General features: G+C 45.1%; 2 protein-coding genes across 3 annotated transcripts; one reads left to right on the top strand and one right to left on the bottom strand.

The window, feature by feature from the left end:
• Positions 1-46308: 46308 nt before the first annotated feature.
• Positions 46309-91919, bottom strand: PIGW (phosphatidylinositol glycan anchor biosynthesis class W). Its single transcript, XM_073560738.1, has 3 exons — positions 91612-91919; positions 48311-48383; positions 46309-48217 (listed from the first exon to the last, which is right to left on the bottom strand). Exon 3 carries the CDS (start codon positions 48215-48217, stop codon positions 46706-46708), a length of 1512 nt encoding a protein of 503 aa, XP_073416839.1. The 5' UTR covers positions 48311-48383; positions 91612-91919; the 3' UTR covers positions 46309-46705.
• LOC141073494 (unconventional myosin-XIX-like) lies at positions 91837-119980 on the top strand. Of its 2 annotated transcripts, none has more exons than XR_012226973.1 (3): positions 91837-91962; positions 110111-110249; positions 112729-113344. XR_012226973.1 is itself a non-coding variant. In XM_073560739.1 (3 exons), the coding sequence occupies exons 1-3, from the start codon at positions 91933-91935 to the stop codon at positions 119406-119408; spliced, it is 354 nt and encodes a 117-aa protein (XP_073416840.1). In that variant the 5' UTR covers positions 91843-91932; the 3' UTR covers positions 119409-119980. The 2 variants fall into 2 exon arrangements, 1 of the variants encoding a protein (XP_073416840.1); XM_073560739.1 differs by lacking the exon at positions 112729-113344 and adding an exon at positions 119224-119980 and having other exon boundaries at positions 91843-91962.
• The last annotated feature ends 927 nt before the right edge of the window (positions 119981-120907 follow it).

Here is a 120907-nt window from a genome sequence, read left to right as displayed (position 1 = left end):
TTAGACGTCATTAATTTGTCGTCTACAACTTTATCTGATACAGAAGCAAAACTTCTCTCACATGGTCTGAATTTTGTTCCTACTCGTACTGAACTGAATGTTTTTTCCAGTTTAAAGGACATTAACAAATTTGTGAGGGATCTAACTATAAAAAAAACACCTTTTTTATGGAAGATGAGTTACAGGAACCGGTCCAAACTGTTTTGGACAACCAATTCACCGGTAAAGGCTTAATTGAACAAAGTCGAAGCAGTCTTCTATATCTTATGGACTTGGATACATCTGACAGGCTACCATGTGATACTAACACTATCTTCTCTATCAGAACAAAAAATCCAACCTTTTACCCTTTACAAATCAGGACTGACACCATGGAATGCTTTCAAGACCATATAGAAAGAGACATTAGAAACTTACTAATCCAATCTCTCATTGTAAAAATAACTTCTCAAAAGTGGAATAAGCCGCCTTCAAAAATCTCAAAACATGTCTTAATACCATAATTAAAATGTCGCATGAAGGGCGTTCAGTAGTAGTTATGAATTAAACAGATTATGTCTCTGCTATTGATAACATGATTTCCAATGATGAGATTTATTCTTTCCTTAAACACGATCCGACGTCTGCCCTTTCTGATGCATGTAAGTGTATTATACAAGAAGGCCTGTCACAGGGCTTACTCACAAAAGACAATCTGAATACTTCTTTGAAGACAATCCCACAATCCCTATCCTACATGCACGTCCAAAAACGCACAAAAACATTTGTCCTCCAATGTGTCCTGTAGTGTCCAGAATGAGTTCCCTGAGTGAACGCCTCGGTCTGTGGCTGTAAACTGCTCTACAGCCCTTGGCACAACGCATTCCAGGTTATTTGAAAGATTCAAAAGATGTACTTAATATGTTCCATAATGTCAATTGGGACCCAAAGTGGACCTGGCTAACGTGATGTAATCGCATTATATATCTGTATCTCACATAAAAATCACTATACTTGCTGTTGAATTTCGTCTCATGAAATACCAGATTTACAATGTTATATAAAATCTGTTATCCTTCTTACTGTCCCACAATTATTTTTTATCTAACAAAAAGTTTTTTCTTCAAAATAAAGGCGTCTCAATGGGAGCGAAATTCTCCCCTTCAGTCGCCAATTTAGTAATGGCATGTTGGGAAGAACAATTTATTTACAGTACTAATAATCCTTTTTTCAGCTCCACACAAAGGTGCTCAAGATATATAGACGGCCGATTGCAAGATTGGTTTGGAATAATGATGTCTCGCTCAACCCATCTTTCTAAAATTACATAAATGAGAAACCATTTAACTTGAAATGTACAAATTCTTTTCACCAAAATACAATTTGTTTCTTGGATTTGTAAATCAAATAACCCCATTTCTAGTTGTACTTACCGAAAAATGCGGGCAATACTATACTTCATGCACAAAGTTTTCACCCATCTCATACAATCAAATCTATCCCTGTAGGTGAAATCATTAGAGCAAAACACAACTGCAGGGAGACTGCATCATACAATCGGGAAACCCAATTTAACATCGTCTGAACAAAAGGAATAACCCTAAGCGTTCCAGAGTTATTACCTCATAAAAGGACAGTGGTCAGAATTGTAAAAATTGGCCTGGTCATTAACATGCAAACCACCCTTGGGGTTAAGATCAAAGAATTCTTTAATTGCAATTCTGAATGTGGTATAATGATTTAAGTAGAGTTTGTAATCTCAAATACATACCTCCTCCCTCTCCTCTCATTACTGCTGAAGACTTTGCCTCCTTCTTTAAGCAGAAGATTGATACAATCAGAGAAAGCTTTGACCCACAGCCCCCAATGCCCCTCTTAGCTGCTCAGCCCTGTTCCTCAAAAACCAACTTCACCATGACAGAAGATCAGCTCTCTACCCTCCTTTCAAGTTCACACCTCACCACTTGCACGCTTGACCCACTCCCATCCCACTTCATCCCTAACCTCGCCACAGTTTTCATCCCTACTCTAAAACACCTCTTCAACCTCTCACTTACAAATGGTATGTTCCCCTCATCCTTCAAACATGCTTCGATCACACCCATTCTCAAAAAGACCTCCCTTGACCCATCCTCTGTGTCCAGCTATAGCCCGATATCTCTTCTCCCTTATGACTCAAAACTACTGGAACAGCATGTCCATCTTGAACTGTCCTCCCACCTCTCCTCCTGCTCCATCTTTGACCGCTTACAATCAGGCTTCCGACTGCATCACTCAACTGAAACTGCCCTAACTAAAGTCACCAACGACCTACTAACCGCCAAGAGCAAGCGACACTACTATGTCCTCCTGGACCTGTCTTCTGCCTTCGACACTGTGGACCATTCCCTCCTGCTCCAGATTCTCTCATCTCTGGGCATCACAGGCTTGGCCCTCTCCTGGATCTCATCATATCTAACAGACTGAACATTCAGTGTCTCTCCCACACCACCTCCTCACCGTGCCCCCTCTCTGTCGATGTTCCTCAAGGCTCAGTTCTAGGACCCCTACTCTTCTCCATCTACACCTTCGGCCTGGGACAGCTCATAGAATCCCACAGTCTGCAGTATCATCTCTATGCCGATGACACGCAGATCTACCTATCTGGACCTGACCTCACCTTCTTGACCAAAATCCCACAATGTCTGTCCGCTATTTCAGCTTTCTTCTCTGCTCGTTTTCTAAAACTGAACATGGACAAAACAGAATTCATAATCTTTCCCCCATCTCATTCTGCCCCTCCACCAGACCTATCCATCAATGTGAATAGCTTCTCACTTTCCCCAGTCCCGCATGCTCAGTGACTCGGGGTGATCCTTGACTCTACCGTCTCTTTCAAGCCACGTATCCAAACCCTAGCCTCCTCCTGCCATCTCAAACTCAAAAATATTTCCCGGATCCGTGCATTCTTTGACCATGACACCACAAAAACACTAGTGCATGCCCTTATCTCCCGCCTCGACTACTGCAACCTCCTAATTTCTGGCCTCCCCTCCAGCACTCTGGCACCACTCCAATCCAACCTACATTCTGCTGCCCGACTAATCCACCTGTCTCTCCATTATTCCCCAGCCTCTCCCTTATGCCAAGTTCTTCATTGGCTTCCTATTGTCCAGAGGCTCCAGTTCAAAACCCTAACTATGACATACAAAGCCATCCACAACCTGTCTCCTCCATACATCTGTGACATGGTCTCCGGGTACTTACCCACATGCAACCTTTGATCCTCTTAAGATCTCCTTCTATACTCTCCTCTTATCTCTTCTTCACACAACCACATGCAAGACTTTTCCCGTGCTTCCCCCATACTCTGGAATTCTCTACCCCAACACATCAGACTCTCGCCTACCATGGAAACCTTCAAAAAGAACCTGAAGACCCACCTCTTCCGACAAGCCTACAACCTGCAGTGATCCTCAGTCTACTGAACCCCCGCATGACCAGCTCTACCCTTTCCTAGTGTATCCTCACCCATCCCCTGTAGACTGCGAGCTCTTGCGGGGCAGGGTCCTCTCTCCTTCTGTACTTATGTGTGTCTTGTATTGCTCATGTTTATTGTACTTGTCTATATTTGCCCCTTCTCACATGTAAAGCGCCATGGAATAAATGGCGCTATAAATATGTATAATAACAATAAGAATACATAGGTTCCACCACTAAAAAATAGAATACGTGAATATTTATGATATTGTCCAGCCCACTTATAACACATCTAACATTTCAAATCTTCATTACTGATCATAATAGAGAAACAAAACATTTTGATGTCTTTGCTATCGAACATGTAAAAAACATGCACAGTGTGGAGACAGAGAGGTCACTACTAGATTTGAGAGAATATGTTCGGAATCCTTTGCCGAATCTGAATTTGCCATATTCGTGCCATATTGGTACCCTATTCGTGACGAATTTATGTTTGATCTGTTCCAAACATATCCAGTAAATTGTACTCCCATTGACTCCAATGACATTCGGCTGTGTTCGGCGAATATTGCAAAAACAATATTCACCACCGATAGTAATCAGAACCAAATTTTGAAAAATTCACTCAACTTTAGTCACAACTAAAAATTCGCTCAACCTTAGTCACTACTCAACTTTCTGGATCTACTTGCTGAATGCTCATGTTCCAGCAGGTTAATCTCAAAAGTGAAATAATGTTGCACTATTAACATATGATTCATATCTAATTATTATGTCTTTTCCGCTTATCCTGCCAACCTGTGTTTGTCTTGACACATTTTCGGTAGTTTTAACAATTTTTGTGTTAATGGTATTGTTTTTAGAATCCATATTCACACGTTTTCTAACCACCTCGTTATGCTAATTTCATCCTCACCTCACTTTAGAGACTCACACGAGTTTCTCGCATCATTCACACTCCACTCGCAAGTGTGACCCCGGTCTTAAGGCCCCGTCACACATAACGACTCACCAGCAATCCAGACAACGATATCAATGTGTCAGGATCGCTGGTGAGTCGCTACATGATCGCTGGTGAGCTGTCAAACAGACAGCTTCACCAGCGATCAGCACAGCGACACCTAAAACGCGCGGCATCGCTGTGTTCGTTAGTTACCAGTGCGCTGATGCAGGGAGCTGGTAACTAACATACACATTGGGTTTCTAAGGGACGCACATCCCTTGGATACCCGATGTGTACGTTAGTTACCAGCTGATCGCTGGTCTTCCGCCTGTCACACGCAGCGATGCGTGCTGGCCAGCGGGAGACCAGCGACCAAAGAAATGTCCAGGGCTTTCCAAGAGCGATCAGCGATACCGGCAGGGGGGCCAGTCGCTGATCGCTGTCACACACAGCGATCTCGCTGGTGAGATCGCTGTTGTGTCACAAAACTTTGTTTCGTGATGTTGGTCTACTAGGCATTGCTCCCACCTAGCCAGAATCCTACTCCACACTGATGAGGGGCAACACCCCGAAACAGCTGTCTGTGGATAGATACCTGGCCTTAGTATTTCCCTTGTCATATCTGTAAACTCGTAAAGAGCTGGATATTGACTTAAAGGGCCACTTAATATGGTGGTAATGGTGGTTTCCGAAAGGAGCCACTCCTTGGCTGTCTCCTTCCCTGGAGGAAGATCTGGCTAGTCCTGTGTTTGAGACTCTTAAATGAGGCTCCACGGACTTTATTTGCATATTTGTATTTCCCAGGGAGCAATGCACCTAGGATTTCACTGTTTGAGCGCCTTTGCCGGCTGCCGCAGTGTTTACTTTGACTGGTCTCCCTGAGGTCAGTGATTGTTTCGTGATGTTGGTTTACTAGGTATTGCCCCCACCTAGCCAGAATCTTACTCCACACTGATGAGGGGCAACACCCCGAAACAGCTGTCTGTGGATGGATACCTGGCCTTGGTATTTCCCTTGTCATATCTTTAAACTCGTAAAGAGCTGGATATTGACTTAAAGGGCTACTTAATATGGTGGTAATGGTGGTTTCCGAAAGGAGCCACTCCTTGGCTGTGTCCTTCCCTGGAGGAAGATCTGGCTAGTCCCGTGTTTGAGACACTTAAATGAGGCTCCACGGACTTTATTTGCATATTTGTATTTCCCAGGGAGCAATGCACCTAGGATTTCACTGATTGAGTGCCTTTGCCGGCTACCGCAGTGTTTTCTTTGGCTGGTCTCCCTGAGGTCAGTGATTGTTTCGTGATGTCCGTCACACATAACGACTCACCAGTGATCCCGACAACGATATCAACGTGTCAGGATCGCTGGTGAGTCGCTACATGATCGCTGGTGAGCTGTCAATCAGACAGCTTCACCAGCGATCAGCACAGCGACGCCTAAAACGCGCGGCGTCGCTATGTTCGTTAGTTACCTGTGCGCTGAGGCAGGGAGCTGGTAACTAACGTACACATCGGGTATCTAAGGGACATGCGTCCCTTAGATACCCGATGTGTACGTCAGTTACCAGCTCCCTGCATCAGCGTGCTGGTAACTAACGTACACATTGGGTTTCTAAGGGACGCATGTCCCTTGGATACCCGATGTGTACGTTAGTTACCAGCTGATCGCTGGTCTCCCGCCTGTCACACGCAGCGATGCGTGCTGGCCAGCGGGAGACCAGCGACCAAAGAAATGTCCAGGGCTTTCCAAGAGCGATCAGCGATACCGGCATGGGGGCCAGTCGCTGATCGCTGTCACACACAGCGATCTCGCTGGCGAGATCGCTGTTGTGTCACAAAACTTGTGACGGGGCCCTAAGAACATGCAGCATGTTTGAAATGCGTTCAGTTCTCTCCATTTTTTTCGGCACCCATCCTTTGGCAACTCTGGGAAGTATGTAATAGCAGCAATGTTCCATTTTAATGTATACAATAAAGCATTTTGATTTTATTTGTTAAAGCTGGATCTCTTTTCACATACAAGAATTAACTAAGCGGCTACCTTGTGCTCACTGGAGCTCCTGATGCTGGAGACAGATATGGTATCTGCCAGGTACCACTCCAAGGCAGTCGTGGTACTGCAGCTGCTGACTCCAAAGGTCAGGAACACCAACACTGACTGAGCTCTGGGTACTTGGCAATACATGATTATTTCTCATTTCAGACTGCAAAGGTTCTGGATCCTCATACAGAACAGATATTGACACAGAGTCATAGACATGGCTGATGTCACAGTTCTACCCCTCAGTGTGTCTGGGATGCAGTTACTGACAGCTAGTCCATCCAATCCACTACAGGGGTGTGCTGAAGCTGTCAGTACTGTGATTGACAGCATGGCCATCCAGTTTGATTCAGGGACGTGCTGAGCTGTCGGTGTGTTTATTGACAGCTCAGCTAGCCAATTTGTGACTGTGGGGTGTCGACTGTCTCATGTGTTCATTATTCCAGTTAATGGCCATGCTTGTTAACTGAGCTGAGTTTCCCAGAACACTGCCAGACGTACATTCATCTTGTGAGCTTTGTGCTCTCCTGTGCCTTAAAGTTCTATATGCTTGATCTGTTGCCTGACTTTGGACTTTGTTCTGACAATCCGCCTGTTTAACCCCTTCAGCTCTGATCCGTTATCCTCATGGTACTCTGACCTCGGAACGTTACCTGACTATGCTTTTGTCTCATCCTTCTGTTTATGATGTACCCACCTGCCGTCTGACCTTGGACTCCTTGACCACTCTGACTCATGGCTTGGTCGTGAGAATCGACTAGTGTCATAATACGTCTGGCCGCTACGTTTTTCTTTTTCACCAGTAAGGATCCTTCTCACATGCTTTCTGACGAGGTGGCGAATTTGATGCAGTTGACTCAGGATCTGGCGAAAGATTGCCAGAGTCTGGAGTCATCGCAATATCAGTTGCAGGGTCAGATAAAAAACCTGCTGAAGACCTTCCATAGCCCCCCCCACTGTGGGCAGTGGCTGTGACGTCATTACCCTCTGATGTACAATCGGTCACTCCTGAACCTGTCATATCCCTCCATGATAAATTTTCGGGAGATAAAGACCTGTTTAGGGTATTCAGGGAGAGCTGTAAGTTATTTTTACCCTGCACCCCAGGTCGTCAGGGGAGGAGTTCCAGCGGGTGGGAATAATTATGTCCCTACTGCATTTTCTTTGTCCCCACAAGCCCCAGAACAGTTTTCCGTTGATGCCTTTTTTGACAGTTTAGGTCTGATATATGATGAACCCGACAGAATCCAGGTCGCAGAGGCTAAGATCATGAACCTGGCACAGGGGGGGGTCACACAGCTGAGGACTACTGTACTGAGTTCGGGCAGTGGTCCGCTGAAGTTCTATGGAGTAATGCTGCTCTCAGGAGCCAGTTCCAGTGCCAGTTCCAAAGAGGCCTTTCCGAAACACTAAAGGATGCTCTAGTCCTCCATGACGCCCCTTGTTCTCTGATGGAGGCCATAACTCAGGCCATACGAATGGACCGCAGAATCCGTGAGAGTCAAGCTGAACAGCAGGCTGCATGTTATACTTCCCCGAAGCAGGTCCATTTATCCGAGGTTGGAGTTGCCAGTCTTCGTGTTGCGGAGAGAAGATGGAGACAAGATCTCAGACTCTGTCTATACTGTGGTCTCTCTGGACATTTTCTTAAAAATTGCCCAACTCGCCCTCAAGCCACCAAACCATCGAGAGAACATCTCAGTCTGGGTGAAGATCGAGGAGGTCACCAAGACTCTCGGGTACCTTTTTCTTCCTCTGATAAAGTACAGGTAAATATGATGATTTCCTTCGAGAACCAGGTGTTATCAACATTGGCATTTATTGCCTGTGGGTCTGCTGCTAACTTTATTGATTCGGGACTGGTTCTAAAGTTAGGGACAGTTAGTTTAGAAAGACCCATTTAAATAATCGCCCTTGACAATACACCGTTACCTCACAATTTGGTCAAGATCAACGGTGGATTTCACTCTCCATGTGGGAACTCCCCACTCTGAATCCATCTCCTGTTTTGTGTTGGAAAATTTACCTGCTGCATTGGTACTGGGGTTGCAGACTCACAATCCAGTTATTGAATTGATTGGTATGTAAAGGAAATTGTGAAATGGGGCCACAACTGTTCCAACAAATGTCTAAAAAATGTACAAATATGCTCTGCTAGATGGGAGTGTCTTCCGTGGTACCTGAAGGACTTTGGAGATGTGTTCTCAGAAAAAGAGGCGGAGATACTACCTCCTCATCGGCCCTATGATTGTGCTATTGACCTTATTCCTAATGCCAAATTGCCAAAAGCTTGCATTTAAAATTTGTCGGGGCCTGAACGGGCCGCCATGAAAGAATATGTTAACAAAAATTTACGGAAGGGTCATATCAGTCCTTCCTCCTCCCCTGCAGCTGCTGGATTTTTCTTTGTTAAAAAAAAAGATGGAGGTCTCAGTCCTTGCCTTGATTTTGGAGAACTAAACAAGATCACGGTTAAGAATACCTACCCACTTCCACTCATCCCCGACCTATATAATCAGCTTCTGGGGCCAGGGTATTTTCTAAACTTGATCTTAGAGGGGCTTACAATTTGAGAGGCATCCTGAAGGGTGAGGAGTGGAAAACAGCATTTTTAACGTCTGAGAGTCTGTTTGAAAACCTTGTCATGCCTTTCAGATTATCTAATGCACATGCTGTGTTTCGAAATTTCATGAATTATATTTTCTCTGATTGCATTGTAAGATTTGTTGTAATATACCTCGATGATATTCTAATTTTCTCGCAGGGCTTGGACACTCACCAGGAACAAGTCCGCGTGGTGTTAGAGACTGAGGGAGAACTCTCTGTTTGCTAAATTAGAGAAATGTGTTTTTTTTTCTGTTCAAGAGATCTCTTTTTGGGATTTTTTTTGTCAGCAGAAGAGTTTAAGATGGACCTTAGAAAGGTGCAGGCCATAATTGATTGGGTTCAACCTCGTGATCTTAAGGCTTTGCAGTGTTTTCTGGGATTTGCCAACTATTATAGAAAATTTATCAAGGGGTTTTCAGAAGTTGCTAAATCACTTACTGACCTTACATGTAAGAGGGCAAATCTCAAGATTTGGTCGCCGGGTGCCTATCAGGGCTTTTGAAAGATTAAAAGAGTGTTTTATGTCTGCACCCATTCTGATCCAACCTGAACTCCAAGAACCGTTCACTGTGTAGATGGATGCTTAGGAGATCGGAGTAGGGGCGGTCTTATCGCAGGGGCCCAAAACTCTAAATAACCTGCGTCTAAGTGCTTTTCTTTCTAAACAATTTTCACCGGCGGAGATAAATTATGATGTTGGGAATCCGGAGTTACTTGGCCTTTGAGGAATTAAGGCATTTTTTGGAGGAGGCGGTTCATCCAGTTACGGTGATCACGGATCACAAGAATTTAGCTTACATTGAATCCGCTAAAAGGTTATCTCCTAGACAGGCCATATGGTCGATTTAATGTTTCTATTACATGTAGGCCAGGGTCTAAGAATGTGAAAGCTGATGCTTTATGTTGTAGTTTAGATTCCATTTCTCCTCCAGAGCCCCCAGCCTCCATTATTCCTCAGGGTATTGTGGTGTCTATGGTAACCTTGGAGCTGGAAGGGGAGATTCTTAAAGCCCAGTCGTTGGCTCCTTCTACTTCCCCAGGGTCAAAATTATTTGTGCCTGTGTACCTAAGATTGCGGGTGTTACGGGAATTTCATGATTCCGCTTTTACGTGGCTATCCATGCATAAGGATATTAAGGATTTTGTTCTGCTTGTGAAGTCTGGGCATGCGCCAAAGTCAGTCATTGCTGACGGGCTGGGGAATTGGCTCCATTGCCTATTCCAGAAAGACCATGGACTCATCTGTCCATGGATTTCATTACTGATTTGCCTCTGTCTGATGGAAAGACTGCTATTTGGTTGGTAGTTGATCGATTCAGCAAACAAGCACATTTTGTTCCTTTGTCAGGATTACCTAATGCAGAGACACTCTCCAGGTTGTTTATCTCTCATATTGTAAGATTACATGGGATCCCTCTGAATATTATGTCTGATAGGGGAGTACAATTTGTCTCTAAATTTTGGAGAGCTTTTTGCAATAAACTGTCATTTTCATCTACTTAACACCCACAAACCAATGGTCACACTGAGAGGACAAATCAATCTTTGGAACAAATTTTAAGGTGCTTTGTGGCAGTGCGACAGGAGGACTGGTCTTAGATTTTACCTGTTGTTGAGTTTGTTTTCAACAGTCGAGTAAATCAATCTCCCGGAACCTCACCATTCTTCTGTAATTATGGTTTTCATCCCCATTTTGGCAAATTTTCTAGGACTAGTTCAGAATGCTCTGGGGTGGAGGTCACCGTGCAGAGACTTGGAGATGTCTGGAGGGAGGTTCAAAAGAATATTGGGACAGCCCAGATTCACCAAAAATGAAATGCCGATATAAGACAGTCAGTGGGTCCTGCTTTTAAGATTGGGGATAAGGTTTGGTTGTCGTCTAGGAATATTAAACTTAAAGTGCCGTCGGCGAAGTTGGGTCCAAAGTTTATTGGTCCATATGAGATCCTAGCTTCCTCCATCCCTTCGCATCCCTAACAATGTCATGGGTATGTCACAGGAAAACAGGAGATGAGGAAACTGGACTCCTGCACTGCCGCTAGGACTAAAGGGGGGCCCCATCTGTCCTTAACTTGGGGGTACCCTTGAAGGTAGGGAGGCCCAAGTCACTGACTTGTCCCTATCTCCTGTTTAACCCTGAGCTAAACCCCCAACCACCACCCCAGGAGGTGTACAGCAAAGAATATAATAAAATAGAAAACAACAGGAGTTAAAGTAGACAACTGCACACCGCTAGCTTAATAGACAATATAATATATGTGTGGGATAAATGATAATTACTTATCGGTACTTTGATTTTCCAGAGCCATGACAGCACCGCAGACATGAGAGAAGGTTTCCACCCACAGGAAACAGGAAACCTGTAGCAGAGACATAAGAAGGGGGCGGCACCTCTCTCCCCAGTTTGTTACAGAGTATGCAAAGGTAACCGCCTTATTAGTTTACATACATGTTATATAACAGTGTCACTAATATTCACCTTCTTTTCGCTTTCTATACATATATATTATTATTATTTTTTTTATATATTTTCACATATATTTACATATCCAGATACAACTTTAAATTTTTTGGTGCACCACACAACCATCACCAAGGGTGGGAACGATGAGGTGCTGTCATGGCTCGGGAAAATCAAATTACCGGTAAGTAATTATCATTTTTTCCCTTCCCCATGACAGCACCGCAGACATAAGAGGAAAGATAGAATAGACTCCTAGGGTGGGACAACAGCAGACAACACTTTTCTCCCAAAGGCCAGATTTGAGGGCCCTAGGTCTAGTCTATAGTGTCGGAAGAAAGTGGATGGTGAGGACCACACTGCTGCCTTACAAATTTGCTCAACCGAAGCATTTGCCCTTTCAGCCCAGGACGTGGCTATGGCTCTTGTAGAGTGAGCCGTTACACCCAGTGAGGGAGTCTGATCTGAAGAAGAGTAAGCTAGTGCAATACCCATAGGTAGCCATCGTGCAATTGTTGACTTTGAAGCTTTTTTACCCGTTTGTCCCCTGAAAGGAGACAAAAAGGGCTGAAGATTGTCGCTATGATTTTAAGGCTTCCATATATTGAAGCAGGCAACGTCTGACATCTAGGCAATCAAAGGTTTTCTCTCCCTGGGATTTGGGGTTTGGACAAAACGAGGGCAAAATTATCTCCTGCTCCCTGTGAAATTTGGAATTTACCTTCGGTAGGAAGGCTGGATCAGTTTTTATGATCACCCTATCATCCAAAAAGGTGGTATATGGTGGATTTACAGATATTGCCTGCAGCTCGCAGACACGACGAGCTGAGGTTAGGGCCACCAGAGGTACTGTTTTTAGCGTCAGCACCTTTATCGAGATGGAAGCAGTAGGTTCAAATGGAGACGCTGTCAGTGCCCTTACTACTAAATTTAGATCCCAGGGAGCTACCTTAGATGTTAATTTTGTGGGCCTGGATGTAAAGGAGGCCCGAGTGAATCTATAGACGCATGGCATGGGTGATCAGCCAGTTTTTCATCAAACAATGCACCCAGGGCCGATACCTGCACTTTCAAGGTGCTTGTGGACAGTCCTTTTTCCAATCCTTTCTTGAGGAACTCTAGGATCTTTTATTGGTATTTCCTGGGCTGTCAATTGTCGGTCCGTAAACTGCAAGAATTTTTCCCAAATTTTTTGGTATTTGCGTGAAGTTACCTCCTTTCTACTAGCGAGCAGGGTGGTTACTAACGGGACTGAGAACCCTTTTGCTAGAAGGAGTCCCCTCTCAAGTTCCACGCAGTGAGGTGCAGCCTGTGAACCCTGGGGTGTTCTACTGGGCCCTGGTATAGCAGATTCGGGGTATCTGGGAGGATCCATGGGTCCGAGACAGACATGCGTCTGAGCCATGTGAACCATGCCCTTTTCGGCCAGAAGGGTGCAATCAAGATTATTCGAGCTTTCTCTTGTCGGATCTTTTTCAAGACTACTGGAATCAATGGAAACGAGGGGAACGCATAGGCCAGACGATATTTCCACCGGTGTAGTAGCGAATCCACCCCCTCTGGTTGCTCTCTTGTATTTAGGGAGTAGAACCTGTCCACTTTCTGACTTTCCCTGGTGGCAAACAGGTCTACTTCTGGTGTGCCCCAGGCAGCGCAGATTTCCCCAAATATTTTTTTACTTAGGGACCATTCTCCCTGGTGTAGAACATGACGGCTTAAATAATCGGCCAGATAATTGTCTGCCCCCTTTAAATGTGTACCCGATAAGGACAGAAGATTGTTTTCCGCCCATGCGAATAATTCCCTGGCCTCTGCCATAAGGGTTGCCGACCTTGTACCCCCTTAATAATAATAATCTTTATTTTTATATAGCGCTAACATATTCCGCAGCGCTTTACAGTTTGCACATATTTTCATCACTGTCCCTGATGGGGCTCACAATCTAAATTCCCTATCAGTATGTCTTTGGAGTATGGGAGGAAACCGGAGTGCCCGGAGGAAACCCACGCAAACACGGGGAGAACATACAAACTCCTTGCAGATGTTGTCCTTGGTGGGATTCGAACCCAGGACTCCAGCGCTGCAAGGCTGCAGTGCTAACCACTGAGCCACCGTGCTGTTTATGTACGCTATGACCGTGTTGTTGTCGGATAATATGGTGACATGTCTCCCTTGTACTTCTCGCTTTACCAGGGGAAGGGCTTGCCTTACAGCCGCCAGTTCTTTTAGATTTGAAGATGCATCCCTCATTCCGGGTTCCCACTGGCCCTGTAGGGTTCGTTTCTCTATGTGTGCCCCCCCAACCACTCGGACTTGCGTCCGTGGTCAATACCACCGAGTTTTGAGTAGTCCAGGGCACTGATCTGGTTAAATTTTCGGTGCTCAGCCACCATTTTAGCGACTCCTGCACTTGAGGGGAGAGAATGATCTCCCGGTTTAAATTGGAAGGACCCTTCTGCTCGGATAGGATCTGCCACTGTAGATCTCTCGTATGGGCTTGTGCCCACCGGACCGCTGGGATTGTTGCTGTTAACGTGCCCAGGAGCGACATTGCCTCTCTTACTGATATGGCTCGACCGGACTGTATCCGTTGTATTTTTTGTTGGATAGCCCCAATTTTTCTTTCTGGAAGAATGAACTGCTGTATTAATGAGTCCAATTGAATTCCAAGGAATTCTTGTGACTGTACTGGAGTTAATTTGGATTTTCTCAGATTGATCATCCAGCCTAACCTGGTTAATATTTCCAGGACCTTTGTAACTGCATTTTCGCAATTTTGCTTGTCGTTTGCTATGACCAGGAAATTGTCTAGATAGGGTACTAGCAGGATATTCTCCCTTCTTATAAAGGACGCTACTTCCCCGATGATTTTTGTAAATATACGAGGGGCTACTGATACCCCGAAGGGTAGGCACTGGTACTGTAGATGAGTGGGGACTTGAGCAATCTCTACTACCAGTCTTAGATATTGTTGGTGTTCTCCCCATATTGGGACATGGTAATAGGCGTCGGTAAGATATATTACTAACATGTAGCAACCTGGGTCGAGTAGCTTCACTGCTGACCCCAAGGTCTCCATTATGAATTTCTCTGTTCTGATGTATTGGTTCAGGGCTTTGAGATTGAATATTGTTCTTAGTGACCCATCTGGTTTTGGCATGAGGAACAGAGTGCTGTAATACCCTTTCCCTTCTTGATGAGATGGGACTTTTATTAGTACCTCTTTTTGAATGAGGTGCTGGATCTCCTTTTCTAGCGTAGCCTGATTCTTTTTGGCTACAGGGTCACTTTTAGTCTTTGGGGTGGAAGGCTTAGAAAACTTAGTCGTAGGCCCCTGACTAACAGGTCTGTTACCCACTTTGAGGTGGGCAATGCTACCCACTGATGGACAAAGAATCGAAGCCTTCCCCCAACCGCCCTGGCGTCATTGCTTAGTATCGGGTCTCGGGGTAGTTTTACTAAAGAGGAATCCTTTCTCTTTTCCCCTCCAGGTTCTGCCCCGCGTGGTTCTATCATCTGGCCGCCCTCGGCTGCATCTGTTCCCTGCTCCACGAAAGGACGAGCGAGCTTCAGTCCACCGACGCCTAGGGAAGGGGGGTGGAAACCGTTTTTTCTTATCTGACGCCTTTTCTAAAATTTCATCCAATGATTTCCCAAACAAGTATTGACCCTCACAAGGGACGGCACAGAGTTTAACTTTTGACTGGAAGTCTGCCGACCAGTTTTTTAACCAAAGTGCTCAGCGGCCTGAATTTGAAAGGGCGCATGCACGGGCGGCACCATGGACGGAATCTACTGCGGCGTCCGCCAGGAATTCTGCTGCCTTCTGTAGGGAAGGTATTGCCTCCAGCAGTGTCTCCCTTGGGCATTTATTCTTTGGTCACTTAATTCGTCTATCCACTTGACCATAGCACGTGCTGTACAAGTGGCGGCCACCCCCGGTTTAAACTACCAAGCCGATGCTTCCCAAGCAGACTTTAGAAAAGCGTCTGCTTTCTTGTCAAGGGGATCTTTTAAGGTGCCCATGTCCTCAAATGGCAATGCTATTCCTCTGGATGTACTAGCAATGGCGGCATCTAGTCAGGGAGCTTTTTCCCATTTATCGCATACCTCCTCATCAAACGGGTATTTACGTTTGAGCGCCTGCGGTATGGACATTTTTTTGTTGGGTTTCTTCCATTCTCTCTTGATTAAATTTAACAGGCTATCATGGAAAGGAAAAACCCTTTTTTTCCCTCAAGATAGCTAAACATAGCATCTTGAATTGATTTTGGTTCTTTTGGTGTCTCAAGTCCCATTGTGGACCTTACAAGCTTTAGTAACTTCCCAATGTCCTCAGTAAATATGGACAAGGCCCCTATCTCCCCTTGCTCTTCCTCAGACTCTATATCAGTAGTTATCTCTGTGGGAGGGAGAGGAGGAGGTGGGGGCGGGGTTGGGGCAGGTGTTATATCGGAGCTAGGTGTCTGCTCTCTTAATTCATCTTTTACTTGATCCCGGATCATAGCTTTAATGCTTTGGAGCAGGGATGGTGACTCTTCGGCTACTGTCTTTTTAATGCATGAGCGACAGAGTCGATTCTCATACATTTTAGCTAGGGCCTTTTTGCATAATGCACATTCCTTGTTCTTTTGTTTGGATGTGGCCTTTCCCTACAGAAGACAAGATAGGGCAATTGTTAATATATTGTGCTGCCTTACAAAGGCACTCACCCGGACCCTCTCATGGGTACCCCGGTAGCTCTTCCTCCTGCGCGTTCCTCTCGACTTCAGGATCCATTTGCCTTTTGCTGTTGGTCTGGCTCTATAACACTAGAGCCTGTGTGCAGCCTCTCAGGGACCAGTGGCGCCCTGCCTCATGTCCCTTTTTATGGAGGAGCGGTGCGCGCTTCTGGGACTGCTCCCGCCTGGAAGTGCCCAGTACACCGCTCCCCTGGCATGTGACGTCACTTCCGGTGCGACCCCGGAAGTCATCGCCACTCAGTCGGCGCCAGGGTCATGGTGGCCACGCCTCCTCCGACCCTGCCTCCCACTAGAGCGGCCGCCGAGGAGGACACCGCTCACAGCACCCACCGAGCTGGGCTGACTGACAGGCGCGCGCGACCGCGCCCCGCTGCCATCCTCTCCCCGTGGACCTCGGCCTCCTGACCGGACATCATCAGAGGGGGATCCCTCCGGAGGTACAGGCTCTGCCCCAAGCATCCACCTGCAGGAAACAGGAAACCAAACTGGGGAGAGAGGTGCCGCCCCTTCTTATGTCTCTGCTACAGGTTTCCTGTTTCCTGGGGGCGGATACCTTCTCTCATGTCTGCAGTGCTGTCATGGGGAAGGGAAAAAACACAACACTAATAACGAAGTAAACAACACGGTATACTTCACCAAACTCCTAGGTGAAGTCACGAGTAAGTCACGAGTAACAACAGAAACTCCAACAGTGGACCGGTTTGCAATAGGTAATCAAATGCTATAATCGGCACCCAGGAATGTTCTGGGCCATACTAAAAGGAAGAAGGCATTTCCAGCAACCTCAGCCAGAAATCAAAAAGTTAACTCCTGCCAAGCTGGGCATCAGTGAATGAAAAAACGTTGGCGCCCAACCTCAGGCTCAGCAACAGAAAAGTCTTTAGACTGCACAACAGACTCCCCAGTGTGAACAGAGTCTGAAGCCAGCATGACACATATTACATAAATCCCTATTAAAGGGAATCTGTCATTCCGCCCATCGGAACGGACCGCCCCCCTGGGTGAGTATAATCTAACATATTTTTCTTATCTTTCAAGGAACATTGGGGTCTTATCTACAGCATTACAGAATACAGGTGATGGCAGCTTATATACGAAAAAATAGGTGACAGATTCCCTTTAAAGGAGTATGTCCCTTTTGCATTGTCTCCCTCATCCCCGCCTCCTCCAATTTCAGTAGATGGTGGCCTGGAATATAAGGTTCAGAGGATTGTGGATTCTCGGAGGATCCGTAATTCCCTCCAGTACCTCATCCACTGGAGGGGATACGGACCAGAGAACGCCCCCTTTCCCCTGTGAAATTCCTCACAGGCCCCCTTCACATGTCCATATAAAAAACGTACGTGTTACACCGATATTGGTGTCACCAGTTTTTTCAATCAGTGTGTCATCCATGTTCCATCTGTGTTTTTCCAGTATGGATACTGGAAATGAAATTACAAAGCTTCTCACATACCTTCCATGTTAAACACACACGACACACGTACGGCACACAGACGGCATGTTTATATGGACCCATAGACTTGTATTGGCCCTTGTCATCTGTGCTGCTGGGAAAACATGGACATGAATGCAGCACTGTAGGTTAAATAGGGGACACATGACATCTGTGAAAAACATGATACCCGGTTGTGTGAAGGGGCTGTACAGTCAAATAATAGAAAGCATTAGCAGAATTGCCATCTTTTTCTACATCCTACCTTACAAATAGCAGAATAAAAAGCGATAAAAACATGTCACACCAAACTACTCTGCTAAGTCCCCTCTGGCTCTGAGGCTGATGGTTCGGGGTCCCTGATGTTTATTATTCACTTTGCTGCTATAATATAAGGTGCAGTCACAAGACCACTGCAGCCTAGTGCTAGGACTGACAGAAACCCCCTGGAGCCACAAGACCACTGCAGCCAAGTATTGAGACTGGCAGAGACCCCCAGAGCATCAGTGCTGGAGCCGCGGGTGATTTATCATGTCATGCTAATTATTTTTACATTATCAGAAAACCCCTGTAGACACTGTTCACACACACCATTTTTGGTGTGGATTGATCTACAGTGTTGGCAGGATATATTCTGCATTTTTGCAGCCTTTTCACTTACATTTTTGTTTCCGATTCATTTGAATAGTGAACAAAATGCTGAAGAAATGCTGAAAGACAGCAGCAACAGATTTATAAAAAAAAAAAAGTGTTGTGCCTGTGTCTGGCTGCTGCACTGGGACAGTGCGGAATAGTATAGTAGACTGAACTATACCACACAATAGTATATTAAGCCCTGTTCACACAGCACTTCTGCAGTGCATCCGGGGCTCTGCCTGAATCCCCCTAAAATAGGATTCACGTAAATCCCCAACGGGGTCACAGACTGCACTGACAAGCAGAGGTCAAATTTATTTTTTTTCTGAAATTGACTGATTTATTTTCTGTGGGTATTTGCACACGGTCAGGAATTGGCAGCGCTTTGGATGTAGCACATGTCCGATGGTGGCTATTGAACGCAGGTGACTCCACATGTGATCACTGAACCGTGCAGATTCACTGCGTCCAATACATTGTACAGGTGATATTTAGCTCGCGTCTCTGCAAGAGCAATAAACAGGCTGCAGTCTGGAAAGACGCGCTGCATGTCCGTCTCCGCAGGTGAGTTGCGGGCATCTGTGCACGCATAGTGGGCATGGGGATTCTTGAAATCCCAACCACTATGCTGTAATATCTGGACGCTGCACAAGTACGCAGCTTCCAACCCACAGCGAATACTGATCATGTGCACCTACACTCAGAGTCTGTTTCTGTTTTTTCGTCTAAAAGTGTTCACTTTTCTGTGACTGTTGGAACACACGGACACGTTCAGATAAAAAACATCACGTGTGGAATTCATGTGAACTGCATTCCTGTCATTAGAATCTATGGCTCTATAGGGAATTCGGGCAGAACGCACTGGGAGCAGTAAAGAAAGACAGTGTGAACAGGCCCTAATGTAAAACACAGGCATTAGACATAAACTGCTGCTCCCTATTATGGCGACACTAGAGTTACAGAACTATATATGCAGCACACATACAGAGATATACACTATACATGTACACACATTATAAATACTTTATAAATATAGAAACATACACTACATATTGTATGTACAGTATACAGACAGTGTGTACAAGGACAAATATAAGGTATATACACATACATTCAGTTTATATGCAGTACATAGAGTATGTTCACATACATATACACTTTATACATATATTTCACAATATACTGCACACATGCAGTATACATATATAATATACACAGACACATACTATATACTGTATGTACATGCATATATATATATATATATATTATACACACAAATGCACCACAGATATACACAATCATACTATATACTGTAAATATGTACACCCATACTATATACACATATACACACACTGTATAATACTACCCATATACACACACAGATATACATATACAGCTGTGGCCAAAAGTATTGACACCCCTGCAATTGTCAGATAATACTCAGTTTCTTCCTGAAAATGATTGCAAACAGAAATTCTGTGGTATTATTATCTTCATTTAATTTGTTTTAAATGAAAAAACACAAAAAGATTTGTCCTAAAGCCAAATTGGATATAATTCCACACCAAACATAAAAAAGAGGGTGGACAAAAGTATTGGCACTGTTCGAAAAATCGTGTGATGCTTCTCTAATTTGTGTAATTAACAGCACCTGTAACTTACATGTGGTACTTAACAGGTGTTGGCAATAACTAAATCACACTTGCAGCTAGTTGACATGGATTAAAGTTGACTCAACCTCTGTCTTGTGTCCTTGTGTGTACCACATTGAGCATGGAGAAAAGAAAGAAGACCAAAGAACTGTCTGAGGACTTGATAAACCAAATTGTGAGGAAGCATGAGCAATCTCAAGGCTACAAGTCCATCTCCAAAGACCTGAATGTTCCTGTGTCTACCGTGCGCAGTGTCATCAAGAAGTTTAAAGCCCATGGCACTGTGGCTAACCTCACTAGATGTGGACGGAAAAGAAAAATTGACAAGAGATTTCAACGCAAGATTGTGCGGATGTTGGATAAAGAACCTTGACTAACATCCAAACAAGTTCAAGCAGCCCTGCAGTCCGAGGGTACAACAGTATCAACCCGTACTATCCTTCGGCGTCTGAATGAAAAGGGACTGTATGGTAGGAGACCCAGGAAGACCCCACTTCTTACCCCGAGACATAAAAAAGCCAGGCTTGAGTTTGCCAAAACTTACCTGAAAAAGCCTAAAATGTTTTGGAAGAATTTTCTCTGGTCAGATGAGACAAAAGTCGAGCTTTTTGGGCAAAGGCATCAACATAGAGTTTACAGGAGAAAAAAAAGAGGCATTCAAAGAAAAGAGCACGGTCCCTACAGTCAAACATGGTGGAGGTTCCCTGATGTTTTGGGGTTGCTTTGCTGCCTCTGGCACTGGACTGCTTGACCGTGTGCATGGCGTTATGAAGTCTGAAGACTACCAACAAATTTTGCAGCATAATGTTGGTCCCAGTGTGAGAAAGCTGGGTCTCCCTCAGAGGTCATGGGTCTTCCAGCAGGACAATGACCCAAAACACACTTCAAAAAGCACTAGAAAATGGTTTGAGAGAAAGCACTGGAGACTTCTAAGGTGGCCAGCAATGAGTCCAGACCTGAATCCCATAGAACACCGGTGGAGAGATCTAAAAATGGCAGTTTGGAGAAGGCACCCTTCAAATATCAGGGACCTGGAGCAGATTGCCAAAGAAGAATGGTCTAAAATTCCAGCAGAGCATTGTAAGAAACTCATTGATGGTTACCGGAAGCGGTTGGTCGCAGTTATTTTGGCTAAAGGTTGTGCAACCAAGTATTAGGCTGAGGGTGCCAATACTTTTGTCTGGCCTATTTTTGGAGTTTTGTGTGAAATGATCAATGTTTTGCTTTTTGCTTCATTCTCTTTTGTGTTTTTTCATTTAAGACAAATTAAATGAAGATAATAATACCAAAGAATTTGTGTTTGCAATCATTTTCAGGAGTATTATCTGACAGAATTGCAAGGGTGTCAATACTTTTGACCACAACTGTATACCTATACTTACCAGGTCCTGATGTCATTTGTGCAGATATCAGGACAGTAATGAAGGAGCAGCCATGATGAGGAGGGGACACTGTTATGAATGGGTCACCGAGCAGGAAAAAAGCAAAACACGCTAAGTGTCAGAAAACCAGAGAGGATGGTAACTATGCAGACTGCAGAGCCCTGATCTTAACACACAACTAGAAGCAGTCGTGGAGCGTGCCTCGTCACAACCGGGGAGCTAAATAAGCCTAAAGTAAGAAAAGAGGAAAACTAACTCCCCAGAGCAGACCCCAAAGGAAAGACATCCCCGCACATGTATTGACGGTGAAGCAAGATGAAAACAAAGGCAGAAAAATAGGCTGAGCAAACGATGGGGCCAAACTAACTTGAAAGGACAGGAAAGGAAAGATACTGTCTGGAATCTGCCAAAAAACCCTACCAAAAATAATGTCCAACGCTTCTGATAACAAAATTAACCCTGAAGTCACTAGACTTCCCCCACTATATCAGCACTCTGGAATATTCTGAGACAGAGCAAAAAGAGGCCAATCTAATAAAGGACAAAAAGGCAAATACAGATAAATAAGAGTGGAAATTCAGCACAGCCCAGCCGGGCTGACTGACCACACAAAAACTGAGTTGACCAACAAGAGCAAGTGTGAACATTAGCAAAAAACAAACTTAACTTAAGATGACTGGAGCAGAGCTGAAGTCCAAGACCTGAGAAACAGACTGAATCACCAGCAACAGGATAGGGCGTTGGCTGTCTTATATCCAGTCTGATACTCCGGAGATCCAATCACTATCCTCCTCGTCCGGTGGCAGACCATTACCAATTAAACTAACCTCACTACCTCCTGTCACTACCAGAGGGAGAACGGAAGAACTCCCAGCTGGTGGAGCAGAAAATGAGCTCATAACAGGACACACACACAGGGCTGCAGCCATCGCCCTGCCCCAGGTCTGACCTCTGCTGTGCTGTGCCCCTTCCTCTCATCTTCTAACCTGACACTGCAGGGGAGAGAGGGGGGATTGGAGGGGGGTTTGGGAGAGACAATGAAGGACTGCAGAGGATGCACTGTATGTAATGCTGTACACCCTCTGGGCATTTCAAAAAGGGGCTGCAGATACAGGGAGCCCCCATTTGTGGGTGGGGGCCCCTGGCAGCTGCCTTGTCTGCCTGCCCCAAACACTGTACCTGACTAAACCCCATCCTGCATGATAACACAGTTCCAGAAATTGAAGTGCCGTGTATACTCATGTATAAGCCGACCCAAGTATAAGCCAAGGCACCTAATTTTGCCACGAAAACTGGGAAAACTTATTGTCTTGAGTATAAGCCAGGTATACATTGTCCCCTCATCCCTATCCTGGTATACCTGGCTCCTCATTCCCATCCTTGTCTGCATGGATCCTCATTCCCAACCTTGTCTGCACGGCTCCTTATTCCCATCCTTGTCTGCACGGCTCCTTACTCCCATCCTTGTCTGCACAGCTCCTTACTCCCATCCTTATCTGCATGGCTCCTTATTCCCATCCTTGTCTGCACGGCTCCTTATTCCCATCCTTGTCTGCACGGCTCATTCTAAACCTTGTCTGCACAGTTCCTTATTCCCATCCTTGTTTGCACGGCTCCTTATTCCCATACTTGTCTGCATGGCTCCTTATTCCCATCCTTGTCTGAACGGCTCCTTATTCCCATCCTTGCATGCATGGTTCCTCATCCCTATCCTTGTATGTCTGGCCCCCATGAGAAAAGCATTAAAAAAAATCCTACTTACCTTCCCTGCGTACCCTTGCAGCTTCTTGTTCCAGTGCCATCAGCTCCTGCGTCCGGGCGATCACGTGTCCCCACTCATTAAGGGAATATTGAGTACCTTAATGAGCAGCACCTGTGATAGCCCGGCAGCTGCTGGAAGCCAGGCAGATATAACCATGGAGCACGTACAGACGATGATCGTTTTGCGCTTACATTGCGCTTCAACAGGTCATATGTAGGACAAAGCTCATAACATATTTAAAAGCAACCATTGCCCTTGTCCCACTCACCAAACATCAGGTGACAGCATCTCATTAATTATGAAAAAGTGGAAAGCAAAAAAAATTGTAAAAGACAGACTTTAAAAAAAAAACAAATAAAAAAAAAATCACAAAAACACAGCCATGTCGATTTTATCATTGAAACCTGATGGACCTTGAGCACGAGTGAGAATAATCCATCTAGCCTCCTTTCTTAATAATAATTTATTTAGGTCCCCTCCTTGTGCAGGCATTTTATCGGTTTCAATCCCTGCAAACCGTAAAACTTCAGGATTACCTGCATGTTTTTATCTTATATGTTCAATTAATCTCTGGACCCCTTTACCCAAGGAGATGGAGTTAAAGTGCTCACGGAAACGTACAAATAAGGGACGAATAGTCTTTCCAATATAGTGAAAACCGCATGGGCAAATAACAACGTATACAACGTAATTTGTGCGGCATGTTATAAAATCTTGGACTTTATGTGAAATACCTCCCATCTGTAAATATTAATTAGTAAGATGGAAGGAACAGAGAACAATTTCCGCATTTATGATTACCTACAGGCATATTTTTCTGCAACCAATTATTAGATTCAGTTTTTACACGATTGTGAACTAGCATATCTTTAATATTCTTAGCCCTCCTGTATGTAACAAGCGGGCCCCTGGACACTATATCCGCAATTTCTTTTTCTCCCTCTAGCAGATGCCAATTCTTGTTGATCGCAGGTCTAATTTGACTATCCATAGGACCAAACCTAAAATTGAAAAAAAAACTTTTTTCTTTTCTGTTCTGTTGGACCTGGCGTTTCTTTTCATATGAAGCACTAGGACAGTCCTCAACCCTCTTTAATGCCATGTCCAGAACAGATATGGGATAACCCCCGTCTGAAAAACGTTTATAGCGGTCCATTGATTATTCCTTAAACCTGATGGGGTCATTGCTAATCCTTTTCAGCCGTAAAAACTGGCTGTAAGGTAGGGATTTTTTCAAAAACAGCGGATGAGCGCTGTCAAAATGCAGCAGTGAATTGGTGAAAGTTGGTTTGCGATATACTTCTGTTCGTAAAAAGCCATCATCAATTTGTAGCTGTACATCCAAAAATTCAAGAGTCTCGCCCCGAAATTTGGAAGTGAGACTCATATTCATATTATTAGACGTGTTTAAGTGATCCACAAAATGGTGGAACGATTCCTGAGACCCGTCCCATACTATAAATATATCATCCACAAATCTCAGAAGGAGTTTAATTTGCTTAAAAAAACAATTTTTTGTGGAGTAGATAAATTTCTCTTCAAAATTCGCAAGGTATAAGTTTGCGAAGGTACATGAAACGGGGGTACCCATTGCGGTACCCACCCGCTGCACGTACCATACATCCATAAACTTAAAGGCATTGTGCTGCAAAACAAATTTTAATCCCTCACATATAAAATCCACAAAATCCTCTCCATTGTCAGTGCTAGATAACGCTGTTCTCACTGCATCTACCCCTTCTAATTGCGGTATTCTTGTATAGAGACTTTCTACGTCAATGGAGGTCATCAGGGGGTCAAGGATGGATAAAATCCGAAACGTGGGTCGGGGAGCACACTAATAGGACATGGTGACCCTTAAAGGTATACGATTTATTTCCCTGCAATCCTCTTTTCTGGCACGGCACTTTATATGCAATTCACTATGGCTTTTTTTGCACAGCAATGAGTTTATGGTTTTTGTCTGGCACAAGCACACTGCACTTTGAACGCAGTAGTAGCTGTTTATAATTGCTTGTTTACATTGCACATGGCACTTTATATTATAGTTGAATAAATGATTTATTATCTGACACATACATATAATTTTTTATATAAAAAAGTTTTTTTTGAACATTTCACCTTATATATTTGGTCACAATAAGTTATTCATTGCTTATACACAAAATATAGTCCCCTCCTATTATGAATATATTTTTTATATATTTTTTTTAATTTTTTTGAGGATTGTATATATAAATATAAAATATAATTGGGTCTTTAATATTACTTTAAAATTGTCCCATTTGTGCACACTGTTTTAAATTGTTTTTTATTGTATTACCACCTATTGACATTAATAAAATTTTGTACAATATCCTGTTTGGTCTTTCCTGTCTATGGGTCCTTCGGTGGTTTAAGGTTGGTTTTTAAACCAGTAACCATGAAGCCTAATGGCCCTACTTGTTTTTTCTCCTTCTAAAACTAAGGTATTCCCTTTGTTGGTGATTGCAAAGGTTTTGCACAAATGCATCTTCCTAGTAGCCTTAAACATGTCAATTTTAAAATCAGTGAAATCAAAATCCCCGGGTAAACAAAATCCCAAACCCTTAGACAGGACAGAAACAGCAGCAGCGTCCAATGTATGGTCTGTCAAATTGATGATCTGTGAAACAGCAGGAATGTCATTATTTATCTCCAAGACTCTTGCTTTCTCTTGCGGACAAAGCAGGTATTTTTTCCTCCTCCTGCCCCCTCTGAGATGCTGTCACCTGATGTGTGGTGGGTGGGACAAGGGCAGTGGTTGCTTTTAAATATGCTGTCAGCTTTGTCCTACATATGACCTTTTGAAGCGCAATGTAAGCGCATGTGGCAAAAGCAACAAAATCCAGCATGTTGTGTTGGACTCAAAACGTCAAAACGACGCATGCGGACGCATCCGCATACATCCGCACGGCCTGCATACCCAATGTTAAAGATAGGTACGCAGGCCGCATGCAGATGTAGGCGGAGCTGAACGGAGGAGGTGTGGCAGTGGGCGGAGCTTCACGGAGGAACTACGCATCCCTTCGCAGCTCTGACTTCCACAAATCTGAAACCAGCCTTAAACACTACAGCAAGATATTCTTCAAGTTTCTGTGGAACTTCATCCTTACTGTGAAGCAGGTAGGCGACTGTATATCTGCAGTAGTCATCAATAAATGTGAGAAAATATTTCTTCTTGCTAGGAGTTTGAACACTCATTGGACCGCATACATCTGTATGTATCAGATCAAGTGGCTGTGCAGATCTTGTTGTGTTTATTTTAGGAAAGGATTTTCTGGACATTTTCCCTTTAAGACAACTAGTGCACTTCATCATTTGACTACACTGGTTGATTTCAATACCACTTGCAAGTTGAGCTAGCTTCCTTACTGCTTCTGGGTCCCTGTGCCCAAGATGTCTGTGCCATACATGGATACAGTTCTTATGCAGATTTTGACTAACACTGTGCACTCTTTCTTTGCATTTTAGCTAATAAAGTTCATCTTGTATTTTTCCTTCTGAAAGAGTGTGACCCTTCTTTGAGATGATGCAGCTGTTATCGTTAAAAGTAACTACATTCCCCTTTTGCGTGAGATTCTTTACTGACAGAAGATTGCTTTCAAGGCTGGAAACAGAGAACATTCCTCAGCAGTTTGTTCCACCTGATGAAGACGGATCCTCCGTCGAAACGCGCTGTGGTTTAAACCCAACCCATCTCCTAAGACCGTTTTCCATTTTCTCATAATTTTCCAGAAGACCACTTAATAGAAGTGCAGCAACATGAAAATCTTTAATTTCTTCTCCAATACCCCTGAGACGCTCCTCAATCTTTAGGGTGTTTCTTATATAGTCCTGCATATTCTGTCCAAAACTTAGCTTAGACTAATACAGCTTTCTCATGAGATAAAGCTTATTCTTGAGATTTGATCTTTCATGCACTTTCTGTAAGTCATCCCACATCTCCTTTGCAGTTGCACACTTGCATATATGCAAAATCTGATTATCATCTACACTGAGGGAGATAGTGCTTTGTGCTTTCTGATCCTTCTCTAACCAATTATCTGGTAATTGATGAGGCACTTGTTCCTGAGTATATTTCCACATACTTTCTCTTATGAGCAGCATCTTCACTTTGAATTTCCAGGACTGGTAGTTCTGGTTAGTGAGGGTTGGCACTGAGAATGTGACAGGATTGCTGCTAGTGGACATCTTCTCTGTTGCTCTGTGCTGCTTTTGCTTTGGGCTTCTGCTGCTGTGTTACTCTGGGCCCATAACCTGTTGGCAGCGGATTATTCAGGATACTCTCCAAGTGTGTGACAATAGAGCTTCTTTACTCAGGAACAATATATGACAAGCTTAATAGATCAGGAATAAAACATTTGTGTGTGTCTATCTGTGCAGCATCTACAGCAGGCTGCTTCTTTCAAACACAGGCACAGGAAAAACAGAAAATACAGTCGCATAATCTTCCTGTGTGAGTCTCTGGGAGTTTTTTTTGCTCTAGCTTTATAAATAGCATACAAATCTAGCAATTAAACACTCATATACAGAAATGGAGTTGTTGCACCAATCATATTCCAACACAAACCCACGCCTTTGAAGAGACTGGAAGCTAAACTTGAGCCTTAGACCGCTCAGCCATGCTACCATTATGGCAATGTATACGCTAGCTTCCTTTGAGTAAGAGAAGGAATTCTGACTATATTAAAAACTTGTTCAAGTTGGTTAAATATTCACTGCCCACCAGGACAAGGTACTGATTCTAAGAATTATCTTTTCCTAATCAGAAAACCACACACTCGTTCAAATGCAAGAGAAGATTAAAGCATATGCTCATATATCTTTTAGCAAAATCATAAGACTAAATACAATAGGTTGTCAAAAACCTCTTGCACTGGACGCAGTAGGAGTCACTCTCTCACCTCTGGAAAGACTGTAACCTAAATCTAGCATCTTAGACTGCTCAACCATGCTACCATTATAGAAATGGGCATGCTAGCACACATGACTATATTTCAAACTTGTGCATGTCGGAAAAAGGTTCAAGTTGCTACCCTCCAGGACAAAGTAATGATTCTAAGCACAGTTTTTTCCTAATCAGCAAACCACACACTCACAAAAAAGCAGGAGAGGATTAAAGCATATGCTCATTTATCTGTTAGCAAAATCACAATACTAAATTCAATAGGTTCTCAAAAATCTCGTCATGTTGGAATTCACAACCCACTCCTCTAGAGAGACTGGAGGATAAATGTAAGTGTTAAACCGCTAAGCCATCCTACAGTTATAGCATTGAGCACGCGAGTTTCCTTGGAGTAAGTGAAGCACATCTTACTCAGGCCCTGATTGGCATCTCCCAAGGCTCCTCTATATGTGTCCGACGCAGGCCTGCCTGTACCAGCATCACAGAACTCTCATCAATTCCAGCAGGATGCTTTCCTCTTCACTGCCGACGCAGGACAGGACCCACCTCATCTCTTCATCCTCCTCCCATCTCAGGGAGTTGGATGAGTCCCAAGATGAAAACATATATATATGTATACACACACACATATATAACGTATTTACAGCAGTCTATATACATTATACAGGTGATACTGCTACTGATGTGTATATACGTTATACACAGTGTGTAGTATTCAGACTCCTTTACATTTTTCACCCTTTGTATCATTGCATCCATTTGGTAAATTCAAAAAAGTTCATTTTTTTCTCATTAACCCCTTTACCCCCAAGGATGATTTGCACGTTAATGACCGGGCCAATTTTTTAACTTGTGTTTATTTGCGAAAAAAACGGAAATTTGGCAAAAATTTTGAAAATTTCTGCCCTTAAATCACAGTGATATGGCACCCAAAAAACATGCTAAGTAACATTTCCAACATGTTTACTTTACATCAGCACAATTTTGGAACCAAATTTTTTTTTTGTTAGGAAGTTATAAGGGTTAAAAGTTGACCAGTGATTTCTCATTTTTACAACATCATTTTTTTAGGGACCACATCACATTTGAAGTCACTTTGAGGGGTCTATATGATAGAAAATACCCAAAAGTGACACCATTCTAAAAATTGCACCCCTGACCTGACGGTACTCAAAACCACATTCAAGAAGTGTATTAACCCTTCAGGTGCTTCACAGGAATTTTTTGAATGTTTAACAAAAAATGAACACATCTTTTTTTCACAAAAAAATTACTTCAGGTCCAATTTTTTTATTTTACCAAGGGTAACAGGAGAAATTGGACCATAAAAGTTATTTTGCAATTTGGCCGGAGTATGCTGATACCTGATATGTGGGGGGGAACCACTGTTTTGGCACAGGGGAGAGTACAGAAGGGAAGGAGCGCCGTTTGACTTTTTCAACGCAAAATTGGCTGGAATTGAGATTGGACGCCATGTCACATTTGGAGAGCCCCTGATGTGCCTAAACAGTGGAAACCCCCCACAAGTGACCCCATTTTGGAAACTAGACCCCCCCAAGGAACTTATCTAGATATGTGGTGAGAACTTTGAACCCCCAAGAGCTTCACAGAAGTTTATAACGTACAGCCGTACAATTAAGAAATTATATTTTTCCACAAAAATGATCTTTTCACCCCCAATTTTTATTTTCCCAAGGGAAATAGGACCCCAAAAGTTATTGTGCAATTGAGTATGCTGATACCCCATATGTGGGGGTAAACCAGATACCTGATATGTGGGGGGAACCACTGTTTCGGCGCATGGCAGTGCTCAGAAGGGAAAGTGCGCCGTTTGACTTTTTCAATGCAAAATTGGCTGGAATTCAGATCGGATGCCATGTCACGTTTGGAGAGCCCCTGATGTACCTAAACAGTGGAAACCCCCCACAAGTGACCCCATTTTGGAAACTAGACCCCCCAAGGAACTTATCTAGATGTGTGGTGAGAACTTTGAACCCACAAGGGCTTCACAGACGTTTATAAGGTACAGCCGCACAATTAAAAAATCATATTTTTTCCACAAAAATGATCTTTTCACCCTCAATTCTTATTTTTCCAAGGATAACAGGACCGTAAAAGTTAATGTGCAATTTGTCCTGAGTACACTGATACCCCACATATGGGGGTAAACCACTATTTCTGCGCATGGCAGAGCTCGGAAGGGAAGCAGCGCCATTTGACGCTTTTGGCTGGAATTGAGATCGGACACCATGTCGTGTTTGGAAAGCCCCTGATGTACCAAAACAGTGAAAACCCCCCACAAATGACACCATTTTGGAAACTAGACCCCCCAAGGAACTTATCTAGATGTGTGGTGAGCACTTTGAACCCCCCCCCCCCCAGTGCTTAACAGAAGTTTATAATGCCCGGGCATGAAAATAAAAAAAAACGTATTTTTTCCACAAACATGATCATTTAGTCCCCAATTTTTTTTATTTTCCCAAGGGTATCAGGAGAAAATGGAGAACAAAAGTTGTTGTCCAATTTGTTGTGAGTACGCTGATACCTTATATGTGGGAGAAAACTACTGTATGTGCACACGTCGGGGCTCGGAAGGGAAGTAGTGACGTTTTGGAATGCAGACTTTGATGGAATGGTCTGCAGGTGTCATGTGCGTTTGGAGAGCCCCTGATGTACCTAAACTATTGAAACTCCTCACAAGTGACCCCATTTTGGAAACTAGACCCCGCAAGGAACTTATCAAGATGTGTAGTGAGCACTTTGAACCCCCAAGTGCTTCACAGAAGTTTATAACGCCCGGGCGTGAAAATAAAAAAATCATTTTTTTCCACAGAAATGATATTTTTGCCCCCAATTTTTTATTTTCCTACGGGTAACAGGAGAAATTGGACCCCAAAAGTTGTTTTGCAATTTGTCCTGAGTAGGCTGGTACCCTATATGTGGGGATAAAACACTGTTTGGGCGCATGGCAGAGCTTGGAAGGGAAGGAGCACCATTTGACTTTTTCAACGCAGAATTGGCTGGAATTGAGATCAGATGCCATGTTGCATTTGGAGAGCACCTGATGTGCCCAAACAGTGGAAACCCCCCAATTATAACTCCAACCCTAACCCCAACACACCCCTAACCTCAGCCCTAAGCCTAGCCCTAACCCTGGCCCTAATGTGAAAATGGAAATACTTTTTTTTAAATTTTATTATTTTTCCCTAACTAAGGGGGTGATAACGGGGGGGTTTGATTTACTATTTATGGCGGTTTTTATGTTTGGTGGCTGTCACACGCTAAAAGACGCTTTTTATTTTAAAAATAGTTTTTGCATCGCCACATATTGAGAGCTATAATTTTTCCATATTTTGACCCACCGAGTCATGTGAGGTCTTACTTTTTGCGGGACGAGTTGACGTTTTTATTGGCATCATTTTCGGGCACGTGACGTCTTTTGATCGCTTTTTATTCCGATTTTTGGGACGCAGAATGAACAAAAACCAGCGTTTCGTGAATTTCTTTTGGGGGGTGCGTTTACACCGTTCCGTGGGCGGTGAAATTGATAAGACGGTTTTATTCTTCGGGTCAGTGCGGTTACAGCGATACCTCATTTTGGTCTTTTTTTTATGTTTTGGCGCTTTTATGCAATAAAAACAATTTTAATAAAAATAATTATTTTTGCATTGCTTTATTCTGCGAGCTATAACTTTTTTATTTTTTCGCTGATGACGCTGTATGGTGGCTCCTTTTTTGCGGGACAAGATGACGTTTTCAGCCGTACCAAAAAAGCGCCGCAAAAACGCACAGAAAAAAACATGCGGTTTCTGGGAAGGGAGTCCTGTTTTCAAGCAGAAATTTTCTGCTACGTGTGCTCTTAGCCTTACAGTTCTATAGAGCATTGCACCATCAAACCAACAGGTTATTTGACAAAGTTTGAGTCTGTATTTATTCAAATTATAATAAATACTTTTTTTTTTTTTCAAAAATCCCGTGTCATCACTTTCGTACATTAAAGAAGATATACTTCAGGGGTTATACCGTGAAATTAATGAGGTTATAGCATTAGGGGCTAGATGTGTCAAGGGAGAGTCACACCATCTTTCCCAAATCCTATGAAATTTCTGGGGACATCCTCTATGCCTGTATAGTATATTTTCATATGGAATCATGTCGTTCACTAACTTCTTCCACTGCTGAATTGAAGGAGACCCCCCCATCCATCTCAATGCTATTGCCTTCCTGGCCATAAATAGAGCTTCCCGGAGAAATATTCTATCAAAATGAGTCCACATTTCCTCATCTACTACAACCAGAATGCACAACTCCGGGCGACACTCAATCGGTATTCCAATTATCCTCTCCAAAGTATCTATTACATCATTCCAATAACTTCTCATGATTCTACAGTTCCAAATGAGATGCCAGAAATCCGCACCCACTTCCTCACATCTATGACATTCGTTAGTTGACCTTCTGCCAAATTTATATAGCCTACTTGGAGTTAAATAGGATTGGTGAAGTATATACAATTGAATTAACTTGTTATTTGCAGCTGGAGACACCACCGTATGCGCCTCCAGTGCATCACTCCATTGGTCATCTGTAATAGAGGGGATTAAATGCCTCCATTTACCCTCTATAGCTAGCTGAGTGGATACAATCCTGGAATTTAACAGGAAAGTATATAGGGAGGATATCATACCTGTGGGTCCCTGAGTTGATAAGACTCCTATCAGCGGAAATTTAGATATTCGCATTCCAGGAAATGGGAATTGGTACTGTATGGCTATGGCGTGTCTCAGTTGCAGATATCTATAAAAGTTCCTATGGGGAATCCCAAATTTCACATGAAATTGTTCAAATGATAATAAAGTTTGATTTTCAAAAATCTGATTGAACGACACTATTCCATTTTGTGTCCAGAAATTTGGATCTTGAAAATTCAGAAGGTGCGGAAATTCAGGAATATCCCATATTCGAGTCTCTCCCACTTGATCAGTAAATTGTACAGTATGCTTACTCTCTCGCCAAACCTGTATTGCTAAATTATGTGCAAACAGCAAACCCTGAGATAGTCTATATGAACCCTCCAATATTGCCCACGGCGTGTGTCCTTCCAGAAAGTGCTTAAGATGAGATTCTGCATTATTGAGTTTATCAAGAGTTAACCAACACTTTAAGTAATGTAATTAACCAGCTAAGGCTGGTTTCACATTTGCGGTTTTTTTCCGCGGTATTTTAGCGCTAAATAGCGCATGCGTTTTTTTTTCCTATACTTTGCATGGGATGCGCTTATGTGCGCATACACATGCGTTTGTACGCGTTTTTCCGCGCATGCGTTTTTTTGCGGTATGCGCTCGGGCGCACAAAATGCATCCTGTTGCATTTTTTGGGCGTCCGACTTGCCTCAAAAAAACGCATGTGCGCGCAATGCGTTTTTTTACAGCAAGACACCCATTATAAGTCTATGGGTGCGCATATGTGCGCATTGGCATGCTTATGTATGCGTTTTTTCGCACATGCGTTTTTTTTTGTTAACCATGGAATTTAGGGGTTTGGGTTAGAGTTAGGGTTAGATAAGGGGGTTTAGGGTTAGGGTCAGGGTTAGGGTCAGGGTTAGTTAGGGTTTAGGGTTTGGGTTAGGGTTAAGTATGGTTTGGTTAAGGGTTAGGGTCAGGGTTTGGGTTAGGGTCAGGGTTTGGGTTAGTGTGAGGGGCCACCTAATGTTTGGAAAAAACGCAAACGCGGTAAAAACGCACTAAAAACGCATACAAACGCATAAAAACGCTGCGTTTTTTCATGCATGCTCATAAAAATGCTTGAAAAAAACGCAGCAGTTGTATGCTTTTGTATGCGTTTTTTCAATGCGTTTTTTTGCGGGAAAAACGCGCTGCAAAAAAAAGCAAGTGTGAAATTAGCCTAAATAATATAAAAAGAGGTCAGGCACTGCATATCCACCTTGTTTTTTAGGTCTCTGTAGGGAGCTAATACTTAATTTAGGTCTGAATGAGCCCCATATAAACATTGCCATCAAACTATGGAGTTTCATAAAGAAACCCTTAGGGACCCGAAATGATGTATGTTCTAGCATATATAAACAATTTGGGAGAATTATCATTTTAATTAGTCCGATCCTACCCGCTACAGATAGGGGGAGTCGGGACCTTACCCCAAACTTCTTCCTCATCATTTCTTCCAGGGGGTATATATTGTCCCTAAGGTCTCCAATCGGGTTTTGATTGATTATGACACCCAAATATTTGAATTTGGATACTACTTGTAGACCAGACAGTGTATCTACTGTTATATTATCAAGCAGAGTCATGACTACAGATTTACTCCAATTAATTTTGAGGCCCGACAATTCTCCAAAACCATTGATAAGTTCAACCGCTCTGGGAAGGGACCACCCAATCTCCCCCAGGAAGAGCACCAGGTCATCCACATACAATCCCACCTTGTAAACCCTGGAGTTTATGTTAATTCCCTCAACCAGAAGATCTTGTCTAAGGGTACTGTTACGTGTTACAGAACCACTCAGCACCCAGAATATGTTGTGCAGTTATATGTATGTATAATAGGTTCTATGTGAGATGCATGTCCCTAATGCATCAGCCCACAGGCTGCGCCCCTGGGCAGAGGGGACACGATATTCTCCTTTTGACCGCCCTCCCCCACCTTTGTAATTCCCACAGTAAACATCGGCAGGCTCCGGCCACCTGCGGCTTTTGTAATGCATGTCTGGCCTGCCGCTTTTCTATTGGCCTGCCCTCTGTATCTGTGTGATATATTCTGTGTCCTGTGAGTAAAGTGTTGTCAGACTGGAAATACGTGGAGAAGCAGTGATCTTTAATATGAGCCCATGTAACCAAGGAATTCCAGCCAGCGTCATTCATTCAGACTCCAGCCAACGCAGAGCGGACCTCCGAAAACACGGGGTGGTACTGAAAGAGGTACCCCAGCTTGGCTCCCTTGTACCCACTATAGCAGTGACCGCCGTAATTTACAGGTCCATTCTGCGTGGGTATCGGTTACGCGTTTTATAAGTCCGCGGAACTTTTGGGGGTAGGCCTCTGGTGTCAGCGCATACCGGGCCAAGATCACTTCTTTGATCTGCTCATAGTCCACACAGTCCTCATCAGGTACCGTGCGATAGGCGTCCGCTGCCCGGCCTGTCAGCTTGCTGGCCAGAATTTGAACCCGTTCCTCCGGCTTCACTTGATGAAGGGCAAACTGCCGCTCAAAGTCCTGCAGAAAGCCATCAATGTCTTCTTCTGCCTCCCCCAACTGTCGGAAGGCATTATACTGGATCTTTTTGTGGCTTACTGTTGAAGGTGCCTGGTCGAAGGCCAGAGCTCCTCCTGCTCGCTGACTCCTCTCTCCGCTGTCCTCTCCATCTTGGCCAGCTCCACTTTGGTCCGCTCTGCCATCTCCATCTTGGCTAGCTCTATCCTGGTCCGCTCGGCCATCTTTTCCTTCAGATCAGTACGCACATCAGCCATCACCTCTCGTATGATCTCTACTGCAGGGTTTAGGCCATAGAGCGCCAGTCTGTTCTTTACCTCCCTCTGGAATTCGGTCTCCACATTCACATTGGGGGGCGCTGCACTGTCGTGTTCCATGATGGCTGCTATCAAATCCGCTTTTGTTTTGTTGCTGGCGATCAACCCTCGGGCTTCCACCAGATCTTTTAATGTAGTCCTCTTTAACTTCTGGTAGTTATTTTCCATTCATTCCTTTCCTCCTGTAGAAGGTGTATCAAATCCCGCTGTCTGCCACCAATGTAACGGGGTCTACCCAAGCTGGGGTACCTCTTTCAGTACCACCCCGTGTTTTCGGAGGTCCGCTCTGCTTTGGCTGGAGTCTGAATGACGCTGGCTGGAATTTCTTGGTTACATGGGCGCATATAAAAGATCACTGATTCTCCACATATTTCCAGTCTGACAACACTTTACTCACAGGACACAGAATATATCACACAGATACAGAGGGCAGGCCAATAGAAAAGCGGCAGGCCAGACATGCATTACAAAAGCCGCAGGTGGCCGGAGCCTGCTGATGTTTACTGTGGGAATTACAAAGGTGGGGGGAGGGCGGACAAAAGGAGAATATTGTGTCCCCTCTGCCCAGGGGCGCATCCTGTGGGCTGATGCATTAGGGACATGCATCTCACATAGAACCTATTATACATACATATAACTGCACAACATATTCTGGGTGCTGAGTGGTTCTGTAACACGTAACAGGTACTGTCACACTTAGCGATGCACCAGCGATCCCGACAACGATATGGATCGCTGGTGCATCGCTAAGTGGTCGCTAGTGAGCTGCCACACAAGCAGATCTCACCAGCGACATAGCAGCAGTCGGGGGTCGCTACTTACCTGTCAGACGAGGCGATCCTGACGTCCTCCCGCCCACGTCCACGCGTCGCTCGTCGGCGCCACAGGAAGCCCAGCAGGAAGCCGACGATGAGAAACGGCCCAGGCCGTTCTCGCGCGATCAGTGATAACCAGCGGGTGAGCCGGTCGGAGGTAAGTTTCACACATAGCGATATCGCTAGCAATATCGCTATAACGTCACAAAACCAGTGACGTTATAGTGATATTGCTAGCGATATCGCTTAATGTAACAGGCCCTTAATTCTAAGTGCAATAGGCTCAATTGCGAGAGCAAAGAGCATTGGGGATAGTGGGCATCCCTGTCTAGTTCCCCTGCCCAGATCAAATACTCTGACAAGATGCCATTCACCAGTATATTAGCTCTTGGCATACGGTAAAGTAATTCAATCCATCCACAAAACCAATCGGTGAAACCAAATCTTAGAAGTACCTGTTGCAAGAACTTCCACTCCAGCGAATCAAAGGCCTTTGCAGTATCTAAAGAGGCTATTGCCCAGGGCCTTTTATATTTATGTCCTGTGTCATAACATGCACTCTTCTGATATTAGAGGAGGTGGATCTTCCCGGCATAAAGCCAGATTGGTCCTCATGTATAATACTCAGTATTACCGTTTTGAGTCTATTGGCTACTAGTTTTGTAAGAATTTTATAATCAGAGTTAAGTAAGGATATTGGACGGTAAGAACCACACTCTTCAGCAGGCTTATCAGGCTTTGAGATGACCACAATAGTGGCATCATAAACGGACTGAGGAAGTAAGCGCTTCTCAAGTGCCTCAGAGAAAGTTTGCATCAGAATTGGCCCAATTTGTTCTAGGTATCTTTTATATAATTCTATAGGCATACCATCAGGTCCTGGAGTTTTCCCATTAGAGTCAGGACTGCCTCCTGAATTTCCTCCAGAGTGATCTCCTTGTCTAGGAATTCCTGCTCCTCATGAGAAAGTCTAGGAAATTCTAGCTGGCATAAGTACTCGTCAATTTCTTCTGCAGTATGGTTCAGTTGGGAGGTATACAACTCTCTAAAATGTTCTTCAAATTTGTTTGCAATTTGGTCGTATCTGAGCAGCGGAACTCCCTCCCTTGTATTAATGGACAATATAGATGGGGACATTTGATTTTGTTGGACTATATATGCTAAAAATTTACTTGACTTGTTACCCAACTCGAAATAAGTTTGCTTAGTGAAAAAAGTCTCCTCTGGGCTTTTTCCTGCAAATGTATCAGATATTCCCTCCCCTTCTCGAGCCATTTATGTAAAGTACTATCAGATGGGTTACTAGTATATTCTGTTTCCAGTGACTTACATTCATCAGCAAGTCTCTGTTCCCTAATATGAGATTATCTTTTAATATACGAAATCGTGGACTTAACACATCCCCTCAAATATGCCTTAAGTGTATCTCACATTACTAATTTATCAGGGAAGTCAGCGTGGTCTGTTATAAAAACCTCTAGATGATCTACTATTCTATCTTGTTCTCCAATAAGGGCTAACCAAAATGGGTGTATACGAAATCTCTTAGGTCTATCAGGTCCACCTAAATGAAAGCACATCACCAATGGAGCATGATCTGATACTGCCCTAGGAAGATAATGAATCTCACGCAAGTCTGATAGTGTAGCATTATTCCCAAATGTGTGGTCAATTCTGGACAAACAGCTGGCATGTAACAGGAGAATTCTTTTTTAAGAGGGTTGCTGTCTCCATAAATCAATCCAACCCATTTCCGTTACGAAATTCTCTAACACAGTGGTATTGTGGCCATTGGGTCCAGGGCCTGCAGCTCTCATTCTATCCAAATAAGTATTAAGAACCATATTGAAATCACCCACGCACACCAATTTAGAATCAGGATATTGTGACACAAAAATTGCGGCCTGTTAAAGTACATCCAATTTGGCAGATGGGGGGTTGTAAATATTAATTAGCACATAAGGCACCATGTCTATGAATGCATATATAAAAATGAATCTACCCTCTGGGTCTTTCTTGATCTTTTGGACAGACCATCTCAAGGATCTATGTACCATTACAGTTACCCCCCCTAGAATAGGCCGTATGTGTGGGGTGTTTCTGCCATTGAATTCAGGGTTTGTTCGTTCTGGATACAGTGTCTGGTGTCAAGTGGGTTTCCTGAAGACATATTATCTGCTCATGCGCTTTACGTATCTGAGAGAATACCATATTCCTCTTCCTAGCATTCCCCAATCCCCTAATGTTCCATGAAAGGAGTTTAAGTGATGCCATATAAACTCCGTAGAAAATCTGTACACAGGGTACTTGTTACAGGCTGGCGGAACGGACCCAATAAATAAAGATTAAATAATAGAAGAGGTGCATTCGCAGCCCGGGCCCACCGTGCAGAGGTGACCAACTGCTGCTGAACAATGAGGGAAAGTCATGTAGGAGGAAAGCTGGACACCAGTGGGTAACCAATGAGCCGGTGCTAGCAGGCACGAGCTCCGTTACCTCACGTAACACGTACCAGCCAGCGAACAACCGCAACCTGTTAACGTTACAGGTCACGGTGGTGTGAACCACTGCTTGCATCGCGTGTAGTGTCAGCCCTGACGGACGCCACTAACCAGCCAAACAACGGTGCTGGAAAGCGCACACACGGCGATACTGTAGCGGACGCTGCGGTAGCAGTGGCAAGGAGGCCTATACTGGCCGACGCCCTAGGCGCTAGCGGTAGATGAGGAGCAACACTGCGGCGCTATGCAGTGTTAAAGCTAATGTGCTAACTCTAATTTCTAACCCTAACTCATGCGTAATATCCAAGGAGGGGGGAATTATAATGCGTCAGTCACCAGGCTCATTCATCCATCATCATACATACACTAAAGACATAAGTCTCAGAGTCTATCATAGCGCATGGCGGGGCTGCCATGCGAGCCTTTTATAGCCGTGCCCTTACCGGACCTTCCTGATCCTCCAGATGGACCAATCAGAACTGGAGAAGGACCTGAGCATGTTACTCCCAATCCCCAATGGGAGATTGTCTCATGAGCATGCTCAGTAGACTGAAGGAAGAACTTAGACTCTGGAGTCTTTTGCTCCTGGACAGGTTGCATTGCCATAACTGGACCAGAGGTGGCAGCAGCAACCGAACCCACAATGCTGGTGTGGGCAGAACGCCGGGATTGTGGAGTCTGCTGAGCAGGCTCCACTGCGGCCAGAGGGGAATGGGAGACCGCCGATGGCAAGGCTCGGGATTCCCGCTGTGCAGCGCCCGGAACCCGACGCCTAACAGGCTACTATTCACTTCTGGATCCATCACATACAGACCATCCCCAGACGATGAAGTATAGGCGCAATGCTGATTAACAGTTAAACTAAGAATTATTGAGCAATAGTGGCCATCAAAACAAGTGATGCCCATAAACTTCTCCGAACTGAAGCATAGGCATAAGAGAAATCCTCACTTCCTCCTCCACTCAATCCGAACCACCAATAACAATTGTACCGGTTTTAATACACATCCCAAACAAAAGAAAAACCAGATTTGGCTCCCTCAGCCCCCCCCCCCCCCATCTCCAACAAGGGTATCTCTGGGTTTGGCCCGGCCACTCAGTTTTTTACTAGACCCAAAGGGTAACCGAGTTTCCGGACCAGGGAGTGTAGCACCGACGCCCCTGCCACCCTCACACATTGAAATCTCAATGGTTTTAATTTACTTCCTGGAGGACTAGGGACCCAGATATCAATGTAGAATGGTTACATATCTATTCATTTCAATCTACATCCCAACAATTCAGCAGGATAAGATATCCAGGACTGGGGGGGGAGAGACACCACCGCATCAGGCAATCCATATAACATCTTATCAAAGTTATTGTCACGTGCCCCGTCCTGTGTGACACGGCCAGCAGGCTGGTAACTAATACAACAGGACACGGCACGTGTAATTGTCCAGTTTGACGCGGTCTGCAGGCCGGTAACTAATACAACAAGACAAAGGGGATAGGGAAACATTTACAATGGAGGGCCCTGCAATAGGGAACGGGGAACGTGGAGACCTCCTGCACTCCCCTGAGTCAGTGTCCCTGATGCTCCTAACGTTCCCTATGCCGGTTCTGCACCGGGGGCCGCTCAGGAACCTGTAGCCCTGGCACACCCTACACCTATCCCTTGCTAGGGAGCTGGGTGGCACAGGCACTGGCCCTACCGCTGCACTAACACCAACATGAGGAAAAGTGACAACCAGGGAAACACTTAGCTTTGCTCTGATGCACTTGCTCCTGGCAACAGAGTCCAACACCTGAGTGCATCTTCCTCTTTGTCCAACACCTAGGTGTAGCTTTACAGCAACAGCGTCCAGCACTGAGTGCCGCCTTGGAGCAACAGAGTCCAGCATCTGAGTGCAGCTGTCCAGCAACCGAGTACAGCAAACTGAGTGAGCTCTCAGTAACAGAGTCCAGCAAACTGAGTGCAGCTCTACACCATAGCTGCCACTCCACTGTTGTGAGTTCATTTTCCCCTTCACTACTGAGGCCCGAGGAACTCCCTCTTCTGGTGAAGAAAGGTAGTGAGCCTGATTGTCAAACACCTGACTGGCTGAGTGGAGTTAATGACTGGATATAAGGCTGCCGACGCCCTTCTGGCCTGCGGGTGATTTCTCTGTGGACTTCTAGGAAACCAGTCTGATTCCTGCTCATCTAAAGCTAAGATTTCTGCTTTGCCTTTTTGCATTAGTGTTTTGTTTTCCTTGCTTTTCTGGATTCTGCCATTCCCTGCTGGGGTGAGCTGAATCTCCTTTTGCCTGTTGCTCTATCTTCAGAATATTCCTGAGTACTGACATAGCTTTTTTGAAGCCTAGCGTCTTCAGGGCCTTTTTTACTGTCAGTTTGTTGGCTGTTATTTTCATAGGGGTTTTCAGGATTGCAGACAGCAGCCTTCCTGTCCTTTCCTATCTAAGCTAGCGTGGGCCCCATCTTTGCTCAGTCTATCTTTCTGTCTGTGTTTTGTTCTTTCTTCTTGCTTCACCGTCATTATATGTGGGGGGCTGCCTTTTACTTTGGGGTCTGCTCTGGGGCAGTTTAGATTTCCCTTTCTGTCTTTAGGCTATGTAGTCCTCCGGCTGTGATCGAGGGGCCTAGGGCATCGTAGGAGCCCCCCACAGCTACTGCTAGTTGTGTTGATAGGTTCAGGGGTCTGCAATCCGATAGCTGCCAACTTCTCTGGTTTTCTGGACTTAGCTAGCATTTCTATTTTTGCCTCCTACGGTGACTCAATCATAACACTCCACCAAGCTTTGCAAGAATTCTTCACTGACACCATAGCTGCCACTCCACCATGCTTTACACAAACTCCTCGCTGACACCATGGCTGCCACTCCAGGACTCTGAATGAGCCGCCCTGGACTCTCCTCCAGCTCCCCATCCAGCTCCTTCCTTCACCCAGGATGGTTGGAAAGCCCAACAATATCACCAACGTGAGTGACCACTACTGACACACCTTTATAGAGCAAACACACCTGTTAGTGATTCCCATGCAATTACTCTAACCACCACCGGGGGCAAACTATAACTAAAAACACCAGTGCAATGACCATACTGGCCAACGGGGCAAAACTCTCTCTAAGCACAAGTGCAATGATCATACTGGCCACCGGGGACAAAACCAACCCTGAGCAAAACAGCTCACAGGAAAAAAAAGGTTACTTGTGCATTTAATCTGTCAGATCCACCCTGGATCATGACAGTTATATAGGAACAAACAGCACTAGAAGTATAGCTATCAGCCATTATAGTAGCTCAGTTCAGATATACGTATAGGACACTACCATATATTGACATACCGTATTTTCTGCTTGGGGGGAAAATGGGGGTGCATCTTACAAAGAGGATAGAGGATATACCTTACCGTGTGTAGGCCGCAGGGGTGTCCGTCGGCGCTGTGGGTGTCTCCGGGTACCCAGCCTTGTCTCCGGTTCCCATCCCGGGGCTCTGCCGACATTTTGCAACAGGCCAGAGCCCCGGGGTTCCCTCTGTATTGGCTCCGGCAATACGGCGGCGGCGCATGCTGATGGTGATCTCGGGACTGAGATCTCGAGAGATGAGATTTCAGTGCTGAGATCTCATCTCTCGAGATCTGTCCCGAGATCGCCGACAGCGCATGCGCCGCCCCCGGCGGCGGCCGCCATATTTCCGGAGCCAATACAGAGAGAGCCAATACAGAGGGAGCACCGGGGCTCTGGCCCATCGCAAAATGTCGGCAGAGCCCCGGGATGGGAACCGGAGACACGGCTGGGCACTCGGAGACACCCACAGCGCCGACAGACACCCCCTGCGGCATACACCCGGTCAATGTCGGCAGAGCCCCGGGCTGCTGCACAAACCCCCTGGCAGCAGTACAGCCCCCCTGGTAGCAGCATGAGCCCCCTGGCAGCAGCACAGACCCCTGGTAGCAGCACGAGCCCCCCTAGCAGCAGCACAGACCCCTAGTAGCAGCACGAGCCCCCTGGCAGCAGCACAGACCCCTGGTAGCAGCACGAGCCCCCCTAGTAGCAGCATGAGCCCCCTGGCAGCAGCATGAGCCCCCTGGTAGAAGCACAGACCCCTGGAGGCAGTACGAGCCCCCCTGGCAGCTCTCATCCCTTCCTGTGGCCTGCAGTATCACCCCACTCCTGCCTCCTCCAGCAGCGACCCTGGGACCCTGCTTCACCGCAGCCACCAACCCCAGTAAGCAATAAGATGCCTGGATTATAAGAGGCACCACCGTTTTATTAAAAAAAGTTTTTTCCTATTTTTCTCCTCAAAATATGGGGTGCGTCTTATAATCCGGAGCGTCTTATAAAGCAAAAAATATGGTATATTATCATCGCTACTTCTGGCAAAGTTATATAGGAACAAATAGTATGAGAAATGTAGCTATTAGCCATTGCAGTAACTCAGTTCAAGCACATGTACAGATCACTATATAGACACATATTCTCGTTATTGCCTCTGGAGTCTCTCTTCTGGAATAACATCTTATCAAGGTTATATAGGAACAATTAGCACTAGAAACATAGCCACTAGTCACTATAGTAGCTCAGTGCAGATATACGAATAGGTCACGATATTGACATATATTATCATTACTACTTCTGGCAAAGTTATATGAGAACAAGTAGTTTTAGAAATGTAGCTATTAGCCATTGTAGTAACTCAGTTCAGGTACATGCATAGATCACAATGTTGATATAGATTATCAATACTGCTTCCAGCATCTTTCTCTCTTGGAGATCCACTCCTCTGCCTCCACCGGATTCTGAAAGAAAGTTACTATGTGTCCTAATTTTTGGCAGCTCTGCCACTCACTGCACATGCAATAACAGTATAGGAGACCCACTGTTTAATAACGGGAACAACAAAGCATAGCCGGCTGATGGATCTCTAAGAATAGTAAAAGCCGCCTGATGGCCCTATAAAAATAGGCTTTTGTGTTTTTCAGAGTCCCTCCTTCATAAATGAAACAGGATGTGTCTGATGATGTGTCACACACCACATGGCCTGATAAGGTTGTAAAATGTTAAAATGACATTTCCCAGTGAATGCATTTGTCTTGGTTGAAAGAAATGCTAAAGTTGAAAAAGGAACAAAAACGCTACATGTAAACATAGCCCAAGTGGTTGAGGAGCAATTTTGCTTTTGGTTATTTATTTTGCCTTACATACAAGTCATTACCCTGGAAAGGATGTTCCCTAACATATTTCCCAGGAAAATCCATTTTGGTTTAGTTTTTGTATGTTTTATTGTGAGTCTGTAAAATTGGCGTAAGACTCTGACAACATTGTTCACAGCAGTGACCTGGGAGTCAGAAATGCTTCAAGGGGTCTTCCCCATGCTGTTCCCATGTCATTTGAGCTCTATTCCCATCGGTCATCGATTTCTGCAATTTTTAGTCCATCCGCAGACCGCCTGGGGGGGCGGCAAAAATGCTCGGGTTTCCCATAGACTTACATTGGGCTCGTTGCTTGGGTTGAGCACCTGAGCATTCCAATTTGCTCGACCCGAGCAACAAGCATTTTAGTGCTCGCGCCTACCACTAGACATTAGTAAGGGCAGTTTCTGTAAAATGTAGAGGCGGAATTTTATTACACTATGTTGTCAAAAAGAAAGAGTTTCCTTCTATTATTCTCACCTACACTCTAAACCCTATGCCTCCAGCACAAGCCACTATGGTGATCTCTGGCAGAGCAGTGAGGAATCAACTCCAGTTCTTCGGTCACCTGACTACCCAGTTCCATGATTGGTTGCAAAGGTCAAATGTCTAGAATGGTTTGTAATTAAAGGCACAACTGCTATCCCCAATCATGGGCCTCGGCGGTTAGGTGAACAACTAATGGGTTGGTCACTGCCTCCTGAAGTAGATTGCACAGGAGCCACGGGGGTTAGAGTGGGAGACTATAAATCATTTTACTATTTTTTACCCATTTGTGGATTCTGAATTCTTCTTTAAGGGTATGTGCACACACTGCAGATTCACCTGCGGAACCGGTAAAGTGACCTGCGGTTTTGCTGCGGTTTGGCCTGCGGTTTTGCCCTGCGGTTTCACACCTCTACTATGTTAAAGGTGTGAAACCGCAGCAGAATCCGCAGAAACAATTGACATGCTGCGGAAAAAAACCCGCAGCTTTTCTGCAGGTAAAAAACCGCAGCGTGAGCACTGCGGTTTTGAAAACCCATAGGCTAACATGGTACTGTACCATGTCTGCGGAACTGCTGCAGTTCTGCAGGGCCAAAACCGCAGCAAAACCGCAGCAAAACCGCAGCGTGTGCACATGGCCTAAGTCAGTCAACCCCTGCAAAACACAGTGTTTATTCTTAATTATAAAGACATATTATTTCAGGAGACCCAGGGACATGAGCTTCTGTTCATAGGAGACTGAACGTTGACTCTTCTTGTAGGTTGAATTGATGTTTGCTGCAGCTTATTGTGTGCTATTCTTAAAAGACAGGGACACAGTGTCATGGAACAATCGATGTTGATTACCCATTATACCAGGCCAGGCAGCTTGTTGACCTGCAATACAGTGGAGGAAAAAAACTATGCAGATTAATTCTCATTGTTTGAGTATTTAAACAATCTCAATCTCATCCCCCCCACCCCTTGACCTGTGGATGATGACCTGAACCACAGATGTTAGTATAAAAGGGGATTTCTATCCTTCTGCAAAAAGGAGAGAGACTCAAAAACAGCAGCCAGGACACCATGGTTCCTTCAAGAGGGATACAGATTTGACATTCTACAGGATGCTATCTAAAGGGACCATTACTCTAGATGGTGGAATACAGATCTGCTTCATTGACCATCAATGAACCCTCAAAGACATTTGGAGAATCCAAGTTGGGACAATCAGGTCACCTGGCCATGTACCTCAATAAACTGTCAGCATCCTAAGCTTGTAGTTACCTCTGCTCTCTGGTTGCCTGCCAAAAGAGGGGTGCCACTGGTGGGGGTGGTAGGCCCTTGAAGCCCCAAAGTCACAGCTCTAATCCCAGCGAGCCAGCGGAAGGGTGAGACTCTGTAATTTCCACCATCTTGTGTATTTCCTAGGACTGTACTTTATGTTATTGCCTGTTGATGGTGCAATAAAATATTGCCACACTGTTTTACCCTCACCCTGTGTTATCTGAGCAGAATTCTTCTCACGGAAAAGGAGTGCCGGCGTTCAGTGGGATCATCCCTGGTCCATGCGGTCTTTCTAAAGACAGCAGGGCCAGCAGAAGAGAGCACCCACTGACCCTCGTGTCTCCACAACCCCTTTCAAGAGGAGAACCGCTCCGACAAGGCAAGCTTTGTCATCTGTCCTTTAGTTTTCTCTAGTTGTGAGTAGGAGACCCAATTTCAAATGATAATAGTGTATATGAATGAGAGAGACGTCAAGGAATGGCAAGAAAAATATTTGATTTGCAAAATGGCTCCTTTCTTTATTACCCAAAGTTACACTTTAAAATATATAGATGATTAGGACAATAAAAGTGGACATGTTACATTGTCCTGACAATATTATTTTAGTAATTACTTGCTAATACAGTAAACATTCCAGTGCATATTTTCTAAGAATTTTGTGTTGTACCATTCCACGTATTCCCTCCTAATAAGTATGAATACATAGAAATCTTGGTGTTTTGACAATACCCTGACAATCTGACACTGAGGACCTCTCTTAGGGGTAGGTCATTAGTATCATAGCACCATTAAACCCCATTAGTGCAATGAAATCTAACTTACCCTGAGGAAGGGAAACATTTTTCATCAAAACATTTTAATGCATAAACATTAAACAATCCCCAATTACTCACCACCATTTAACAGTAATACTATTTACGTGTAAAATATAAGAAATCAAACAGTTTGAAAACATGTAAATAAGAAGTACAATGAGCGAGAATATACTGCTGCTGTGAAGAGTATCAATTATTAGGTTTACTACACCAGTCAGTATATTTGAGTGCAGGAAGAACAGCAACTGATTCCTATTGATAGCTTCAATTAGACAGAAATGAATGCCTGTTTTTTTGTCTTTTAGATACAAGACATTCTTTTGATGACTGTGCATAGCACTGCTTATATTCCAAGTATTAGGAATATAGCTCCCAGGAGTCAAATGCTTAACAAACACCAAAATCAGATCACATAGAAATATTAAGCATAGCCAAGCCATACACTGGCCAATAGTCCAAATACAAAATGGAAAGTTGCCCAATCTACGGGAGATGAGCTCAACATACATTTGAACTATGATCACACTAACTAGGATTGTAGCAGATAAAATGGTGAACTTCAGAAGTAATGCTATCCATTCTTTCACATATTTCCTTCTCTTTAAAAGGTAAGAGCCAATCTGAACTCCAATCACATAAATTCCAACATAACCAATTACAGAGAATATTCCTTCTCTGTTTGCATTAAGAAAACCATGTCTTGTGCCTTTTTCATCACTGCCATACAAGATAAAGGTCTTTAAATTAGTTGTTTCCAGAAGTATTTGATAGCAGAAAATAATAATTGTAGCCACAAGCCAGATTTTTCGTCTCGGAATTAAAGTCAATAGACATGATGAAAACACTCTAACAATAGCCAAAGTGAAGAAAAAGTTCCAGTGAACGCCATACTCCGAGACGTGTTCATGATAATCTATTGCTTTGACACTGATGAGTCGTCCGAGTCCAAGAAAGACTAATGGCCACACTGCAATAAGTTGTTTTTTCACCATGTGAAATGCAGAGGTTTTTTCGTCATGCTTTGATCTAGCTTCCGGGGAAATAAGGGCATTTGCAAAAGTAAAACATCCCACACCAAGATCCATTACGGCAGTACCATATATTTCTGTTTTGGCGTAACGCCTTGGAAACACAGGAAAATCCACAGCTAAAATAGAAATGGCTGTAAGCAAATTCATGAAAACACGAAACGTTGTAACAGAAGGTACATTCCGGTCTTCAATTTGTGCATTTAAGAAGGCCTGGCAGATATTTGTAAAAGATGTGTTTTTGAAAGAAACTGTATTCCTGTATATCATGTAAAACCCCAGTGCACAGGTTAACGACATACAAACCACTACTAGGTGTAAGAAATCTGAGAGGACTGTGCAGGACAATACTTGTGGAAGCACTAAAAGAGAAAAATCCAGAAACAGGCTGAATTTCCAAGAGTAAGCAATTACACCAATCTTTTGATAGAGGCAAATAAATACAAAACCCCTACAAAGGATGCAAAGAGGGGTTATACTTAAGCCTAATGAGATCTCCTCTAGGCTGGTTCCATTGAGATTTCTTACAAATGTTTCTTTAAGCTGTTTTCCAGACATCTATGGTATAAAAAAAATAGTGTTACCATAAATGAAAGTTTAAAAACAAAAAATAAATTTCAAAAGATACTTTTTGACAAGATTTTTGTGTACCTTTGACAAGCATTGAGAAAGAAACAAATTCCTCAAAATTCAAATAGTCCCCTTTTTCCTGCAAGGATGGCACCTGCATTAAGACACAATGAGTTGGTGAAAGCTACAGAACAGGCATACAAAAATGCAAAAAATAAACCATAACATATCTGTTGTCTTTAAAAAAAAAACTGAAAAGACCCACTCCTGAGACTCCAGTGACAACAAATAAATAGTTGTAAATCACTGAAAAAGCATGGCAATACTGCAGACTTCAATGTGCCACTATAGAAACAAATTGCAATGAGCAATTGGACCAATTAAATGTCTGACCAGGTTGGATTTTTGTGATTTTTACAAGGTTTCCTGACAATTTTTTTACTGTTTACTTTTCAAATTAAATTTTTTGCAAGTACTTAAGAGCAACAGTAACAGTATGCTCACATGTGGCGTTTTTGCCGCTTTGTGCACGTTTATTTTGTAACAATGCAATTTCCAGTACCAGTAAAGTAAGGGAGATGTAAAAAAAAAATTACATTTTTTCTTGCAGTTTTTTTTTATATTTGCAGCATGTTAATTCTTTCAGCATTTTTCACCCATTCAAATAAATAGAAATTAAATGTAAGTAATAATGCACGCTCAAAGCCACACAAAAAAAAAAATTAAAAATTTGCATACCATACCTAATGCTTTTCCAGTCAACCCGACTAGACGGTTTCTGGCCTTGTGCAAAACACTTGTATTAAGCACGCTGAAAACATTCTAGTAGGATTGTGGCCAGGAGAGTGCATATCGCATACATGCAGTAACATGACCGCCGTTCGTGGCGCTGACACCGGACAATTCTCACAGCACGGAGTTCATGCTCTGTGAGTCTGCAGTTACATTGAGTGACTGCTCATTGGTCGTTTTAGTTATTTTTTTATACAGCACCATTGATTCCATGGTGCTGTACATGAGAAGGGGTTACATACAAATTACAGATACCACTTACAGTAAACAAGCTAACAATGACAGACTGATACAGAGGGGAGAAGATCATGCCCTTGCGGGCTTACATTCTACAAGATGATGGGGAATGATACAGTAGGTTGGGGGTTGCAGCAGCTCTGGTGATGATGGGGTGGTAGATCCGGTAGTGGTGAGGAGGCAGCGGGGTCATTGAAGGCTGTAAGCTTTCCTAAAGAGTTAGGTTTTCGGGGGGCGTGGCCTAGCGCTGATGTGAGCAGACGCTAGGCAAAGGAGCTCTGCCATCAGCTTTATGTAATATCCTTCATCAGGCCGCTTTAGCACTGATCTGGGCACATCTATTGGCACAGTAAGTGCTTAAGAGTCGGGAGGAGACGCCGGGAGTACAGAGAAGCGCTGAGATGGGAAGGAGGAGGCAGAAAGATATCGGGGAGGACAGCAGCGTGACTGCACAAGATGGCGCCGGGAAAGTGGAGGAGGCGCGGAGACAGTCTGAGAGCTATGATAAACGGTCACAAATCCTCCAGAAGTTGCAGCGCTTTGCAAGGGAGGAGGAGGGGGACACCGGAGAAGGTACTGTGCTGGAGGGGGAAGGGGTGAGCGATGAAGCCACAGGAGACGCTGATAACAGGAGAAGAGGGGGAGGGGAAGTCGCTGCCCCTAAATGTATGTCTGAGGAGGAAGACAGTGGAGCCGATGATGAGACCCCTGAGAGAGAGCCAACCCTGAAAGATGTCTTTATGGTGGTGTCGTTTTGCAAAAAGACACTGACTAGATTGAATAGCCGGGTTGATAAGATCAAAGAAGAAATCACTGGCATTAAGGAGGCACTGAACAAGACGGATACTAGGATGGGTGCTGTGGAAGAGAGGGTGAGCACCACTGAGGATTCTGTAAACAAAATGCAGAGAACTCAGTCCCAGCATGCTCAAAAGATATCAGAAGTGCACTTAAAACAGGACGATTTAGAAAATAGATCAAGGAGGAACAACCTTAGATTTGTGGGCTTTCTGGAAAAAGCAGAGGGCAGTGATCCCACCGACTTTATTGAGCAATGGATTTTATCCAAGATCGGCAGAGATACGCTCTCCAGGGTGTTCGCAGTGGAGAGAGCACACCGTGTCCCCCTACGACCCCTCCCACCGGGTAGTCTTCCCCGTACTATGCTGGCCAGGATACTAAATTGCAGGGACAGAGAGACTATCCTCCGGGAAGCCAGGAGGCTGCAGGACCTCACGTTTAATGGAAGCCGTATTGAAATATATCCGGACTATTCAGCAGAGGTCCAGAAAATGCGGATGAAATTTGGCGAGGTCAAGAGAGGAATGAGAGCGCTGGGAGTGAAGTATTCTATGATGTATCCTGCCAAACTGAGAGTAGCAGCGTTGGGATCTGTTCAGTTCTTCCCGACCCCAGAGGAAGCCGTCAAATGGATGGAGAACAATCGTTCCAAGTTGGGAGCAGAGAGAGACGGAGACGGATGAAGTTGTGACTCTCGGACGTATATACTTTTTTCTTTTTGATGTGGTGCCCTGAGGTACCTGGTTTTTTCAGAACTATTTTTAGGGGTATTGATCCCCGGGCGTTTTTGATGATTCTTGCAATATCCTTGTTAGAAAATGTTATGCGGCCTGATTAGTATTGATGAGCATTCTTGTTTTTGATGGTGGGAGTGATGGACGCCAGAGGAAGGAGACTCAGTGGCTTTATATGGGTCTGCAATAACTGGGGGCTGGCTGTATCCTCTCTCGTTGGAAAGAGAGAATCAGCTAGATTGGGACAGAGGGGAGGGGGGGGGAGTGGAGGGAGGCAGGGGGGGCCTTGTTATGGGGTAGTTCATATACTGCAATACAATATAGTGACCACAGGAGCTCGGCTATATTTTATATTTTTAGGACATAATGAGTGGTGATGCAAAAATTCTAAGTTGGAACATACGGGGAGTGTCTGATCCAAATAAAAGAGCGGCAGTTATGGCAGAAATTAGGAGGCATAATCCAGCTATTACATGTTTATTGGAAACCCATTTGATTAAAGGAAAGGAAAACTGGTTGGAGGGGAAAAAATGGATCACTCGTGCCTATCACTCTATGTATTCAGCTTACGCAAGGGGAGTATCTGTACTGATACACTCTCATACTCATTATGAAGAAATTGATTCTTGCGTAGATAAGGACGGACAGTTTGTGTCTCTGCACTGTCGAATTTCTGGAATATGCATGATTGTGGTGGCCCTCTATATTCCACCCCCATATTCGAAAAAGAAATTGCAGGAGATTTTTGAGTGGATTGGAGGGAGAGGGGATTATCCAGTGCTAATATTAGGAGACGTTAATAATGTTATGAATGAGTTTTGAGACCGGGCGGGTAATGGGGGTAATTGCCCTAGGAAAAACAAGATGACTCCATTTGGGATATATGTTAGCGAAATGGATATGATAGATTTATGGAGAGTACGCAATGAGGGGAAGAAATGCTTTTCGTGTTATTCGACTTCGTATCACACTTTATCACAAATAGACTTAGTACTGGGTAATAGGGGCATGGACAGAATGGTTGGGACGGTGGAATACTTACAGAGACTTATCTCCGATCACAGGGCAGTTGTGGTTAGTCTGAGAGTGGGAATGGGGAAAGGGAAGAGAGCAGGGGGGACAATTCACCCGGAATGGCTCAAATGTTTAAACATGGGAACTATTAAAAATGATATTGTTGAGTTTTTTCAGTTAAACGAAGGTACTGCGGATCCACTTATTGTATGGGATACCATGAAAGCTTACTTGCGGGGTTTATTCATACGAGATATCTCGAGATAGAAGACACGAACGATGCAAGTGAATCAGGAGGCAGCAGATAGGCTTAGTAGGACAGAGGAAGAAATGATAGTTAGACCCAATGCCGACACCCAAAACGCATTAAAAGAAGCACAAGAGGAAGTAAATAAGTTATACCTACAAGGGATAGATAAGAAAAGGGCATTCCAAAAAGCATTGTTCTATGAAGAGGGGGAAAAGGTGGGACATTTATTATCAGTGATTACTGCAGCACAGAAAAAACCCTCACAAATATATGAAATTGTCACTAAAGATGGGGCAGTCCATAAGGATACCACCGGGATATTGGAGTGTTTTAAGGAATATTATGTTGAACTGTATACCTCGGAATTGAGGGCCTCGAATCTGGAGATGGATAGATATTTACAAGAGATAGAGCTACCTAAGTTAGATGATATTGATAAACAAAACTTGGAAGAATTATTTACTGTGGAAGAGGTAGAGAAGGCTATCCTATCATTAACAAATGACAGGTCACCTGGATCTGACGGGATCCCAGGAGAAGTGTACAAAGAATTAATAGAAATTGTAGCACCCAAACTTAAGCACGTACTTGAGGTGGCAGTAGAGAAAGGGGTATTGCCAGGATCTATGAGGGAGGCTGTAATCGTGGTGATTCCTAAGGAAGGGAAGGATGCCTCATCCGTAGAATCCTATAGACCAATCTCATTATTGACATCAGATGTTAAAATACTAGCCAAAATGTTGGCAATAAGAATGTCTAGAGTTGTCCCCAAATTGATACATCCAGACCAATCAGGGTTCTTACAAAATAGATCTACCGCCATTAACCTGCGAAGACTTTTTTTGAATATTCAAATTCCAGCAGATAATAGGGGGGAAAGGGTGGTGGTCTCACTGGATGCACGAAAGGCATTTGATAGGGTAGAGTGGAAGTATTTATGGGCAGTACTGAAATGTATGGGATTTGGGCGTAGATTTATCTCCTGGGTTAAGTTACTGTATGTAGACCCGAAAGGATATATTAGGATTAATGGGGAGACTTCGGAGGCATTTGGGTTGTTCAGAGGAACTCGTCAGGGATGTCCATTGTCACCGTTATTGTTTGCTGTAGCGATGGAACCGTTAGCGATTAAAATTCGTAACTCCAAAGAAATACAAGGCTTTAGATATGGGGAATTGGAGGAAAAGATCGCCCTATACGCGGATGATATACTCCTTTTCTTAAAAGACGGCGGAGAAGCACTGACTGAGGTCATGGGCCTTATTGGGAAATTTGGATACTTTTCCGGATTGAGAATTAATTGGGACAAGTCATGTATCATGGGGATTGATAGAGAGCTGGGAGATCAAGATGTGGGGGGGGTAGTTAGACACTTGAAAGTAGTTAAGGAATTTAAATACCTCGGAATATGGGTATCTATGCCTATATCTAGATTTCTCGAACTAAACTTGGACCCATTACTAGTTAAATTTAAAGTTAAGATGACAGCGTGGTGTAAGCTAGTACTATCAATAGTGGGGAGGACAAATCTAATTAAAATGATTCTGATGCCTCAGTTGATGTACGTCCTCCATAATGCCCCGGTTTGGATTCCCAAGAAAAAAATTTACAAAATTAATACCATTTTTAGAGAATTGATTTGGGGGAAAAAACAAGCAAAAATTAAATTGGAAATACTGCAAAGGGGGAAGGAAAAGGGTGGGTTGGCGGCGCCAAATTCATGGATATACTTTGTGGCAACGCAGGGGCAGCACTTTAGGGGTTGGCGAGAGGAGGGGAACTTGAGCGTTATGGGGAGAGTTTTGGCCCAACTGACCAACAAGAGAACATTGGTACAGAGTCTAGAAGCAGGAAACTTTGGGAGATTAGGGAAGGACATGCCCACATTTGGACTAATGCACAAAATATGGCAACATATCAAAATTCTTAGAAGAGTTGAGGAATTGACGACATATACACCTATCTGGGATAATGTGAACCTTTCTGAACTATACAAACTGAAGGACTTTATTGATTGGGAGAGGAGAGGTTTGCAATATGTGTGGCAACTATTGGAGGGGTCTGAGATCAAGTCTTTTACTGTTTTGAAAGAAGAGTTTGGACTCCCATGTAGTGGGGAATTTCGATATTTTGGTCTCAGGCATGCATTTCAAGCGCAGAAACAGATAATGAATATGACGGTGCAGAGGGATGTGGTATTGGACTATGTGTGTGCGTCCGGGGGTACGAGAGGTGTTATATCTACCATCTATAGAGATTTATTATATTCTTACTTGACTGGGTTTCCTCTAACAGTAAAATCTAAATGGGAGAGAGAAGTGGGGGAAATAGTAGATGATACATGGGAGTCTATTTTAGAGTATATACCTAAACTCTCTTTGAGTGAGCCAGGTAGGATATCGCAAATATATATTGTACATAGAACATATAAGACTCCAGAACTTATGAGGAAAATGGGCTTGAGGGATAATGCGGAGTGTCCAAGATGTGGGTATGAACCTGCGGGAATGCTCCATATGCTTTGGTCTTGTCCAAGACTTTCATTATACTGGGAGGAGGTTATAGGGCTTGTTGAGAAGATATACCGATGTGATATAGGAAGGGACCCAGTAACGTGTGTGTTGGGGTATGTGGAGGAGGTGTCGGTGGGGAATGCCTATAAGTCCATCATAGCAAAACTCTTATATATTGCCCGTAAGCTGATAGCTCAAAAATGGATCGATGCTGAACCCCCGACTGGGGAGTTTGTTATCCGTGTGAATAACGTAATCCGATTGGAGGAGAGAATTTATAGAAGGCGACATACGGAAGCTCACTTTGAAAAACTCTGGGCCATGTGGTTACAGTGGAGACAATCACATTGAGAAAGTCTGTATTGCAGTTGGGAAGGGGGGGGAGGGAGGAGGTCGGGTTAGGTTATCTTTTCTTTTTATGACGGGGAGGAAATTGAATGTCGTGTATTCTTCTATATGTAATGGAGATGATTTGAAAGCTTTGCTTGAATGTAATTATAACGACATTTGAATATAATAAAAATCTTTGGTTTAAAAAAAAGAGTTAGGTTTTCAGGTTCCGTCTGAAGGATCTGAGTGTGGCTGATAGTCGGACATGTTGGGGCAAGGAATTCCAGAGGATGGGGGATATTCGGGAGAAGTCTTGGAGGAGGTTGGGTGAAGAGCGAACAAGTGTGGAGGAGAGAAGGAGGTCTTGGGAGGACCGGAGATTACGTGAGGGAAGATATCAGGAGATTAGTTCAGAGATATATGGAGAAGACAGGATATAGATGGCCTTGTACGTCAGTATTAGTAATTTGATCTGGATACACTGAGGGAATGGGAGCCAGGGAAGAGATCTGCAGAGGGGAGAAGTGGAGTAGTAGCGAGGAGAGAGATGAATTAGTCGGGCAGCAGAGTTAAGGTTGAACTGGTGGGAGGGTGTTAACAGGGAGGCGACAGAAAAGGATGTTGTACTAGTCGAGGCGGGAGATGATGAGGGCATGCACAAGCATTTTAGTAGATTGAGGGTTGAGGAAAGGACAGATTCTGGAAATATATTTTTGAGCTAGAGGGGACAGGAGGTGGAAAAAGCTTGGATGTGCGGTTTGAAGGACAGGGCAGAGTCAAGGATTACTCCGAGGCAGCAGACTTCCAGTACGGGGAAAAGCGTGATGTCGTTAATTGTGATTGATAGGTCAGGTAAGGAAGATCTGTGAGATGAAGGAAAGATGATGAGTTCAGATTTGTCCACACTGAGTTTAAGGATGCGAGAGAAGACGGAGGATATGGCTGATAGACACTCCGGGATTCTGGACAGCAGAGAGGTGACATCTGGGCCAGAGAGAGAGATCTGAGTGTTGCCAGTATACAGGTGGTACTGGAATCCATGGGACTTTATGAGTTGTTCCAGGCCAAGTATATAGATTGAGAAGAGAAGGGGTCCTAGAACAGAGTCTTGGGGGACTCCAACAGCGAGAGGGTGGGATGACGAGGTAGTGTGGGAGTGGGAGACGCTGAATGTGCAGTTGGAAAGGTATGAGGAGATCCAGGATAGGGCAAGGTCTTTGATGCAAAAGGAGGAGAGGATCTGTAGTAGGAGGCAGTGGTCAACTGTGTCGAAAGCAGAGGACAGGTCTAGGAGAAGTATTGTCCATTAGCGTCGGCTGTAAGTAAGTCGTAAGTAATTTTGGTCAGGGCGTCTCAGTGGAGGGATGGGGGCGGAAACCCGATTGTAGATTGTCAAAGAGCAAGTTAGATGAGAGGTGGGAGGAAAATTCAACATGGAAATGCTGCTCCAGGAGTTTGGAAGACAATGGGAGCTGCAATATTGGACGATAGCTAGACATAGCGGTTGGGTCGAGGGTTGGCTTTTTGAGGATAGGCGTGATTGTGGCATGTTAGAAAGCAGAAGGGAAGGTACCAGAAGTTAGTGATAGGCTAAAGAGGTGGGTTAGGGATGGGATAAGAGTGGTGGTGAGGTTGGGGAGGAGGTGGGATGGGGTCGAGTGCACAGGTGAGGTGCGATTTGTAGTGGAGACAATTAAGCTCCCCTTCAGTGATGTTGGAGAGTGAGGTTATGGGGTTTGGGCATTGGTCTGGTATACAAAGGGGTTGTGGTGGTTGAACCATAAAGACTTGCCTTGTTTGGTCGATCTTATTTTTTGAAGCGTGTGGCACAGTCCTCAGCAGAGATGAGGGAGGTTGGAGGGGGCAGTGGTGGGTGGAGGAGGGAGTTATAAGTTTTTAATAACTGTTTGAGGTTGTAGGATACGAGGGTTGTGAAGTAGGCCTGTTTAGCAGAGGTAAAGGCAGATTTGAAAGAGAGTGTTGCCTGTTCGAATGCAGTTAAGTCATCTTGCGAATTTGTTTTCTTTCAACGCCGCTCTGCAGCTCTTGACACTTTCCGGAGCTTTTAAGTGGTGTTATTGTGCCAGGGTTGTCTGTTGATACGTCACAATCTGCCATGAATGAAAGGGGCAACTGCGTTAATAGCTGATGTGAGTGGCACTGTAGAAATTAGTGTCACTGTCTGTGTCGTGGCGTGAGGATATGGATGCCAGTGGTAGAATAGAGTCAGAGAGCGTGTGGGTGTCTACGGTTGTAGCCAAAAGTATTGACACCCCTGCAATTCTGTCAGATAATATTCAGTTTCTTCCTGAAAATGATTGCAAACACAAATTCTTTGTTATTATTATCTTCATTTAATTTGTCTTAAATGAAAAAAACACAAAAAGAATTGTTCTAAAGCCAAATTGGATATAATTCCACACCAAACATAAAAAAGAGGGTGGACAAAAGTATTGGCACTGTTTGAAAAATCATGTGATGCTTCTCTAATTTGTGTAATTAACAGCACCTGTAACTTACCTGTGGCACCTAACAGGTGTTGGCAAAAACTAAATCACACTTGCAGCCAGTTGACATGGATTAAAGTTGACTCAACCTCTGTCCTGTGTCCTTGTGTGTACCACATTGAGCATGGAGAAAAGAAAGAAGACCAAAGAACTGTCTGAGGACTTGATAAACCACATTGTGAGGAAGCATGAGCAATCTCAAGGCTACAAAGTCCATCTCCAAAGACCTGAATGTTCCTGTGTCTACCGTGCGCAGTGTCAAGAAGTTTAAAGCCCATGACACTTTGGCTAACCTCCCTAGATGTGGACGGAAAAGAAAAATTGACAAGAGATTTCAACGCAAGATTGTGCGGATGTTGGATAAAGAACCTCGACTAACATCCAAACAAGTTCAAGCTGCCCTGTAGTCCGAGGGTACAACAGTGTCAACCCATACTATCCGTCGGCGTCTGAATGATAAGGGACTGTATGGTAGGAGACCCAGGAAGACCCCACTTCTTACCCCGAGACATAAAAAAGCCAGGCTGGAGTTTGCCAAAACTTACCTGAAAAAGCCTAAAACGTTTTGGAAGAATGTTCTCTGGTCAGATGAGACAAAAGTAGAGCTTTTTGGGCAAAGGCATCAACATAGAGTTTACAGGAGAAAAAGAGAGGCATTCAAAGAAAAAACACGGTCCCTACAGTCAAACATGGCGGAGGTTCCCTGATGTTTTGGGGTTGCTTTGCTGCCTCTGGCAATGGACTGCTTTACCGTGTGCATGGCATTATGAAGTCTGAAGACTACCAACAAATTTTGCAGCATAATTTAGGGCCCAGTGTGAGAAAGCTGGGTCTCCCTCAGAGGTCATGGGTCTTCCAGCAGGACAATGACCCAAAACACACTTCAAAAAGCACTAGAAAATGGTTTGAGAGAAAGCACTGGAGACTTCTAAGGTGGTCAGCAATGAGTCCAGACCTGAATCCCATAGAACACCTGTGGAGAGATCTAAAAATGGCAGTTTGGAGAAGGCACCCTTCAAATATCAGGGACCTGGAGCAGTTCGCCAAAGAAGGTCTAAAATTCCAGCAGAGCATTGTAAGAAACTCATGGATGGTTACCGGAAGCGGTTGGTCGCAGTTATTTTGGCTAAAGGTTGTGCAACCAAGTATTAGGCTGAGGGTGCCAATACTTTTGTCTGGCCCATTTTTGGAGTTTTGTGTGAAATGATCAATGTTTAGCTTTTTGCTTCATTCTCTTTTGTGTTTTTTCATTTAAGACAAATTAAATGAAGATAATAATACCAAAGAATTTGTGATTGCAATCATTTTCAGGAAGAAACTGAGTATTATCTGACAGAATTGCAGGGGTGTTAATACTTTTTGCCACAACTGTAGGTGTGCAAGGTTTCTGCGGGGGTGCTTATGTTGCTGGACAGGGGTGACAGGTGAGGAGGACAGGGATGAGAAAGTGAGTAGATGGTGGTCGGATAGAGGGAGAGGGGAGGTGGTGAAGTTAGAGAGCAGAGACGGGTGATATCTAATGTATGTCCGTCTGTATGGGTGGCTGAGGAGGACCACTGAGCAAGTCCAAAACATGAAGTAAAAAGAAAAGGGGGAGACAGGGCGCTTCCAATGCGTAGGTCTGTATGGAAAGTAGACGAGTGCACAGCAAGTGTTAGGCTCACCTGATAGGGTTGTGAGAGTCACAACACCTATAATCGCATAAAACAGCTGCAGCAGTCTGCACGAGGTCCAAGGACTTGGTACAAACAGAAGGCTGGTAGTGCAATAAGAGACTGCGCTGCTGTGGTAGAATTCAAGGTATCTTTATTGCCAACGCGTTTCCTGAGCCAGTCCCAGCTCACTTCATCAGGGCCTGATGAAGTGAGCTGGGACTGGCTCAGGAAACGCGTTGGCAATAAAGATACCTTGAATTCTACCACAGCAGCGCAGTCTCTTATTGCACTACCAGCCTTCTCTTTGTAAAAAGGTGAAGTAAGGGACAGGAGTTGGGAGGCTGTTGACTGAAGGGTATCAGTGGGGATGTTGAAGTCACACATGATGATAGTGGGAATGTCAGTGGAAAGAAAGTGAAGCCAGATAGAGAATTGGTCAAAAAAGGCAGTGGCCGGGCCTGGAGGTCAGAGTACGACGGCCACTTGGAGGGAAAGTAGATGCGGGCAGAGTGGACTTCAAAAGTGGGGAGCATGGGAATATTAGGGAGGGAAGAGGTGGGATTGGATTAAAGGTGCAGTTAGAAGAAAAGAGAAGACCCACTCCTCCACCGTGTCTGTTGCCAGGGTGAGGAGTGTGGGTAAAATGGAGGCCGCCGTAACACAGAGAAGCAGGGGAGGTGGTGTCAGACGGTGTCAGCCATATTTTTGTGAGGCCGAGAAAGGCAAGGTTGCGAGAAAGAGGTCATTAATCACATGAAGCTTATTGCAGATGGAGCTGGCATTCCAGAGTGCTCCAGAGAGAGGGAGCAAGGGGATGGGCGTCAAGGGCACGGGTTTTACGATGGAAAGATTGCAGTAGTACACATTAGATAGGGAGCGGTAGGAGGGGGTAGTAATGGGAGGTATGAGCTGTGGGGGTCCAGGATTGGGAGATATGTTGCCAGCTGTGAGAAGCAGAGGAGAGATCTGAGGTTGAGGAGCATGTCAGCAGAGGCGGTCAGGTGGGGAAGAAACAGGGAAAGGGAGATGATTATTCGATTAGAGGTTGCTGGGGTTTGGGGATAGTGAAGCAAACACTGTGAGGGCATATGTACACATAGTGAAGGAGTAAGATGGGTTAACTGCAGGGCTGTGGAGTCGGAGTCATGGAGTCGGTGCTCATTTTGGTGGAGTCGGAGTCGGTATAAAATGGACCGACTCCAACTCCTAAAATATATAATATATTGGGTACAGTAGTTCAATGCAAAATGTGCTGAATATTTTTTCATAGGAATTTGGGAAAGTTATGAAATGCCCTATAAATGGCTGTTCTATTCCTGATCTAAGGCTACATTCACACACAGCATTTTTGCTGCGTTTTTTGTGGATACGTTTTTCAGCTGCAAAAGCCGATCAGATTTTTAAAAAACCGCATCACCTGAAAGGTTTTTGAGCTCATAGATGTTTTCAATATCAAAAGCATATTAGAAATCTGCTCTATCCATTTATCCATATCTGTCTCCATATCTTATCTGTACCAAAAAGAATGAAAGCTGGGTAGCACACAGACTAACACTTCCTGCCAGGCAAAGGAGGAGGAAAGAGCGTCTCAAACATCATTAGCAAAATATTTTGTAAGTGACAAAGTTACTGTAACAATGACAGCAGATTTGTCTAAAAGACAGCTCATACAGCCTGTTGTGAAGGACGGTGTACCATTAACATTAGAAAATTAGGAAGGGGAAAGGGAAATTTGTGCTCACCAAAATAGTCCTATAAGCCGGTCGTGCCTAGAGATCAAATGGCTGACCACCATGTGTTGCAAACATGAAGAGAGAAGGAAGATCCGGCACTGGAGACTTGATAAAATCCACGATAAGTTTTATTCACATAATTTCATGATAAAACCATAAAGGGGAAAACAGACCCCCACGCCTGACGCGTTTCGAACCTTAACCAGGTTCTTCCTCAGAGACATGAAACAAAACAGTTCACAAAATGATTATAAACATTCCTAATCAGCAGAGGGACTCCACACATGTGTATAATCAAAGAGGCAGACAATTAAGCCCTCAAATCACTGGTGGAGTCACTCCCTTGCAAGAAGAAAGAAAAAAAAAAAAAAAAAAAGGAAAAGACCTAAGCAGCAATGGACAAGACATAGAATATACAAAAACATGTGCAATACACACGTATAAATGCATAAATACATAGCAACTTTCAAATGACATAAAAACAAAAAAAAAAAAAAAAATCTCAGCACTCAATAGAAATACATAAGATCATTTCTATAATTTAAACCTTGCCTTGTTATCCATGTGTGCCTCACCACACATGGATAACATGTGATGGCGTTACAACATCTTTTGAACACCAATTTTTTCAAATTTGACACTAAGTACTATCTTCAGGTGTGTGGCTGTCCGATGGGGTCAAAATTTTCTCCTACTCTGGCCAACTTATATATGTCCTTTTGGGAGAACAAATATATATATACTATGGATAATCCCTATTTAGACAATGTATTGTGGTGGGGGAGATACATTGATGACGTGATCCTATTGTGGTTTGATCGTTGTGATGTATCTCCCTCTCCTGGCATGCTTGAGTTTTTTAAGTATATTGGGACTAATTCTTTGAATATTAAATTCACCCACGAAATACATGGCATTTGTGCCACATATCTGGATGTTAAAATTATGGGAGATGTCAAAACGGGGAATATAAATACTTCCCTATATAGAAAAGATACCAGTGGTAATGCCATATTGCATGCGGATAGTTGTCACCCGCCACATGTGATACGAAATTTACCGTTGGGTGAATTAATCCGTGCCAAAAGATCATGCTCTAATGACGCTCTTTATGAATCCGAGCGTCGTAAAATTTGCACCAGGCTATCAAAAAGGGGTTATAAGAACTGGATGTTAAATAGGGCTATTAAGAAAGTGGATAACAAAACTAGGAGTAGTTTATTGCAGAATGACATGGTACACACTAATCAAAATAAAAATATTCCCACTTTTTCTACCGCTTTTAGTTTAGATTACAAGGGTGTTATTAAAATCATAAATAAACATCTTCCCTTACTGCATCAAGATCCAGTCTTATCGCAGATATTGGCTGGTGGACATAGGTGTGTTCCAAAGAAAGCTAAAAATTTGAGTCATTTTTTGTCCCCCTCATTGTATTTGTCTGATTGCACTAAACCTACGTGGTTAAATTACTTGGGTAATTATAAGTGTGGTGAAAAATTGTGTGGTTTGTGCCGCTATATGGATATTACAGATAAATTTGTTAATTTTAGTACACAACAAACCTACAAAATTAAAACCTACATGAATTGTAACACCACACACTTAGTGTATATGGCAGAGTGCACATTGTGCAGTTTATATTACATTGGCTGTACTACACGCAGCCTGAAGAGGAGACTAAGTGAGCACATCACCGCTTCTAATCCAGAGTCTATGTCCAGTCGTAGGAATGTGTCTGGCTTGTCCAAACATTTCCTTGAAATACACAAGGGTAATTTATGCAGTCTTAAAGTTAAGGGAATAGAACGGGTATTGAAACCCCCCAGAGGGGGTGACTGGGAACATTTACTACACTGTCGGGAAGCCTTCTGGATACTTGCGCTTGATGCACGATATCCGCAAGGTTTAAATTATAGAAATGATCTTATGTATTTCTATTGAGTGCTGAGATTTTTTATTTTTTTTTTTTATGTCATTTGAAAGTTGCTATGTATTTATGCATTTATATGTGTGTATTGCACATGTTTTTGTATATTCTATGTCTTGTCCATTGCTGTTTAGGTCTTTTCCTTTTTTTTTTTTCTTTCTTCTTGCAAGGGAGTGACTCCACCAGTGATTTGAGGGCTTAGTTGTCTGCCTCTTTGATTATACACATGTGTGGAGTCCCTCTGCTGATTAGGAATGTTTATAATCATTTTGTGAACTGTTTTGTTTCATGTCTCTGAGGAAGAACCTGGTTAAGGTTCGAAACGCGTCAGGCGTGGGGGTCTGTTTTCCCCTTTATGGTTTTATCATGAAATTATGTGAATAAAACTTATCGTGGATTTTATCAAGTCTCCAGTGCCGGATCTTCCTTCTCTCTTCATGTCTACCATTAACATTATTTGCACGACCAGCTTTTACAGCTCTTAATGGAGAAATGGCCCACAAACTTGGTGTTTCTCTGGAAAGATAAAGTATTAGAAAATTAGTGATTGAAGAAGCCCTTAAACAAAAGGAAGATCTTAAAAAGACTCTCAAAAGACGCTTCATGTTTCTTAAAATGGATGCCTGCACACGTCACAGAGTGAACTATTTTTCCATCAATGTTCCATATGTTTGTGACAACAAAAATTGTTACACGCTGGCAGTAAAAGATACTAAAGCTCATCACAGCAGCCAGTTTCTCCAGGCCTTAGTGGAAAAAGTTCTGCAAGATTACGAACTCAAAAAAGAACAGGTTCTTGCTATTGTAACGGACAATGCTTCAAACATAAGTACAATTACACTGATGAATGAGAGTAATGAACAACAGCTAGAGGAACATTTAGGATTCAGTATGTTTGAGATGGAAGGCCACAGTGCTGTTCATGTAACTGAGGAACAAACAGATATTACTACAGAAGAACAGCAAAATTATACTGTAGAAATAGATGATCTTGTTGAAGCTGCTTCAAAACACTTTCCTATTCATCACATGCGCTGTGTTGTGCACACGCTGCAGCTGGCAATAAGAGATAGTCTGCAAGAGGGACATGCTGGAACACTGATTGGAAAAGTGAGGAAATTGGTGTCACGGGGGCTTAGTTCAACTAAGGCTGAAATACCCGGGGCCCCTGTGGTGTCCCTTTTACTAGGGGAAACCCTGTCTGACCCTCAACCCAGGGTTTTTGCTGAAGGTGCAAATGCCTGAGCCTCCGACCTTTCCTTATCTCCTGCTCAGCCCTAAGCTTAACCCTCCACCCTCCACCCAGTGAGGAGACACACCACCAAAGCCCCAAACAATAAAGACAGACAGGGAGAACTTAAACTGCACTGCGCCGCACACACACAGGAATAAACAGTAATGTGAACAGGGCACAACTAAACACAAATATGGGAAGGAGACAGGATAACGACGGATCATACGACACCAGATACGAATCTCTCTCTGCAACACCTCCACTCCAGACCGGAACCACTTGGTATGAAACACAAGCTATAATCGGCGACGCCCATATGCCAGTATGACTATTTAAAGACCGTGGGCGTGACTAACCTTCCAACCTGGTCTCCAGCAGGATTAACCCCCGAGAGCCTGAAGATCAAACCGGCGCCACTGAGGCTATAGTGGCTGGAGGTGGAACTACCTCTGCCTGCCGGATGCTGTGGTGTGAACAGCGTCCGACATGACAGTACCCCGTCTTCTACGAGGGACCCCAGGGCCCTCAAGACTCATAGGACCCGGCTTGTCCGGATGACGACGGTGAAAAGAACTGACCAGCCGATCCGCATGTATGTCTGAGGCTGGAACCCAAGACCTCTCCTCTGGACCATACCCCCGCCAGTGCACCAAATACTGAAGAGTACGGCGTACTACTCGAGAGTCCACTACCTTGGCGACCTCGAACTCTAACTTGCCATCCACCATGACTGGAGGTGGCATCGGCGTCGTGTCCACCAAGCCTACCACCTTTTTCAATAAAGCCCTGTGAAAAACGTTATGTATTCTGTACACCGCAGGAAGTTCCAACCGATAAGCCACTGGGTTAATGATGGCAGAAATCCTAAAAGGCCCAATAAACCTTGGACCCAGTTTTAAAGATGGGATTTTGAGTTTTATGTTCTTCGTAGCTAACCACACCCATTCACCCACACACAGGTCCGGACCTGGCACGCGTCTACTGTCAGCCACCCGTTTGTACCTGGCACTCATGCTCAACAAACGCTGTTTCACCCGCCTCCAGACTGATGACAATTGGGCTCCTAGCTGATCCTCCTCCGGGACACCCCCGGAGTCACCCTGACGTAAGGTACAAAACTGAGGATGTTGACCGTACACACAAAAGAATGGAGACTCTCCTGATGACTCTTGGCGGTGATTATTTAATGCGAATTCGGCCAGAGGAAGGAAAGTAGACCACTCCTCCTGGTTGTCGGACACAAAGCATCGTAAATACTGTTCTAGATTTTGGTTCATGCGCTCAGTTTGTCCATTAGACTGTGGATGAAACGCCGATGAATGTGACAACTTGATCCCCAACCTTGAGCAAAAAGCTTTCCAAAACCTCGCCACAAATTGCGTACCCCTATCAGATACTATGTCAGACGGTACTCCATGGAGTCTGACCACCTCCTTCACAAATACCTGAGCCAACGTCTTAGCATTGGGCAAAGAGGACAACGCCACAAAATGCGCCATCTTTGAAAAACGGTCAACCACCACCAGGATGACCGTGTTCCCTGCCGAGGCTGGCAAGTCAGTGATAAAATCCATGGAGATTTCTGTCCATGGCCTATTGGGTACCCCCAGAGGCTGTAGCGTGCCAGCAGGACGGGTTCGGGGTGACTTAGCCCTAGCGCACGTGATGCAAGCTGCCACGTACGAGACCACGTCCTGCCGGATTTTGGGCCACCAGAAACGACGCGATACCAGCTCTAAGGTGCCCTTCACCCCTGGGTGACCAGCCAGTACCGAATCATGGTGTTCCTTCAACACCTTAGGCCGAAGATGCAGGGGTACAAATGATTTGTTGGCGGGAAGTCCTGGTGGTACCTCCTCTTGGGCCTCGGCAATCTCCGCCTCTACCTCAGTCGTGAGAGCCGAGACCACTACCCCTTTCTGGAGGATGGGTACCGGCTCTTCCCGCGGTTCTCCCCCCGGAAAACACCTAGACAAAGCATCCGCCTTGGTGTTTTTAGCCCCGGGACGGTACGTCACAAGAAAATTGAAACGAGTAAAAAACAATGCCCAGCGAGCCTGCCTAGGAGACAGACGCTTGGCCGACTCCAGGTAGAGCAGATTCTTATGGTCGGTGATAACTGTGACCTGGTGAGCCGCCCCCTCCAAGAAGTGTCGCCATTCCTCAAAAGCCAGTTTGATGGCCAACAACTCCCTGTTGCCGATATCATAATTCCGTTCGGCCGGCGACAGCTTCTTGGAGAAGTAGGCGCATGGATGCATCTCGCTCAAGGACGAGCCTTGAGACAGTACTGCCCCCACTCCCACCTCCGACGCATCAACCTCTACCACAAAAGGTTTAGACACGTCTGGTTGCACCAGAATGGGGGCTGAAGCAAAACTATTCTTCAGACGCTCAAATGCACGTATAGCCACCTCAGGCCAGTTCGCCAGATCGGCACCCTTTTTTGTCATGTCCGTGAGCGGTTTGGCGACAGTCGAAAAGTGTTTTATAAATTTCCTATAATAATTCGCAAACCCAAGGAACCGCTGGAGTGCTTTCAGACTCTCCGGCCTCTCCCATTGCAACACCGCTTGCACCTTAGCGGTGTCCATTTTAAAACCGGCTGCGGACACAATATATCCCAAAAAGGGCAACTCCTGGACAAAAAATAAACATTTTTCCAGCTTAGCATAGAGCTGGTTCTCCCGGAGCAACTGTAACACCAGCCTAACATGCTCCAAATGAGTGTCCCGATCGCTAGAATAAATGAGGATATCATCCAGGTATACAATCACAAATCTCCCCAGGACATGAGCAAATACATCATTAATAAAATGTTGGAAAACGGCAGGCGCGGTGGTCAACCCAAACGGCATAACCAGACTCTCAAAATGACCCTCAGGAGTGTTAAACGCCGTCTTCCACTCATCCCCCTGACGGACCCTTATGAGGTTATACGCCCCCCTGAGGTCCAGCTTGGAAAACCATTTCGCCCCCGCTACCTGGTTGAACAAATCCGGGATCAACGGCATTGGGTAGGGATCACGGATCGTAATCTGGTTTAACTCTCGGAAATCCAGACACGGGTGTAACCCCCCATCTTTCTTCTTAATGAAGAAAAACCCCGCGGCTACCGGCGAGGACGAAGGCCGGATGTGACCTTTGCTCAGACTCTCCGCGATGTAGTCTTTCAGAGCTTGTCTCTCAGGACCAGAAATATTAAACATCCTGGCCTTAGGTAATTTGGCCCCGGGTTTTAACCTAATAGCACAGTCATAGGCTCTATGTGGAGGCAGTTCTGAGCAACCCTTCTCAGAGAAAACATCCGCGAAATCCTGCAAAGCCTCCGGCAGGCTGGGCGTCACGGCGGACACACATGTGGCCAAGCAATTGTCTTGGCAGAAACCACTCCATTGTACTATGTCCTGAGTTTTCCAATCAATTACCGGGTTGTGCCTGGACAGCCATGGAAAACCTAGGACCATTTGAGCTGGGAGATTACGGAGGACCCTACATGTAACCGACTCAGAATGTAGGACCCCAATGTGGAGTCTCACCTCTGCCACAAACTCCGTAATCTCCCCTTGAGGGAGGGGAACAGCATTAATGGTCACCACCTGTATGGGGTGAGGAAGTTTTTCGATCTTAAACCCGGCGGTGTGTGCAAACTCCTCATCTATGAGATTGGTGGCGGAACCGCTATCCACAAACACTGATATTGGTAGCTCTCTGCCGGCGATAATAACCTTGGCAGGGAGCATACATTGAGATACCATCATGGAGGATATGCATACGCTCAGTTGGGTCTCCTCCATACCCTCTGAGCTTAACAGTTTTCCGCCGGTGTGACCCTCTTAGGTAGTACCGGGCAAACGTTAACATAATGACCTCCTTTACCACAGTAGAAACATGCTCCGGGTTTCCGGAATCCCGGAGCGCGAGGCTGAACCTGTGCCACGCCGGCAATCTGCATAGGTTCAGGGGACTCATCTACTTCAACCACACCTGCACCTCTGTTTTCCCCCAGAGGTAGCGTCTCCTGTGCCCCCTGACGAAAACGGCGATCAATACGTATAACCAAACTCATGGCAGACTCCAATGATGCCGGAGTCTCATACATCAGGAGGGCTTGTTTCACCCTCCCTGATACCCCATGAATAAACTGGCTCCGCAGTGCTGGGTCATTCCACTGTGTGTCTACTGCCCAGCGGCGAAATTCCGAACAATAGTCCTCTGCCAAGCGCTCCCCCTGGCGTAGGGCGCGGATTTTAGATTCTGCTAGAGCCAGTCGGTCAGGGTCATCGTAAATGAGCCCGAGGGCAGAAAAAACATTATCGACCGAATGAAATGTAGCAGAGTCAGCTGGTAAGGAAAATGCCCATGCTTGGGGGTCACCACTCAGTAATGACAACACCAGCCCTACCCGCTGGGCCTCATTACCTGAGGAGATTGGCCGCATGCGGAAGTATAATTTGCAGGCCTCCCGAAATACGACAAATTTGCTGCGATCGCCTGAAAATCGTTCTGGCAGCGGAAACTTCGGCTCTGCACCGATACCTGCAGATGCCGTTTGCACCCTTGCTACTACCAGGCCCTGCTGCTGAACTGCCCCTTTCAACTCGGAGACCTGTATGGACAGCGCCGCCAACTGGCGGGTTATGGAATCTGATGGATCCATGGACTCCTGAAAAAATGTGGGCCGATTATAATGTCACGGGGGCTTAGTTCAACTAAGGCTGAAATACCCGGGGCCCCTGTGGTGTCCCTTTTACTAGGGGAAACCCTGTCTGACCCTCAACCCAGGGTTTTTGCTGAAGGTGCAAATGCCTGAGCCTCCGACCTTTCCTTATCTCCTGCTCAGCCCTAAGCTTAACCCTCCACCCTCCACCCAGTGAGGAGACACACCACCAAAGCCCCAAACAATAAAGACAGACAGGGAGAACTTAAACTGCACTGCGCCGCACACACACAGGAATAAACAGTAATGTGAACAGGGCACAACTAAACACAAATATGGGAAGGAGAAAGGATAACGACGGATCATACGACACCAGATACGAATCTCTCTCTGCAACACCTCCACTCCAGACCGGAACCACTTGGTATGAAACACAAGCTATAATCGGCGACGCCCATATGCCAGTATGACTATTTAAAGACCGTGGGCGTGACTAACCTTCCAACCTGGTCTCCAGCAGGATTAACCCCCGAGAGCCTGAAGATCAAACCGGCGCCAGAGGCTATAGTGGCTGGAGGTGGAACTACCTCTGCCTGCCGGATGCTGTGGTGTGAACAGCGTCCGACATGACAATTGGTTATTGCCGCCAGAACCCCTAAAATTGATTCCACCTTGAAGAGACGTGCTGGAAAAGGGCAATTGTTGATCAACTAAAACCGTTTCTTATAGATATGGCGAACCCTCAGGTTCGCCATAAATGAAGGTCAATGGACACAGGTGGCTGAATTGAAGGAATTGCTTAATCACCCATTTACTGTGACTAAAAAAATTACAAGCTGAGGATTTAATGAGGGAGCGGAAGAACTTGCTATTTTGCTGTTTAATTGCAGATGGCATTTCTGCTTCAATGAAACGGAGAGAGACACAGCTATTGGAAAATAAAATTTTTCTGGCAGCTGTTTATGTGGACCCAAGTCATCGTATATTGCTTGATGATCAACAGCTTACTAAAGGAAAAGAAGCTCTGAATGAGGTAGCAGTTAGGAAGAGTGGCCTACAGGAGGACTGCCAAGCGCAAGAGGACTCGGGTCCTGACAGTGCTACTGCTGCCATATCTTCATCCTCATCAGATGAGGAGTTTGACTTTGACAAGGATTTGTATGACATGGAGCAGGCAAAGCATTGCCGCAAGGAAAAACATTTCACTCTGTCTCCTATAGCAAGCAGATTGACCATATTTCAGCAAAATGTTTCACTTGTTCTCAAAGAAATAGAAAAATTCAACCATTCATCAAAACTGACTGTGCATGGGGCAATTCCTTTATACCCGGAAATTGTTAGAGATGTTGCCCATGTGGTTACGGCTTTGCCTCCAACCCAAGTTACTGTAGAGAGGTTGTTCTCTAGCCTTAAAATTATTAGGTCAGATTTGAGGTCATCTATGAAGGAGGATCTGATGGAGGCAATTTTATTTCTTAGAACAAATTCATTGACTGCACAAATGTTATGTTTTTGTTGAAAACTGTTTTTTGCCACTTATAGTTTATTACATAGTGTTATATACTGTATATATATATATATATATATATATATATACACACACACACACACACACACACTATATATATATATATATATATATATATATAATCGATATTACATAGTGTATTGCATGTTTACAATTTATTACAGTTTTTTGTATTCTAAAGTTGTATTCCAATAAATATTATGTTCTATCTAAATATCTTGATTATTGTATCATAAAAATGATTCCAGATGTGGCATTTTCATTTGGAAGCTGTTAATGTGAATCAACAACATGTGGTCAAAGGATCTCTCATTGGAAAAGAAACAGATCATCATTAGGCGTCACATATCTTCTCACAAAATCATTCAAGGGGTTTTCAGGTTTCACAAAACCACTGGTCCCAGGCAGTAGTTTGTTTGACTCATCCTTCCCAGGTCCAGCCCTGAGTCTTCACCACAGCTCACTGTGTCCATTGTTGTTGCAACGCTGAAGTCACTTTGGCAGTGCTGCAGCCAATAGATGAGCGCAGCGGCTTGTGCCATCTACTCGAGCAAAGCCACTGAGCTCAGTTATTTCTTGCAGCACTGTCAACATGCCATCAGTGCTGCAGACAGTAACAGACACTGGGAGCAGCAGCAGAGACTCAGGTCTGGACCCCAGGAGGATGAGTAAAGAACTGCTTTTTTTTTTGTTTGTTTTTAGCAAAAGCAATCAAAAGAATGTTGAATTTCTACCTAGTTATTTCTGGTCATGATTGTCATCACTGAGTACTAAGAATACACAATACTGCAAAATTATAGATCAAGGTGTGCCAAATTTCTATACACGACCTATGAAATTCTATACAAACTATGGAATTTTCTATAAACTGGTATTCACTAAAGTACTGAAACAGTCGGCATACAACAACAAGTCTTCAGCTGCAAATTTGATATATATATTAAACTATTCAATCTTCTTTCTATAATACCAACATCTATATTTGTCAGTAAGCATCCAGCATGGCTTTAGTAAGCATACCTAGAATTTTTTACATTTTTTAAACTTTTTGTTTTGTCTTTACTTCATTGTTTAGTCCCCTTTGGGGTCTTGAACCTGTCTTGTTGTGATTTACGGCTCTGGTACTTCTCCAACCCTGAGTCGCTGTCAGAGTGTTAGTTGACTCACAATCCATCAGTTGCATGGGCACATTGTTACTTCACTCCGCAATCAGTCCACCAATGTTTCTTAGGCACCTCCTGTGTTTCCACCTCACAATCCCTCTTTGATATCAGCCATTGTTTTATGTGTTTTTTGTGTTATTTGGTGTTGTTAATGTATCCTATTCATGCAAATGGAATATACAGGCTTGTTGCCAAATCACCCATTTAATGACGGTGGTTGATTCGAAAGGGGGAATTTGACACCAAACAAATCCTTCAGGTAACTTGCTTCTTGCCCACTTCCACTTGTGTTCCGGTAAATGGTTTCATTGTCACAATACTCACACTCAGCCTCTTTATGGTGCTTATGCTAACATTAGCCCCCCTGGCAACCTCATTGCCATAGAAATTACCACTGTGTACCACAATCCACCAGCCCACGTTCGGTCCCTCCGATGATCACAAGGAAATGCCAGACGCCTAAAGAAAAAAAGAAGTTTCAGGACAGAAGTTGATGGCTTCCTCCTGTAAAATGCAGCAGGTACATGGACATCTAAAAGACTTGTGCACATACCGCACAAAGCAGGAACTCAACAGTAACTGATGCGAGTGCAACTGAATTCATTTAATCTCTGAAACGCTTCTGTCAAGTATGACAGGAACATTTACATGCCTCCAGTGTGGCGGTTCCAAGTCCAGAGCACATCCAGTATCCCCTTGTGTGAGACGAAAATATGAGGCACCGATGGGTTGCTATAGTAGCCAAGGGTCTACTATTGGCCTCCATGACTGCCATGGTAGTATTTCTGTGACTGGACTTGGTAGGAGAGAGCGAAATTTACAATACACTGCAAAACTACAGTATTGCAAACACTAAAATAAATCAAGAGATCAATGGTCCATGACCAATAATGTGTCACAGAGATATATGTAAACCAAAAAGTGCCACTTAGTATAAACCCTCCAACAGCAGGACTAAGTGGGCACAGTGAACACTAGCAACATACACATTAATATATTTTATTTATAGAAAAAATGACAACAAAAAAACAATTGAAACAGATGCCTCTTTTGTGAGCTGCAGGAAAGGACTGACCAGAAAATATAGATATATTGGAAATGAATACACCTTTATCTAAAGCATAATGTAGCTCCTTATGTGAATTTTGTTCACTCCTTGCACAATATCCTGTGACATTACACAATCTGACATTTATAAGATAGAAACAATAATGCAAAAAACGTATGTTTTCCAATTAACATGGCTGATAGGCACAACCATAATGAGACTGGTTCAAGTACACTGCTCAAAAAAATAAAGGGAGCACTTAAATAACAGAATATAACTCCAAGTAAATCAAACTTCTGTGAAATCAAACTGCTCACTTTGATTGTCAATCAGTGTTGCATCCTATTTCACATGCTGTTGTGCAAATGGATTAGACAACTGATGGAAATTATTGGCAATTATCAAGACACCCTCAATAAAGGAGTGGTTCTGCAGGTGGGGACCACAGACCACATCTCAGTACCAATGCTTTCTGGCTGATGTTTTGGTCACTTTTGAATGTTGGTTGTGCTTTCACACTCGTGGTAGCATGAGATTGACTCTACAACCCACACAAGTGGCTCAGGTAGCGCAGCTCATCCAGGATGGCACATCAATGAGAGCTGTGGAAAGAAGGTTTGCTGTGTCTGTCAGAATAGTGCCCAGAGGCTAGAGGCGCTACCAGGAGACAGGCCAGTACACCAGGAGACGTGGAGGGGGCCGCAGGAGGGCAACAACCCAGCAGCAGGACCGCTACCTCAGCCTTTGTGCAAGGAGGAACAGGAGGAGCACTGCTAGAGTGCTGCAAAATGACCTCCAGCAGGCCACAAATGTGCATGTGTCTGCACAAATGGTTAGAAACCGACTCCATGAGGATGGTCTCAGGGCCCAATGTCCACAGATGGAGGTTGTGCTCACAGCCCATAACCATGCAGCCCTCCAAAGAAATGCCACCCCACATCATTACTGACCCACTGCCAAACCGGTCATGCTGAAGGATGTAGACGGCAGAAGATCGCTCTCCACGGCGTCTCCAGACTCTGTCACATCTGTCACATGTGCTCAGTGTGAACCTGCTTTCATCTGTGAAGAGCATAGGGTGCCAGTGGCGAATTTGCCAATCCTGTTCTGTGGCAAATGCCAAGCGTCCTGCACGGTGCTGGGCTGTGAGCACAACCCCCATCTGTAGACGTCGGGCCCTCAGACCATCCTCATGGAGTCAGTTTCTAACTGTTTGTGCAGACACATGCACATTTGTGGCCTGCTGGAGGTAATTTTGCAGGGCTCTGGCAGTGCTCCTCCTGTTCCTCCTTGCACAAAGGCGGAGGTAGCGGTCCTGCTGCTGGGTTGTTGCCCTCCTACGGCCCCCTACATGTCTCCTGGTGTACTGGCCTGTTTCCTGGTAGCGTCTCCAGCCTCTGGACACTACACTGACAGACACAGCAAACCTTCTTGCCACAGCTCGCATTGATGTGCCATCCTGGATGAGCTGCACTACCTGAGACACTTGTGTGGGTTGTAGAGTCCGTCTCATGCTACTACAAGTGTGAAAGCATAACCAACATTCAAAACTGACCAAAACATCAGCCACAAAGCATTGGTACTGAGATGTGGTCTGTGGTCCCCACCTGCAGAACCACTCCTTTATTGAGTGTCTCTTGATAATTGCCATCTGTTGTCTATTCCATTTGCACAACAGCATGTGAAATTGATTGTCAATCAGTGTTGCTTCCTAAGTGAACAGTTTGATTTCACAGAGGTTTGATTTGCTTGGAGTTATATTCTGTTATTTAAGTGTTCCCTTTATTTTTTTGAGCAGTGTATAATATTTACAGTCTATGCTGTGAAGATATGAGATGTGCAGAATCTGAAACAACGGATACTGGAAGCCTGTGCTAGCATTTCTTCTGCGGTGTTGCCATCAGTGTGTCAAGAGTGGGAGAAGAGGGTTGCATTGACAATCCAACACAATGGGCAGCACTTTGAACACATTTTATAATTTTATAAGTGGTCATAAACTTGTAAATAACTCGTGAAAGAATAAAGTTAAGTTAAAACCAAGCACGTCATTGTTTTTCTTGTGAAATTCTCAATAAGTTTGATGTGTCACATGACCCTCTTCCCATTGGGAAAAATAAAGTTGGATCCAAAATCGCCGCCATGGTCACCATCCATCTTGAAAAGTTTCCCCCCTTCCATATACTAATGCGCCACAAACAGGAAGTTGATATCACCAATCATTCCCATTTTAGGTGTATCCATATAAATGGCCCACCCTGTAGAAAAAAAAAGTTTTCAAAAATTAATACAAGTTTGAAAGCACCACCTTTTGCCCAATTCAAAATAAAATAGAAACAAAAATAAAAAATACACATACTTGGTATTGCTGTGTTGAGAAACGCCCGATCTATCAAAATATAAACTAAATTAATCTGATAGGTAAACTGATTAAAGAGAAAAAAAAAAAAATCAAAAAACGCCAGAATTACATTTTTTTGGTTGTCACAACATTGCAATAACAGACGATCAGAACATTGTATCTACTCCAAAATGGTATCAATCAAAACATCAGCTTAATCACTTGCCATTAATAGTTAATTTGTTTACTAAATTGTAAAACCAATAAAAACTATTGGAACAAGGAACAGATGGGGTCTTCATGAAAACCATACTTTCGACATGGAAACAAAGCCAAGTGACTCACCCTATGCACAAAAACATAGGAACCGTGGTGCAGAAAAAGGCAGCAGGTACTCTGTACTGACGAGTCAAAGTAAAACATTCCCTATACTGTTCCCAAAGCGCTGGAGAGCCGTTCAATAACGAATGCCGGTAGGCAGCAGTAAAGCAAGCTGAAAGTTCCTTGCAAGTTTGGGGCTACATTTCAGCAAGTGGAGAATTGGTCAGATTTAATGGTGTCCTCAATGCTGAGAAACACGTACGGTATATTATTTAGCGGTAACGTGTTTATTCGGAACCCATGACAGCACAAACAAGAGATGGGATCCGCTCTTCGAGGACAGAAAACCTTCAAGATAAAAAGAGCGGCGCATATCTCAGCATCAGTGGATTACAGTGCACAAGAGGACCTCCAAGATTAGCGTACACAATTTACAATACCAACATTATTATTACATTCACTCTCCCCACATGTGAATAACTTAAACCACACCTAAGAAGGCGATATACATAGTAAAAAAAAGGGGGAACATAAGCATGCTGTCATGGGATCCGAAAAAACACGTTACCAGTAAGTAATATAATGTGCTTTTCTGTCACCCATGACATCACCAATGAGAGAATTACAGAGAACCAGCGCATTCTATGGAGGAACCAAAGCCTGAAGAACCCTTCTCAAAAACGTAAGGTCAGAGGAGGCAGATAGATCCAGTCTATAGTGCCTATAGAAGGTAGGAGAGGACCATGACGCAGCCTTACAAATCTGCTCTATGGACACGTCAGATCTTTCTGCCCAGGTGGTTGCCATCGCTCTCGTAGAGAGGGCTTTAAGGTTTTCTGGCACCGCTCTACCCTCCTCCGTGCAGGCTACCCCGATGGCTTCTCTTATGCATCTTGCCAGGGTACCCTTGGAAACCTTGGGCCCCGTTTCTGGCCCCCTAGGAGATGAATACAGCCCTATCCTTCCTCCATCACTCTGTGGCTGGTAAATACTGTATAACGCCCTCCTGACATCTAAGGTGTGAAATTTTTCCTCCATAGGATATTTGAGGACTTGACAGAAGGAAGGCAATGTTATTACTTGTGACCTATGAAATTTTGACACCACTTTAGATAAGAAGGCTGGGGTCAGGCTTCAAGATTATTCTGTTCTCCAAAATTAAGGTAAAGGGAGGGGGATCTGCAGACAGAACTTGCAAGTCACTAACCCTACGTGCTGATGTTAAGGCTACTAAAAATAACGTTTTTAAGGTGACCAATTTTATGGAGCTTAGATTCAGGGGTTCAAAGGAGGGGCCCTGTCAAGGCCTCAAGTCCTAAATTCAGGTCCCAAGGTGGAACTCTTGACTCAGAGACTGGCTTGGCCCTAGTTCATGCCATTATAAATCTTGTCACCCACCTGTTCCCTGCCAAGTTGCAGTTGTATAGTGCTCCCAGGCCTGACACCTGAACCTTTAAGATACTGACTGAGAGCCTGCAGTCTAGCCCCTTCTGGAAGAACTCTAGCATTTCTTTGATGGGTAATTTCCCTCTTAAAGGTAAACCTGTGGACGGCAGGAATTTCTTCCAGGTAATAAAACATATCTTCTTGGTAACTGGCTTTCTACTGCCCAGGAAGGTGGAAACTAGACCTGAAAAGAACCCTCTACCTTCTAATAATGACCATTCAAGTTCCAGGCTGCTAAATGAAGGCCCCTCACCTGAGCATGGAATATAGGTTCCTGAGATAGAAGGTCTGGCGTCTCTGGGAGAATCCAGGTCTCCGTGTGTGGCATCCTTCTGAGCCAAAAGAACCAGGTTCTTGTGGGCAAGAAGGGAGATAGTGTAGGGAAGGTGACCTGACGCACGGACGGACTAGTCAGAGTGAAGAAGGAAAGGTTTGCACAGTGTAGGTAGGTGTACAGTGGGGAAACAGCTAGGAAAGTGTAGTGGACGTGCAGTACCTTGGGTTGACCATTAGATGGCAGGGAGGAGTATGAGCAAAGGACTTGACAACAGCTTAGGGCTTTAGAGCAAAGGACTTGACAACAGCTTAGGGCTTTAGAAACCGTTGGTCATGGGGGGCGGGGTTACAGTGACAGGGGACCGGGAGAGCTATAAATACTGAGGGAGGGTTCCAGAAGGTTCCAGTCCCCAGGGGGAGCTCCAGTGACAGGAGGACTGCGACAGTCTGTGCGCTGTGAGGAGAATCTAAACCAGGGGGACTGAGGAGAGAGAACGTCAGGGGGGTGGTCCTGACAGGAAGAACCGCAGAAGGGACGAGGCACTGGGTGTGAGACACCATATTTGACACGACGACTGATCAGTGGAAGCGCTGTTGGTTTACGGGCCTAAGGCGGCCACAGTGACGGACCTGTCAGGAGCGTCGACGAGTGAAGAGGGGACGGTGTACGCACACGCGTCCCCAGTTCAGAGTACGTTGTGTGAGAAGCGGCCCTGGAAACAGAGGGCCGTGAGGTAAAGAAAGTGTGGTGTGCTCTGAGGCCGTCAGACGGACGGCAAGGGGAAATAAACTTGGACCTGTTGCACCCAGAACCTGCCTCCATCGTGTCTCTGTTTTTATCTCTGCGCGGTAAGAAGAGGGACCACCCCCCGGCTCGGCCCCCCGACCCTACATGAGGACCACTCTCATCCCCTCTTTTCTGATCTTCCTCAACACTGCCGGGATCAGACAGACAGGAGGAAAGGCATACGCTAGACTGAAGTCCGAGGTGATCAGGAAAACATCTACATTGTGAGGGTTCTCTCTCGGGTTCAGAGAACAAAATATCTCCACTTTCCTGTACATCCTGGTGGCAAAGAAACTGATCTCTGGACGACCCCACATGGCTACAGTCTGCTTGAAAACTGATCCCTTTAGGGACCGTTCTTTCTGACACAGCTGCCAGCAGCTCAGAAAGTCTGCCTTGACGTTGTCCTTCCCTTTGATGTGTAAGGCAGATAAAGACTAGATGTTTGCCTTTGCCTGCGCGAAGATTCGTCCCGAAATCCGCATCAAGGTCTTGGAGAGAGTACCTCCTTGATGTTTCACATATGCCACCGTGACCTTGTTGCCTGAGAGTACTCTTACGTGGTGGCCCTGCAGGTATGGTAAAAACTTCTGTAGGGCTCTCTCCACTGCCAGAGGCTCCCATATGTTCGAGGATTCCTTTCTTTCATCTGGTGACCAATTTCCCTGGATTATCAGATCGTCTAGATGGGCCCCCCACTCCCTGGGACTGACATCTGTGGTGACCACCCTGGAGACATTGGGAACCCAAGAACGTCCTCCTGGGCTGAGTCCAACCCTTTCCACCAGTGAAGATTTATCACCTGTGGAGACAGCGTCAGATAGCCTTCTAGATTCCTCCGTAAGGCTCTTTTGCTCTCCAGAACGTACCACTGTAATTCCCTAAAATGAGCTTGAGCCCACTGTTGTTTTCCCTGAAGTGGGCCGTGACTTCTGATGTCTACTTTGCGAATACCCGAGGTGCTACTGCTAGGCTAATGGGTAGGGCACTGTACTGGAAGTGCCGTGTGATCCCATATATTGTCACTGCAACCCTGAGAAATTTTTGGAAGTCCTTGTTTTATTAGGAATAGGGTGAGTAAAAACCTTTCCCCTACTCCTTCAGAAGAACCTCTACTAGAATGTTCTTGCTCAAAAGGGTCACGATCTCTGACTCCAACGCCCGCTGTTCGAACAAAGATCCTCGTGGGGATGTCTTCACAAATTCCTCTTGAGGATGCGTGAAGAATTCCAGCTTTAGGCCTGATTTCACAATGTTGAGGACACAGGGGCTGGAGGAAATCCTTTTCCAGGCTGGAAGGGAGGTAGCCCCCACCACCTGGGAAGGGGAGTCCCTTAGGGGGGCTTCTGCTCTCATGGGAGGGACCACTGAACAGGAATCCTTTAGATGTCTTAGATCTGTCGTCCCATTTCCCTTGCTTTGTGAACGCCCACCGCCAGAAATTTTTCTTCCTCTGAAAGGGCTGCCAAAAGGAAGAAAATAGGGCTTGTGGAAACCCCTTCTTCTTGTCACTTGCCTTTTCTAGGATATCATCTAGGGCTGTGCCAAATAGAAAGCCTCCTTCACATGGTAGAGCACTCAACTTTCCTTTTGCCTGTACATCATCTGGCCAACACTTCAACCAGATGGCTCTGCGACTCGAGTTGGATAAAGCCACAGCCATGGCTGCCAACCTGGCAAAGTATGCCGAGGCGTCTGAAAGGAAAGCTGCTGCTCCTTTCATTACCGGGGCTGCAGCTAATATGGAATTTCAAGGACTGAGATCCTTTCAGTTGGTCCTCTAACTTGCCCAATCAAACAATCAAAGATCAGGCCATGCAAGTCGCTGCTATGGATGGTCTTAATGCCCCTGCAGATGACTCCCATGTACCTTATGGAAGAGGGCCCGTCTTCTCTGTTTTTTACCACTCCTTACTGATGAGGTCCTGAATCCTCTCATTGATGGGAAAGGTTTTACGCCTTTTTTGATCCAGAGTCCCAAACATTATGTCCTGGACCGATTTCTTAGCCTTCTGATCGACTAACCTCATTGTGGCTCTCACTGCTTTTACAAGGTGACTTACATCCTCTACTGGAAAGAAATAGCCCGTCCCCGAGTCACTCTCTGACAAGGAGGAATCTGACGTAGAGGCCTGCAAAACCCCCTCATCTGAGTCTGAAGACAATTCTGGAGATCTTTTACGGCCTCAGGACGTCTCTCCTGAGTGGAAAAGGGCTTTAAGGGAATTCTCCACTTGTTTTAATGAGGGACTTTAGACTAGCCGATAGGCTAGGAGCCTCCTCCAAAACCGCTTCCTCAATACAGGCCTGACATAACTTTTTCGGCCAGGCTTTCTCTAACCCTTGACCGCATAGAGGACAGGATCTATCTGATTTTGTGGTTTACTTTCTAGAGACCTCCTTCAGACATAGAGAGGAATGGAGAAAGAGAAAGAGAACATGTTATTAACAGGCTGAACTTTCTCGTAGATCACTTACCACTCAGAGCTTTACAAAAAGGGGTACCGGAACTGGAGGCAGAATGTCATCTGAAATCTCTGCTCTGGAGACAGCGGACTCTTCAATTCTGCTAGAGTTGTACCGACTGGACCTGGAATCCATGGTCCTGCGTACCCCACTGGAGCGACCACTTCTCTCTGGACGTGGCTGCTGACTACCCCAGGGATGCTTCTGCCAGGATGGGGGACGTTGCGGCTGATGCTCCTCCAGGTGCTGCTGCTGTATAGGGGGCTGCTGTGACTCCTTAATGAACACAAGCGTAGATGCCTGATTGGTGAGCCTCCTTAACTATACCGACCGGGGTATTGCCTGTCGGGGTGCTCCTGCAGCTTCCAGTCCCGCCCACCAGAAGCCTAGTTCTGTGTGAAATCTCCCGGCGTGTGTCATCAGGCACGACTTCTGGCCTGCACTTCCGTGAATGCGCATCCGGACGTGCGACTGCAAAACCCCATACTGTGATGGCGCCACAGCCCATACTTTGTACGATGGAATAGACACCATCAGGCCCCCCCGCAGCTGTGACGTCCGCCTGCAAGTCTGGGCTGCAGTAGGACAGCACCCCGAGCAACCCCGATACCCTTTACCCCTATACAGGGATCTGGATTTACAGCAGAGCCCAGGAGGCGCTGTCTGAATATTAGCAGCGGGCCAGAGCAGGACGGTCGCCAGAGAGGGGTTAAAAAACGGGACCAAAAGCGTAGTCAGGAATCCGAGTCTTAACCAGGCGGGCAGCAAAGGTACAAAAACGGCAGACAATAGCAGAGTCAAATTCAGGCCAAGGTCAGAATTATAAACCAGGAGGACGGCAGAGGTACAGAATCGTTAGGCAGTAGCAGAGTCAGAAATCCAGGCAAAGGTCAGAATCAAAGATAGCAAATAACAACTAGCACACTGGGGAAACCAAGACTATCTCTGGCGGCCTGCAAGACAGGCCCCAAGGTATCTGAAGGATCAGGCTATCCCTCACAGGTTCACAGTCTGATGATGTCATTTGGACCGCCCCCAGGACCAGGCCAGATGGTGATGCCTCAACCCTTTCATGACTGACAGAGGAGCGGAGCCTGCGCCCACCAGATGCCTGCGCAGGAGCCCCTTCTCTGTCACCACCACCCACGGGGAAAGCACGGCGCCTCCTAGTGGCCGAGGCAGGAACAGCCGTCCCCGAGTCTGACGGTGACGTGAACGCCCGGCGCCTCCCAGTGGTTGAGACCGGAACAGCAGTCCCTGTATCTGAAGGCGACGTGACAGTCCGGCGCCTCCCAGTGGCCGAGGCAGGAACAGCAGTCCCTGTATCTGACGGTGACGTGACAGTTCGGTGCCTCCCAGTGGCCCAAGCAGGAACAGCAGTCCCTGTGTCTGACGGCGACTTGACAGCAGCGCTTCCAGCATCCCGGCGCCGCCGCAGCAGAGACTGTGCCCTGCTGGAACACCGGACGGCCCAGGTCTGGGAATGCATCCACTTTTTCTTTAGATCCTGCCGCCATCAAGAAGGCTTCCCCGTCAAGGACAGGAAACCACTGATGCGGAGAGGCGCCGCCCTTCTTATCTTGAAGGCTTCATGTCCTCGAAGGGCGCATCCCTTCCCTCGTTTGTGCTGTCATGGGTGACAGAAAAATACAGACAATTACTTATCCATCATGTAATACCATCAGGGAGACGTCTGCCTGTCTTCAAATTTAATCTGCAGCAATACAATGTCTTGAACCATACAGCCAATGTCATTAACAATTACCTTCAACTTAAAGAGCTAGGACTCCAGGAAATATTTACTATGCTTTGCTTACTGTATATCGTGCCATCATATTCCGCGGCGCTTTACAGACATTATAAGAGATGATATGGCCCCTACACAGTCCTGATCTCATCATCATCAGGTCTGTGCAGGATTACACAACGAAAACAAAAGGATTTGCACAAACCTACATGTACAGATCTATACCCATTCCTCCAAGATGTTCGGATCAAACTACCTGTTGAGTTCCTTTAAAAACTGTGAGAAGTGTACCGAGAAGGATTCATGCAGCTTGAAAGCAAAGGATGGTCACACCAAATATCGATTTCAATTAGGATTCTCTTTTGCTCAATCAATTTGCATTTTGTTAACCGATAAAAAAAACTAATAGTTTTTGAAAGCATTTTTATTTTGCAACATTTTTTCCACACTTGCCTAAAACTTTTGTGCAGATATATATATACAGTGGGGAAAAAAAGTATTTAGTCAGTCAGCAATAGTGCAAGTTCCACCACTTAAAAAGATGAGAGGCGTCTGTAATTTACATCATAGGTAGACCTCAACTATGGGAGACAAACTGAGAAAAAAAAATCCAGAAAATCACATTGTCTGTTTTTTTTTCATTTTATTTGCATATTATGGTGGAAAATAAGTATTTGGTCAGAAACAAAATTTCATCTCAATACTTGCAGTGATGTTTTTGGCTTTTCGCTTGGCAACACGGACTTTCAACTCCCTCCAAAGGTTTTCTATAGGCTTGAGATCTGGAGACTGGCTAGGCCACTCCAGGACCTTGAAATGCTTCTTACGAAGCCACTCCTTTGTTGCCCTGGCGGTGTGCTTTGGATCATTGTCATGTTGAAAGACCCAGCCACGTTTCATCTTCAATGCCCTTGCTGATGGAAGGAGGTTTGCACTCAAAATCTCACGATACATGGCCCCATTCATTCTTTCATGTACCCGGATCAGTCGTCCTGGCCCCTTTGCAGAGAAACAGCCCCAAAGCATGATGTTTCCACCACCATGCTTTACAGTAGGTATGGTGTTTGATGGATGCAACTCAGTATTCTTTTTCCTCCAAACACGACAAGTTGTGTTTCTACCAAACAGTTCCAGTTTGGTTTCATCAGACCATAGGACATTCTCCCAAAACTCCTCTGGATCATCCAAATGCTCTCTAGCAAACTTCAGACGAGCCCGGACATGTACAGGCTTAAGCAGTGGGACACGTCTGGCACTGCAGAATCTGAGTCCATGGTGGCGTAGTGTGTTACTTATGGTAGGCCTTGTTACATTGGTCCCAGCTCTCTGCAGTTCATTCACTAGGTCCCCCCGCGTGGTTCTGGGATTTTTGCTCACCGTTCTTGTGATTATTCTGACCCCACGGGGTGGGATTTTGCGTGGAGTACCAGATCGAGGGAGATTATCAGTGGTCTTGTATGTCTTCCATTTTCTAATTATTGCTCCCACAGTTGATTTCTTCACTCCAAGCTGGTTGGCTATTGCAGATTCAGTCTTCCCAGCCTGGTGCAGGGCTACAATTTTGTTTCTGGTGTCCTTTGACAGCTCTTTGGTCTTCACCATAGTGGAGTTTGGAGTCAGACTGTTTGAGGGTGTGCACAGGTGTCTTTTTATACTGATAACAAGTTTAAACAGGTGCCATTACTACAGGTAATGAGTGGAGGAAAGAGGAGACTCTTAAAGAAGAAGTTACAGGTCTGTGAGAGCCAGAAATCTTGATTGCTTGTTTCTGACCAAATACTTATTTTCCACCATAATATGCAAATAAAATGAAAAAAAAACAGACAATGTGATTTTCTGGATTTTTTTTCTCAGTTTGTCTCCCATAGTTGAGGTCTACCTATGATGTAAATTACAGACGCCTCTCATCTTTTTAAATGGTGGAACTTGCACTATTGCTGACTGACTAAATACTTTTTTTCCCCACTGTATATTATATACATACGCACACACCGTACGGATAAAGATTTTAAAGACACATGCAATGATTTTCGGTGCTTTTATTAGATTGTGAAGATTGTAGATTAAGGCTGTGTGCACACGTTGAGATTTTTAAGCGTTTTTGCAGCGATTTTCACAGCGAAAACGCTTAAAAACACATACAGAACGCACCCCATGCATTCCTATGGCATTCCGCACATGCTGTGCTAATGCTGCGACTTTTTCCATGGCGGAATCGCATCGCGGAAAAAAACGCAGCATGCTCATTCTTTTTGCAGATCGCCGCAATTCTGAAAAGAATTGCCGGGATTCCGCACCCGTAGGAATGCATGAGATCCGCTTACTTCCCGCATGTGGCTATGTCCACCATGCGCAAAGTGAGCAGCTCATGTGCGGTTGGTACCCACGGTGTGGAGGAGAGGAGACTGTCCTCCAGGCCCTGGGTACCATATCCCTGCAAAAAAAAAAAAAACAATAAAAAAAATCGGGTTATATTCACCTTCCGGCGTCCAGCGCAGCCTTCCCCGGCCTCAGCGATGCTCCCGCTCCCAGTAATGCCTTGCCGCAAGGACCTGTGATGATGTACGATCTCGCGAGACCGCTACAGTATCGCCGGACTTTACGTCATCAAAGGTCTCGCAAGGCATTACTGGGAACAGAAGCATCACTGAGGCCCGGGAAGGCTGGGCGGGACGCCGGAAGGTGAATATAACCCGTTTATTTTTTTAAAATTATTTTTAACATTCTATCTTTAACTATTGATGCCGCATAGGCAGCGTCAATAGTAAAAAGTTGGTCACATTTGTCAAACACTATGTTTGACGAATTTGACCAACCTGTCAATCACAATCCAAGTGATGCTTCAAATCACTTGGAAAGTGCTTGAATTTCGCATGCGAAAATCGCGGGAAAAACGGGAAAAAAACCTTCAAAAATGTGGAAAAAGACGCAAAGAAACCCGCACGTTTTTCCTGGGAAGAAGTGCGTTTTTTTCTGCATACGTGGGCACATAGCCTAAGACTGAATAGTTTACAGAATATGTGTTAACTATTTCTTGACTGCCCATAGACTAAACATTTGGGTAGTCCACAGTTTATTCTACACTGATGTTCTATAATGGAAATGCAGAGTAAGTAGCTTGCTCATGAGATGGAGCTGTGGCGATGGGTAGCTGGCTGTCAGACACAGCCAACTTCCCACAGAGATGGCAGGCATGAATTATTATCACGTTTGCCTTCCTGACTGCTATGTACACAATGTAGGAAGCAGTAAAAGTGCTTCCCTCTCCGGACCCAGTGATCATGTGATTGCTATGTATAGGGACTGAGCAGGAGCTGCTGGGTCCTAGGAGACCCAGTCACCTCTGCTGTGCAGCCAGGAGGCTCGATTTCCCCTGTACCTGAGGCTAATTTACTAGCGCTCGTTAGTGTACATGCGCACAACCTTTTCAGGCAGATTATATGTGGAATCACCTAAAGAAGCGCTAAAAAAAGAGCCAAAAATAATCAACATGCACAACATAAAAATGACTTGCCTGCATATGTTCCTCGGAGCTTATTTTAATTGCTTCAGGTTTCAAAAGCGACCACTCTTCTGGTTATATATGACATTTTTAACCCCTTCACCCCCCAGGGTAGTTTGCACGTTCATGACCGGGCCAATTTTTACAATTCTGACCACTGTACCTTTATGAGGTCATAACTCTGGAACGCTTCTATGGATCACGGTGATTCTGACATTGTTTTCTCGTGACATATTGTACTTCATGTTAGTGGTAAAATTTCATTCAAATAACTTGCGTTTATTTGTGAAAAAAACGTAAATTTGGCAAAAATTTTGAAAATTTCGCAATTTTCCAACTTTGAATTTTTATGCCCTTAAATCACAGAGATACGGCACACAAAAAACTTGATAACTAACATTTCCCACATGTTTACTTTACATTAGCACAATTTTGGAACCAAAATTTTTTTTTGTTAGGAAGTTATAAGGGTTAAAAGTTGACCAGCGATTTCTCATTTTTACAACACCATTTTATTTTTAGGACCACATCACATTTGAAGCCACTTTGAGGGGTCTATATGATAGAAAACAGGGCTGTGGAGTCGGTAAGCCAAACCTGCGACTCCGACTCCGACTCCTCAATTTCCCTTACACCGACTCCGACTCCAACTCCGACTCCGACACATATTGCTTATATTTAAGTGAAAAATTTATTGTAGTACAATGTGAACCTCAGACATTTAATCATTTTTATGATCCAATAATCAAGATATTTAGATAGAACAGAATATATATTGGTGTACTACCCGGTTTTCATTCTTTTTGGTACAGATACGATATGGATAGACAGATATGGATAAATGGATAGATAGAGCAGATTTCTAATCTGCTTTTGCTATTGAAAACATTATCTATGAGCTCAAAAACCTTTCAGGTGATGCAGTTTTTTAAAAAGATGATCAGCTTTTGCAGCTGAAAAACGTATTTTCAAAAAACACAGGAAAAACGCTGTGTGTGAATGTAGCCTTAGATCAGGAATATAACAGCCATTTATAGGACATTTCATAACTTTCCCAAATTCCTATGAAAAAATATTCAGCACATCCTGCATTGAATTACTGTACCCAATTTATTATATATTTTAGGAGTCGGAGTCGGTCCATTTTATACCGACTCCAACTCCGACTCCACCAAAATGAGCACCGACTCCGACTCCACGACTCCGACTCCGACTCCACAGCCCTGATAGAAAATACCCAAAAGTGACACCATTCTAAAAACTGCACCCCTTAAGGTGCTCAAAACCACATTCAAGAAGTTTATTAACCCTTTAGGTGTGTCACAGGAATTTTTTTGAATATTTAAAAAAAAAAAATGAACATCTAACTTTTTTTCACAAAAAAAATACTTCAGGTTCAATTTTTTTTATTTTACCAAGGGTAACAGGAGAAATTGGACTGCAAAAGTTATTGTGCAATTTGTCCTGAGTACGCTGATACCTGATTTGTGGGGGGGAACGACTGTTTCGGCGCATGGCAGAGCTCAGAATGGAAGGAGCGCCGTTTGACTTTTTCAATGCAAAATTGGCTGGAATTCAGATCGGACGCCATGTCACGTTTGGAGAGTCCCTGATGTACCTAAACAGTGGAAACCCCCTACAAGTGACCCCATTTTGGAAACTAGACCCCCCAAGGAACTTATCTAGATATGTGGTGAGAAGTTTGAACCCACAAGGGCTTTACAGAAGTTTATAACGTACAGCGGTACAATTAAAAAATCATATTTTTTCCACAAAAATGATCTTTTCACCCCAATTTTTATTTTCCCAAGGGTAACAGGACCCTAAAAGTTATTGTGCAATTTGTCCTGAGTATGCTGATACCCCACATGTGGGGGTAAACCACTATTTGGGCGCATGTCAGAGCTCGGAAGGGAAGCCGCGCCATTTGACGTTTTTGGCTGGAATTGAGATCGGACATCATGTCGCGATTGGAAAACCCCTGATGTACCAAAACAGTGGAAACCCCCCACAAATGACACCATTTTGGAAACTAGACCCCCTAAGGAACTTTTCTAGATGTGTGGTGAGAACTTTGAACCCCCAAGGGCTTCACAGAAGTTTATAACATAAAGCCGTACAATTAAAAAATCATATTTTTTCCACAAAAATGATCTTTTCACCCTCAATTCTTATTTTTCCAAGGGTAACAGCACCCTAAAAATTATTGTGCAATTTGTCCTGAGTACGCTGATACCCCACATGTGGGGGTAAACCACTATTTGGGCGCATGGCAGAGCTCGGAAGGGAAGCAGCGCCATTTGACATTTTTTGGCTGGAATTGAGATCGGACACCATGTCGCGATTGGAAAACCCCTGATGTACCTAAACAGTGGAAACCCCCCACAAATGACACCATTTTGGAAACTAGACCCCCTAAGGAACTTATCTAGATGTGTGGTGAGAACTTTGAACCCCCAAGGGCTTCACAGAAGTTAATAACATAAAGCCGTACATTTAAAAAATCATATTTTTTCCACAAAAATGATCTTTTCACCCTCAATTCTTATTTTTCCAAGGGTAACAGCACCCTAAAAGTTATTGTGCAATTTGTCCTGAGTACGCTGATACCCCACATGTGGGGGTAAACCACTATTTGGGCGCATGGCAGAGCTCGGAAGGGAAGCAGCGCCATTTGACGTTTTTGGCTGGAATTGAGATCGGACACCATGTCGCGATTGGAAAACCCCTGATGTACCTAAACAGTGGAAACCCCCCACAAATGACACCATTTTGTAAACTAGACCCCCCAAGGAACTTATCTAGATGTGTGGTGAGCACTTTGAACCCCCCAGTGCTTCACAGAAGTTTATAACGCCCGGGCGTGAAAATAAAAAATTCGTATTTTTTCCACAAACATGATCTTTTAGTCACCATTTTTTTATTTTCCCAAGGGTAACAGGAGAAATTGGACCGCAAAAGTTGTTGTCCAATTTGTCATGAGTATGCTGACACCCCATATGTGGGAGAAAACTACTGTATGGACACACGTCGGGGCTCGGAAGGGAAGCAGTGCCATTTTGGAATGCAGACTTTGATGGAATGGTCTGCGGGTGTCATGTGCGTTTGGAGAGCCCCTGATGTACCTAAACTATTGAAACTCCCCACAAGTGACCCCATTTTGGACACTAGACCCCCCCACGGAACTTATCTAGATGTGTGGTGAGCACTTTGAACCCCCAAGTGCTTCACAGAAGTTTATAACGCTCGAACGTGAAAATAAAAAAATCATTTTTTTCCACAAAAATGATATTTTTGCCACCAATTTTTTATTTTCCTAAGGGTAACAGGAGAAATTGGACCCCAAAAATTGTTTTGCAATTTGTCCTGAGTAGGCTGATACACTACATGTGGGGGTAAAACACTGTTTGGGCGCATGGCAGAGCTTGGAAGGGAAGGAGCACCATATGACTTTTTCAACTCAGAATTGGCTGGAATTGAGATCAGACGCAATGTTGCATTTGGAGAGCCCCTGATGTGCCCAAACAGTGGAAACCCCCAATTCTAACTCCAACCCGAACCCCAACACACCCCTAACCCTAATCTCAGCCCTAACCCTAGCCCTAACCCAAGCCCTAACCCTAGCCCTAACCCTAATGGAAAAATGGAAATAAATACATTTTTTTAATTTTATTATTTTTCCCTAACTAAGGGGGTGATATCGGGGGGTTTGATTTACTATTTATGGCGGTTTTTATGTTTGGCGGCTGTCGCACGCTAAAAGACGCTTTTTATTGTAAAAATAGTTTTTGCATCACCACATATTGAGAGCTATAATTTTTCCGTATTTTGACCCACCGAGTCATGTGAGGTCTTATTTTTTGCGGGACGAGTTGACGTTTTTATTGGTACCATTTTCGGACACGTGACATTTTTTGATCGCTTTTTATTCCGATTTTTGGGACGCAGAATGAACAAAAACCAGCGTTTCATGAATTTCTTTTGGGGGAGTGCGTTTACACTCTGATAAAGCGGTTTTATTCTTCGGGTCAGTACGGTTACAGCGATACCTCACTTAAGTCTTTTTTTATGTTTTGTCGGTTTTATGCAATGAAAACTATTTTATATAAAAAATAATTATTTTTGCATCGCTTTATTCTGCGAACTATAACTTTTTTATTTTTTCGCTGATGATGCTGTGTGGTGGCTCGTTTTTTGCGGGACAAGATGACGTTTTCAGCGGTACCATGGATATTTATATGGGTCTTTTTGATCGCGCGTTATTACACTTTTTGTTTGGCGGTATGATAATAAATCATTATTTTTTGCTTCGTTTTTTATTTTTATTTTTTAAGGGGTTCGCTAAAGGGGTTAACTAATGGGACAGTTTTATAGGGCGGGTCATTACGGACGCGGCGATACCTAATATGTGTACTTTTATTGTTTTGGGGTTTTTTTTATTTTCAAAAAATGAATTTATTGGGGAATATTTTTTTTTTTTTTTTTACTAATTTATTTGGCGATTTTTTTAAAATTATTTTTACACTTTTTTTTAATTTTTTTTTTACTTTATTACATAGTCCCAGGTGGGACATCACTGTCCTGTGACAGATCGCTGATCTGTCACATCACAGATCACTGTGACAGATCAGCAATCTGTCACAGGCATTGAAGAAGACTTCCTCTTGCCTGCGCTTTGCAGGCACTGAGGAAGCCAGCTTCCTGCAGGCCCCCGTCGCCATCTTGGATTTGGGGGCCTGGAGGAAAGGAGTCCCCCGCAGCAGCGCTGCACATTGCGCTGCCGTGGGGGGCTCAGGGAAGCACAGAGGGAGCCCCCTCCCTGCCGATGCTTCCCTTTAACTCCCGGTACACCGCGATCATGTTTGATCGCGGTGTGCAAGGGGTTAACGTGTCGGGGGCGGTCCGTGACCGCCCCTGACACATTGTGCCGGGTGTCAGCTGTGATAATCAGCTGACACCCGGCCGCGATCAGCGGCGCTCACCACGTGGGCGCCGCTGATCGCGGTAGACGTACTATCCCGTCCATGGGCATAGGGGCCCGGGTCCCATGGACGGGATAGTACGTCGGATGTCAGGAAGGGGTTAATATATATTCCAAAAAAGGTGGAATCTAATTTTTTTTCACAATCACTTTACCTAACTTTGTATGATGAACTAAACAGAACATTGCATGCAAAAAAATCCAGTCCTCACACGGCTGGCGATGTGGACGGGAAAAGTAAAAACACTATATCTCTTGGAAGAATGGAAAAAACCTTTAACAAAACACAGTGAAACTGTCCGTATAATTACTGCAAAATATTATTAGCACAAAAAAGTTATAAACAAGACAAGAACAATACAGCACTGGGATAGATGAAAAAAGCACAAGTGCAAAAAGCCGCATAGACCAGGCAAAGGAGAGCATAGAGCCCATCCCAGAAAATAAACATAGAACCACCATTGCGTCCCGAAAGGGGGCTTCACACATAACGATATCGCTAAAGCGTCACTGATTTTGTAACGCAGCAGCGATATCTCTGTGTCTGACACTTACCTCCGACCGCTCCCCCACTGGTTATTGCTGATCGCGCGAGAACGTCCTGGACCGTTTCTCGTCGTCAGCTTCCTGCTGTGGAGACGAGCGACGCGTGGACGCGGGCGGGAGGACGTCTTCATCGCCTCGTTTGACAGGCAAGTAGCGACCCCCGTCCCCAGCGATGTTGCTGGTGAGATCTGCCTGTGTAGCAGCTCAATAGCGACCACTTAGCGATGCACCAGCGATCCTGACTGCGTCATATCGTTGTCGGGATCGCTGGTACATCACTAAGTGTAACGGGTCCCTAACATAATAGAGGGGGAACCCATGTGGAGCACATGTATAAATAGCCATTATTGGCAGGTAACATGATTTAAGTATCATAATCCAATGTGCACCTTGTGGATCTCCCAGATATAAACCATTACATCATGCACATAATTGGACACTGAAGGATGGTGGCCATACCAGGATGCCTCGCTGTCTCCTCCCAACCCGTGTTTCGGCACTCTCTTGGAAGAATGGTTGAGAAGGAAAGTGCAAAAAACTAATTTTCAAGCAGTGGTGAAAGGGTTATCCAAATACTAATGTTCATGCTAATCGCAGAATGAACAGTAGCATCTTGTTAACCCTTTCAGGATGAGCCACTGGACACTTTCCTAGTAACAATCAGAAATGTGAGTAGAAAACATTATGGTATGCTGGCGCCCTCTAGCGGCCACAATGACGTACTGCAAGCATCCAACACAAACTCGTTAAAACCATAAATTCAGGCAGCACACATGCACGGGCCGCCACGTGTTTCACATTGCTTGCTTTTATGTCCCCAGACCAGCCGTCATTGGTACTCACCACTGCGGGCGGTCTACACAATGTCAGCACTGGGGGGGACGCGCTGTGTGAGCGGCAGAGTACGTGGGTGCAGGGCCGTGAGTCATCGCCGCTCCCGCTGCACATTCCCTCCGCGGTGAACGAGGTGCTGGTGGCCGGACCAGTTCCCTCAGCAGCCGCCGAGTTCCGGGATTCCTGGCGGTGACGCCGACCAGTCAGACCAGGGCGCTGCTGTGACGCCGCTGACGGCGGGCTGGGTTTGATCTCCAGAATGACTTCCCTTGTCCTTCAGACGCTAGGTGTGTTGGGACTGTGAGGACCGGCAGCATATGGGTCTTCACCATGAGTGCTGCTCACCAGGAGACGCCGCAGGTGAGTGGCGCTCAGCACCAGCTGCAGGACAGAAGCGTCTCTGCAGGACAGTCGTGATGGCACCACTGCTTCGTTCTGTACATAGGTCCGACTGTCTGTGCTTCCCCTGACTCCTGTGTGCCAGACCACTGCTCCCATACTTGTGTCTGCGCTGTACTTCCCCTGACTCCTGTGTGCCAGACCACTGCTCCCATACTTGTGTCTGTGCTGTACTTCCCCTGACTCCTGTGTGCCAGACCACTGCTCCCATACTTGTGTCTGTGCTGTACTTCCCCTGACTCCTGTGTGCCAGACCACTGCTCCCATACTTGTCTGTGCTGTACTTCCCCTGACTCCTGTGTGCCAGACCACTGCTCCCATACTTGTGTCTGTGCTGTCCTTCCCCTGACTCCTGTGTGCCAGACCACTGCTCCCATACTTGTGTCTGTGCTGTCCTTCCCCTGACTCCTGTGTGCCAGACCACTGCTCCCATACTTGTGTCTGTGCTGTACTACCCCTGACTCCTGTGTGCCAGACCACTGCTCCCATACTTGTGTCTGTGCTGTACTTCCCCTGACTCCTGTGTGCCAGACCACTGCTCCCATACTTGTCTGTGCTGTACTTCCCCTGACTCCTGTGTGCCAGACCACTGCTCCCATACTTGTGTCTGTGCTGTCCTTCCCCTGACTCCTGTGTGCCAGACCACTGCTCCCATACTTGTGTCTGTGCTGTCCTTCCCCTGACTCCTGTGTGCCAGACCACTGCTCCCATACTTGTGTCTGTGCTGTACTTCCCCTGACTCCTGTGTGCCAGACCACTGCTCCCATACTTGTGTCTGTGCTGTACTTCCCCTGACTCCTGTGTGCCAGACCACTGCTCCCATACTTGTGTCTGTGCTGTACTTCCCCTGACTCCTGTGTGCCAGACCACTGCTCCCATACTTGTGTCTGTGCTGTACTTCCCCTGACTCCTGTGTGCCAGACCACTGCTCCCATACTTGTGTCTGTGCTGTACTTCCCCTGACTCCTGTGTGCCAGACCACTGCTCCCATACTTGTGTCTGTGCTGTACTTCCCCTGACTCCTGTGTGCCAGACCACTGCTCCCATACTTGTGTCTGTGCTGTCCTTCCTCTGACTCCTGTGTGCCAGACCACTGCTCCCACACTTGTCTGTGCTGTACTTCCCCTGACTCCTGTGTGCCAGACCACTGCTCCCATACTTGTGTCTGTGCTGTACTTCCCCTGACTCCTGTGTGCCAGACCACTGCTCCCATACTTGTGTCTGTGCTGTACTTCCCCTGACTCCTGTGTGCCAGACCACTGCTCCCATACTTGTGTCTGTGCTGTACTTCCCCTGACTCCTGTGTGCCAGACCACTGCTCCCATACTTGTGTCTCTGCTGTACTTCCCCTGACTCCTGTGTGCCAGACCACTGCTCCCATACTTGTGTCTGTGCTGTACTTCCCCTGACTCCTGTGTGCCAGACCACTGCTCCCATACTTGTGTCTGTGCTGTCCTTCCTCTGACTCCTGTGTGCCAGACCACTGCTCCCACACTTGTCTGTGCTGTACTTCCCCTGACTCCTGTGTGCCAGACCACTGCTCCCATACTTGTGTCTGTGCTGTACTTCCCCTGACTCCTGTGTGCCAGACCACTGCTCCCATACTTGTGTCTGTGCTGTACTTCCCCTGACTCCTGTGTGCCAGACCACTGCTCCCATACTTGTGTCTGTGCTGTACTTCCCCTGACTCCTGTGTGCCAGACCACTGCTCCCACACTTGTCTGTTCTGTACTTCCCCTGACTCCTGTGTGTCAGACCACTGCTCCCATACTTGTGTCTCTGCTGTACTTCCCCTGACTCCTGTGTGCCAGACCACTGCTCCCATACTTGTGTCTGTGCTGTACTTCCCCTGACTCCTGTGTGCCAGACCACTGCTCCCATACTTGTCTGTGCTGTACTTCCCCTGACTCCTGTGTGCCAGACCACTGCTCCCATACTTGTGTCGCTGTACTTCCCCTGACTCCTGTGTGTCAGACCACTGCTCCCATACTTGTGTCTGTGGTGTACTTCCCCTGACTCCTGTGTGTCAGACCACTGCTCCCATACTTGTGTCTGTGCTGTACTTCCCCTGACTCCTGTGTGTCAGACCACTGCTCCCATACTTGTGTCTGTGGTGTACTTCCCCTGACTCCTGTGTGCCAGACCACTGCTCCCATACTTGTGTCTGTGCTGTACTTCCCCTGACTCCTGTGTGCCAGACCACTGCTCCCATACTTGTGTCTGTGCTGTACTTCCCCTGACTCCTGTGTGCCAGACCACTGCTCCCATACTTGTGTCTGTGCTGTACTTCCCCTGACTCCTGTGTGCCAGACCACTGCTCCCATACTTGTGTCTGTGCTGTACTTCCCCTGACTCCTGTGTGCCAGACCACTGCTCCCATACTTGTGTCTGTGCTGTACTTCCCCTGACTCCTGTGTGCCAGACCACTGCTCCCACACTTGTCTGTTCTGTACTTCCCCTGACTCCTGTGTGTCAGACCACTGCTCCCATACTTGTGTCTGTGCTGTACTTCCCCTGACTCCTGTGTGCCAGACCACTGCTCCCATACTTGTGTCTCTGCTGTACTTCCCCTGACTCCTGTGTGCCAGACCACTGCTCCCATACTTGTTTCTGTGCTGTACTTCCCCTGACTCCTGTGTGCCAGACCACTGCTCCCATACTTGTGTCTCTGCTGTACTTCCCCTGACTCCTGTGTGCCAGACCACTGCTCCCATACTTGTGTCTCTGCTGTACTTCCCCTGACTCCTGTGTGCCAGACCACTGCTCCCATACTTGTGTCTGTGCTGTACTTCCCCTGACTCCTGTGTGCCAGACCACTGCTCCCATACTTGTGTCTGTGCTGTACTTCCCCTGACTCCTGTGTGTCAGACCACTGCTCCCATACTTGTGTCTGTGCTGTACTTCCCCTGACTCCTGTGTGCCAGACCACTGCTCCCATACTTGTGTCTGTGCTGTACTTCCCCTGACTCCTGTGTGCCAGACCACTGCTCCCATACTTGTGTCTGTGCTGTACTTCCCCTGACTCCTGTGTGCCAGACCACTGCTCCCATACTTGTGTCTGTGCTGTACTTCCCCTGACTCCTGTGTGCCAGACCACTGCTCCCATACTTGTGTCTGTGCTGTACTTCCCCTGACTCCTGTGTGCCAGACCACTGCTCCCATACTTGTGTCTGTGCTGTACTTCCCCTGACTCCTGTGTGCCAGACCACTGCTCCCATACTTGTGTCTGTGCTGTACTTCCCCTGACTCCTGTGTGCCAGACCACTGCTCCCACACTTGTCTGTTCTGTACTTCCCCTGACTCCTGTGTGTCAGACCACTGCTCCCATACTTGTGTCTGTGCTGTACTTCCCCTGACTCCTGTGTGCCAGACCACTGCTCCCATACTTGTGTCTCTGCTGTACTTCCCCTGACTCCTGTGTGCCAGACCACTGCTCCCATACTTGTTTCTGTGCTGTACTTCCCCTGACTCCTGTGTGCCAGACCACTGCTCCCATACTTGTGTCTGTGCTGTACTTCCCCTGACTCCTGTGTGCCAGACCACTGCTCCCATACTTGTGTCTGTGCTGTACTTCCCCTGACTCCTGTGTGCCAGACCACTGCTCCCATACTTGTGTCTGTGCTGTACTTCCCCTGACTCCTATGTGTCAGACCACTGCTCCCATACTTGTGTCTGTGCTGTACTTCCCCTGACTCCTGTGTGCCAGACCACTGCTCCCATACTTGTGTCTGTGCTGTACTTCCCCTGACTCCTGTGTGCCAGACCACTGCTCCCACACTTGTCTGTGCTGTACTTCCCCTGACTCCTGTGTGCCAGACTACTGCTCCCATACTTGTGTCTCTGCTGTACTTCCCCTGACTCCTGTGTGCCAGACCACTGCTCCCATACTTGTGTCTGTGCTGTACTTCCCCTGACTCCTGTGTGCCAGACCACTGCTCCCATACTTGTGTCTGTGCTGTACTTCCCCTGACTCCTGTGTGCCAGACCACTGCTCCCATACTTGTGTCTGTGCTGTACTTCCCCTGACTCCTGTGTGCCAGACCACTGCTCCCATACTTGTGTCTGTGCTGTACTTCCCCTGACTCCTGTGTGCCAGACCACTGCTCCCATACTTGTGTCTGTGCTGTACTTCCCCTGACTCCTGTGTGCCAGACCACTGCTCCCATACTTGTCTCTGCTGTACTTCCCCTGACTCCTGTGTGCCACACCACTGCTCCCATACTTGTGTCTGTGCTGTCCTTCCCCTGACTCCTGTGTGCCAGACCACTGCTCCCATACTTGTGTCTGTGCTGTCCTTCCTCTGACTCCTGTGTGCCAGACCACTGCTCCCACACTTGTCTGTGCTGTACTTCCCCTGACTCCTGTGTGCCAGACCACTGCTCCCATACTTGTGTCTGTGCTGTCCTTCCCCTGACTCCTGTGTGCCAGACCACTGCTCCCATACTTGTGTCTGTGCTGTCCTTCCCCTGACTCCTGTGTGCCAGACCACTGCTCCCATACTTGTCTGTGCTGTACTACCCCTGACTCCTGTGTGCCAGACCACTGCTCCCACACTTGTCTGTGCTGTGCTTCCCCTGACTCCTGTGTGCCAGACCACTGCTCCCATACTTGTGTCTGTGCTGTACTTCCCCTGACTCCTGTGTGCCAGACCACTGCTCCCATACTTGTGTCTGTGCTGTACTTCCCCTGACTCCTGTGTGCCAGACCACTGCTCCCATACTTGTGTCTGTGCTGTCCTTCCCCTGACTCCTGTGTGCCAGACCACTGCTCCCATACTTGTCTGTGCTGTCCTTCCCCTGACTCCTGTGTGCCAGACCACTGCTCCCATACGTGTCTGTGCTGTCCTTCCCCTGACTCCTGTGTGCCAGACCACTGCTCCCATACTTTTTGCCAGCCATCCCCTGAAATTCCTACGTGCCAGGCCACTCCCATTCCCTGACCTGCTGGTGTCAGGCCACTCCTCCTATCTTCTATTGCCAGACCTGTCCTTTCCCTGAGATCCATCCTTTAACTACACCTGTCCTTGCTTCAGAGTTTCTTTGGGCCAGGCTGCTCGTCTCTCCGGGCGTCAGCCCGCGCGGGGCAGGCTACTTCTTTTATTCAGAAGTCCTTTGTACAAGTCCAGGCCATTCCATAGCCCAGAATTTCTATTTGCCAGACTACCTGCTGATTTCCTCAGACCTCCTCTGTTCATTTCCCCAGATTTTATTTCTGATGGGCTACAACTTTCCCAAGACCTTTTGTTCTGGCTACCTTTCCCCCTCTCTTCTTTTTGGGCCAGTGCCACTCTGTGACCCACACTTCCCTTTGGGCCAGTGCCACTCTGTGACCCACACTTCCCTTTGGGCCAGTGCCACTCTGTGACCCACACTTCCCTTTGGGCCAGTGCCACTCTGTGACCCACACTTCCCTTTGGGCCAGTGCCACCCCGTGACCCACACTTCCCTTTGGGCCAGTGCCACCCCGTGACCCACACTTCCCGTTGGGCCAGTGCCACTCCCCTTTGTCGTTAGATTCATGGTGTGGCGGAAATCTGCACTCCGTCAGATTGATTTGCTTTCTCTCATAGTTTCATGGCACACGTGAGTTTGTTTCATAGCTTGTCTAGAGTAGGTAATTTTCATAGTATGACATGAAATAGGTTAGGGAAGAAGGTGTTACGTGTTGGACTTCAGAAGAGCGTGACCGCCAGCTGTTTTATGTACATGTAGGAGTTTTGTTGCAGTGTGTTATGTGGGAGATTTTTAGTCCTCCTGCTGTAGCATTGAGCGTTGAATTGCTGGTGATTGCCACTGTGACTCGACACTGTAGGGTTTTTCACTTGTGGCAAGGTACAAGCTGTGCAGCAGATCCCTGTGTAGGGATGTAGCTTGGTCAGCCATAGAAATGGGCAGCCACTGTGACAGAAACCACTGGAGCCATAGGCGGAGGAGGACATGACTTGGGGATGGGTGGACCTTTACTCCTGCAGCTTTTTTGGTATAGTGGTTTAGATTTTAAGCAAGAGTGATGTTGCTTTCAGAGTAAGGAGCCCAGTATGTCTGTGCCTGGGGGGTTACTGTGAGGAGGGTGGGGCTTATATAGAACAGGACATCTTTCTCTCTCTTTCTTGCACAGGATGAATAGGAGGAAGCATTTGCCGCCCCTGTTTATAATCATTGTCCTAAAACGTTTTAATTATTGCTTGTATGATGAATGCTTTATTGTATTTTTGAAATTACCATTGTATATTTTGTTCCAGGTTCAATTTTATCATGGCTATAAAGAGTTAACAGCATTAACCTTCTAAGCCCAAGGGAAGGGCCATCCTTCAGCCATGGTTCCCTAGAGGTTTCCTCCACAGGGGGGTTTTCCTCTCCTGAGCGCTGTAGGATGACTCTTTGTGAGTCGGAGGTTTGCCAAGTTAGTCCCCTTAATGCTTTTGCAGGGACTTCTAGTTTATAAGTTTTACTAAAGTGATTTATTAAAAAAAAAAAAAAGTGTCAAATGTGAATTTATAACCCGTCACAGCTTTGCGGTTTAGGAGTCAGGTGAAGTTGCAGACAAGTTAAGGTGGACTCATTTTAACTAATAGAAGATGTATAACCTCATGGTGGTGAACAGGCTCGGCTTTGGTGGCCAGCCTCAAGGACGTTGTAATGTCAATCGGGGCGGGCACAGTGGTTAAGCACAGGAGTGAGGATAATAGGGTCATTGGTGCCCTGAAAGTTTACAGGCTCTGCTTGAATTGCAATCCAGTGCATGCCGCCCCTTTATGGCTGTCTGTCCTGGTTCTGTATGTCAGACAGCTGGGGATATCACAGTACTTGTCCTATCCCAATGTACTAGCACTTCACCTGACTCCTACTGTGATTGTTTTAATCCTGTGATTTAAATAAAGCTGTGGCCATTTTGACAGCCAAAATAATGTGTTGTGTATTTATTCTAGTGCCTAGGTTTATTGTAGTTATGGTGGTTTTAAGATGGAGTGGGGGTCCGTCCCATATCCATAAGTCACGTGTTAGGTTCCGGGTTCCTGCCGCTGCACAGCAGGAATCCTGAGCCTTGCATTCGGCAGTCTCCCATTCCCCTTCGGCCGCAGAGGAGCCTGCTCACCAGACTCGTTGAGCCCGGTGCTCTGCTCAGACCAGCTCTGTGGGCTTGGTTGCTGCTGCAACCTCTGGTCCAGCTTTAGCAATGCATGCTGGTCAGCAGCAAGCCACTCCAGGGACTAAGTCCTCCTTTCGGTCCACTGAGCATGCCCGTGGGACGATCTCTCTTTGGAGATCGGAGGTCACATGCTCAGGTCCTTCTCCAGCTCGGATTGGACCATCAGAAACGTCAGGAATGTCCCGGAAGGACTCTGCTATAAAAGGTTTGCATGGCCGCTCGGCCATGCGCTAGTATAGACTGCATTATCAGACTATTAGGAGTGAGTGATGTATGAATGTCTCTGGTGAATGACTCATTGGAAACCCCTACCCTTGGTACGCATGTATTGTGCAGCCTAGCCTGTTAACCGCCCAGGCTTAGGTGTAGGTAGGACAGAGTCTGATACAGGCATCAGTGTCCACTGGTGGCTCGGCATGCCACGGTGCACGTGCTCGATACTCCATAGTCAGCGTCTCTAGTGGCGTCCGCAGGTTCGACGCCTCGCGCTCAGAAGGTCTAGAGGGACTCTGACCCCATGTCCTTGGGGCAGAGGTCTGTGACTGCTTTCTGTGCGCTCTGTGGCCGGGCTCTGTGAGCTAAACAAGCACCGGCATTTATGTTCTGCGGTAGCGCGGCTCTGTGAGTTAAGTTCGTTTCTGTTCACACTGGGTGGCGTTAACCCACGTGTGATCTTTTCTACACCGCTTTATACTTCCGCCATTACTAAGCAGCAGTTTACCACCCCTGCACGGTGGACCCCGGGCTGCGAAAGCACCTTACTATTATTTATTATATGGTGCGTTCCGCCAGCCCTAACAGACTGGACTTGTCCAGATTAAGATTTTTTTTGCAAGCAGGAGTTGGGTTCTGATGTGCATTGCCGCAAGGTTTAGCTCAACTTTGCAACTTATCGAATTTCAATTGGTAAAATTGATGTAGGCCATAAAAAATATAGCCATAAAAGATGTTATGCTATTTTTAACCTGTTGGTTATAGAGCCCTAATAGAGTAACAGTTGTTGTTTTTATTCACCCATTTAGACAGGCAGATACTCTGGAAACAAGCATTCCAAGGGGACGCTTGTTACCAAATTATCAACCTGTCTGGACAAGCCATCAAGCCAACAAAGAAACACTCGTTAGTCAGATGACATGATTTTTAAGGTAGCTTAAAAATCGCCTTTCTCAACAGCACATCGTCCTTTATAAGCAGGAGTTTTGGTGTTGCTAATGCAATCATTCTTGAGCTGGTCCTCGGCTATGTCCTTACCCACAATTTTTTTGTCTTTAAAGACAATTTTTATTTACAGAAGCGCGATACAGCCATGGGGCGGCCTGCGCGCCCTCGTATGCCAATTTCTTCCTTGGCACCTGGGAGAGTAATTTTTGGCAACGAGGGCCCGCGTGGCGTCTCCCATGTACTGTGCTGGTATCGCTATATAGATTATATTCTATTTCTGTGGGATGGGATGGCCGACCAGCTCGGGGACTTTATGAGCACTTTGATAATACTCTTAACATCTGTCTTACATATGTGTTTGACGCAAGGACTGTGGACTTCCTGGATGTGCGTCTGGAGGTTGGTTCTGACCGGCGCATCCAGATGCACGTCTTCAGGAAGCCCACATCCGTTAATTCATTATTACACGCTACTTCTGCTCTTGATTCTGCCACCATTAGGGCTATTCCGGTCGGACAGTTTCTCAGGATGCGGTGGATATGCTCCACGGATGACAAATTCGAGACGCAAGCCCTTGATTTGAAAAATCATTATTTGGCACGTGGTTATAGCCGGAGATGCATCAAATTTGGCTATAACAGGGCTAGACACACTCCACTCGGCAGTTTATTACATCCTGTGAAGAATAGAGATGGCGAGGGAGTTGGACCAATCCGGTTCATCTCCACTCATAATCATGAATGGCACAATATGCGTGCAATACTGAAGACACTGGTTGGTTCTTGGGACGGATCAAACTTTGGGGGCCTTCCTGGGTCGCTCTCCCTCAATGACACCTAGTAGATCTAAAAATCATAATGATTTGATGGTTCAGAGTCACTACATCCCGGCTCCCAGTTACTTTTTTGGCACTAGAGGTCCTATTTGTGGCTCATTCTCGTGCTGGCACTGTCTTGCCTTCGCCAATGTCCTGCGCTGCTCAACCTTTAGCTCATCAGACAGGATGAGAGAGTTCCAGATTAGACAAAGAATTTCCTGCGGAACTTCAAACGTGAGTTACTATGCCACGTGTCCGTGTCCCAAGATATATGTGGGCCTAACCATCAGAGAACTTAGGGTTCATCTGCGGGAGCATGTGCGGCCAAGACAGTGTCTGACATTGGGGACCTTAAAACGATCCCCCGACACTTCAAATCAATCAATCAAATTTATCATCGCCAAGTACATATTACATATATACAAGGAATTCTTTGTGGCAAAGAGGCAACATAATATATAACAACAGATACAACAAGTAACATCTAACAAGACAGATACAGTATATAGTCTACACATGACGATTTAATTGTTGAACAGAGAGTGGATAGAAGCTGTTCATATGGCGGTTGGTGCTGCATTTGGGGACTCTGAAGCGACGTCCTGAAGGGAGTAGTTGGAATGAGGAGTGTCCCGGGTGAGAGGGATCGGATGAAATTTTCAATGCGTGGGATCGAATACTCTTATCATAAAGATCCTGGATTTTAGGCAGGGGGGAACCTATAATTCTCTCTGCTGTTCTGAAAGTCCTTTGTAAGCGGAGTTTGTCATGCGCAGTGGCTCCACCATACCAGACTATCAGAGAGGAACAAATCACAGATCTGATGACAGCATTAAAGAATAAGATCAGCAGATTCTTAGACAAACCATATCTTTTCAGCTGACGCAGGAAGAACATCCTCTGTTGTGCTTTTCTTATAACAGCATCCACGTTTTTCCCCCATTTAAGATCATGAGAGATAACACCAAGGAATTTGGTCTCTGTGACCCTAAGAACCACTTCGTCATGGATGTAGATTGGAAGATCGCGCCACAATTGTGACACGAGACTATTGAAGATTAGGGGGCTTGATGTCCTTCATATGGGGGTCAGGGGTGGTAACAATAAAAAAAATTCTGTCACAAATGGAGGTCAAGTGGATTATCCAACTTGACACCATGACACCAATGGACTCAATGAATTCTTGAGCTTCGTTCCTTTTTTATCTGTCCCTCATTTATGGGCGTACGTACATATACAATCATGGCCAAAAGTTTTGAGAATGACACAAATATTATATTTTCACATGATCTGCTGGCCTCTGGTTTTTATGTGTGTTTGTCAGATGTTTTTATCACATACAGAAATATAATTGCAATCATATTATGAGTAACAAAAGGTTATATTGACAGTTAGAATGAGTTAATGCATCAAGTCAATATTTGCAGTGTTGACCCTTCTTCTTCAGGACCTCAGCAATTCTCCCTGGCATGCTCTCAATCAACTTCTGGATTAAATCCTGACTGATAGCAGTCCATTCTTGCAAAATCAATGCTTTTATTTTCTGAATTTGAAGGTTTTTGCTTGTCCACCCGTCTCTTGATTGACCACAAGTTCTCAATGGGATTAAGATCTGGGGAGTTTCCAGGCCATGGTCCCAAAATCTCTGTTTTGTTCCCTGAGCCATTTAGTTATCACCTTTGCTTTATGGCAAGGTGCTCCATCATGTTGAAAAAGGCATTGTTGATCGCCAAACTGCTCTTGGACGGTTGGGAGAAGTTGCTCTTGGAGGACATTCTGGTACCATTCTTTATTCATGGCTGTGTTTTTAGGCAAGACTGAGAGAGAACCCATTCCCTTGGCTGAGAAGCAACCCCACACATGAATGGTTTCAGGATGCTTGACAGTTGGCATGAGACAAGACTGGTGGTAGCGCTCACCTGGTCTTCTTCAAATAAGCCGTTTTCCAGATGTCCCAAACAATCGAAAAGGGGATTCATCAGAGAAAATGACTTTACCACAGTCCTCAGCAGTCCACTCCCTGTACCTCTTGCAGAATATCAGTCTGTCCATGATGTTTTTCCTGGAGAGAAGTGGCTTCTTTGCTGCCCTCCTTGAGACCAGGCCTTGCTCCAAGAGTCTCCGCCTCACAGTGCGTTCAGATGCACTCACACCTGCCTGCTGCCATTCCTGAGCAAGCTCTGCACTGCTGGTAGCCCGATCCCACAGCTGAAACACTTTTAAGAGACGGTCCTGGCGCTTGCTGGTCTTTCTTGGGTGCCCTGGAGCCTTTTTGGCAACAAGGGAACCTCTCTCCTTGAAGTTCTTGATGATGCGATAGATTGTTGACTGAGGTGCAATCTTTCTAGCTGCGATACTCTTCCCTGTTAGGCCATTTTTGTGCAGTGCAATGATGACTGCACGTGTTTCTTTAGAGATAACCATGGTTAACAGAAGAGAAACAATGATGCCAAGCACCATCCTCCTTTAAAGTGTCCAGTGGTGTCATTCTTACTTAATCATGACAGATTGATCTCCAGCCCTGTCCTCATCAACACCCACACCTGTGTTAATGGAGCAATCACTGAAACGATGTTAGCTGGTCCTTTTAAGGCAGGGCTGCAATGATGTTGAAATGTGTTTTGGGGGATAAAGTTCAGTTTCTAGGCAAATATTGACTTTGCAAGTAATTGCTGTTAAGCTGATCACTCTTTATAACATTCTGGAGTATATGCAAATTGCCATTAGAAAAAATGAAGCAGTAGACTTTGTAAAAATTAATATTTGGGTCATTCTCAAAACTTTTGGCCATGACTGTACACCATGATATTTGTGGTACAGTTCATTCTTTTATTGGGTCCTCAATGCATGGGTGCGTGCGCATATGCCCATACATGTATATGTACATATACATATGCATACGGGTGCGTATTTTTATACATGCATCCTTTATTGCATGTGGGCGTAAGGCTGTGTGCACACGATGCAGATTTGCAGCGGATCCGCAGCGGATTTTACCGCGCAGAAACGTTGCATATCCGCATTGTGATGTACAGTAGCCTTAAAATGAATGGAAAAAAAAAACCGCTGTGCAGACGCTGCGGATTTTTCCGCGCGGTTTTCCCGCGGTACAAAATCCGCAGCATGTTACTTCTTTTGTGCGGTTTTCCATCTCCCCTGTCACCAAATCCGCAGGGGGAAAACCGCAAGAAAACCGCATGAAAAATGGAAGAAATTCGCAGGAAAAATGCAGGTCATTTGACCTGCGGATTTCTTCCATTCTGCGCAGAAAAATTCGCAGGGCCAAAAAGTCTGTCTGCATTCAGCCTTAATAGGATTTTCTCCTCTTGCCTTTTTTCCTCCACACTTTCCATGAACACATCCCCTTCTCCCTGGCAGTGTTTTGTTTATAATTTTCACTTATTGTCTTTTCTGTCAATTATATTTTGCATCTAGTGACCTTGATACTGCGTCTCTTTTGGACCTTCGTCTGGCCTTATCTTCTGAACTTAACATCTTGAAGCCTTTACAGTTGCGGGAATTATTATATATTGCTATTATGATCTGTTTCTATGTGGAACGTATAAACTGTGTTCCAAATTATTATGCAAAAAGAGTTTAGGAGTGATAAGGTTAGAATTTTTTTGTTTGTCATTTAAACTCATTGATGGTGATGTGTGTCAGGGCTCTTTATATCACTGAAAGCAATTGCAGATACCTGTGCAAATTAGTTTGGCAGGTGTGTCCAAATAAAGGCAAGACTACTTAAGAAGGCTGTTCCAAATTATTAAGCAGCCTACATTTTTTGCCAAAATGGGAAAGAAAAAGGATGTGTCGGCTGCTGAGAAGCAACAGATTGTGGAGTATTTAGGTCAAGGCATGACTACAATCAACATTGCCAAGACACTTCATCGTGATCATCGCACAATCAAGAAGTATGTAGCCGATTCCCAGCACACACGTGTGCGTGCTGGTAAGGAAAAATTGAGGACTCTTTCCAACAGGCAATTGCGTCAGGTTAAAAGAGCAGCTGCAAAAATGCCTTGTCATAGCAGCAGACAAGTTTTTGAAGCTGCTGGTGCCTCCAACGTCCCCCCGAACAACAAGATGCAGGGTCTTTCAGAGGTTTGCAGCTGTGCGTAAGCCATCCTGTCGACCACCTCTATCCACTGCACACAAGCAGAAACGGCTCCAGTGGGCCAAACGATACATGAAGACTGACTTCCAAACTGTTTTGTTCACCGATGAGTGCCGTGCAACGCTCGATGGTCCAGATGGATGGAGTGGAGGATGGCTGGTTGATGGACACCCCATGCCAACGAGGAGGAGGTGGAGTAATGTTTTGGGCTAGAATCATGGGGAGATTGTCGGCCCCTTTAGGATCCCTGAAGGGGTAAAGATGAACTCCATAATCTATGTGGAGTTTCTAAAACAGCACTTCCTGCCATGGTTCAAGAGGAAGAACCGTGCTTTCTGCAGCAAGATCACTTTCATGCATGATAATGCACCGTCTCATGCTGCAAATAATACATCTGCATCTCTGGCTGCTATGGGCATAAAAGAGGACAAACTTAAGGTGTGGCCACCATCTTCCCCTGACCTCAACCCCATTGAGAACCTCTGGAGCATCATCAAAAGGAGTGTCTATGATGGCGGGAGGCAGTTCACATCTAAGCAACAGCTCTGGGAGGGTATTCTGTCCACATGCAAAACAATTGAAGCACAAACTTCACAATTGACCATTTTTTTTGTTTAAAATAAAAATAAAAAGGTTGAAATCTCTGCTGTGCATAATAATTTGGAACATGCATTTTGAGTGTTTCATACTTTTAAAAATATACTGTTTTCATAGGCAGTTTGTTTAAAAACATTGCAATTATACTAGAATAGTAGATGACTGGAAAATAACAATGACTGCAATTCATATAGGTAATTTAGAGAAAATATGAGGAAATATTTTTTGCATAATAATTTGGAACACAGTGCATACATATAGTTATTTTGTATTACTCTGTAACCGTGATCTTTATATAATTAACGCCTCTGCTGGCCCATATTATGGTTGCCAGCGATAACCCCATTTGTTTATTTATATATGCAAATTTGCTATGGCCGTGCGCGACGCTCTGCAGTGGTTTGAGTCCTGCTGACAGATGGGCGTCTTCATGCTCTGCGCGTGCGAGCTGGTTTCATGACCAGCACCTATGTGTGCAGCATGACGCCTCCTCTGCAAGGCAGGACCTGCCTACCTCAGGGCGCATGTGCCGACGGCACAACATTCTTTGGTTGATCCAGGTCACGTGACCGGGTTCACTGGGTTATTCAAAGGTCTTGTGGAGACCCACTCATCACTTCCTCTTGACAAAGCGGCTTTGCGTGCCGCAAAACGCGTCGGGGGCTTACTGCCAGGCTCCCCTCCTCCCTCTGCACTCTGGTAAGCTCCAACATCTCGGATAACCGCATGGGATAAGTACCAGTCCCATGTGCATGCTGCATCACTATTAGTCATACTGTGGATGCTCCCTCTCTTTGTGATCCTGTTTTGGGACATTGTAATTTCTCCATTTGGCCACTTGGCATTATATATTGATTGGGACATATGCATTCTGCGTACGCAGTCACATTTGTGGAGCCTAATATTACTTGGAGGTTTTTTTTCCATCTCGGTGGAGGGGTGGGATGTCCTGGGTGTGTTTCATCTGCATTTTGATTGTCACTTTTATCATGACTTTGTGCACGTTATATGATGTCTAATAAAATCAATTGATATTTTTGTACTTCGTTTGCTCCTTTTTTTTCTCTGGTTTTTCCTGTTTGTTGGAGTTGATGTAGCTCTTACCAGAGGTTGGCAAAATTATTATTTGCTCCCACCCTCTGGTATTCTAGCAGCCTGTATGGGATTTCTATTGTTGCAATCAATCTTGATATATAGAAAATCTAGAAAATAACATTAACTTTTCAGTTTTTGAATTTCCACAAAAATTTAAAATAACCAATAAATTTTGTTCAACTTCACAATTGTGTCACACTTGTTGTTAATTCTTCACTAAAAAGTTACATTTGGTATCTTTATGTTTGAAGCATGATATGTGGGAAAAGGTTGAAAAGTTCCAGGGGGCTGAATACTTTCGCAAGGCACTGTATATATGACATTGGAGTAATATCGAAAGAGTTATCCCTAGCATCCCCCCATACACTTTTTACAGAAATCTCCCTGACACCTATAAGACTATAACATTTTATAAAGAGCCTCATTTTGTTTGTAGTAGGGAAAGAAAAGTTTTAATCAGAGGTGATAAAGAAGGAGAGGGGATCAATCCGGGTGATACAGGGGGAGGTGGCGCAGTCAGGGTGATACAGGGGGAGGTGGTGCAGGCAGGAGTAATACAATGAGAGAGGGGCTCAGTCAGTGTGATACAGAGGGAGGTGGTGCAGTCAGGGTGATACAGAGGGAGGTGGTGCAGTCAGATTGATACAGGGAGAGGTGGTGCAGTCAGGGTGATACAGAGGGAGGTGGTGCAGTCAGTCAGGTGTAATACAGTGAGAGAGGGGCTCAGTCAGTGTGATACAGAGGGAGGTGGTGCAGTCAGATTGATACAGGGAGAGGTGGTGCAGTCAGGGTGATACAGAGGGAGGTGGTGCAGTCAGGGGGCATATTCTATGGGGCATAGTCTATGGAGCAGCATGTGGGGCATATTCTATGGGGCAGCATATGGGGGCATAGTCTAAGATGCTCCATAGATTATTCCCCCATAAGATGCTCCATAATATGCTTCATAGATTATGCCCCCATAAAATGCTCCAGAGATTATGCTCTCATATGATGCCCCATACAATATGACCCCATATGCTGCCCCATACAATATGACCCCATATGCTGCCCCGTAGACTATGCCCCCATATGTTGCCTCGTAGACTATGCCCCCATATGTTGCCCCGTAGACTATGCCCCATATGTTGCTCCGTAGACTATGCCCCATATGCTGCCCCATAGAATATACCCCCATATGCTGCCCCCATAAGATGCTCCATATATTAATGCCTCCATATGCTGCTGCAAAAAAAAGCCATTCTCACCTCTCCTGCTCAGGCCCCAACACCTGAGATATTCACCTGTCCGGGGTCCATCGCTGCTCACCGCTGTCTGCCGCTTCCTGTGTCAGTGACTGTTCAGCCAGCAGAGGGCGCGGTACGCACTAACCACGTCACCGCACCCCCTGCTGCCTAAACGTCACTGACACAGGACGCAGCAGACAGCGGTGAGCAGCGATGGACCCCGGACAGGTGAATATTGGATATACTTACCCCCTCTTGGCGCGGTCTCTGCAGCCCCGCTTCTCAGACTCCCACGGTCTCCGGCAGCTCTTCCTTCCTTCAGCGTTCACGTGGTACCACTCATTAAACTCATAAATATTCGCATATTCATGAGTTTAATGAGCGGTACCACGTGACCACTGATAGCAGGAAGGGAGAAGCGGGGGGGGCTGCAGAGACCGCGCCAGGGGCATCAGTATGATCTCTGACACCCTCGCTCCCCCTCCCCTGCCAACCCCCAGGTATATGACTTGTGTATAAGCCGAGAGGGGGGACTTTCAGCCCAAAAAAATGGGCTGAAAATCTCGGCTTATACATGAGTATATAAGGTACTCTACATAAAAGCATCACATACGGATTGCATTCGCATGACATTTGGAAGTCATTTGGATGCTAGGTGATAAAAAATGCATTGTTCTTGCATGCAAATCGCATGATACTCGTCCGAATTTTCAGGATCCACATCAGTCCAATTTTTTTTTTTTTTTTTTTTTTTTTTAAATCAGTGATGGGTATGAGCCCTCAAGTGCGGAGTCAAAGCTTTTCTGTACTATAAAAAGCACTTAAACACAGCTTCACATCTGCACTAAAATGCATCAAATAGGGGGAAAAGACATAAAAAATGCGTCAGAGAACTTTGTTGTGTTTTGGTGTGGACACAGCAGAAATACTGTGTTTTTTGCATATGTGTGAACACAGCTTTACAGACGCCAAAAAGCCAGATGTATAGTGACGCTACATAAAGATGAGAAAGTTCAGGCTGCACCAACTATGAATGAAGGAGCAAAAAAATAAATTAACATTTCCCAACTAGAGATGAGCAGGGCGCACAGATGACATTGCACCAGCCCAGACTATTCTAAAGCCACACCGGAAGGTAAGAGATTTGTGGCCTCCCGTCCAGGCACCACTGATCTGGATGCTGGACCTGAGTCCCATGAACCGATTGTCTCGTCTTTAGTCCCAACTGTCCCTGATACAGCGGACAGATCCGTATTTGGGTCTGCGCCCTGCAGTCTCTGGCATCTGCCGAATGTCCCTCGCTGCCACTACCCCGCTAACATCTCCTGCCAGGGAGAAAGAAATGGTAAATGGGCGTGCATGGCGGTGTGACCATGGGCATAGCCAATATTCGCCGCGGCGCAATATGAAGAATTTTTCCCTCTTTCTGATCCTTGAAGGTTGGGAGGTATGCCTGCAGGAAGTCTGGCATAGTCAAACACACCTGTCTGGTTCAAGCTGTTGCTTTGTACACCCCTTCCTTGTCTTCCTGATTGTATGAATATAGTTTTACCATGGGTAATCAAGACAGTCCATGGAGAGCTGGTTTCCAGTACAATAAGAGTAAAAGGATTTTAAAGTTCAAGTAACTACTGTACTGTAAACCACCAATAAAAATAAAAAAAGATTATCAGGTAACTGCTTCCCATATGCTGTGGAATGTCAAGAGAGTCACTTTAAAGGGGTTATCTGGGACTTTCGGGTTTTCTTTTCATATGGGTTAGCTATCTGCCTGTTCTGCCAAACGCGAATTTCTCCTGGCTTGGTCAGCAATCCTCCTGCTTCCTTTAACTTCACGCCAGCAGAACTGCTTTTCGGTCTGGTCTGTCGATAGGGCGTCACTACTATGGTTACAGCATATATACTCTGAACAAGAACGATATTTCATTTTTCCTCTTTATTTTTCAGTTTAATGGATCTAAGAGAAAACATTCTGTTAATTTTGAGAAGTCACTTGTTGAAGAGGTGAAGGCGCTGTTAACTGATGAAGAAGGTCTTCATTTGTATGATGATCTGACCAAAGTAAACCCTGTGACTCCTGAAATTGGTAAAGTGACCATTTATTTTATCTAGTTAAGCTTTAAACAATGTCATGCTTTTAAACTACAATATGTGTGCTGTGATAGAAAATAGTGTGAAGATGCTGATGTCACGTGGTTAAGACACACATTTTGGAAGAAAATTAGATTTCTAGTTAAAAGAATTGTTGATTAATTTTCTAGCTTTAAGGGTACGTGCCCACCATCAGGAATAGTAGTGTTTTGCCTGCAACGCACTTGCACTGCGTTTAAAATGCTGCGTTCTACGTTGCAAGCACACTGGATGGAATATATGGAAATCCAGTGCCCACTGTGTTGCTATTTAATGCTGCATAAACTCACCCGCAGTGCGGGCTTACACGCCGTAGCATGTCAGTCTCTGTTGCGGAGATGCTATTTCCACAATCAAATGTATTGGATGCGGTGAATTTGCACGGTTCATTGAACACATACAGATTTACCTGCGTGATTAGAACGCAGCGAAAATACGCTGCTTCCAAAGCGCTATTTCCTGATCGTGGGAACGCAGCCTAATTCGTGCTTTTATGTTAAAACTCCAGTTCCACATACAGTGGGTACGAAAAGTATTCAGACCCCTTTCAATTTTTCACTCTTTGTTTCATTGCAGTCATTTGGTAAATTCAAAATAGTTCATTTTTTTTCTCATTAATGTACACTCTGCACCCCATGTAGACTGAAAAAAACAGAAGTGTAGAAATTTTTGCAAATTCATTAAAAAATAATAACTGAAATATCACATGGTCATAAGTATTCAGACCAGAGGCATAGCTAGGATTTTGGTTGGGGGTGAAACTTCGGAGTGAGTCCCTAAACAAGTAACCTTGATTACAACCGGGTGACAGACCTCAAGGCCGGAGTCACACTAGCGAAAAATACGGACGAGTGCTATGCGATAAAAAAAAAATAGCACTCGTCCCAATGTTAATTTGGGTCAGCTTGCATAATCCGTTTTTTTTCTTGCACGTTTTATATGTGTGAGAGAAATCGCAGCATGCTGGGATTGTCAGCGTTTCTCGGCCGAGACTCGCCAATGCAAGTCTGTGGGTGCGAGAAAAAAATGGATTACACACGGACCATACGCGTGACTTGCTAAAAATACGCACCGGTGTCCTTTAGAAAAGCCGGCAATTCAGGTCCCTATACTGTTAAATCACTCTGACAGGTTAATAAAGAATAGAATCCACCAGAGAGGGAAATCCAGTGACTGAGAGCAGATATGAATAGCCTAGGAAGGGACCATGGTTATTGCCCCCCCCAGCTGCAAACATCTGCCCCCAGCCACCCCAGAAAAGGCGCATCTGTATGATGCGCCTTTCCTGGCACTTAGCCTTTCTATTCCCACTGCCTTTAGTGGTGACATATGGGTTAAAATGTCATCTTGCAATTGAAAAGTGACATTAAGCCGGGTTAATAATGGAGAGGTATCAGTAAGACACCTCTCCATTATTAATCCAACAGTATTAAAGGGTTAAATACGCACATACATTAGAAAGTATTTTAATGAAATATTGACACAGTTTTTGACCACATTTATTACACTGCCAATCCAACTGAAGCCATCGTTCTGTAAAAAAAAAAAAAAATTAAAAGCAACAATATCCATACCTCTCCGCCGTTCAGTCATGTCCCCCGCTGCAATCCATCTGAAGGGGTTAAATAGTTTACAACCAGGAGCGGTGCTAATGCTACCAGCCCAGCTGTAAACCATGGAGAAATGAAGGAAAACCTGTCTGCGCAGGCACCCCAGCTGACCGGAGATGAACTGATTAGTGTGGGAAAGTGTCTGAACATTGTGCCATGCTCCTGAGTTCACCTCAGGTCAGGCGGGGCCTCTGCACAGCCTGCGTATCTACGTTAATGATGAAGATAATATTAAAATAATTGCACAAACAATAGCAGATAATCATTTTCTCTGCTATTGTTTACGCAATTATGCAATTTTTTTTTAACTATGTCATTGACATCACTGCTTTTGAACCATGTCACTGAAGTTACTGTGGTTGTTGTTATTATTATCATTAATATCATTATTTCTATCACTGGAACTGTTGGTGATGCATTTGTCCCCATTAATTAAGATCAGTGTTACTGTTCATTATTAGTGATGAGCGAGTATACTCATTGCTCGGGTATCCTCTGAGTATTTTGGTGCACTCAGAGATTGTTTTCGTTGTCTTTTCTGCATGATTTGCGACTTGTAGACAGGCTGAATGCATGTGGGAATTCCCTAACAGGCATTCCTCACATGTATCCAAGCTGTCTAGCAGTCGCAAATCAGATGAGAGGACGAAAATGAAATCTCCGAGCAAGCCAAAATACTCGGAGGACACCAGAGCATGCTCGGAAAACCCCGAGCACTATTCATTATCCTTTTCTTGTGACTATGATTCATCTCTTTGGTTAACATGTATAAATTGTCGCATGCCCACTCTGATTTTAATTTTGTGTGTATATATTCCTATACAGATTCAGCTTGAAAAAGGCATGTCTATGCTGAAATGTTGCAGAAGTACAGTACATCTGTTTTTCTTTAGGGTCATTTTTGATTTTCCTGATTCTTTTTTTGTGTGGTGGTGGTTTTTGCCTCATCTTTTCATATTGAATAATAAAGCTATCATTTGAGTGCCAAAGTTTGTTATTTTGTTACTACTTGGTTCTTCGGAGCACCGTATCTTATTTACAGTGAGCACCCCCTATATTCCTTAGCAATTACAGCACAGTTACTGATTAGTGACTTACAGCTGATGTTCTGATGAAATCTTTCACTTTTCCCGTCTTTTCCATCTGGCCCAGACCGACAATGACAACTTCTTCCAGCCAGGACTCAGCTGCAGAGATTACAACACAGATACATTTCACGTCTCATGTTTTCAGCACTGTCCCAATCTATTCCCAACCTGCATAAACTCCTTATCCTGCTGATACTCCAATACTGAGCCGCTGATGCCTTATGTGTCCCTATTACTGCACCTGCTGTGTGGTTCTCTGTGCCCTCTAAATTCTAAAGCAACCCTCTAGAATATAGTAATGCCGGGTGCAAGTGCCCCAGAAAACAGTGCCCACATTTTGTCCCCTAGAAAGTAATAATGCCCTGTGTGACCCTAAGGCCGGTTTCACACTAGCGCATTTTCAGCGCGCGCACGGCCGGGGGTAGCTCCGCCCCCGAGCCGGCTCTCTGCCCGGCGTGCCCGCCCCTTCCCTGTAGCGCCGCCTCCTAGCGGACAGCGGCGCCTGCGATCGGCGCACCCTATCTTTAGCATAGGGTGCGCCGATCGTGCGCAGGCCGTGCGCTAGTTGCGCTTTGACCTGCGCTGCGCACTTTTGACGGTGCGCCGTGCGCGCCAAAATCCGAAAAGTTTGATTTTGGCGCGCACGGCGCACCGTCAAAAGTGCGCAGCGCAGGTCAAAGCGCAACTAGCGCACGGCCTGCGCACGATCGGCGCACCCTATGCTAAAGATAGGGTGCGCCGATCGCAGGCGCCGCTGTCCGCTAGGAGGCGGCGCTACAAGGAAGGGGCGGGCACGCCGGGCAGAGAGCCGGATCGGGGGCGGAGCTACCCCCGGCCGTGCGCGCGTTGAAAATGCGCTAGTGTGAAACCGGCCTTAGACAGTCACAATAACCCGAGATCCTCTCTTACAATAAGTGCCTACTTTACATTTAATAATGTCCCGAATCTACCCCCTGTACAGCGCCCCTATACACAGTATGATACCGCCTCACTGTATATATACTGACCCCTTAGTATCCCCCAAACTGTTTGATAGCTCCAACACTGAAGATGGCCCCATCACTGTAATCTCCACACTGTATGATGGCCCCCTAAATAGCCTCCATATAGTATAATGCACAAGATAGTCCTCAATATAGTGTAATGCATTCCCCATAGGCCTCCATATAGTATAATGCACCTGATAGTCCTCATTATCGCATAATGCACTTCTCATAGGTAGACTGTAATAGAATGCAGCCTCCCATAGGCAGACTCTGTTATATAATGCAGCCCCCCATAGGCAGACTAATAAAATGCAGCCCCCCATAGGCAGACAATAATAGAATGCAGCCCCCCATAGGCAGACTGTGTTATATAATGCACCCCCCCATAGGCAGACTAATAAAAATGCATGCCCCATAGGTAGACTCTACTAGAATGCAGCCCCCCATAAGCAGGCAATAATAGAATGCAGCCCTGCATAGGCAGACAATAGAATGCAGCCCACCATAGTCAGACTGTATAGTATAATTCAGCCCAATAAATCCATAAATTCAATACTCCCCTTTCTTCCTGGTTCCTCCGCTGCTCTGAGTGCCCACACATCTCCGGACCGCAGGCACCAAGTAGCTAGTGACATCATCGCGACCCCCTGTCAGTGTCGGCGTTGGTGACGTCAGTCGCTGACAGGGGGAGAATAGAGGAGGGAGCATGACGCTCCATCTCTCATCAGTGCGGTCAGCTGTATTGGCATCCAGCCGATACAGCTGAACATGTGAACATGGGTGGAGGGGGGCCATTACTGGCATCGGGGGCCCCCAAACCTGCACAGGGGCCCCATAGCTGTCAGGTGGCAGTGCAGAGAAATAGATTCTCCCTGCTCTGCTGCAGAATGTAACTATCGACATGCTGTGCACGACTATACAGTTACAGTAGCGTAGCTCCGGGTGGGCCCCCTCAGAGCACCGAGCCCAGGGCGACCGCCCCCTCTGCCCCCCCAGTAGCTACGCTACTGATTCAGACCCTTTGCTCAGTATTGAGTAGAAGCACCCTTTTGAGCTAGTACAGCCATGAGTCGTCTTGGGATTGATGCAACAAATTTTTCTCACCTGGATTTGGGGATCCTCTGCCATTCTTCCTTGCAGATCCTCTCCAGTTCCATCAGGTTGGATGGTGAACGTTGGTGGATAGTCATTTTTAGGTCTCTCCAGAGATGCTCAAATGGATTTAGGTCAGGGCTCTGGCTGGGCCAGTCAAGAATGGTCACAGAGTTGTTCTGAAGCCACTCCTTTGTTATTTTAGCTGTGTACTTAGGGTCATTGTCTTGTCGAAAGGTGAACCTTCTGCCAAGTCTGAAGTCCAGAGCAGTCTGGAAGAGGTTTTCTTCCAGGATATGTCTGTACTTGGCCGCATTCATGTTTCCTTCAATTGCAGCCAGTCGTCCTGTCCTGAAAAACACCCCATAGCATGATGCTGCCACCACCATGTTTCACTGTTGGGATTGTATTGGGCAGGTGATGAGCAGTGCCTGGTTTTCTCCACACATACCGCTTAGAATTATCACCAAAAAGTTCTATCTTCTTCTCATCAGACCAGAGAATCTTATTTCTCATAGTCTGGGAGTCCTTCATGTGTGTTTTTAGCAAACTCTATGCAGGCTTTCATATGTCTTGCAATGAGGAGAGGCTTCTGTCAGGTCACTCTGCCATAAAGTCCCGACTGGTGGAGGGCTGCAGGGATAGTTGACTTTGTGGAACTTTCACCTATCTCCCTACTGCATCTGTGGAGCTCAGCCACAGTGATCTTGGGGTTTTTCTTTACCTCTCTCACCAAGGCTCTTCTTTCACATTTGCTCAGTTTGCTGGACAGCAAGGTCTAAGAAGACTTCTGGTGGTCCCAAACTTCTTCCATTTAAGGATTATGGAGGCCACTGTGCTCTTAGAAACCTTGAGTACTGCAGAAATTCTTTTGTAACCTTGGCCAGATCTGTGCCTTACCACAATTATGTCTCTGAGCTCCTTGGCCAGTTCCTTTTGACCTCATGATTCTCATTTGGTCTGACATGCACTCTGAGCTGTGAGGTCGTATGTAGACGGTGTGTGCCTTTCCAAATCAAGTCCTATCAGTTTAATTAAACATAGCTGGACTCAATGAAGGAGTAGAACCATCTCAAGGAGAATAGCAAGGAAATGGACAGCATGTGACTTAAATATGAGTGTCTGAGCAAAGTGTCTGAATACTTATGACATGTGATATTTCAGTTTTTCTTTTTTAATACATTTGCAAAAATTTCTACATTTCTGTTTCTTTCAGTCTAGAAGGGGTACGGAGTGTACATTAATGAGGAAAAAAATTAACTTTTTTGAATTTACCAAATGACTGCAATGAAACAAAGAGTGAAAAATGTAGTGGGGTCTGAATACTTTCTGTACCCGCTGTATATGTTCAATCAATGATTTTCTAAGGATAGAAAGCCTCCTATGCTAAATGGCGTACAGTAGATCTGCATCTCACGTTATTGGTTTATGCTAAAAAAAAAAGTAAAAATTACTGTCACAATGATACTCTATCAGTCATGTATATTTAATTTAAATAGATGCATTTAAGATACTTTTTTTTTTTTTTTTTTTTTTTGAGTATGGAGGCTTGCCATCTCCTACACGATAGAAGCTATCATCATTTTGAGTTGTAAAACGATGAAATTTTTGTTCTCATGGAAGATAAACCAATGCTAGAGGGCTCTAGCGCGGCTTTTTGTCCCCTCACAATTGTCTAGGCTAATGGGCACCTAAAGTTGAGGCCAATTGCATGGTGCAGAGTTATAATTCAGCTAATAATTGCAGACCTCTATGTTTTCATAAATGCTTATAAAGCATTGAAGGGTTATTCCCATCTTTACAAATGGGTATAGTCGGATAGTGATCGTAAATACTAGTAGTTTTTCAATTTCTGCCTTCTAAAATATTCGGCCATTGAGATTTTAATGCCTGTCTTTTCTTTTGTTTACTGCTGATTGCCTTGGAGACCGACCACCACTGCTATACATGCAGAACATGCGCAGTGCTTTGCAGGTCCTTTATATCCAGCTTGTGATCACGATTTTGAATCTGGTCAAGATCACCGGAACGCACTCAGACCTCCTGATTCCGGCCAGCAGTACGCTTGCTTGGTAGACAGCAGTGGTGATCCATCACCTAGTCAACAAACTGTAAACAAAGTGTTACATATCTCATGAATGGCTGCAAATTTGAAGCAGAAATTTGGGAGAGTACTTGTTTTTACAAGCACTGTCTAACAATATCCATTGGGAAGATGGGAATAACGGTTTAAGCTCTTCAAGGCTGTTTATTGCTGTACAAAAGATAACACATGGAACACCTTTGTTGACGAGAATCTTTAGCCAGTTTTTTGCCACCTCATCTGAGTGTAGCATAATGTAGGGCAGAGACCCAGATTCCATTGATGTATTACTTACTGGTCTGCTTGCTGTAGTATACCACTAGAGCATTAGTAAACCTTCTGCTTTGTAGTCCCCCCAATTCATGAGCTCTATATAACTGCACCCCCACCGATTTTACATTGTGAATAGTGAGAAAGCAGCTTGCATAATTTGTATCTGATATTCAGATCACACTCGGCAATGCAAGTCAGTGAGTTCGTGGAAAAAAAAAATAGGACTGTTCTCTGATGATTTACAAGGACTGACAGAATGAAGATGAGTATTTTTTTTCTATCTTCTCCTCATCCAAAAAAAAGCTGATCACAGTATGATTAGTAAGCATAATACCCAAGCCCATTTTCCTCATACAAGGAGTGGGCAACACTTCATATACTGATATATCTTATAGATCTTGTCACAATTGTGCAACATATAGATCATGAGTGTCACAAAAACTAGAGTAAAATCCAAAATACTTCAAGATATAAAATATGACAGACATGACAAGTATAAAAGGGGTTGCCTCAAACCAGATAACACAAACCGGGAGAACGGCTGCAGCAGTAGGGTATTAGTTGTATATACAATTAGCCATATTTGGCATTAAAAAAATGTTTCATGCACATATATCCAAATTGCGTGGACACAGTGGCATGCAGTCTCCCCTCCCCCAGGAAGAATCATGAGTGAAATGCGCGTCGGGGTGCGGGGAGACTGCGTGCCACTCGGTGTCCACACTATTAGCAGCACGGATTCAGGTAATATGTACCTTGCCTTATTGTTCATCTTGTACTGTTTAATATGATATGTGTCTATTCAAGACACACCACTTTGGCGAGCTGGATGCTATGGTCTCTATGAGAACAGGGATGCAATATACTCGTATATAAGCTGCAGTCTCTAATGTGCAACTGGGCACATGAATTTAACAGTCCGTTTGGCAAAAACAGTTGTGGTCTTTAATTATAGCAAGAAATATACTTCTGCACTAGCACTTTAGCAATCTTTGGAACCATTTGCTGAAGTCTGGGCATTTCTACACACTATAATATTTGCCTTTAATACAGTTACTGGTACACAGGACCAAAGAATAAGATTCCTTTAGCGTGACAGGGAAAGGTTATGCTCCCTTTCTCACCAATGTGTGTAATATTATTCAGACTTCTTGTAAATGTGGAATTATCCTTAATATAAATTTATCGGTGCAATTTGGATATACAATATGTGCATGAAAATTATTTTTGAATGCCAAATATGGCTAATTGTATATACAACTAATATCCTACTGCTGCAGCCGTTCTCCCCGTCTATGTTGTTTGTTTTGAGGCACCCCTTTTATATTTGTCACATCTGTCATGTTTTAGATCTTGAAATAAAGTATTTTGGATTTTACTTTACGTTTATGTGACATTGTTGATCTATATGTTGCATAATTGTGACATGATCTATATGATACACATCGCAGTATGATTAGCATAATCGGCACCATTCTCTTGGATGAGAGACAATACGATGGTGTAACCCTAGCATACAAATGTATGCAACCATTTCATGATAAATAATAGATGGCTATATACAGTAATAAATGTATCAATACCAGGTCACAGGGTTCTGAGACTAGTCTCCAGCTGTGGGTGAAATAAAGGCATCATCACAATCTGAGTACATGCCAAAAGATTTATGGTGATGACCAGAATTGTGTGTGCCCACTCCTATACACACTTTGATACCTTTTGTCAAGAGATTCATTTGTATTGCATGTGTTAGTCATACCTTTTCCGCTCTTTAGATGAATTTTCGCTTTTATTACAGTTTTGAAATGTCTTCAATCAAGATATACAGCAGATGTGTTCTATACAAATGCTGGATGCACTGTGGTTGCAGTTAATCCTTTTCAGCCAGTTGATAAATTATATAGTGTTGAGATTATGAAAGAGTATCACACAGCAAGTCACCCTCAGGTAATGGGAAAATTCACGAAAGGGAACCTGGCCTAGAACAAATATTGTTTATTCACTTGTAAAATCTCTTACTCATAGCCTCCATTGGGAACGCAGAAATCATGGGATAGGCTGCTGCCACCCGGAGGTTAACACTTATCATTATATCATAAATGAAAATGGTCACCACCTCAGCAGACTACGCATCGCCTACTAGCATCAGGCCTCCTCAGTTTAGTGAGAAAGCAGTAGGAGAAGCAAAAAAGTATTAAAGGGGTTGGCCATACCTCTCAACTTTTGAAGAAGGGTAAGAGGGTCAAATTTTAGGCCATGCCCCAACCACACCCATTTCACAACTAGCCACACCCATGCCCAAAACACACCCATTTAGCACTGCTGATCACACTGACTGGTACTGCGGGCACAGTGGCTGGTACTGTGGGCACACTGACTGGTACTGAGGAAAAGAAAGAACAGAGAGAAAAAAGAAAACGGAGAGAGAGAGGAAAGAAATAAAGAACAGCGAGAGATGGGAAAGAAAGATGGAACAGAGAGAGAGAGAACAGAGAGAGAGAACAGAGAGAGAGAGAACAGAGAGAGAGAGAACAGAGAGAGAGAGAACAGAGAGAGAGAGAGAGAACAGAGAGAGAGAGAACAGAGAGAGAGAGAGAGAAACGAGAGAGAGAGAGAGAACAGAGAGAGAGAGAGAGAACAGAGAGAGAGAGAGAGAACAGAGAGAGAGAGAGAACAGAGAGAGAGAGAGAGAACAGAGAGAGAGAGAGAACAGAGAGAGAGAGAGAGAACAGAGAGAGAGAGAGAGAACAGAGAGAGAGAGAGAGAACAGAGAGAGAGAGAGAGAACAGAGAGAGAGAGAACAGAGAGAGAGAGAGAGAGAGAACAGAGAGAGAGAGAGAGAGAGAACAGAGAGAGAGAGAGAGAACAGAGAGAGAGAGAGAGAACAGAGAGAGAGAGAGAGAACAGAGAGAGAGAGAGAGAACAGAGAGAGAGAGAACAGAGAGAGAGAACAGAGAGAGAGAACAGAGAGAGAGAGAGAACAGAGAGAGAGAGAGAGAACAGAGAGAGAACAGAGAGAGAACAGAGAGAGAGAACAGAGAGAGAGAGAGAGAACAGAGAGAGAGAGAGAGAACAGAGAGAGAGAACAGAGAGAGAGAACAGAGAGAGAGAACAGAGAGAGAGAACAGACAGAGAGAGAGAGAGAACAGAGAGAGAGAGAGAACAGAGAGAGAGAGAGAACAGAGAGAGAGAACAGAGAGAGAGAGAACAGAGAGAGAGAACAGAGAGAGAGAACAGAGAGAGAGAGAACAGAGAGAGAGAGAACAGAGAGAGAGAGAACAGAGAGAGAGAGAACAGAGAGAGAGAGAACAGAGAGAGAGAGAACAGAGAGAGAGAGAGAACAGAGAGAGAGAGAGAACAGAGAGAGAGAGAACAGAGAGAGAGAACAGAGAGAGAGAGAGAACAGAGAGAGAGAGAGAACAGAGAGAGAGAGAGAACAGAGAGAGAGAGAGAACAGAGAGAGAGAGAGAGAGAGAGAGAGA

The sequence above is a fragment of the Dendrobates tinctorius genome, unplaced genomic scaffold, assembly GCF_039654945.1.
Source record: "Dendrobates tinctorius isolate UK_male_01 unplaced genomic scaffold, ASM3965494v1 ptg000304l, whole genome shotgun sequence".
Lineage (NCBI taxonomy): Eukaryota > Metazoa > Chordata > Amphibia > Anura > Dendrobatidae > Dendrobates > Dendrobates tinctorius.
This window is presented reverse-complemented; position numbering and strand designations above follow the sequence as displayed.

What these genes read in the sequence shown, in the direction of transcription:
- PIGW (XM_073560738.1), bottom strand. Translation starts at nt 48,217, where the DNA reads ATGTCTGGAAAACAGCTTAAAGAAACATTTGTAAGAAATCTCAATGGA.
- LOC141073494 (XM_073560739.1), top strand. Translation starts at nt 91,933, where the DNA reads ATGAGTGCTGCTCACCAGGAGACGCCGCAG. An exon ending in CTCACCAGGAGACGCCGCAG is followed by an intron (nt 91,963 to 110,110) that starts GTGAGTGGCGCT and finishes TTTATTTTTCAG; the next exon opens with TTTAATGGATCTAAGAGAAA. An exon ending in CCCTGTGACTCCTGAAATTG is followed by an intron (nt 110,250 to 119,223) that starts GTAAAGTGACCA and finishes CTTTTATTACAG; the next exon opens with TTTTGAAATGTCTTCAATCA.